Below are 144,179 nucleotides of genomic sequence, written 5' to 3'. Positions count from 1 at the left end.
TTTGTTTATTAGCGTTGGGAATTGTCAAATGAATCCAGGACATAAAAGTATTTTACCTCAAGAAGAATAGGGAAACAAAAGGAGCCTTAGCCATTGCTGTAAACAGCATATGGGTTCGTTCAGGCTGTTGCTACAGTTTAGTCTGTTTACCTCAAGCAGATATTATTGCACAAGAGAGCAGTGATTCATTTTTTCCAGCACCTTTGTGACGTTTGCTTTCTAATAGGGAATACCGAGTTGAGTACCTGTTACATGGCGATGACAGACTCGGGCTACACCTGTTGGGTGTATTCTTGGGTATTTACAAGGAAAATATTAAGCGTTTTATAATTGGGCTCCAGTCAGTTGCTATGACAATTACTGTAAAATGTAGTGTATAGGCTGCATTTAATAAAAAATGCCTCATTTTCTCCCCGTCTCTCCGGAAGACACTGACCCTTGTTGGGGTATGGATCAACAAGTGTCGACAGCAGTCTGGTAACTTGCCCTAGTGGTCTTTACTCATAAGAACATAAGAATGTAAGAAATAGGAGCAGTAGTAGGCCATTTGGCCTCTTAAGCCTGCTCCACCATTCAATAAGATCATGGCTGATCTGATCTTGGCCTCAACTCCATTTCCCTGCCCACTCCCCATAACCCTTGACTCCCTTATCATTCAAAAAACTGTCTATCTCCACCTTAAATATATTCAATGAGCCAGCCTCCACAGCTCTCTGAGGTAGAGAATTCCAAAGAGTCATGACCCTCAGAGAAGAAATTCCTCCTCATTTCCATTTTAAATGGCCAACTTCTTATTCTGAAACTATGCTCCCTATCGGGCCCCCTCAGAATCTTATACGTTTCAATAGATTACCTCTCATTCTGCTAAACTCCAATGAGTATAGGCCCAATCTGCTCAACCTTTCTTCATAAGCATATCCCTCCTTGAATAAGGGGACCAAAACTGTATGTAGTACTCCAGGTGTGGCCTCACCAATACCCTGTACAGTTGTAGCAGGACTTCTCTGCTTTTATACTCTAGCCCCCTTGCAATAAAGGCCAACATTCCATTTGCCTTTCTAATTACCTGCTGTGCCTGCATGTTAACATTTTGTGTTTCATGTACAAGGACCTCCAGATCTCTCTGTACCGCAGCATTTTATAATCTCATCCCATTTAAATAATCATTTGCTTTTTTATTTTTCCTACCAAAGTGGATAACCTCACATTTTCCCACATTACACTCCATCTGCCAAATTTTTGCCCACTCACTTAGCCTGTCTATCCCTTTGCAGATTCTTTGCGTCCTCCTCACAACGTGCTTTCTCACCTATCTTTGTATCATCAGCTAACTTGGCTACATTATACTCAGTCCCTTTATCCAAGTCATTAATATAGATTGTAAATAGTTGAGGACCCAGCAATGATTTCTATGGCACCCCAATAGTTACAGTTTGCCAACCTGAAAATGACCAATTTATCCCAACTCTCTGTTTTCTGTTAGTTAACCAATCCTCTATCCACGCTAATATATTACCCCCAACCCCGTGAGCTGTTATCTTGTGCAGTAACCTTTTATGTGGCATCTTATCGAATGCCTTCTGGAAATCCAAATACGCTACATCTACTGATTCCCCTTTATCCACTCTGCTCGTTACATCCTCAAAGAACTCCAGCAAATTTGTCAAACATGGTTTCCCTTTCATAAAACCATGCCCAGTCCTGTCCTATTCGTCAATCACATATGCACACACTTTCCAAAGATCAGTAGATAGCAATCTGCAACAAGAAGAATGCTGGTTAATTTTCCCATCTTGAACCCAACTATAATGTCTCTTTATCCACTGTCTGCTATTTGGAAAATTGCAAATGCTACCTTATTAGAACTTTGCTTTAAACAGTAAACAGCAGACCTCTCCCTCGATATATATTAACTTATAATGAGGTATTATTTTAAGAAATGGGGTACAATGGGATGTATTGAGATACGTATCCTGAGCAATAGGACCCCAAAGTAAATACTCTTATGTACTGGGTTCAGTTAACAATCCCCAATGCTAATAAATGAGATATATTTGTACACATTTCAGTTTGAAATCATCTCTATGCTTATTTGTGTCTGCCACAGATATAAATAAGGGACTCGGAGCTATGGCCTCAATAGTCTTAACTTGCAATCCCTCAGGACAGACACAGCACCTGGGATCTTTGTCAAAGTGCCCTCCTGTACCAATTCTTCGTCGAACCTTAACCAGTCTACTCTTAATTCAAAGTAATTAAATTCAAACAATCTCATAATTCAACTTTTAGTACTAAATTTCCATTTTGCTTTATTATTTATATCACTTAGATCAAATTATTGCATACTTCAATTTAGGTGTATATAATGGAATAGGGGGTTCCAGTTGGCTGCAGTGAAGCTTACTACCAAGAGAAATTAGCCACATTTTCTGATATTGTTAACTCCCGGTCCTGCGGTTATCTTTATTTGAATGTATACATTTCCCAATTCAGGGAGTTCATTGACCCAATTCAGGAATGCTGCGACCAAACAGAAAAACAATGAATATCCATCCAGTGGGTAAGTATGAAGAAAAAGATTCAAAGTGGCCCAGGGTATGGGAATTTGTACAGCTGAAGACTTGACCCCCACCCAGCTCAAGGGCAAAACTGTAAACATGTAAAGGCAGCTAACATTCAGAAAGAAAATTAAGTGGGTAATGAAGTATGGACAACTACTTCTGTTTACCCTCAATATCACATCAGTTCTAAATGGGGAAACTGGGAATGGGTGGCACTTATTACCACTCATTGCAGAGCTTCAACACCCAGCAGTAAATAGCTGTAAATGGAAAATAATGACTTAATTTTTGAAGTCAGTTAAAGAGGAAGATGGGGTGTGTGGGGGGGGTGGGTACTGAGCAGGAATTGAGAAAAGCGTTTGAGCAGGTAGGCTCGATTTAAATAGGATATACGGCACAGAAATAGGCCTTTCAGCCCAACCAGTCCACGCCGGTGTTTATGCTCCACTTGAACCTCCTCACCTTTCCTCATCTAAATCTATCAGCATAACCCTCTATTCCCTTCTCCCTCATATGCTTGTCTAGCCTCCCCTTAAATGCATCTATACTATGCAACCACTCCCTGTGGTAGCATGTTCCAAATTCTCACCATGCTTTGGGTAAAGAATTTTCTTCTGAATTCCCTATTAGATTTCTTGGTGAGTATCTTATATTGATGGCCTCTAGTTATGTTCTTCCCCACAAGTGGATGGCAGGACTGACCTATCAAGAAAGACTGGATCAACTAGGCTTGTATTCACTGGAGTTCAGAAGAATGAGAGGGGACCTCATAGAAACGTTTAAAATTCTGATGGGGTTAGACAGGTTAGATGCAGGAAGAATGTTCCCAATGTTGGGGAAGTCCAGAACCAGGGGACACAGTCTAAGGATAAGGGGTAAGCCATTTAGGACCGAGATGAGGAGGAATTTCTTCACCCAGAGAGTGGTGAACCTGTGGAATTCTCTCCCACAGAAAGTTGTTGAGGCCAGTTCACTGAATATATTCAAAAAGGAGTTAGATGAAGTCCTTACTACTAGGGGAATCAAGGGGTATGGTGAGAAAGCAGGAATGGGGTACTGAAGTTGCATGTTCAGCCATGAACTCATTGAATGGCGGTGCAGGCTAGAAGGGCCGAATGGCCTACTCCTGCACCTATTTTCTATGTTTCTATGTTTCTAAGTGGAAACATTCTCTCTGTATCCACTCTATCAAAACAGTTTCATAATTTTAAAGACCTCTATTAGGTCACCCCTCAGCCTTCTTTTTTCAAGGGAAAAGAGACCCAGCCTATTCATCGTTTCTGATATGTATACCCTCGCATTTCTGGCATCATCCTTGTAAATCTTCTCTGCACCTTCTCCAGTGCCTCTATATCCTTTTTATAATATGGTGACCAGAACTGTACGCAGTATTCTAAGTGTGGTCTAACTGTGGAAAGATAGAAAAAGAGCAACCATAGATTGCAAGGCTTGCTGGGACATTATATTTGGTCAACCTAGGAATTAGAGCTTACTTCAGCAACTATACCAAACAAGCTGTCAGCAGTTGAAACCACGGGTTGCATTACCTCACAGCAGCTAAGGTCATCTGTCTTCTCTGTCTAATTATAATCACAATAAGGATGTGTTAACCAAAAACCAGACAGAGTGAACAGGGGGTCAAGGAAATGGTTAGCCCAAGGGGTAGCTAAGACAAGTTTCCATTGGATAACACTGATGAGGTAATTGTAAACTGCTAGACTATGCACTATTACAAAAAAAAAGAGGAACCATCACAGATGATAGGAGTTGTTTACTTGGGTGTATAAATACGTTCCAATTTCTGTGTATTACCGGAGTTGGTACCCTAAGCCTTTGTCTAGGGCACTCTCCCCTTGTATATAAGTAAAAATAAACTAACAATCTGACGGTCTGCTTGTGTTAAGAGTCTTACCTTGAATCGGTGTCATCGACATAACCAAGGTTCGATACTGGTTTAGCATAACCTCCCTACTTTTCAATTCTATACATCTAGACATAAACCCTAGTGCTTGTTTTTTTTTTAACAACCTGTGTCGTAACTTTTAGTGATTTGTGTATTTGTACTCCGAGATTCCTTTGTTCCTCTACCCACCTAGACTCGCACCCTCCAAGTATTAAGTCACTTCCCTATTCTTCCTACCAAAATGTAATACCTCACATTTATCTGTGTTGAACTTCACTTGCCAATTATATGCCCATAAGAACATAAGAAATAAAAGCAGAGTAGGCCATTGGCCCCTCGAGTCTGCTCCGCCATTCAATAAGATCATGGCTGGTCTAATCTTGGGCTCAGTTCCACTTCCCTGCCTACTCCCCATAACTCATCATTTTGCCCATTCTGCAAGTTTGATAACGTCCTCCTGTAATTTGTTGCAGTCCTCCTCAATATTGACTATCCCCCCAATTTGGTGTCATCCGCAAATTTAGAAATTGTGTTTTTTATGCTTCCATACCCTTTCAGCCTGGATTATGTGCTCACGTCCCGCAATGGGGCTTTAACCCACAACCTTTTGACTCCGAGGCAAGAATTCTATAATACATTTATAGTTCAGTATAAAAAAATAACAAGCTTTAGCTAGACCAACAAAGTTTGAAGAAAGCAGGATGTCATTTTAGAGTCTATTCACTGTAAAAAAAACTACTGCCACCAAATGTTTAGATTTAGCACTTTCAGTGTATCTGCAACACTGACTTGAATACAAATACAGTAAAGTTACTGTAGCAGCATTTCTCTCAAAACAGATAGAAATGATTGTGACAATGGGATTAATATGATAATCGGGCGCATTTCATGATGCTAACTGTTATTTATTGCACTGTCGAGACAAAATATTGTGCTTGAAGCCAACACTTCGATAAATTCATTGAATTCAGCTGCTATGTTAACTCACCAAATCATGTGAAGTGGCAATTCAGATTTGGACAGATTTATGAATGAAGAAATGTTAAGTTAAAGAGTAACAATTATGTTGAAGCTAACGTTTGAACTGACAGTGTGCTCAATTTTCCCCATAATTAGTGTTTGCATCAGCAACTGCATTTGAAGACCTTTTGCACCCCCACCAGCACTGTGTAGAATAATGTTGTTCACTCATCTTTTGTCAAACAGGGGAAGGTGTTTCCTGGTGTCTTGGTTAAAAGCAACCCTCAGAAATTCTCAAACACACTAAACAGCACATGTGGAGCCAACTTAAAACCAGGCACTTACCAAAGTAAAAGAAATCTGCAATCCACTCTTGAATTGAAGCTACTTTTTAAACACTTTAATCCTGTATATTTTCCCTAAAAGCTTCCACAGTTTTTTCTTCCAATTTCTAGAAAAGTTTAAACGAAAAATAGTGGGAAACAGACCTGAATTCTCATCTCATATTCATAAGAACATAAGAGCATAAGAATTAGGAGCAGGAGTAGGCTATTTGACCCCTCGAGTCTGCACCACCATTCAACAGGATCATGGCTGATCTTCGACCTCAACTCCACCTTCCTGCACTGCCCCCATAGCCCTTAATTCCCTTTGTTCCCCAAAATTTATTGACCTCGGTCTTGAATATACTGAACATCCACAACTCTCTGGGATAGAACATTCCAAATATTCACAACCCTTTGGGTGAAGAAATTTCCCCTCCTCTCAGTCCTAAAAGGCTGATCCCTTATTTTGAAATTGTGCCCGTGTTCTAGATTCCCCAGCCAAGGGAAACATGTTCTCAGTATTAACCCTGTTAAGCCCTTTAAGAATTTCACGTTTCAATTTGATCACCACTCATTCTTCTAAACTCTATGGAATATAGGCATAGTCTACTCAATCTCTCCTCATAGGGCAATCCCCTCATCTCAGGAACCAGTCTAGTGAACTTTGGTTGCACTCCCTCGAAGGCAAGTATATTTTTCCTTAAGTAAGGAGACCAGAACTCCAGGTATAATTGCAGTAAGACTTCTTTACTCTTATACTCTAATCACTTTGTAACAAAAGCTAACATACCATTTGCTGTCCTAATTGCTTGCTGTAACTGCATGTTAACTTTCTGTGATTCATGTAAAAGGACACCCGTGGTCCCTCTGAATGCAAACATTTCTCAGTCTCTCACCCTTCAAAAAATATTCTGCTTTTTTGGTTTTTCGCCCTCAGAATAGTGGAGACACAGGTTATGAAACATAACCAAACATTATGCATTAATTTATAATTTTTAGAATAAATATATCATAATGGAGATCAGATCCTGTGGGGTTTTATTTCTTTGCACTGCCATTTTACTCTCGGAAGCTAATGACGTGACCTTACCCCATCCCCAGATATATACACAAAATACTAAACTGATCCAGTACACAATACCACAGATCTATCATATCACTTTCCACAGCATATACAGTTGCATAGTGATGTCATTTGTCATCGGTTCAGTACTAGAAACTGCAGTAGAAACTGAACCATATGGCCTCCTGAGTAATGAATATTATAATGCACGTATGCATGTACAGCAGAAGCTGATAATTCTCAGCAGCCACGAGCTGGAATGGATTTAGAGCTCTCATGCCACTATCAATAACTGTCAGGCCACCTCTGACTACTAATAAGTAAACATCAAAGGCAGACGAGAATATGCTATACATTTCTTTACAAACACAATTTCCAAAACATTCCCAAACCTAGAATTACATACAATTTTGCCGCTGTTTATCTTCATTTGTCTTTATCTTATTCACCACTCTCTTGTCCTCCTGGGAATTCACTGCCCCAGCATGTTGAGGCCAATCTTTTGCCAATCTGTCTGGCTGACTGGCCCCTCATTGGTGCCTTCCCTTGACAGCAGCACTTCTTTAAGAGAACAGGCCCTCAGCCTCCCTGTTCTCACTACTGTCTCCTTTTAAGATGTTCTTCACTAAGGGAACAGCTCGCACAGTAACAAATCAAAGCTCAGGGTCACCAGTGGCAAAACAGCATTGGTTGGGCAAATAGGATGTTTGCCTATTTTCCTATAACAGTTACATCAACACATAGGAACAGGAGTCGGCCATTCAGGCACTCGATCCTGTTCTGCCATTCAAGTAGATCATGGCTGAGCTGTACTCAACTCTATTTACCCATCGTTGCACCATATCCCTTGATACCCTTATCTAACAAGCATCTGACTGGTCTGCAGTTTCCTGGTTTCTCCCTCCCTCTTTCCCTTCGAAAATATTTAGTGACATTTGCAATTTTCAAATCCAAAGGCGCAATTCCAGAACCTAGAAAGCTTTGGAATATTCTAATTAATGAACCTTAAATTTCCTCAGCTATTTCTTTTAATGCCCCAGGGTGGAAGCCATCCTGGAGATTTGTCTACCTCAAGTTCCATTATTTTCTCCAATACCATTTTACTTAAATCCACTAAGTTCCTCATATTGACTTATTTTAGGTTCCATTGTACTGCTGGTATTTTGTCCTCTTTCTCTACTGCAAAACTGGATACAAAGTATTCATTCAACACATCAGCCATTTCCTAATTGTCCATCATAATCTCACCTGTCTTCAATGGATCCACATCCCCCTTACCACTCTCATTTGCCATTAACCTTGATATACATTTCAAACTTTTCTTTAATATTCCATTTTAGTACCTCTTATTACTTGCTGAGTATCCCTTTGTTGCTTTTTAGAGCTCTTCCCGATTGATCTCTAATTTTTATTGTATTTGTGCAAGCCTTTTCTTTTATGTTGATACAGGGCTGAATTTTAATGGAGAAGATGGGTTGGGGGCGGGGGAGGTGATGGTGGGGGGTCGGGGCGGGGTCCAAGGGGCTTGAGAAACTGGGAGAAAGGGTTTCCCGCAGACCCTGCCGAATTTAACGTCGGAGCCTGATTGAATGGGAAACCTGTGTTTCCCAACCGCAGCCAGCCAGATTGAGAGGCTGGCTGGCTCCGGGTGGGTAGGCCTGCAATACTAGGCTGCACAGAGGAGGGAGGGAAAGATCGCATGGGGCCAGGATCGGCAGCAGCAGAGATGGGAGGGGGCAATCGGGGGTGGCACCAATGGCAGGGAGGTGGTCCGATTGACTATTGGGGGCTGCGCAGGAGCAGGGGTCGTCTGATGACAATCGGGGATGGCAGCAGCAGTGGGAGGGGGCATTGGAAGATGATCGGGGACTGGGAGCAGCACGGGGAGCAGGGGGTTTGGGGGAAGGCCTGGGGGGAGGCAGAAGGCCTCGTGGGAGCGGGGAGGGAAGGCTTGTGGAGGAAAAAGAGGCCTGTGTGGGGTGATTGTAGGCCTAGTGTGGAGTCTCCGATCCTAGGGGGTGGGTTAGGCAGGGACCCTGATCCAGGAGGTAAGTGTAAAAGCATTACCTCCTAAATGCAGCAGTCCTCGCCTTGCATAAGCTGGCGGGGTTCACGAGGTGTGCAACACCCGACCAGCTACAGTTAAAGACAAATTGGAGGTTAAAGAAGAGGCGTCAAGCCCCATTCTAATAATAAAATAGACAACACACCTCCTGGGAGTGGATTGGCTGCCCGCCCTCCAGTCCTGACTCCGGAAGTGGGCGGATTGGAGGTGGATTCATGGCAGGATTCCGAGTCTTAACACTTTAACAACCCGACCCACGTCCCATCTCACCTGTTTTTTTTAAGCTTAAAATTCCACCCAGTGTCTCTTATCTCATTTGTTGACCATGGTTGCTAACTCCACAAGAAATCTTACAAATCCACAATTTTGTTGCACCTATTTTTGTTGCAAAATTTTACAAAGGATGTACCATACGACTGAATACACAGGATCCTTTGAAAGCATGTTCAGCTCCCACTTTCTCACCTTATTTCTCAATCCCTTTTTCTTGCCATGAATATACTCAATGCCTCTGGAACCTATTTATAAAGTGTCTCTCCCAAATCTCCCACCCGGCTTCCTTTCATAATGTTGAACCTGTGTTAACGGGAGGTTTAACCCCTCACGTTACGGGACACGTTTCATGGTGCACCTTTTTCTTGTTGTTAATTAATGATAAGTTCAATTAAGATATCTGGGGCTCCTCCGAACACTCCCCCCCACCGTCCCCTTCGAAGCAACTCAGGCATCTTTATCCTCCTGACAAGAAAAATCAACCCACTGAGGGAAATATGCCCATTGACCACTGTCCTCCCCCATTTCCCCACACGCTGAAATGAAAATGCGCAGGTTATAAACTCACCCCCACTGAGAAGAAAATCACTTTTTCCCCCTTTCCCCAGCTCTCACAGAGATGGAAATAGGCCCTGTTCCTGTACAACTCCCCTGCCACTATGAAGAAAATGAATCCTGGCACAGTACCATCCACCCTTTCTCTGTTTCCTGTTGGCTCCCCCCTCTCCGCCAACCCTTCCTCCCCATTCCACCCATCCTTCCCCTTCAATCCCTCACCGTCCTCCCCCTCTGCCTCTCCCACTCCCATCCTGCTCCTCTCCCTGTATTTCCCCTCCCCTCCTCCTGACCTTACCATCTGCCCACAATGAGATAACTGACCAGATAATCTATTTTTGGGTGGTGGTGGTTGAGGCACAAATGTTGGCCAGGACACCAGGAGAACTCCCCTGTTCTTCTTCGAATATTGCCAGAAGTCCATGTCCCCTGGAATCTCCATGCTCAGGTCATTTTGGATGGCAATGTTGTGAGAGGCAAGGCACACTATCTGGAGCATATCGCAAAGCCCTTCTTAATCTATCAAGGCAGCAAAAGCACCTCGGTGATGGCTCTCTCAGTGACAATGCTGGTAGAAGCACATGTCTCATTTAAGCACTCCTCTCTACTGATCTGCCAATTCTTACAGAGGTCATCCTCCAGGGCACTTGCTAGCTACCAGCTCACTTGACTAATCATCCGTGAGCAGCTCAGGCACAGCAGAATTTCTGAGGATGAATGCAACATGTAAACTTGCAGCAAATCTGGCACTCGAATGAAGAATTCTTTGTATCTGGTTACACACAATCTGAACATTCAGTGAGTGGTTAACCGTTATGTGGAGGAAGTCGAGGGGTTAACAATCGGAGTTCGCAATGGTACATGAGTAGCATCTATTGTATCCCAATGGTCCCTTTAAGCTGCGCAGCCATGCAGCGCTTCAGGGGTCCCACAGAGCTGGTGAGCCGGGAAAAAAAATGCGCATATGCGGATTTTTGAATGGGAATTAAGCAGAACATTGTTGCATCCTACATTTTGGCCAACCCAGCAATATAATAAACCTGGATGCCCCTATCACATTGCTGCCTTGCCAAACTGGATCAATTCCTCAGCTCTCCTAGAAAGTGAATAAATGATCTGACAAATTCTTGTCCGGATGGCATCCTAGGTCATATTGCACAGATTTCCCGTGGCATAGAAGTTGACTGCAGCTGTCACTTTCACAGTCATAGACAGTGCCATACTGGCAGGTGACATTGGCCAATAGCTGGCACAGCTGCCCTAGTGCCTCTTTGGTGAACCACAACTTTCCTAACACAGAGATCCTCACTCAGGTCTTCATAGTTTCTGCAAATTGTTTGGTGGGGGGACACAATAGCTTGAAGGGCAGTACCTCCTCAAAACAGCTGTGGCTCAGTAGTAGCACTCTCACCTTCTGAGACAGAAAGTTGTGGGTTCAAGCCCCATTTCAGAGACTTGAACCCATAATCCAGGTGGACATTTCAGTGCAGTACTGAGGGAATGCTGCACTGTTGGAGGAGCCGACTTTCGGATGAGACATTAAATCGAGGCCCCGTGTGCCCTCACAGGTATACGTAAAGATCTCACATTGCTCTGGCCAATATTTATCGCACAACCAACATCACTAAACCCGACTTCCCAAACCCACGGCCTCTACCACCTAGACGGACAAGGGAACACTACCACCTCCAAGTACCACTCCAGCTCATACACCGTTACTTGGAAATATATCGCTGTTCCTTCATTGTAGTTGGATCAAAATCCTGGAACTCCCTACCATTTAAAAAAATTTGTTCCAGGACGTGGGTGTTGCCCATCTAACAGCACTGTGAGACCACCTTCACCACGCAGACTGCAATGGTTCAGGAGGCGGCTCACCATCACCTTCTCAAGGGCAATTAAGGATGGGCAATAAATGTTGGCCTTGCCAGCAGCACTCACATCCCGTGATTGAATAGAAAACAGAAAAAAGATGATCTGGTCATTATTACATTGATATTTATGGGATCTTATTGTGCTCAAATTGAACACTGTGTTTCCTACATTACAACAGTGAACACATTTCAAAAAGTACTTTAATTGGGTGTAAAGCAATTTGGGACATCCTGAGGTCATGAAATGCTCTATATAAATGCAAGTTCCTTAATTCTTTCTTCTCACTGCCTCATTCTTGTGCATGAAACACAAAAGGATAGTATGCAGGTACAGCAAGTGATCAGGAAGGCCAATGTTATCTTGGCATGTATTGCAAAGGGGATGGAGTATAAAAGCAGGGAAGTCTTGCTACATCTATACAGGGTATTGGTGAGGCCACACCTGGAATACTGCGTACGGTTTTGGTTTCCATATTTACGAAAGGATATACTTGCTTTGGAGGCAATTCAGAGAAGGTTCACAAGGTTGATTCTGGAGATGAGGGGGCTGATTTATGAAGAAAGGTTGAGTAGGTTTGGGCCTCTACTCATTAGAATTCAGAAGAATGAGAGGTGATATCAAAACATAAAAGATTATGAGGGGGCTTGACAAGGTGGATGCAGAGAGGATGTTTCCACTGATGGGGGAGACTAGAACTAGAGGGCATGATCTTAGAATAAGGGGCTGTCCATTCAAAACAGAGATGAGGAGAAATTTCTTCTCTCAGAGGGTTGTAAATCTGTGGAATTCACTGCCTGAGAACTGTGGAAGCTGGGACATTGAATAAATTTAAGACAGAAATAGACAGTTTCTTAAGTGATAAGGAGATAAGGGATTTTGGGGAGTGGGCAGGAAAGTGGAGCTGAGTCCACGATCAGATCAGCCATGATATAATTGACTGGCGGAGCAGGCTCGAGGGGCCATATGGCCTACTCCTGTTCCTATTTCTTATGTTTTTATGTTCTTTATTCTCTTTTCCTACATCCTGCACTGCTACTGCTCCTCCTCCTCCATTGTAATTGAATACAAGAGAATTCCCATTGGGGAATCCCATAACTGGTGCACAGAACATCTTACTGTGATGGGGACAGAGGGTCTCAGAGGCCCTTCGGCTGAAGAGGCAAGTCTAGACTGAGCTAGGACAGGTCCCCGGGAGTGTGTCAATATTTAAAGAAACTGCCAGGAATGTGATAATCCCTTAGATTGTGTCAATATTTTTAAGCCATCCACCTACAGAAAAGTTTGAATTCCACTATTTTAGACTACTCACATGGTGTAACTGGTTAAACAGTACGAAAACCTCACTCGCACGAGCTCTTGTGCAATCACAAGAATTGATTGCACAAGATTGCCCAGAGGCCTGTGGATGAGTATATTCAAGATTGAGATCGATAGATTTTTGGGCACTAAGGGATTAAAGGAATACGGGGATAGGATGGGAAAGTGGAGTTGATATAAAAGTTCAGCCATGATCTTATTGAATGGCAGAGCAGACGCGAGAGATCATCTGTCATACTCCTGCTCCTAATTTGTATGTTTCTATGTTTACAAAATACTACATCCTACAAACTAATGTCTGAACATACTGCTAGTCATAATTTGAAATCTTTTTGTTCTCTCATGTATTCTTATCACAAAACAATACACATTCAATAACATTTGTGTGGCAGGTGTTTTTATCTTACCATCTATATTACAATATGTCATTACCTCCTGGACTAAAAAAAAAACCCTTAATGAACAAACCCTGTAGGAAACATCCACAGACTCCTATGAAACTACTTATAGCAAAGAATTAACTTCAAAGTTACACTCCAAAGGGAAGGGCAGAGAGGAACATTTATTTGTTTGTTATTTGCAGCAAATTCATAAAGCCATTCTTTACAGAAGCATTTATGATTTTGCTACAGATACTGAACAGAAGGGCCACCTCCCCTCCCAACCATTCTCATTAAAATTTAAACAAAAAGAACTTGCTAGTAATTTTCAGATAAAAACACAATGCTGGGAACAAACAACAGGCCAGTAAAGAAATATATAGACAGCTTCGGGGATGTGACTTGTCAACAGAATTCATCAGTAAATTAAAGCCAGTCAGCCTAATTGCCCCAATGTTTACTTCTCATTGTTAATTGCCCATTAGTGGTAAGTATTTACATGATGCTACCACATCATTCAATACCCATTTTGATTGCAATTAACGCACAAGACAAAAGTACGTGTTCTAATCATCTGCAGATCTCTATTTACGTTTAAGTATAACTTTCAATAGCAAAGAGGAAATACACTTTGCAAAACTTTGAAAACTAAACTGAATTGCTGGAAAATACTGGAAACACTCAGCAGGTCAGGCAGCATCTGTGGCGAGAGAAACAGAGTTAACGGTTCAGGTCGATTCTGTCCTCGCGCATCCCTGATTATAATCGCTCAACCATCGGTGGCCGTGCCTTCAACTGCTTGGGCCCTAAGCTCTGGAACTCCCTCTTTAAACCTCGCTGCTTCTGTATCTCTCTCTCCTGCTTTATGGTGCTCCTTAAAACCTACCTCTTTGACCAAGCTTTTGATCATATGCCATAATTTCTTATGTGGCTCAGTGTCAAATTTATCTGGTTTGCCTTATAACACTGCTGTGAAGCACCTTGGGACCTTTAACTACGGTAAAGGTGCTATATAAATAAAAGTTATTGTTGTCGATGACCTTTCGTCAGAACACTTTACAAGCAAGTATAGAGCTAGGGAGAAAGGGTTGGGGGATGGGCGGGGAGGAGAGCAAAGAACAAAAGGGAAGGTCTATGATAAGGTGGAGGGCAGGAATGATTAAATGACAAAAGGGATGACGGTGCTAAGCAAAAGTAAAGAAATAAAACATGGGTCTAGTGGAGCTGTAAATGGCAACAGCAGAACTATGTCCGAAAGTGCTGGTGATGGTTCTACCATCCAACCTATCATAGACCTTTCCCTTTTGTTCTTTTCTCCACTCTCCAACCACCCCCCACCCCCCTCCCCAGCACCCCACTCCCACCCCTCCCCCCCAGCCCCACCCCACCCCCACCCCCCCTCCCCCCACTCCCATCACCTCCACCCACACACACTTTTATCCCCCTGGCTCTGTACTTGCTTATAAGCAATTAAATCTCTAACTTTTTCCAGTTCTAATGAAAGCTCGTCGACCTGCAACGTTAACTTTGTTTTTCCCTCCACAGATGCTGTCTGACCTGCTGAGTATTTCCAGAATGTTCTCTTTTTATTTCAGATTTCCAGCATGCGCAGTATTTTGCTTTTGAGCTGGAAAATACTTTTTAATTTTCAATACACGTCATAGAGTAATTCTCTTATCGCAACATTTCCCAGAAATGTTCTAACTTGGCTTTAGAAACAACTAGATAGTGTCACAAAGTGGGTGAGAAAATAACTGCTTCACTCAACTTCTCTTCCTATAACAATACATTTGCAAGAGATGAAAGAAATGTTCTTGGCCTATATTAGCTTTGTTTTTGCCAAGATTAATAGACTCAACCAAAAAGCCGTTCTGTAGTACAGATGTCTGCAATTGCATTTATTACATAATAATTTTCTCTTGGCTTTCAAACCAAAAAATCCTGGCAATCCCAAGATCATTAAGATTTACAAGAAATATTAGTGAGTAACATATGTCTGAAATAATTGTAATAAATAAATAGTTCAGAAAGGCACAAGCTCAAATTGAAGTTTGAAATATTTAGAGTTGGCAAACCAAAACTCTCTGCTCTTAGCCAAATTGCACACGTTGAAATATATAGCAATCCCCAACTTCACTTTTAGTATTACTCTGCATTAATAATGCTTGTAGCCATGAGCATGATATATATATGTACTGGAACTGAACTTCATTCACAATTCTTCTGGCTTGCATACCAAAGATTTATGGATAAATCTGAATTGATTAAAATCTATTTCAAAAACGCAAGGCAATCAAGTGATTAACTAAAGTTTTCTGAAATTGGCATGTAACGGCAAAGTGTGTTCTTTGGAAACTTGTGCCGTTCATTAAAATGCTTCTATTTAGTATATATTGATTATTCAAATTGACTAGTGATCCATATTGACTGGGTCTCCCAACATGGCCAGGGTAAGCCATAGGATCATAGGGGGCTAAATTCGATAGCCCCCCAAAACTGTCGTGGGGATCGCGATGCATGATTAACTCGCGCCCGTTGAATGTGATGCAGGCAGCACACCAAAACTTCGTGCAGCCTGCTGCTTAACATGATTGCAACATGCAGTCAGCACTAACCACGCTGTTGATTGGCTGCACACATTAGCAGGGGACACAAAATTGTGAGAGGCTAGCACCAATTAAAGCTAGCCTGCACTACCTAAAGCTAGCCTGCATCTCTTAAAGAAGAGGTACATTGTGGTTGGGGCAGGTGCTGGAAGTCATTCTACAACAGATTCTGACCTGGGAAGCACTCAATAATGGCACAATAGGGGAGAGTGTGATCCAAGGTTTACTGATGCTACACTGGAGGCCTTGGTGAAGGAAGTGGGAAGGAGGAGAGATGTGCTGTATCCACAGAGTGGCAGGAAGCCCTCCAGATACACAAAGAGAAGGCAGTGGGAGCAGCTGGCAGATGGCATGTAATGGCAAAGTATGTTCTTTTGAAAATGGTAGAGTGTACTAAAATGCTTCCATTTAGTATACATCAATTATTCAAAATGACTATTGATCCGTACTGACTTGGCCTCCCAACACGGCAGGGTAAGTCATAGTATTAAAGGGGGATAAATTCGATAGCCCTGAAAACAGGCTGGAGTCAATGCCAGGAGTCAAACCCAGAGAACAAGGATGTAGTGCCGCAGGAAGCCCAATAATCTGAAACGAGTGGCACATAGAAACACAGAAAATTGGTGCAGGAGTAGGCCATTCGGCCCTTTGAGCCTGTACCGCCATTCAATAAGATCATGGCTGATCATTCCTTCAGTACCCCTTTCCTGCTTTCTCTCCATAACCCTTAATCCCCTTAACTGTAAGGCCATATCTAACTCCCTCTTGAATATATCCAATGAACTGAGATTAACAACTCTCTGTGGCAAGAAATTCCATAGGTCAACAACTCTCTGAGTGAAGAAGTTTCTCCTCATCTCAGTCCTAAATGGCCTACCCCTTATCCTAAGACTGTGTCCCCTGATTCTGGACTTCCCCAACATCGAGAATATTCTTCCCACATCTAACCTGTCCAGTCCTGTCAGAATCTTATCTGTTTCTATGAGATCCCCTCTCATCCTCAGCCAGTGAATAAAGGCCCAGTTGATCCAGTCTCTCCTCATATGTCAGTCCAGCCATCCCTGGAATCAGTCTGGTGAACCTTCGCTGCATTCCCTCAATAGCAAGAACGTCCTTCCTCAGAGTAGGAGACCAAAACTGAACACAATATTCCACGCTGATTGACATCAAGCTCTGACTGCTCTGCATATTTCTGGCAGATGCTTATTGTGCACACTAACACCCTCCAATATGGTGTCTGGTGCTATTCGCCCACAAGTGTGCGCATGCACAGCGGACATCATTTTGGACCTCGAAGGGCACTCGAATTGCCCCAAAAATGGGCACTACCGATCCAAAATTTTGCACCCATAAATCTTACAGCACAGGGAGAGGTCATTCAGCACATCGTGCTTGTGTTGACTCCCTGAAAGAGCTATCCAATGAGTCGAACTCCCCTGCTCTTTCTCCATAGTCCTGCTGGTCATTGTTTCATAAAATTACACTTCAGTTTCAAAAAATCAGAAAATAGATTCAGAAAGAAACAATCACAGCATACAAGTGTTTTGCAAATGACTCTGCAAATTCTGACTCTAATATCCCTCCTGAAAGACCATTCTATGGGCCCAAGTTTCCACACGATAAAAAACGGGCGCCCCTCCGAGCTGGGCGCCCGTTTTTCGCGCCGAAAATGGCGCCGGAAAAGAAACGCGCGATTCTGGAGCGTTCTGCAGCTCCATGTCTGCTTGGCGTGGCGCCCAGGGGGACGGAGCCTACACTCGCGCCAATTTTGTAAGTGGGAGGGGGCGGGTACCATTTAAATTAGTTTTTTCCTGCCGGCAACGCTGCGCGTGCGCGTTGGGACGTTTGCGCATGCGCAGTGTGAAGGAAACATTGGCACTCGGCCATTTTTGTAGTTCTTTGTAGCTGTTTAATTTTTGAACATTTTTTAATAAAAGCACATTGCCATCAGCACATCAGCACTGAGGCTTCCTGCAGCAGTGAGAAGGCTGCAGGAAGCCTCAGGAAGTTGAGGCAGCCGTTTCCCTCCTCCCCCCCCCCCCGCAGGAACGGCTTCCTCCTCCCCCCCCCCCGCGGGAACGAACGGCTTCCTCCTCCCCCCACCCCCGCGGGAACGAACGGCTGCCTCAACTTGTGAGGCTTCCTGCAGCATTCTCCCTGGCTGAAGCACTTTCACACAGGTAGGAAGATGGTTTATTTAATCTTTTCTTTGCTTATAAATTTTTATTCAGGTTGGATTTATTTGTATAATATTTGTATAAGTATAAATAAGGATTTATTGTCGAATTTAATGAGTTCCCTTCCCCCCCCCCCCACCTCGTTCCCGACGCCTAATTTGTAACCTGTGCCTGATTTTTTAATGTGTAGACAAGGTTTTTTCAGTTCTACAAAAATCTTCACTTGCTCCATTCTAAGTTAGTTTGGAGTACGTTTTCACTGTGGAAACTTTGAAATCAAGCGTCAGTGGCCGGACACGCCCCCTTTTGAAGAAAAAATTCTGTTCCAAAGTGGAACTGTTCTACCTGACTAGAACTGCAGAAAAAAAAATGTGGAGAATTGCGATTTCTAAGATAGTCCGTTCTCCACCAGTTGCTCCTAAAAATCAGGCGCAAATCATGTGGAAACTTGGGCCCTACGTGTTGATCACTCATTGGGGTCAATTTTAACAATGAAAATGTACGTTTGAAGAATACAGTTCACGTGCAGAAAATATTAATCTCAGGTGCATTTAAATACATTTTGTGACTGAATATTTATACACCTATTTTTCTTGAACAATTCTTCCTGAAATATTCCAGACATCCTTAATTGCTGTGAGATGGAAATGCTTTCTACACTCCATGGGAGAAAAAGCAATGTGTGAGGAGAACACAAAAAATCTGCAAAAGGACAAAAGTATCCTACATGGTTACTGCTTATACTTTTACAAGGGGTGCCACCAGAAGGCACTGCAGTGGGAGACTTGTAGATTACCTGTACAGGTGTGCCAGGCCTAGTATAAAAGGCAGGCCACCATATGTGATCCTCACTCTGGAGTTACATTAAATGAACTAAGGTCACTACAGTTCAAGTACAACATATTGTCTCGTGGAGTCATTATCAGAGCATCTGAAGACATAAGAGACATAGACAGGCTAAGTGAGTGGGCAAAAATTTGGCAGATGGCGTATAATGTTGGAAAGTTTGAGGTCATGCACCTTGGCAGAAAAAAATCAAAGAGTAAGTTATTCTTTAAATGGAGAAAAATTGCAAAGTGCTGCAGTACAGCGGGACCTGGGGGTACTTGTTCATGAAACACAAAAGGTTAGTAAGCAGGTACAGCAAGTGATCAGGAAGGCCAATGGAATCTTGGCCTTTATTGCAAAATGGATGTAGTATAAAAGCAGGGAGGTCTTGCTACAGTTATACAGGGTATTGGTGAGGCCACACCTGGAATACTGCGTGCAGTTTTGATTTCCATATTTACGAAAGGATATACTTGCTTTGGAGGCAGTTCAGAGAATGTTCACTAGGTTGATTCCGGAGATAAGGGGGTTGACTTATGAGGAAAGTTTGAGTAGGTTGGGCCTCTACTCATTGGAATTCAGAAAAATGAGAGGTGATCTTATCGAAACATATAAGATTATGAGGGAGCTTGACAAGGTGGATGCAGAGAGGATGTTTCCACTGATGGGAGAGACTAGAACTAGAGGGCATAATCTTAGAATAAGGGGCCGCCCATTTAAAACTGAGATGAGGAGAAATTTCTTCTCTCAGAGGGTTGTACATCTGTGGAATTCGCTGCCTCAGAGAGCTGTGGAAGTTGGGACATTGAAGAAATGTAAGACAGAGATAGACTGTTTTTTAACTGATAAGGGAATAAGGGGTTATGATGAGTGGACAGGAAAGTGGACCTGAGTCCATGATCGGATCAGCTATGATTGTACTAAATGATGGAGCAGGCTTGAGAGTCCGTATGACCTACTCCTGCTCCTATTTCTTATGTTCTTATGTTATCAACTACTTATACAGAACTTTCTCTGACAAATAATCAATAAATGAATATCTATTCAGTATGCAGACAAATTCTGTTTACAAGATTACTTTATAACATATACAGCTTCATATTTATATATGTTGGCAAATGAATAAAATATCATTTGTTTATGCATTTCCAATAGCAATTTCAATGTCTATCCTTATCATAGAATCATGGAATCAAAGATTCTTACAGCACAGAAAGAGGCTATTTGGCCCATCGTGTCTGTGCCAGCACATCAAGTGACGCAGTAGGTTCCAGACCCCCACCACCTTCCGGGTGAAATAAAATCTCTCAACTCCTCTCTAACCCTTCTACCAATTACTGTAAATCTATGCCCCATAGTTATTGATCCCTGCTAAGGGAATTAATTCCTTCCTATCCACTCTATCGAGGCCCCTCATAATTTTATACACCTCAATTAAATCTCCCCTCAGCCTCCTCTGCGCCAAAGAAAACAACACCAGCCAATCTTTCCTCATAGCTAAACTTTTCCATCCTGGCAACATCCTTGTAAAATCTCCTCTGTACCCTCTCTAGTGCAATCATATCTTTCTATCTTTCTTGTAATGTGGTGACCAGAACTGCATGCAATACTCTGGCTGTGGCCTAATTAGTATTTCATACAGTTCAAGCACAACCTCCCTGCTCTTATATTCTATGCCTCGGCTAATAAAGGAAAGTATTCCCTATGCCTTCTTAACCACCTTATCTACCTGTCTTGCTACCTTCAGGGATCTGTGGACATGTGTTCCAAGGTCCCTCTGCTCCTCTACACTTCTCAGTATCCTAGCATTTATTGTATATTCCCTTACCTTGTTAATCCTCCCCAAATGCATTAACTCACACTTCTCCAGATTGAATTCCACTTTTTGCCACTTTTCTGCCCACCTGACCAGTCCATTTATATCTTCCTGCAGTCTACAGCTTTCTTTATCACTATCAATCACTATGAGTCATCTGCAAACTTCTTAATCATGCCCTCTACATTGAAATCTAAATCATTGATATCTACCATGGATACCTAGTACTGAGCCCTGTAGAACCCCAGTGGAAACAGCCTTCCTGATACAAATATACCTGTCAACCATTACCCTTTGCTTCCTGCCACTGAGCGAATTTTTAATCCAACTTGCCATTTTCCCTTGGATCCCATGGGCTTTTACTTTATGACCAGTCTGGCATGTGTGATCTTGTTAAAAGCCATGTAGACTACATCATACGCGCTACCCTCATCGACCCTCTTTGTTACCTCCTCGAAAAATTCAATCAAGCTAGTCAGACACGACCTTCCCTTAGCAAATCCATGCTGACTCTCCTTGATTAATTTGTGCCTTTCTAAATGATGATTAATACTGTCCCTCAGAATGTTTTCCAATAATTTGCCCACCACCGAGGTTAGGCTAATTGGCCTGTAAATTACTCGATCTATCCCTTTCTCCCTCCCCTTTCTAACAATGATACAGTGTTAGCAGTCCTCCAGTCCTCTGGCACCACACCTGCAGCCAGAGAGATTTGGAAAATGATGGTCAAAGCCTCTGCTCTTTCCTCCCTTGCTTCTCTTAACAGCCTAGGATACATTTCATTCGAGCCTGGTGACTTATCTACTTTCAAAGATGCAACATTTCTTAATATTTCCTCTCTCTCTATGTTTATCTCATTTACTAGTTCACACTTCTCCTTCTTAATTACAAGGTCTGCATCGTCCCTCTCTTTTCTGAAGACAGACCCAATGTATTCATTTTGAACCATACCCACGGCTTCCACCTCCACACACAGATTTATTTTTGGACTCTAATAGGCCCTATTCTTTCCTTAGTTATCGTCTTGCTCTTTATGCATTTATAAAACATCTTTGGGTTTTCCTTGATTTTACTTGCCAATACTTTTTCATGCACTCTCTTTGGTTTCCTAATTTCCTTTTTAATTTCACCCCTGCACTTTCTATACTCCTCTAGGTTTTCAGCAGTATTTAGCTCTTGGTATCTGACATAAGCTTCCCTTTTTTTCTTTATTCTCCCCTGTATGCTCCTTGACTTCCAGGGTCTCTAGATTTGGGAGTCTCACCCTTTTTCTTTGTGAGAACATATTTGCTCTGAACCCTTATTATCTCGTCCTTGAATACCTCCCACTGCTCTGATACCAATTTACCTTCAAGTATCTGTTTCCAGTCCACTTTTGCTAAAGCACATCTCAGCTTAGTAAAATTGGCATTTACCCAATTGAGAAATTTTACTCCTGGTCTATCTTTGCCCTTTTCCATAATTACACTAAATCTAACTTAATTATGATTACTACCACCAAAATACTCTCCCACTGATAGCCCTTCCACCTGGCCAGCTTAATTCCCTAAAACCAAGTCCAGAACTGCCACCTCTCTTGTTGGGCTTGCTATGTAAAAATGTTCTCCAAAATGCATTTTAGGAATTCTGCACTCTCTATACATATTACACTACATCTATCCCAGTTAATGTTAGGGTAGTTGAAATCCCTTATTATTACTGCTTTTTTTTGTTGCATTTCTCAGAAATTTTCCTATATATTTGCTCTTTTATCTCCCTCTGACTGTTTGGGGGTCTATAATACATTCCCAGCAGTGTGATTGCCATTTTTCTTTTCTTCATTTCAACCCATAGGGCCTAATTTGATGATCCTTTTAACATATCATCCCTCCTCACAGCTGTAATTGTTTCTTTAACCAATATTGTGAGCCCCCCCTCCTTTTTAATCTCCCTCTCTATCTTGTCTGAAAACCCTGCAACCAGGAATATTGAGTTGCCATTCCTGCCCTTCTTTAAGCCATGTTTCAGTAATAGCTATAATATCAGACTTCCACTGTCTATCTGTGCCCTCAGTTCAGTTGCCTTACTCACTAGACTCCTTGCATTAAAGTATACACCATTAAGCACTGCCAAACTCCTTTCCTATTTTCTAGCCTTTGTTTCCTCTGCCTTCCAAACTCGCTTACTAATTTTCTACCTTCCAGTTCCAGTTTTCCTTCTCTCCCTTCTAAATCTATCCTCAGATTCCAGGTTCGTGATGTTAGTTGTACAGCTCTGATTCATACTACCCCACAAATACATTAAAACCTACCCTTATCCATTCCGATAAATCAGGCATATTCTGATGAGAGGCAAACTGTAAACTTTCAATTATGAAGACAACTTTGTACAACTGCTTCTTACATTAATCTCTTGATGAGTAAGTTTCACTAATATGTGAAGGGAGGTAATGTAGGAACCAATCTTTGAGAACCCCTACAAGCTCTGTCAGTCTCTATTCCCCAAAATATTACGCACAACTTGCTTTGACTCATCAGCTGCCTATACAGTTTTTGATTGTGATCAGTATTGTCAGCTTGTTTTATGTAAATGCTTCATAATTTGCAGTTTGCTTTAGCAGACTGCAAACAGAATACTGACCAAAAATGATAGAATCGTTGCAGCACAACATGAGCCCGTGCCAGCTCTCTGCAACAACACTTCAGGTAGACCCACTCCCCCGCCCTTTCCCCATAGCCCTGCAATTTGTTTTCCTTCAGGTATTTATCCAATTCCCTTTTGAAAGCTATGATTGAGTCTTACTCCACCACCCTTTCAGGCAATGCATTCCAGATCATAACCACTCACTGTGTAAAAAAGTTTTTCCTCATGTCGCCTTTGGCTTTTATACCAATCACCTTAAATCTGTGTCCTCTGGTTCTTGACCCTTCAGCCAATGGGAACAATTTCTCTCTATCTACTCTGTCTGGACCCAGCATGATTTTGAACACCTCCCTCAAATCTCCTCTCAATCTTCTCTGCTCCAAGGAGAACAACCCCAGCCTATCCAGGTAACTGAAGTCCCTCATCCCTGGAACCATTCTTGTAAATCTTTTCTGCACCCTCTCTAAGGTTTTCATATCCTTCCTAAAATGCGGTGCCCAGAATTGGACACAATACCCCAGTTGAGGCCGAACCAGTGTTTTATAAAGGTTCATCATAACTTCCTTGCTTTTGTACTCTATGCCTCTATTTATAAAGCCCAGGATCCCATATGCTTTTTTAACTGCGTTCTCAACCTGCCCTGCCACCTTCAATGATTTGTGCACAGGTCTCTCTGTACATGCACCCCCTTTTGGATTGTACCCTTTAGTTTATATTGCCTCTCCTCATTTTTCCTAGTAAAATGTATCACTTCGCACCTTTCTATGTTAAATTTCATCTGCCATGTCTGCCCATTCCACCAGCCTGTCTGTGCCTTCTTGAAGTATATCATTATCCTCCTCGCTGTTCACTGTACTTCCAAGTTTTGTGACATCTGCAAATTGTGAAATTGTGTCCTATACACCCAAGTCCAAGTCATTAATATAAGAAAGAAAAGCAGTGGTCCTAGTACTGACCCCTGGAGAACACCACTGTATACCTTCCTCTAATCAGAAAAGCAACCTTTCACCACTACTCTGTTTCCTGTCATTTAGCCAATTTCATATCTATGCTGCCACTGTCCCTTTTAATCCATGGACTTCAACTTTGGTGGCAAGCCTATTATGTGGCACTTTATCAAACACCTTTTGAAAGTCCATGTACACCACATCAACCGCATTGCCCTCATCAACCCTCTCTGTTAATTCATCAAAAAACTTGATCAAGTTAGTTAAACATGATTTGCCTTTAACAAATCTGTGCTGGCTTTCCTTAATTAATCCACACTTGTCCAAGTGATTGATAATGTTGTCCCTGATTATCATTTCTAAACACTTTCCCACTACTGAGGTTAAACTGACTGGCCTGTAGTTGCTGGGTTTATCCTTGTACCCTTTTTTGAAGAAAGGGTGTAACATTTGCAAGTCTCCAATCCTATGCCACCAGTTCCGTATCTAAGGAGGATTGGAAGGTTATGGCCAGTACCTCTGCGATTTCCACCTTAACTTCCCTCAGCATTCTAGGATGAATCCCATCCAGTCCTGGTGACTTATCTACTTTAAGTACAGCCAACCTTTCTTTTTTATCCCATCCAGTATCTCCACCACCTCCTATTTCACTCTGATTTGGGCAGCATCTTCTTCCCTGGTGAAGACGGATGTAAAGTACTCATTTAGTACCTCAGCCATAACCTCTGCCTCCATGCATAGGTCTTCTTTTTGGTCTACAATCAGCTCCACTCCCGCTCTTACTACCCGTTTACTATTTATATGCCTATAGAAGACTTTTAAATTTCCTTTTATGTTAGCTGCCAATCTCTCTCCCTTTGCCCCTCTTATTTTCTTTTTCACTTCCCCTCTGAACTTTCTGTATTCAGCCCGATTCTCACTTGTACCTGACCTTGGTCATATGCACTCTTTTTCTGCTTCATCTTACTCTCTATCTCTTTCGTCATCCGGGGAGCTCTGACTTTCATTTCCCGATCTTTCCCCCTCCTGGGAATGTACCTCGACTGTACCTGAACCTTCTCTTTAAAGGCAATCCATTGTTCGGTTACAGTTTTACCTGCCAATCTTTGATTTCAAGGCATAAGGGAGCTCCCTCAATGGCTGAATGGGTAAATATCTCTGTGGTTTTGAGCCATAAAGACCAGAACATTCCCAGGTTCATTCCATGAACAATACTGAGTTGGCTGACCTCATCAAAGCTACAGTGGAGCACTACATTGGCTTCGAAAGCCTGGGCTCGGGAGGAGGAAAAATGAAAATCTGCGAAGGCTCCCATTCCTCTAATCACTTTCCAGTAATCCTGCCTGGGAAATTAACATATGTGAATATCAAGTGTGGACAGAAGCGGAATTCTGTTCTGATTTCCCCGGTGGCTGCTTCTGCTCACTATCAAGGCTAACACATGAAGAACGTGTGAAAACTGGAAGATTCTCAGCACTTGTGCAAAAATGTTCTAACACACGTAATGGAGGAGTGATAACTGGGAATAAAAAGCACATAGTGACCGTGAACTCTGAAGGAGCTCATGTTCCCCCCTCTCTCTTGTGAAACAGGAACATTTGAAGACAACTGATCATGACAGAGAAAGGAGGAAGAGTGAGAGATTTATAAAAATATATTATTCCAATATTCCAGCATTGTCAGTTTTTATTTCAGATTCCAGCATCCGCAGTATTTTGCTTTTGAAAAAATTATTATTGTTGGGAATATTGAGGTTTGACACTCTGAAATCAAATATGATCCAGAAAGCGATTTTCTCTAAAATGAATTCCTAGTATGATTAAATGCACTAGAAGTTGTACCATTGACAAAATATCAACAGTTACTTAATAGCTGTATGAACTTTAAAGGGAAAGTGTTACATATTCACAGTCCCAATGCTCAGCTTTGCCATGCCTGGAATGCATGGTGAGTGTTGGGGTGCAGAGATCAGTGGGGCCTGCAGGTCCCAGAGGGGTCAGTGGGTCAGCTGATCACCACGCTCAAATTCCTTACCTGCCCTCTGTGTCAGGAGTGCTAATTCATAAAATTTACCCTTGTAAGTCCATTACATTCAAGGCAAAAAAAATGTCTGATCATTTTCACAGTTTATTTAGAATGATAATACACCACCTATTTTTCAGTCAAGTTGATAAATAGAATTGTACAAATTGCAGATGTTTGCGGACAGATTACTGAAGAAAACAGGAAGAGATCTTCGTTAACTTTGAATTTGTATATGAACAAGTGGATCAGTCCCAAACCAAACAAGAACCAAGAGCAACTCGTTATATATCCTTCAGCCATGCATTAATTCAATGGCTGATTTCTTAGAATCATAACTTAATGAAAGTTTCAAAATCTTGTTGGTTGTTTTGTTTAAGATGTTGTAACATTGATAAAAACAGTTCTTTAAAAAGAGATAGTAGATCGTTCTAATTCTGAAGAACATTAATAACCAGCCCGATACATTTATATTATCAAGGGAATAATCTGAATTGTGTTTGTATTGTTGCTTCTTTTCTAATTACTAGCACATGGCATATCATATTTCTCCAAACTGCTTTCCACCACAGATTGCATTTCTGTGGAAGTTCAAAATATATATTAGCTCAGACAAAACCACAGAGTCCCAGTGGAAAAGCAGCAATCAGTGAATACAGCCACAACAAGGAAGGAAACACAAGGGCCAGGATTTTTTTTAATAGTGTGGGAAGATATTGTAATCCCGGCTGCTGACAACATCAGACAAAAAGGAAGGGCCTCCCATTAATGCCGATCCTAGATTTAAATGTTCATTCTTCCCCTATTACGACTGTAGCTAAAATATTTGTTGACAGGGAAATAGTGCCCTACGGAGGCATGGGATGCCACACAGTGTAGCAGCACAGAACAATGCCTCTATCATGAAAGTAATCTGTGTGACGTGTTAAACATCACCAATGAGTGAAATTAATGGAGTAATAGACATTTATTCAATATGGTCAAAGGTAGTATTCAAATGCCTACAGCAATTTTTATAACAAAGATTACTTATAAGGAGGAATTTTCATAAAATAGTTTTTTTTGTAAAATTAATTGCATATTTTGGCAGCACAGAGATCATTCCTTAGCAAGAATGGTCAGGACATTGTGGGTGGGGGGCTTGAGGGTGTGGTGGCAATAGTGGTTTATGCCGCAAGGAGCTTAGCTAACATGTAATGCTGTGGAGGTTTGAGAGGGCATGGAAAGCTGGCATCTGCCCTCTCATCAGTTGGTCCCAGGCTTTCTTCAGCTGTGGGGATACACGTCCAAGAGAGAGGAGTGTGGCCATAAGGAGGTCCAAAGCTTCCCTGACCCCAGCTTATACATCGCTTGCTCAGATTGGCAAATGTCCCACAAGTTAATGCAGTTTTGTTAGAGACAATCATAAACTTGAGGCTGAGTTGGTGTGCTGATAATATTATGTTAATGCTACTACCTTGAACCATAATGCAAACTCCTTATAACTTCAAAATAATTGCACGTTTTAATGCACCTTCCACTCAGGGTAAAACCTTGGGTTCATCACTTTAACTTTATATTGAAAAGAAATTGAACTGAAAGGGGAACATCATGCTGGGTGGGTCCTTACATTGAAAATACCTACCTCGTAAGAGTCCCACAATAACAGGGTTCAAAATATAATAGTTTATCGTAGGTATATTTACTACTGAAGGTCTCCAATATGGAGCCCAGGATTCTCTCACTTCAATTCGGCACGTTATGCTGACCAGTACGCGAATACTCAGGAAGACCAATTTCAGAAAGTAAAACAACAGATTCTGGTTTTAAGGACTCTTGATACTGGCTTCATAGGGATTTCCCTGTCCGTGACACAGGACTACATCTCCATTGAAACCACTGTGATAAAGTTAAAATGGAGGAGCCTTTGAGAAGGGACTGTATGAAACAATAGCTTTGATTTTAAAAGCTATCTTTGTTAAGACAGCTACAAGGACCCCTACACTAATGCTCCTCCTTAAATTAAAAACTATTGTGCTGGATATGAAACTGATCTACCAAGAACAGGTCACTGAAAAACTGATCTTATCACATGGTTACGTTAGGGCTCCCTTATGTCATTTGCTATTGCCGTACAATCTTATCTTCTTCATTTGCAAGAGCATCTTTAATCCTACAAACTGAACTTGAATGTGAGGTCAGTACAAATAATGCAATGTAATCACTATTGTCAGCTTTCAAAACGAACTACAAAGAGTTTTCATTCCTAATTTGTTGTTTGTTTTATCCTGTAATTCAAATATCCTTTAATTCCTGACCCTTTAATTATGCTGTTTTGTTGGATGTAAACTCTGAAAGCAGGAATTATAGTAGTTAATCTTTGTGACAACTACTTGTTTTTCTAATCAAAATAATCAGTAGGATTGTTTAAAGAAGTTCTGACATAAATGTATATTATAAGGTAACTCCCTTTTCCCTTAGGTAATACATTTGTATCTCTGCAAGAGCAACAACAACCTCCATTTATAATGTGCCTTTAACGTAGTAAAACATCCCAAGGTGCTTCACATGAGCGTTATCAAACAAAATTTGACACCGTGCCACATATTAAGGCAGTTGATCAAAAGCATGGTCATAGAGTTAGGTTTTAAGGAACATCTTGAAGGAGGAAAGTATTGTGTTCCTAACAGAGATGAGGCTGCACACAGGGAGGTTAACGTAACAGTGACCTCAGTCTTTAATAAGACACTCCAGAGTGAGGAACAGGCCTTAGGGGCCAGCTTATATACAGTGCTCCCAAGGGATGATGGGATCCCTTGGGACTTCAGGGGATGCGCTCCCTGGTGGCGGAACATGGGAGTGCATGCTCCACAGATACACAACAGAAAGAGTGGTATAGAGGTGGAGATGTTCAGAGAGGGAATTCCAGAGCTTAGGGCCTTGGCAGCTGAAGGTATGGCTGCCAATGGTGGAGCGATTAAAATTGGGGATGCTCAAGAGGCTAGAATTGGAGCGCAGGTATCTCGGAGGATGTGGGACTGGAGGAGATTACAGATATAGGGAGGGGTGAGGCTATGGAGAGATCTGAAAACACAAATGAGAATTTTAAAATCAAGGGGCTAGAAATTCGGCTTTAGGGATTTTGCCCGTTTTTGGATGATAATCGCGGCGAAAAACTTTTTTTTAAGCGCTGGGGTACCGTTACCGCTGGACCTCGCAAAGTTCGGCAAACGGTGAAGAGTGCTAGCAATAGTGATAAATCCAGCAATACACAACAGGATTTGTGCGCCAGAGCCAAAATTAGTGATTGATAAAAAAACCGGACCTTCTGCGCATGCGCAATTTTTTTTCCCCTTCCCCGCCCCCCCCCCATTTTTATCTTCTTCCCGCGCTTCTAGTCAGCTGTCAGAGAGCGCCCACACATGCGCAGTAGACCCAGGGCTGAATCAGCCAATTTTAGATTGCAGACAGTCACGAAGGAAGGAGATGAGAGCAGGCAGAAAGCGAAAACATTTACTAATGAGGCAAACGAGGCCCTTATCACTGCTGTGGAGAGGAGATGGGGGATTTAAATAGGAGGGGTGAAAATAAACCCCTCCCAGCAGTTTTTGGTGTCTTTGGACCAGCATTGCTGAGGAGGCGACGATATCAGTAGGACCCACACCCAGTGCCACAAGAGGTTCAATGACCTCGGCTTTCCTTCATTACTTAAATTATAAATCTGATATGTTGGTATAGGTAGACTTTGTGTTGCACCTTATTTGCCATGAATGATAGTTACACATTATTAAGACTGCTTTCTGAGATCGTAAAAGATGTTACTGCACTTCGATGTCTTCCTCGTGAACCACGTGCAACTTCCAGGGCCATTAAACAGAGGACTGTATTACATGCACAGGGTATGGTATAAATGCTTTGATGGCTATCTATGTGTGCCACAAGAGCAGAAGGGCCCTCTGGTAACCATTCCTATTGACATCTTTGCAGGGAAAGATGTCGCACAACCGCCGGGTGCAACGACGGACAGGCGGCGGTCCACCCAGAACCATGCCTCTAACAGACCTAGAGGATCACGTGGCCGGTCTTATCGGTGCCTCAGGGAGGTCAACTACCCGTGGGGGTGCTGAGCCCCCGTTCGAAACGGAGGGTAAGTCCTGCAAAATCCCCGGGCTAGGTTGGGGCAATGTGATGCATTGTCTGTGGACTAGGGTTGGGGCAATGTGATGCAGTGTCTGTGGACTAGGGTTGAGGCAATGTGATGCAGTATCTGTGGACTAGGGTTGGGGCAATGTGATGCAGTATCTGTGGACTAGGGTTGGGGCAATGTGATGCAGTATCTGTGGACTAGGGTTGGGGCAATGTGATGCAGTGTCTGTGGACTAGGGTTGGGGCAATGTGATGCAGTGTCCTTGGCTAGGGTTGGGGCAATGTGATTCATTGTCTGTGGACTAGGGTTGGGGCAATGTGATTCATTGTCTGTGGACTAGGGTTCAGACAATGTGATGCAGTGTCTGTGGACTAGGATTGGGGTAATGTGATGCAGTGTCTGTGGACTAGGGTTGGGGTAATGTGATGCAGTGTCTGTGGACTAGGGTTGGGGTAATGTGATGCAGTGTCTGTGGACTAGGGTTCAGACAATGTGATGCAGTGTCTGTGGACTAGGGTTGGGGTAATGTGATGCAGTGTCTGTGGACTAGGGTTGGGGTAATGTGATGCAGTGTCTGTGGACTAGGGTTGGGGTAATGTGATGCAGTGTCTGTGGACTAGGGTTCAGACAATGTGATGCAGTGTCTGTGGACTAGGGTTCAGACAATGTGATGCAGTGTCTGTGGACTAGGGTTGGGGTAATGTGATGCAGTGTCTGTGGACTAGGGTTCAGACAATGTGATGCAGTGTCTGTGGACTAGGGTTCAGACAATGTGATGCAGTGTCTGTGGACTAGGGTTGGGGCAATGTGATGCAGTGTCTGTGGACTAGGGTTGGGGCAATGTGATGCAGTGTCTGTAGACTAGGGTTGGGGCAATGTGATGCAGTGTCTGTGGACTAGGGTTGGGGCAATGTGATGCAGTGTCTGTGGACTAGGGTTGGGGCAATGTGATACAGTGTCTGTGGACTAGGGTTGGGGCAATGTGATGCAGTGTCTGTGGACTAGGGTTGGGGAAATGTGATGCAGTGTCTGTGGACTAGGGTTGGGGCAATGTGATGCAGTGTCTGTGGACTAGGGTTGGGGCAATGTGATGCAGTGTCTGTGGACTAGGGTTGGGGAAATGTGATGCAGTGTCTGTGGACTAGGGTTCAGACAATGTGATGCAGTGTCTGTGGACTAGGGTCGGGGCAATGTGATGCAGTGTCTGTGGACTAGGGTTGGGGTAATGTGTTGCAGTGTCTGTGGACTAGGATTGGGGCAATGTGATGCAGTGTCTGTGGACTAGGGTTCAGGCAATGTGATGCAGTGTCTGTGGACTAGGGTTCAGGCAATGTGATGCAGTGTCTGTGGGCTACATATAATGGAGTCGCAGCAGTCCTTCAAATGAGCCTGTGCTATGTGACCTTACTCATGTCACCCTGCTCTCTCCCGTGCTGCTAACCACTCATCTGTTGTTTTCTATTTCCAGATGAGGAGCCGCATGTGCCACATCCTCAAATGGAAGCCTCCACCTCAGTCCGTTATGTGGGGGTGGATGAGGGGGACGAGGGTGAGGCCGAGAACGAGGAACCTCCACGAGAGGAGAAAACTGATCAACCTATTCTGGGGAAGGGGTGAGCAGGCCGATGCACTCGACACCTGTTTTTGCTGAGGCCACTACCTCGTCCGAGGAAGAAACATTCTCGGGCTTTGAGTCATCCGAGGGCCCGAGTACAAGTCACGTGCAGCAAGACACCACTGGGGTTGAATCCCGTATGCTGTCTCTCCAGAGGGTGAGTCGGCAAAGCCGGTCTGTCGGCAGATAGGCAGACGCACACCTGGACATGGTGGGACTGTCCAGGGAGAGCATCCAGCTCAGCCAACAGCTCCTGGAGGTCTTGGGTGGTTTTCCCGCAAGCATTGCGGCACTATCCGCAGACATGAGGAAGGGCATGTCGCAGATTGTTGCTGCGACCCGCGAGATCACCGAGGCTGTCAATGCCTACACACAATTGATGGTTTCAACCTTTGATACTACAGTTCCTAGTGTCACACCCAGACCCACATCACCTGTGAGTGGTGAGGCCGAGCAAGAGCCTTGCGACTCAGAAGCCGGGCCTTCCATACCCCGAGCTTCTCCAGGGGATCCACACATGGCGTCTCCATTGTCTATCCCCCTAATAGAAACATAGAAACATAGAAAATAGGTGCAGGAGCAGGCCATTCAGCCCTTCTAGCCTGCACCGCCATTCAATGAGTTCATGGCTGAACATGAAACTTCAGTACCCCCTTCCTGCTTTCTCGCCATAACCCTTGATCCTCCGAGTAGTAAGGACTTCATCTAACTCCCTTTTGAATATATTTAGTGAATTGGCCTCAACTACTTGCTGTGGTAGAGAATTCCACAGGTTCACCACTCTCTGGGTGAAGAAGTTTCTCCTCATCTCGGTCCTAAATGGCTTACCCCTTATCCTCAGACTGTGACCCCTGGTTCTGGACTTCCCCAACATTGGGAACATTCTTCCTGCATCTAACCTGTCTAAACCCGTCAGAATTTTAAACGTTTCTATGAGGTCCCCTCTCATTCTTCTGAACTCCAGTGAATACAAGCCCAGTTGATCCAATCTTTCTTGATAGATCAGTCCCGCCATCCCGGGAATCAGTCTGGTGAACCTTCGCTGCACTCCCTCAATAGCAAGAATGTCCTTCCTCAAGTTAGGAGACCAAAACTGTACACAATACTCCAGGTGTGGCCTCACCAAGGCCCTGTACAACTGTAGCAACACCTCCCTGCCCCTGTATTCAAATCCCCTCGCTATGAAGGCCAACATGCCATTTGCTTTCTTAACCGCCTGCTGTACCTGCATGCTAACCTTCAATGACTGATGTACCATGACACCCAGGTCTCGTTGCACCTTTCCTTTTCCTAATCTGTCACCATTCAGATCTCTGTTTTTACCACCAAAGTGGATAACCTCACATTTATCCACATTATACTTCATCTGCCATGCATTTGCCCACTCACCTAACCTATCCAAGTCACTCTGCAGCCTAATAGCATCCTCCTCGCAGCTCACACTGCCACCCAACTTAGTATCATCCGCAAATTTGGAGATACTGCATTTAATCCCCTCGTCTAAATCATTAATGTACAATGTAAACAGCTGGGGCCCCAGCACAGAACCTTGCGGCACTCCACTAGTCACTGCCTGCCATTCTGAAAAGTACCCGTTTACTCCTACTCTTTGCTTCCTGTCTGACAACCAGTTCTCAATCCACGTCAGCACACTACCCCCAATCCCATGTGCTTTAACTTTGCACATTAACCTCTTGTGTGGGACCTTGTCGAAAGCCTTCTGAAAGTCCAAATATACCACATCAACTGGTTCTCCTTTGTCCACTTTACTGGAAACATCCTCAAAAAATTCCAGAAGATTTGTCAAGCATGATTTCCCTTTCACAAATCCATGCTGACTTGGACCTATCATGTCACCATTTTCCAGATGCACTGCTATGACATCCTTAATAATTGATTCCATCATTTTACCCACTACTGAGGTCAGGCTGACCGGTCTATAATTCCCTGTTTTCTCTCTCCCTCCTTTTTTAAAAAGTGGGGTTACATTGGCTACCCTCCACTCCATAGGAACTGATCCAGAGTCAATGGAATGTTGGAAAATGACTGTCAATGCATCCGCTATTTCCAAGGCCACCTCCTTAAGTACTCTAGGATGCAGTCCATCAGGCCCTGGGGATTTATCGGCCTTCAATCCCATCAATTTCCCCAACACAATTTCCCGACTAATAAAGATTTCCCTCAGTTCCCCCTCCTTACTAGACCCTCTGACCCCTTTTATATCCGGAAGGTTGTTTGTATCCTCCTTAGTGAATACCGAACCAAAGTACTTGTTCAATTGGTCTGCCATTTCTTTGTTCCCCGTTATGACTTCCCCTGATTCTGACTGCAGGGGACCTACGTTTGTCTTCACCAACCTTTTTCTCTTTACATACCTATAGAAACTTTTGCAATCCGCCTTAATGTTCCCTGCAAGCTTCTTCTCGTACTCCATTTTCCCTGCCCTAATCAAACCCTTTGTCCTCCTCTGCTGAGTTCTAAATTTCTCCCAGTCCCCAGGTTCGCTGCTATTTCTGGCCAATTTGTATGCCACTTCCTTGGCTTTAATACTATCCCTGATTTCCCTAGATAGCCACGGTTGAGCCACCTTCCCTTTTTTATTTTTATGCCAGACAGGAATGTACAATTGTTGTAATTCATCCATGCGGTCTCTAAATGTCTGCCATTGCCCATCCACAGTCAACCCCCTAAGTATCATTCGCCAATCTATCCTAGCCAATTCACGCCTCATACCTTCAAAGTTACCCTTCTTTAAGTTCTGGACCATGGTCTCTGAAATTACTGTTTCATTCTCCATCCTAATGCAGAATTCCACCATATTATGGTCACTCTTCCCCAAGGGGCCTCGCACAATGAGATTGCTAATTAATCCTCTCTCATTACACAACACCCAGTCTAAGATGGCCTCCCCCCTAGTTGGTTCCTCAACATATTGGTCTAGAAAACCATCCCTTATGCACTCCAGGAAATCCTCCTCCACCGTATTGCTTCCAGTTTGGCTAGCCCAATCTATGTGCATATTAAAGTCACCCATTATAACTGCTACACCTTTATTGCATGCACCCCTAATTTCCTGTTTGATGCCCTCCCCAACATCCCTATTACTGTTTGGAGGTCTGTACACAACTCCTACTAACGCTTTTTGCCCATTGGTGTTCTGCAGCTCTACCCATATAGATTCCACATCATCCAAGCTAATGTCTTTCCTAACTATTGCATTAATCTCCTCTTTAACCAGCAATGCTACCCCACCTCCTTTTCCTTTTATTCTATCCTTCCTGAATGTTGAATACCCCTGAATGTTGAGTTCCCAGCCCTGATCATCCTGGAGCCACGTCTCCGTAATCCCAATCACATCATATTTGTTAACATCTATTTGCACAATTAATTCATCCACCTTATTGCGGATACTCCTTGCATTAAGACACAAAGCCTTCAGGCTTGTTTTATTAACACCCTTTGTCCTTTTAGAATTTTGCTGTACAGTGGCCCTTTTTGTTCTTTGCCTTGGGTTTCTCTGCCCTCCACTTTTCCTCATCTCCTTTCTGTCTTTTGCTTTTGTCTCCTTTTTGTTTCCCTCTGTCTCCCTGCATTGGTTCCCATCCCCCTGCCATATTAGTTTAAATCCTCCCCAACAGCACTAGCAAACACTCCCCCTAGGACATTGGTTCCGGTCCTGCCCAGGTGCAGACCGTCCGGTTTGTACTGGTCCCACCTCCCCCAGAACCGGTCCCAATGCCCCAGGAATTTGAATCCCTCCCTGCTGCACCACTGCTCAAGTACGTATTCATCTGCGCTATCCTGCGATTCCTACTCTGACTATCACGTGGCACTGGTAGCAATCCCGAGATTACTACTTTTGAGGTCCTACCTTTTAATTTAGCTCCTAGCTCCTTAAATTCGTTTCGTAGGACCTCATCCCTTTTTTTACCTATGTCGTTGGTACCAATGTGCACCACGACAACTGGCTGTTCTCCCTCCCATTTCAGAATGTCCTGCACCCGCTCCGAGACATCCTTGACCCTTGCACCAGGGAGGCAACATACCATCCTGGAGTCTCGGTTGCGGCCGCAGAAATGCCTATCTATTCCCCTCACAATTGAATCCCCTATCACTATCGCTCTCCCACTCTTTTTCTTGCCCTCCTGTGCAGCAGAGCCAGCCACGGTGCCATGAACTTGGCTGCTGCTGCCCTCCCCTGATGAGTCATTCCCCTCAACAGTACCCAAAGCGGTGTATCTGTTTTGCAGGGGCATGACCACAGGGGACCCCTGCACTACCTTCCTTGCACTACTCTTCCTGCTGGTCTTCCATTCCCTATCTGGCTGTGGACCCTTTCCCTGCGGTAAGACCAACTCACTACACGTGATACTCACGTCATTCTCAGCATCGTGGATGCTCCAGAGTAAATCCACCCTCAGCTCCAATTCCGTAACGCGGACCGTCAGGAGCTGGAGGTGGACACACTTCCCGCACACGTAGTCGTCAGGGACACCGGAAGTGTCCCTGAGTTCCCACATGGTACAGGAGGAGCATAACACCCGACCGAGCTCTCCTGCCATGTCTTAACCCTTAGATACACTTAAACTGGTAATAACAATGTTAAAAGTTACTGACCAATATAAGAAGAAAAAGAAAAACTACTCACCAATCACCAGCCAATCACTTACCCCCGAGGCTGTGACGTCACCTTTGTATCTTTGCCTTCTCCCTGTAGCTGCACCGGCACGCCTCTCGCCGACCCCGGACTCGCGCTGCTCCGAGCACCCGCCTCCTCGACTGACTGCTCGAACTGCTCGACTCCCGCTGGCCTTTATAGGCCTCTCGCCGACCCCGGACTCACGCTGCTCCGAGCTCCCGCCTCCTCGACTGACTGCTCGAACTGCTCGACTCCCGCTGGCCTTTATAGGCCTCTCGCCGACCCCGGACTCGCGCTGCTCCGAGCTCCCGCCTCCTCGACTGACTGCTCGAACTGCTCGACTCCCGCTGGCCTTTATAGGCCTCTCGCCGACCCCGGACTCGCGCTGCTCCGAGCTCCCGCCTCCTCGACTGACAGGACTCTGGCCGCCTTGCTGCATGACATCATGTTACCACCTTGGGTTGGGTCATGACGCGCGGGAGGGGAGTTAGGATGAGGGGGTGTGGGGAGGAAGGGCCGGAGGAAAAAGACATTCGGTGCAGGGGTTGTTGTTTTGTTGATATTTTATAAAAGTTTTAAAAGTTTCCCAATTCACAATAATGTTTAATACATTTTATTCCACTTTTGAAATGTTTAATAAATTATTTTCTTCACTTTAACCATTCCTGTGTAGTGTCTCATTTGCAGAATAAGAGGGGGAATAGTCAACATGTTGGGATAGAGTGGCCAGGCAATGGTTCACTCTTCAAGCAAAGTGTTGAATTATGAGCTGCTGACTTAAGGCTTTTGCAGTGGTAAAAGATCCACGAGGCCTCCCCTGTGGTGGTGGTGGGGGTGGGGGCAGGGGTTCATCACCAGGCTCCTCGTCCTTGTCCTCTTCCTCCTCATCATCCTCTCCTTCTCCCCGGAGGTGGTCCTGCAGTCTCCATTGGCAATTCCTGTTTCCTCATGATGGCTAAGTTGTGTAGCATGCAGCACACCACAATGGACTCATAGACCTGCTGAGGGGAGTATTGCTAAGGCAGCCTCCAGAGTGGTCCAGGCATCGGAAGCGCTGCTTGAGCACTCCAATTGTCCGTTCGACGATGTTGCGTGTGGCCAAATGGCTGTCATTATAGTGATGCTCCGGTTCTGTCAGAGGGTTGTGCAGGGGGGGTCATGAGTCAGGTGGCGAGGCCGTAACCTTTGACCCCCAGCATCCAGCTCCGGCCTTGTGGCTGACACTCGAACAGGCATGAGACAGCGCTCTCACGCAAGATGAAAGTATCATGGATGCTCCCTGGATATTGGGCATTGACTGCCATGATGTGCTGACTATGGTCACAAATGATCTGTCCATTCATGGAGTGGAATCCCTTTCGGTTTTGGTAAACATCTGGATTGAGTAATGGTGCACGCAGGGCTTTGTGCATACAGTCAATGGCAACTTGAACCTTGGGGAAATTAACAATTCGTCCAAAACCTACAGCCCTCTCATTCTGTGCCTCCTTGGTCATTGGGAACTTTATAAAGTCCATCCTCTGTGCATACAGTGCAGTAGTCACCTGGCGAATGCTGCAATGTGTAACGTGCTGCGAGATGGAGCATATGTCCCCTGCTGGTGCCTGAAAGGAGCCTGTGGCATAGAAGGCAAGTGCTGCAGTCACCTTCACCTCGATGGGCAGTACAGTCTTGTTGCCGCTGATAGGCTGTAGGTCTGCCTTTATGAGTTGGCGTATCTCTGTGACCACCTCTTTTTGGAAGCGGAGCCTTCGAACGCACTGTGCCTCAGAGAGCTGCAGGTATGAGCACTGTTCCCTGTAAACTCATGGGGCGTAAGGCCTCCTCCCCAAATGTCTGCGAGCTCTTTGATTATGCTCAAAATGCTCATCAATAAGCCTTCTTGCAGCCCAACGCTGCATACAAAAGCACCCAGGAATAATGGCTGACATTGTATAGCCCCCATTTTTTAAAAACATCCTTAAATAGCCTTTAAAACAAACTATATACTCACATAAAATTTCACTGTGTAAAACGCAGCCTTCCTTCTCCCAATCCTTTCAGACATTGAACTTCTGCTCCATTTTCAAGATGGCGCCATTAGCGTCGGGTGCGCCCTGGGTCTGACTGTTTTTTCCGCACGGGTGATAAAACGGGCAATATCGCCGAAGTTTCTGCCCGGGGCGATAGCGCAGCGTTGCATGCTGATTGACGTCATCAAAACACTTTAAAAATCGGGCGGGCGATAACTTTTAGCGCCTGTGCAAAACCACTGCCGAAATTTCCACCAGTGGGCAAAATGTTGTGCGACTCGTTTAGTGTCAAAATATATCACTTCGCCCAGGCGGAAGAACGGTTGCAAACCTGTTGAAATTCTAGCCCAAGGTGTTGCTGACCTACATTGGCTCCCGGTTAAGCGAGCACAGGGGTGATGGGTGAACGGGACTTGGTGCGAGTTAGGACACAGACAACAGAGTTTTGGATTACCTCACATTTACATTGGGTCAAAATAAGATAAATTGCTTTTGTTAATGATGATTTTGCTTTTAAGAGACACTTTCAAGAGATGCAAGGAAGCATCGGAGCTCACATTGGCACATTCCCCTTTACCTAATCGAGATTAGGAATTTTGGCTGTGAAGCTCATGCTCCCATGTCATGGGGCCACCAAACAAGGGCCGGAGATGTGATTTTTAGGTCCATTTACATGAATGAGCAGAAAATCTTAAGCTGGTAGTTGTTCAAGCAGAAAGCCCTGTCCAAGGTCTCCATGGTAAAATTCCTTAAATTCTGCCATTGTATTATTATTAATTTAGCTACAGCCATTAAACATATAAGACAGCACTCTACTTTAATCTACACTTAGAGCTCTGATAATGCTCCAAAATTATGAATGAAAGACTCCCCAATTCATGTTTCTTTCCAAGCAGTGATAACCTAACAGTACAGTATTTCATGGTTTCTTCAAAATAAAATGATCTTGATTTTGTTTCCAATTGTCAGAGGAATTAAGATGATACATTCAACAGAACGTAAAATCTCTCATGCACCAATACATTTCTAATGACCATTTTGCACTTTCAGCCTCAAAATTCATTAATCCCAGTATAAATACAACACTCTGAAGAATCTTGTTCCATTTCCTAGTTACATAAAACAAGAGTATATGATAACATTCGAATAACATTAGAATACAGAGCACTACACTCAGCAATATGGAAACCTGATACTATCAATCCGAGAAACTGTGAAGATAAAATTACAGCACTGAAGGAACCAGTCATCCAACATTAATTCGAAGGGATAGCAAACTGTCATCTCATCATGGATAGGTGTTACCCAGTATGTTTTAGTGAGAAACCTAGATACAAGGTCATCGTCCATAGTCCATCAATGGAGAAAAGAAAGAGAAAGAAAACCAAGTAGTAAAGTGATGCCATGCTTGAATTTTAAAAGTTTGTAAGAAGGAAGAAAAGACTGAGTGCCAAGGTATTCCAATGATAAGGTGCTGGGAAAAAATGATTTAGAGTAGGAGATGAGATTATGAGTTTTGATTTCAAAACTGTGAGGAAGAAGAATGTTTGGGGTGGCATATTATATGCATGACTACCTCTGAATTAAAGAATAAAGTTCAGGTTTATTCACTAATATATAAATTTGCCAGAAGGTAGTCGATAAGGTTCTGCATAAGTGATTACAAGGAAATATGAAAGCGCACAGAATTGGAGCTAGCCGTTTGACTTGGGTTGAAAATTTGTTGGGAGATAGGAGACAGAGTGGGGATAAAGGGTATGTACGCAGTTTGGCAGGATATGAGAACTGGTGTTCCCCAGGGATCTGTTCTGGAGCCTCAACTTTTCACCATATTTGTTAATGAGTGGATGAAGGAATAGAGAGTCCTATATCCAAGTTTGTGGACAACATTAAGTTAGGACACTAAGTGGAGCAGACAGAAACAGTGGGCTGCAAAGGGACACAGAGAGATCAAGTGAGTGGACAAAACTATGGCAAACTGAGTTCCATGTGGGAAAGTGTGAGGTCCACTTTGGACCCAAGTAAGATAAATCAGAGCATTTTCTAAATGGGAAACAACCAGTAGAAGAGCAAAGAGATTTGAGATTCCAAGTATACAAATCATTAAAAGCCAGGAAACAGGTACAAAAAGCAATCAAAAAGGCTAATGGAATATTGGCCTTTATCTCAAGGGGGCTGGAATACAAAGGGATGACATAAGGCTTCGATTCTATAGAGCCTTCGTCAGACCCCATCTGGAGTACTGTGTTCAACTTTGGGCACTAAACCCCAGGAAATATATATTAGCTTTGGAGGGGGTGCAGTGCAAATTCACCAAAATGATACCGCTGCTTAGAGGGTTAAACTTGTTGATGGTGGCACAGCCCGCAGACTTGTTGATAGTCATGGAAGCGTTTGAAAATGATAAATCCCCATTGAAATGCAAAAGCCAATCAAGCCGTTCCAGCTGCGAAAGGACGAACTGTCCATTCAGGCAGACTGCCTGTTGTGGGGTAACCGCGTAATACTACCCACAAAGGGCAGGGAGACGTTCATCTTGGATCTCCACAGCACATACCCGGGTATAGTAATGATGAAAGCGATAGCCAGATCCCACGTGTGGTGGCCCGGTATCGACTCTGACTTATAGACCTGTGTACGGCAATGCCGCGTGTGCTCAGTTGAGCATGCGCCCAGAGAGGCACCACTAAGTTTGTGGTCCTGGCCCTCCAGACCATGGTCGAGGATCCATGTCGTCTATGCGGGCCCGTTTCTCGGTAAAATGTTCCTGGTGAAGGTGGATGCTTTTTCAAAATGGATTGAATGTGAAATAATGTTGGGAAGCACCGCCACCGCCACCATTGAAAGCCTGAGGACCATGTTTGCCACCCACGGCCTGCCTGACATACTGGTCAGTGACAACGGGCCATGTTTCACCAGTGCTGAATTTAAAGAATTCATGACCCGCAATGGGATCAAACATGTCACCTCGGCCCCGTTTAAACCAGCCTCCAATGGGCAGGCAGAGCGGGCAGTACAAACCATCAAACAGAGCCTTAAACGAGTCACAGAAGGCTCACTCCAAACCCGCCTGTCCCGAGTACTGCTCAGCTACCGCACGAGACCTCACTCACTCACAGGGGCGCCCCCAGCTGAGCTACTCATGAAAAGGACACTTAAAACCAGACTCTCGCTGGTCCACCCCAACCTGCATGATCAGGTAGAGAGCAGGCGGCAACAACAAAATGTAAACGATGGTCGCGCCACTGTGTCACGGGAAATTGATCTGAATGACCCTGTGTATGTGCTAAATTATGGACATGGTCCCAAGTGGATCGCGGGCACGGTGATAGCTAAAGAAGGGAGTAGGGTGTCTGTAGTCAAACTAGACAATGGACAAATTTGCAGAAAGCACCTGGACCAAACGAGGCTGCGGTTCACAGACTGCCCTGAACAACCCACAGCAGACACCACCTTTTTCGAGCCCACAACACACACCCAAAGGATCAACGACACCACGTTGGACCAGGAAATCAAACCCATCACGCCCAACAGCCCAGCAAGGCCAGGCTCACCCAGCAGCCCTGCAGGGCCAAAACACACCAGCCCAGCGGGGGCACATCCAACACACCAGAACAGACATTTGTACCGAGGCGGTCCACCAGGGAAAGAAAGGCTCCCGACCACATCACCTTGTAAATAGTTTTCACTTTGATTTTGGGGGGGTGGGAGGGGGAATGATGTTGTGTATCTGTAAAGCATGCACTCCCATATTCCGCCACCAGGGAGTGCATCCTCTGAAGTCCCAAGGGATCCCAGCATCCCTTGGGAGCACTGTATATAAGCCGGCCCCTAAAGCCTGTTCCTCACTCTGAAGTGTCTTAATAAAGACTAAGGTCACTGTTACTTTAATCTCCCTGTGTGCAGTCTTATCTGTGTTGGGAATACAATATATAGATACATTTTTTTTTAGGTATGTATATCAATGGATATGGAGCAAAGGCGGGAACATAGAGTTGAGATGCAGATCAGGGGAAGGGGTAAGAGAGACTGGGGGATGGGGTGAGAGAGACTGGGGGGGGGTGAGACTAATAAAATGCTTATTATAGTTCATTGACAAAGGAGTAAATAAGGCTTTATTAAACCATTTACATTATTGGCTAACATTAGAAAATACTACAATCTATTTAAAAATCAAACTGTGGCGAACTATAAGATCTGTGTAATATCAAACAAACCTGTCAGCTCTGTGTAAACATAGAATCGTAGAAAATAGGTGCAGGAGTAGGCCATTCGACCCTTCAAGCCTGCACCACCATTCAATAAGATCATGGCTAATCATTCACCTTAGTACCCCTTTCCTGCTTTCTCTCCATACCCCTTGATCCCTTTAGCCATAAGGGCCATATCTAACTCCCTCCTGAATATATCCAATGAACTGGCATCAACAACTCTCTGCGGTAGGGAATTCCACAAATTAACAACTCTCTGAGTGAAGAAGTTTCTCCTCATCTCAGTCCTAAATGGCTTACCCCTTATCCTTAGACTGTGACCCCTGGTTCTGGACTTCCCCAACATCGGGAACATTCTTCCTGCATCTAACCTGTCCAGTCCCGTCAGAATTTTATATGTTTCTATGAGATCCCCTCTCATCCTTCTAAACTCCAGTGAATAGAGGCCCAGTCGATCCAGTCTCTCCTCATATGTCAGTCCTGCCATCCCAGGAATCAGTCTGGTGAACATTCGCTACACTCCCTCAATAGCAAGAATGTCCTTCCTCAGATTAGGAGACGAAAACTGAACACAATATTCCAGGTGAGGCCTTACCAAGGCCATGTGCAACTGCAATAAGACCTCCCTGCTCCTATACTCAAATCCCCTCGCTATGAAGGTCAACATACCATTTGCCTTCTTCACCACCTGCTGTACCTGCATGCCAACGACTTTCAACGACTGATGTACCATGACACCCCAGGTCTCGTTGCAGCTCCCCTTTTCCTAATCTGCCACCTTTCAGATAATATTCTGCCTTCGTGTTTTTGCCACCAAAGTGAATAACCTCACATTTATCCACATTATACTGCATCTGCCATGCATTTGCCCACTCAGCTAACCTGTCTAAGTCAAGCTGCAGCCTCTTAACATCCTCCTGACAGCTCACACCACCACCCAGCTTAGTGTCATCTACAAACTTGGAGATATTACATTCAATTCCTTCATCTAAATCAATTAATGTATATTGTAAATAGCTGGGGTCCCAGCACTAAGCCCTGCGGCACCCCACTAGTCACTGCCTGCCATTCTGAAAAGGACCTGTTTATCCCAACTCTTTGCTTCCTGTCTGCCAACCAGTTCTCTATCCATGTCAGTACCTTACACCCAATACCACGTGCTTTAACTTTGCACACCAATCTCTTGTGTGGGACCTTGTCAAAAGCCTTTTGAAAGTCCAAATACACCACATCCACTGGTTCTCCCTTGTCCACTCTACTAGTTACATCCTCAAAAGATTCCAGAAGATTTGTCAAGCATGATTTCCCTTTCATAAATCCATGCTGACTTGGACCGATCCTGTCACTGCTTTCCAAATGCGCTGCTATTTCAGCTTTAATAATTGATTACAACATTTTCCCCACGATTGATGTCAGGCTAACCGGAATAAATTACCCGTTTTCTCTCTCCCTCCTTTTTTAAAAAGTGGTGTTACATTAGCTAACCTCAAGTCCAGAGGAACTGATCCAGAGTCAATAGACTGTTGGAAAATGATCACCAATGTATCCACTATTTCCAGGGCCACTTCCTTAAGTACTCTGGGATGCAGACTATCAGGCCCCGGGGATTTATCAGTCTTCAATCCCATCAATTTCCCTAACACAATTTCCCGCCTAATAAGGATTCTCACTGGATCCTCTGTCCCTTAGTATTTCCGGAAATGTATTTGTGTCTTCCTTCATGAAAACAGATCCAAAGTACTTGTTCAATTGGTCTGCCATTTCTTTGTTCCCCATTATAAATTCACCTGAATCTGACTGCAAGGGACCTACGTTTGTCTTCACTAATCTTTTTCTGATCACATATCTATGGAAGCTTTTGCAGTCAGTTTTTATGTTCCCAGCAAGCTTCCTCTCATACTCTATTTTCCCCCTCCTACTTAAACCCTTTGTCCTCCTCTGCTGAATTATAAAATTCTCCCAGTCCTCAGGTTTGCTGCTTTTTCTGGCCAATTTATATACCTCTTCCTTAGTTTTAACACTATCCTTAATTTCCCTTGTTAGCCACGGTTGAGCCACTTTCCCCATTTAATTTTTACTTTAGACAGGGATGTACAATTGTTGAAGTTCATCCATGTGATCTTTAAATGTTTGCCATTGCCTATCCACCATCAACCCTTTAAGTATCATTCGCCAGTCTATTCTAGCCAATTCACGTCTCATACCATCGAAGTTACCTTTCCTTAAGTTCAGGACCCTAGTCTCTGAATTAACAGTGTCACTCTCCATCTTAATAAAGAATTCTACCATATTATGGTCACTCTTCCCCAAGTTGCCTCGCACAACAAGATTGCTAATTAGTCCTTTCTCATTACACATCACCCAGTCGACGATGGCCAGTCCTCTAGTTGGTTCCTCGACATATTGGTCTAGAAAACCATCCCTAATACACTCCAGGAAATCCTCCTCCACCATATTGCTACCAGTTTGGATAGCCCAATCTATATGTAGATTAAAGTCACCCCTGATAACTGCTGTACCTTTATTGCACGCATCCCTAATTTCTTATTTGATGCTGTCCCCACCCTCACTACTACTGTTTGGTGGTCTGTACAGAACTCTCACTAGCGTTTTCTGCCCTTTGAAATTCCGCAGCTCCACTTATACAGATTCCACAACATCCAAGCCAAAGTCCTTCCTTACTATTGGGTTAATTTACTTTTTAACCTTAGCATTAAAAAGTAGAACCTCAAAAGGTAGCAATCCTGAGATTACTACCTTTGAGGTCCTACTTTTTAATTTAACTCCTAGCTCCCTAAATTCAGCTTGTAGAATCTCATCCCATTTTTTACCTATATCGTTGGTACCTATATGCACCACGACAACTGGCTGTTCACCCTCCCCCTCCAAAATGTCCTGCAGCCACTCCAAGACATCCTTGACCCTTGCACCAGGGAGGCAACATACCAACCTGGAGTCTCGATTGTGGCTGCAGAAACATCTATCTATTCCCCTTACAATAGAATCCCCTACCACTATATCTATCCCACTCTTTTTCCTGCCCTCCTGTGCCATGAACTTGGCTGCTGCTGCCCTCGCCTGATGAGTTATCCCTTCCAACTGTACCCAAATTGGTGTATCTGTACATACTGCCCACGTAAGATTCACTTAAAAGCACCTTCTCCAGGACAGTTCTGGTGGTACATCATGAAACTTGCACTTTTGGGCAGTATATGTGCGGTCTACAGGGACGGGTGTTGTGCAAACCGCCCGACGGTATGTCACTCATGAAACTTCCGCCGAGCGGTATGTACCTGTTTTTTGACAAAACTTATATTTTTCGGCAGTAAGCGAGCGGTATGTCGATGAATTTCAGGTGCCATATGGTTTACTGTTGTTTGCATTTGTCCTCCTAAAAGTATACAAGTGGACATAAAACACTAGCTGCTCCTTTCCAGGTATACACTGAATTCTTGTTAAAGTGATAACAATTATGAATGGTCTCTAAGCTTACAATTTCAAAGGGAGGTATTTAACTGTTCTGAGGACATCTCCTCAAGAGTCAAGACAGTAGAATTATGGTACGCTGTGGAACAGGACAGAGAATTTGCTCTCTAGCCACCATTATAAACTTTTCAAAAATATTATAAGTACTAAAAGTAGCAAGGTATCACACCTTGCCACAGTCAGTCATTCAAGATATCAAAACAACAAATACCATTAAAAAATGTTCTAATCAAAATCAGCACCGTAGTAGCACACTAACAAGAAAACGAGGTGGCATATCATGAAGTTCTGAATGATTTGTGAAACTACCATTTTCTAAATAAATTCTCACCTTCACATTTGATCCACTTGGCTCCCTATCTGCTCTTTTTTCAATGTTCAACTTGTCTCAGGCTGTCTCTTATTTCTCAAACAATTTTGTCTTGCTTCACTGAGGTACTGGCTGAGCCAAGGCTGAGTGAAGAAACATCATGCTCTCACACCCAGCCCAGGAGCCTCAACTGGCAAACCAGTCACTATGAATAGAGTATCAAGGAAAAAATCTGAACTAGATTTCTACAAAGAATTCAATAGGAGAGGCAATTTTTCCAAAAATGCTTCATCATCATCATAGGCAGTCCCTCGAAATCGAGGAAGACTTGCTTCCACTCTAAAAGTGAGTTCTCAGGTGGCTGTACAGTCCAATGTGGGAATTATAGTCTCTGGGACAGACAGTCGTTGAAGGAAAGGGTGGGTGGGGAGCCTAGTTTGCCACACGCTCCTTCCGCTGTCTGCACTTGGTTTCTGCGTGCTCTCGGCGACGAGACTCGAGGTGCTCAGCGCCCTCCCGGATGCTCTTCCTCCACTTAAGGCGGTCTTTGGCCAAGGATTCCCAGGTGCCGGTGGGGATGTTGCACTTTATCAAGGAAGCTTTGTGCATGTGCTTGAAGCGTTTCCTCTGCCCACCTGGGCCTCGCTTGCTGTGTCGGAGTTCCGAGTAGAGCGCTTGCTTTGGGAGTCTCATGTTGGGCTTGTGGACGATGGTGGCCCAAGCACTACCTTCCCACCTGACCTTCATTCCCCTGCCCCACCCACCCACCATGAACACAGCAGACTGCCACTTCCCTGCCTGCCTCAGTCTTGAATATAAAAACTGACTTTTTAACAAGTGGTTGCAATTCAAAGGTAATTTATGTGGTGAACTTTGAGATGTTGCTCAGAGGCACTTTATAAATCCAAAGCTGCATTTTTAAAGTCGCTTGCTGTAGACATTGCATGTACCCCCTGCAGCACACAGGAATGATCAGCAGCCTCTCCAGATCAGGCCTATAAATATTCATAAACTAAAATCTTATGAACACTGCTGTTGAGGTGACTGACAGGTGGGTTTTTGTCATTAATACTAGTTTACTGTAGTTATCTTCTGTAGCTCACAGCAGGACATTTCGGCATTGTTTTTCTGTGTATAAATTATGCTATTTAAGGGGGGGCAGTCTCCCCTTTTAAAATTCACACACTATAGCTACAAAGAGTTCTTTAACATTTATCCATTTGTTTTATTTCACAGGTGAATACTGATAGCAAGTTCTTGATACTAAGACATAAGCCAATAACCTGAGGTTACATCAGGATCAACTGCATTTCGTAAATTAGCTCCCTTGCGCTGTTGGTCTCAGTAAATTTTCTAAGCCAATACCTCCAACAGGATCAGCATATGGTTTAAACATATGGTTTAAACAAAAATATTCAGAAAACAGCCTGACATGGATAGAACAAAACAAAAAGGATGTTACAGTTAATCAGAATTCTTTGTCACAACTTAATATTTAAAAGAGGCCATGGAGGTTGGATATTCTCTATAAGGGAGCAATTATAAAAGGTCATCTTCCCCATGTCATTGAGGAACACTGCAGACTGCAGATTGCAGTGGAGAACATAGCTACATTTTGAACACTATTATAAAGTTGTTTGCTTGGAAAGAACAGGTAACCTTGGGCCAATTGTCCTTGCCACCTGCTCAGTTGAGCAGTTAAAATCCTGAATGGTTAGTTCTCGACAGCTCCAGGGCAGCTAAGGAACTTGGGCGAGTTTAACTGCCCACCCACTTGGATTCTGCTCCCACACGTTTTCTGAATTAGGTGTTTCAACAACAATCTTATGCATTGAATGATGCAAACGAACAAATGTGTTTTCCAAGCAGTGGAAGGGTAATTTATCCCATGTGTTAATGCTTCGGATTTCTTAATTATAGCAGCAAAGGTAAACATATATTAACCATTTTGTAGTTTTCTACAGTAACTACTGACGGCAATAAACATAAACGAGATGCAAAATGATCCGAGCACAGTGAGGTGAGCTTTCACAGTACAACAAAGGTATCACGTCCTTTGTATTTTATATACTCTGAACTAATAAAGATTAGGCATTACAGGAAATCTACATAAAGTTTCCCGTTTTCCACTCCCTGTTGCAATATCCTGCCTGTATTGTTAGCTTGAAGCACAGGAAGAATAGGTGCCGAAGACTTGATTTGAGATAATGCTTCTAAACAAAAAAATATCGCTGACAGCTTCTAAAAGGGTTTCATAGAGTCACTCCACTATAAATGCAGCAAGAATGGGTCACAGTTGAAGCAGGTTAAAAACCCACAAGTATGAAGCAGAGGCTACTTTTATTCATCTGGGAATATTCTGCACCTGCTGCTTCTAACATGCTGAGAAGATGAGACCAGACACGTTTAGCATTGACAATCCCGTCCATACGTAGAAAGGGTTTACTGTGTAACTAAAGCTGCAAGGATTATTCACTTCTTCTTTCAATGTGTTTTTCACCTGACAGAATTCTATCAGTCAGATTGTTCACATTATATAAATGTGGGCATTGGTTAAACAATTAGAATTAATTTCAAAGATAATTTCAAAGATGATTTTGTTGCACACTATAAATTGATGAATGAGGCCTACAGTTCAATTACATCTTGAACTGCAGTATTCTTTCCGTTAAGTTCAGTATGCATCAACTTAAATATTCAACTTCAAATCTAATTGAAATTCCTTTGGAAATTTAAGTCCACTCCATCCCTTTAGTGGCTGAACTTCAATGTGCTATTCAACTTTAATTTTCAAGTCTCCTTTACTTCAAGTAAATCCTCTCTGTCTACACTTTCCTGTCTCTCTTTCATTATATGCAACATCCCTTCCCAAGGGGGCAAACAGATGGTCTGTACTCAGTCCCTCACCAGTATTACTTTGAAGCCAACCTCTCTAAGTGGTGATATGAAAGCAGCTCAGGGCGACTCTCACTCCAATTTCCCCTGCCTCCTTGGAAGCATCTGCCATCTTCCCTGGGCCTCTCCATGGCAGGCCTCGGAGAAAGGTAATGGGTATGGTTGGAAAATGAAAATGAAAACCCACAGCCCATTATTCCATGAAACAACACCTTGCAATTATATTACCCCTTTGGCATTCATGCTGTTCTTGTTGCAAATGTAGCTACCAAAAAACGGCACCTTCATTTCTAATTCAGTGGCATTTGAGGCATAAAATCCCTTATAAGCCATTACACAGCCTGTACATCTTTTATTTTTAAAATATTTATAGGAGAGGAGAAATTTACAAGGAAGTATCGTAACATTTTTTAATGCCAGTTAAGTTATAAGATTATCTACGTAAATGTACAATTTTGATGAACACAGGAGAAGAAATTACTATGGTTTGATTTGACTGTTTGATCTTCAATTGTCTATTTTTTCTCAAAAGCACGAAAAATAATCTAAATTTATAAGCAATTCATAATCTTGCGCAATCTACTTTCAAATTGTATTCAAAGAGCGGCATTGTTCTTTATCCTCTGTGTCCATTACGAGGCCAGAAAGATTTCATACATTAGGCAATATATAACCTGCAAGCTAGAAAATGTAAAAAGTTAACATGCTGCTGGTCACCAATAACAGATCTGATATAATTTGAAAGGCAAAATAGGTCACTCTAGCATCCTGTAAGTTGTTACATCTGGATCACAGAATTATTATATGCAGCACATAACAGGAGGCTCGCAAAGAATGACCAAATCAACTTGGATTTAGGCTGTGGAGCACTTTACATTAGAAGAACTAATCTCTAACTAGGACTGGCATCTGTTCTTCCTGCTTTAGACCATATTACAGGGACAGGCTTCATTTATACTTGATTGGAACTCCGCATACACAGATGTAAAAACAAAAGATTCAAAAAAACCCCACTGATGTTTCATTTACTAAATGAAAACGCATCAAGATGTATCAAATAATAATGAAAGGATCGAGTGGGTATATGCTGCTTGTTTAAGCTAAACTCTTTGATTTACAATCTATCCATCTGTTTTTTTGTGTGTGTGTGTGTGTGTTTTCTTTAGCATCAATGGGCGTAATACCGAAGTGTTCAACTATCTTTCTCGTTTCGAGAAACAAACCTTGCAGCTCCTATAGATCACCATCTATTTCTTTTCACCAATCTCTCCATGATAAAAGCTCCACAAATCTTTTTCACAAGTAAGATTAATCCATATTGTCCTAACAGGGGCACAATTTCCTTTTAGCTTAGTAAGCAAAAACATGTAACAGATATAACTGCACTATGAGCTTTTAATTAAACAGTTGAAAAACAGTCTGCAGAAGCCCTTATCACCTTCTAGGTCATCATTAACTACATATCTTACAGAGATTTCATTATTTTTGAAAAAATTCTCATGCTGTGCGATAATTAAATACAACTATCAAGGCAGTTCACACTTTCACTAGTGTTTATCTGTACTGTGTGAGTCAAATGATAGAATGATAGAAAAATTATGACACAGAAGGAGGCCATTTGGCCCATCATATCTGTGCCGGTTGAAAAAGAGCTACCCAGCCTAATCCCATCTTCCAGCACTAGGTCTGTAGCTCTGTAGATTATGGGTCTTTAAGTGCACATCCAAGTACTTTTTAAATGTGATGAGGATTTCTGCCTCTACCATGCTTTCAGGCAGCGAGTTGAAAGTCTCCATTTATTGCTGTTTATAAACAGTTTTATACAGAAGTAAATATGATGTTGCCAAAAGTTTGCTCCACGGTAGTTTCAAAAAAATTACCACTGCAGAAGATTCTTCCAAATATTTACATATATATTTAAAGTAACATTATCTATTGGTTGATTACAATAAAAATAAACAGAAACTAAATATCAGCTCAGTACAACAACAACAGCAATACCATTCTTAAGCTGGAAAATGTCCGCTCTCTAGCTACTATTTTGATTATAAAGCACTTACCCAGGAGACATTTTTGGCCTTAGGCGTTTTAAGCATGGCAACATGCAGAGTCGTGATGACCAACAACAGCCCCACCAGCATGGAAAGCTCGGGGGAGACGTCCACCTGTCCCAGTCACCCAAACTTATATAGTTCCCTGGCCTGGTTAATGGAGGCACAGCAGTAGTTAAAAGAGAGACCAAGACGTTGAGCCATGTCCACTTTCGCAGTTGATGTTAAAATACAGTGACTGTTCCCAAAATACCATTTAAAATATGTATCAACAGACCGTTCAAAGTGATAAATCCTTTATCTTCGCCACAGAAAGGCTGACTCTTCTATCCCACAGTAATTGTCACAAGTACAGAATGAAGCTGAGACACATCACATATCTTTGACTTGCTAGGGGTGGAGCTGGTGCTAAGATGGACACTACGGTGCCCAATCACGCACCAAGCTTTAAGGAAGACTTGGAGACTGTGGCTTACGCAAGCATTAAGATATAAATAAATACCGAAAAGAACTACCACTAGGAGAACCTTGAAGGGCTGTTGCTGGTGTCTTCAGTTTTCATTGCTGTATCCCACAACAAAGCTGAACTTCAGTATTATTCAGTGCCTCTGTCACAATGATACAAGCAGTCTGTTATCAGTTCACTTAATAATGCATGGGCAAAAGCAGTTGGATCCAGCTGGTTTTTACCTCGCATTACTCCCTGGTAGCTGTCGACGTCACATGGTACACCTGGTGTGAACGTGGCCCCACAGCTAAAGTCAAGTAACCTGACAACCAGCAATAATTATTGGAGGAGAAAAATAGAGCCGATTCACCTGGAAAATTGATTCCAGTCCTTCTTGACTTGTACTGTATTGTATTGTATTATCTTCCTTCTCTCTGTCTCGTGCGCTTTCCCTTCTATCCTTCCGTTTTTACCTCATGTCAATCCAGATTACTTAAGTAGATCCAGGCTAAATTTTACAACTATCAGTACTGATTAGTGTGGGTTGATTGAAAGCGGATTATAGACAAAGGCCTCTGCCTCCTCACTTAACCAGCAGGTCAGTATCATTTACAAAGTTCTTAGCTCCCCTCAGCACAAACCTCCAGATTAAACCATTTTCAAGCAAACAATAATTGCTGGGTTACAGTTTGATTCTGAAGAAAATATTGCTTTAGATAAAACTGTTAAAAATGCAACTTATAAACCAAAATTAAGGTTCATATGTTTAAAATGACAGTTTAATACATTAAATATTTGTCCATATTTATTAATATTACTTGAATATGTCATCTATTCAGATCTGCACTTCCCCCACAGAAACTACAATATCTTGCGCATGTTATGGAGAATATATGCATTTCAGCTCAGAATGTCTTACCTTTAAGGAATGAGGTTTCATTATAGGATGAAAAACTATAAATCAAATTAAATTGATTGTTTCAGATTGCTAGATTATATATATATAATAGTATAAAAGCATGAAATATCACCTTGTTCCAGACCGATCGGTGCACCATTTCCTAGCCTCAGAAGATGCTCTCAGTCTGCAGAGAAATGCCTGGAACACACATTCGCAACCAGAGAGTGTTTGTTTCCATGACGACGCTCACCAGATTCCAGTGTTGAAGAATAATTCAAAAGCGTCGATGATAGAGGGGTAATGAATTTGCATTTTCCAGTCATTAAGTATGATCAATCCATAAATACTGTTGCCTTGAAATTACTGGAGCCTCCTCCGCCACTGGGAATGTAGGATTTCCAGCTGCGAGTTGGGCTTGGTGTCTACCCCATCCTAAGTCCCAGGGCTGGGGTCATTTACATAAAGGGGTGGAAACCTGCACTATCTATGCCACTTTATGGTCAACAAATTGCCGGGGATACAGGAATATCTGTCGCAGAGTGGGGAAGCAGGCCATTGCAGCTGAACATAGAAGACTTCTTAAAAAAAGATCTCCATTGTTCTTTTGCTGCTTTTGGAGAACCAATATCAGTATGGCAATAATAAAATGAAAATTCTAAATTCCCGTTCACCCATCACCTTTGTGCTCACTGAGCTCCATTGGTTCCTGGTTCACCAACTTTAAAATTCTCCTCCTCATGTTCAAACCACTCCTCCCTAACTCTGTAATCTCCTCCAGCCCAACAACTTTCCGAATTCTGGCCTCTTATGCATCCCCCAATTCCTTCGCCCCCCCTTGGAGGCTGTGCCATTAGCTGTCTCGGACCTAAGCTTCTGAAATTCCCTCCCGAAACCTCTCTGCATCTCCACCGCTGTCTCCTCCTTTAATATCCTCTATAAAAACTACCTCTTTTGCTGTGTATGCATGCCTGTTTACTGTGTGATGTCTGTAACACTATTATGCAACACTGAATGTATCCTTACACTGTACACACCTCGCCTGTACACCAGAGGGTGCTGCTGCTGGAGACCTAAGGGTTACCTGCACACTGCGGGTAACCTAGTATAAAAAGGAACACACAGCTTGTTGTCGGCACTCAGGAGCTGCAAATAAAGGACTACAGGTCTGCACAGTTTAAGAATCATACCCTGCCTCATGGAATCATTACTAAAGGTGCCTACATACACTACATCTTTGATCAAGCTTTTGGTCACCCATGCAAGTATCTCCATTTTTGGGTAGGTGCAACTGCTTGTCTGATGACGCTCCTGTGACGTGCCTTGGAATGTTTCACTATATAGTATTAAAGGCGCTATATAAATGCAAGTTGTTATTGTATGAAGAATTATTCACTTTGTTTACTTAAAGATCCTTCATTTGGGGCCCCTATTGAAACTGACAGTAGGCCCCACTTCCACACACAAAAAGCACACCAGCCTCATGCAAGCTCACTTTGCATTGACTGAAGGAAAGACTGAACTGGTAGTATTTCTGGTGTAGAAGATTGTCATCCTGCATATCCCATCTCTTTAATAATGTCAGGATGGAAGGGGGACAGTTGCAACAAGCACCACCAACCCCCACTCCCCAGGAGAAAGAGACAGAGACCCAGCAGAACTATGTCTTGTCGCAAATTCTGACTCCCTCCATCTGGGCTCTACTCCAGAGTCCAAAAAGCTAACAACTCAAAATACAACTCAAAATACAAATCAAAGTACAACTGAATAACAGGAATAATGGTCTATGACCAAGGCCACTGCTTCAGGACAATTGAATAAATTCAATTCCTCTTTACTACATTGGATTTCAGGATTTTTATCAGTGCTTTTGCTTCACATTATGCAATTCAGTTTGTTTTGCAGTGAATACTAAATCCTAATGGCATTACGTATGACATTTGAAAATAAGTTGTTATAATGAGAGTGCTGTGGAGAAATAGAAGGACTTGCATTTATATAGTGCCTTTCAAGATCTTAGGACATCCCAAAGCACTCTGCAGCCAATGAAGTACTTTTGAAGTGTAGTCACTGTTGTAATGTTGGAACATGAACCTCTTACAATTTAAGCTGCGGCTATACCCAATATTCCATCAGTTGTATTATAGTGGGAAAAAAATCTTGGGGGAAAATTCAACTTCGGCGAGGATGCTAAACAAGTACTAGCGGGTTGGTCCATTATACAACCTGACCAATTTTCCTATCCAGTGATTGCAATGGAAAGTAAAGTTGGGCATAGTTTAAATTTGACCATAGGTTAAACATTCAAATATCAAATATTCTAATGTTAGACAAAACTATAAATCTGACTAGCATTAGTTTCTTGGTGCTTTGCTTTCATGTTTCCCCAGACCTTTTATAAGGGTGAGCATACGTGACTGATATATTCTTACGACATCACGAAGAGGCACATACACAAGATGACTCTTAATACAGGAACTGTCATCATGTGACTTTGCCACATGACCCTTTTATTATTTACATTAGTAGTTGCATTACCACAGTAGTCCACTAGATGGAGCAGTAGTCAACTAGGGGGAGCTCTATTACACTTCTCCTTCCTTAATAAAGAAGTAACCATAACAAAATAATCATCATACATAACTTGCATGGTATAAACAACAAAAGATATGGACTTATTTTTTTCATATTTACAAATCAAACTTAACCACTGTGTTTTCTGTTTTGAAGAGGATACCTTTGCTCTCGAACAGAACTTTCCAAACTTGCTGTAGAACTCAGACTCATTCTAGGCTGATCCTGAGGAGAGTTTTTCTCCAAGGGCAACCCTTGATCTACATTTGGACTCTTTACAACTTCAGACTGTTTGTCTGCTTGACTCGGACTCAGACTTAAATTCTGACCTTCTTTTGGACTTGTTTCTAGTACATCTCATGTAGGATTTGTTACTGTTACTCTAGTTGTAACAAGACTATCTGACTCATTAGAAATAATCAAATCATTCCAACTTTCAACTTGTTCCATGTCTGTAGGTAAAATATGATCAATGTGAACAAACCTAACCTTTCCATGATCAAACATCTTGACTAAATATGTGCGAGGACCATGTATTTTCACTACTCTTCCGGGTAACCATTTATGGTGATAGTTCTTCACTCTAACCTTCTGATTCAATTTCACACCTCTCTCTCTTACTCTATCTCTAACATGATTCTCTTTCTGTCTTAATTGTTTCTCTTCTGTCTGACAAGCTAAATCAAAAGTCAAGTTAGGAGTTGTCAACAACTTCCTTCTGATTGCTTCATTTTTCATCCCACAAACAAAGTAGTCACACAAAGCTTGGTCCTGAAAGTTTCCGAAATGACAGTGAATGGATAGTTTTTTAAAGCTACAATGTACTCATTGATACTCTCGTCATTCAATTGATCTCATGTTCCAAAAGGATAACTTTCAACAATTTCTAGGGGCTCAGGACTGTAGTTCTGTTTTAAGTTGCTTAGAATCTCCATCAGTGGCATGTCTTTTGACTTGACGGGAACAAGCAAATTGTTCAGTGTTTCATACACCTCGGGGCCTGCTTCAGTCAAGAAAATAGCCCGTTTTTTTTCTAAAACCATCTGGTTAAGGTTATCATCATCTTCTACGACTTCGACGATACTATTTGGGGTGAAAAACATGTCTAGCCACTTCACTTATGCTCCGAAAGTCTCTCGGTCATGATGGAACTCACCCAAGCACCCTACTATTCCCATAGGCGCGGCCATCTGGACTCTGGTAATGTCTACAGTTCAGCCAAGTGTGCTTGAAATTTTACCTAGGATTTTTAACTGTTCTGCAAGACAAAGAACCCCTCAAAGTCTCTCTGTCAGTTGGCAGGAACATCCACCAACAAAAATTTCAGCTAGAGATCCAGAAATCCTATCCTCATCGCCAATGTGATATATTCTTACGACATCACTAAGAAGCACATACACACACAAGATGGCTCTTAACACAGGAACTGTCATCATGTGACTTTGCCTCATGACCCTTTTATTATTTACATCAGTAGTTGCATTACAACAGTAGTCCACTAGGGGGAGCTCTATTACAGTGACAATAGATAGGGTGGGAGAGGGAGGGAGGGTGGTGGGGTCACCACATATAGTGCTCATTTCGAACTTCTCCTCACTCCAACCTACCACAGGAATGACAGTAGATGGAAATCATAGTAGATCTAATGTCCTCATACCCTTTGTGACCATTAGCTGGGCAGTACAAAATTTGATGTACAGCTGTTTACCATGTGAGAAGGCAACGCATGTATATGCAGAGACTTGAACATTGAATGTGAAGCATATTGAACGGTAACCATGGGGAAACCCAATGTAGCAGTTCCAATAAAGCAGAATGATTAGATTACATTAGGGGGATCAGACTGCCATCAAGCAAAGATGCGGAATGGCAATGGCAAAACAAAGAGTTAAACCTGTTGAGTCTGATGTACAAATGCAGAATTACTCCCCCTACAACTACCACTGTGCACAATGCCCACTTGCAGCCATTAGAAGCCCTGATAGTATTCAAGTTGAACTCCAGGAGACACAATATCTGCCATTCCCTTTTTGTGTGCTGTCTCTTCAAGTTGTATTTCTCACTCCAGACAACAACAAATAACTTGCATTTATATAGTGCCTTTAACGCAGTAAAATGTCACAGAAGTGTTATCAAAGAAAATTTGACACCGAGCCACATAAGGAGATATTAGGACAGGTGACCAAATGCTTGATGAAAAAGTTAGGTTTAAAGGAACGCCTTAAAGAAGGATTCAAAAGTAGAGAGGTGGAGAAGTTGAGGGACAGAATTTTGGAGCTTAGGGCCAAGTTAGCTGTAGGCAAAGGAAATCAGTGAAGCACAAGAGGCCAGAATTGGAACAAAGCAGACTTCTGGGAAGGTTGTAGGACTGGAGGCGATTACAGAGATAGGGAGGGCCGAGGCCTTGGAGGAATTTGAACACAAGGATGAGAATATTAAAATCAAGGTGTTGCTGGACCGGGAGCTAATGTAGATCAGCGAGCACATGGGGTGATGGGTGAAAGGGACTTAGTACGAGTCAGAACATGGGCAGCAGTGCTTTGGATCAACTGAAGTTTACGGAGAGTGGAAGATGGGATGCCATCTACAAACGACTCTGTTATAGTGACTACTCTTCAATAGTACTTAATTAGCTGTCAAGGTCATGAAAGGCATTATATAAATGCAAGTTCTTTCCTGATCCATAAAGTTTATTATTTGCCACCTCTGTGCATTGTGATGTCTGGAAAAAAAGCAAAATGTTCACTTTGATCACGAACAATGGGAAAGTATGTGTAGGTACACCACACTGGAATGGGAAAGTATGAGTAGGTACACCACATTGGAATGGGAAAGTATGTGTAGGTACACCACACTGGAATGGGAAACGATGTGTAGGTACACCACACTGGAATGGGAAAGTATATGTAGGTACACCACACTGGAATGGGAAAGTATGTGTAGATACACCACACTGGAATGGGAAAGTATGTGTAGATACACCACACTGGAATGGGAAAGTATGTGTAGGTACACCACACTGGAATGGGAAAGTATGTGTAGGTACACCACACTGGAATGGGAAAGTATGTGTAGGTACACCACACTGGAATGGGAAAGTATGTGTAGGTACACCACACTGGAATGGGAAAGTATGTGTAAGAACACCACACTGGAATGGGAAACGATGTGTAGGTACATCACACTGGAATGGGAAAGTATATGTCGGTACACCACACTGGAATGGGAAACGATGTGTAGGTACCCACACTGAAATGGGAAACGATGTGTAGGTACACCACACTGGAATGGGAAACGATGTGTAGGTACACCACACTGGAATGGGAAACGATGTGTAGGTACACCACACTGGAATGGGAAATGATGTTTAGGTACACTAGACTGGAATGATTGCTACCAGTTAGAGGGGACCTCCCAAATTGCTAATTTGTAGTGCGGTACTGAGCCTTACAAACGAGCTACTTCTAGTGCAATCCATAGTCTGTGCTGAGTTAGCTCTACAATTGGCAATAGGGGTTTTGCAATTGCTGCAGTAACCCTGGGCTCTGGAGGGGATAAATCTGTGCATCACCAGTGCAGGATATTTACAATAATGACGAATAATAAGTCTTTTGAACACTTCCTGTTAAAAATGAAACCAGGAATGTCAGATAAGGATATATTACCCATGTGATGTGTTCAAATTTTAATGTAGGCAAAGTTGATGTCATGACGATGATGCAATGAAGGATTGGCTGTGAGGGGTATCAGTTCACAGGGAGCGTCTACAGAACCTTATCTTCCAGTACCAGTAGCAAGAATCTAGTTTTGCATAATATTATTTGAAATTTCATATATAAATAGCACTGTTCTCAAATGTTTGCATAAAACTGCATTTAATTGTTGCTATTTAAAGGAAAATATATAAGCCTTTTACTGTGTTTATTTCTGCTCCAGAAATAAATTGCATGGACAAATGTGATGGTACATTTGCATTCCAATCCCACCATTGCACAGCGCCAAGTTTTATATAAAGTGAGAACAGAAAAGTGAATGTTTCCACTTAGCCTGCCACTATTTAGTCCCTTTACTTGCAAAATAAATTTATAAAATACTTTTCAAGATCTTTCTTGCAGTGTCCAGAGTTTAGAATATACACAAAACAGCAGCTGGAGAGCTGTGTTCCTGCTTAGAACGCAATACACTAACCAAGCCTTTAGAAAGACAATGCTGCTGGTCATTTTCCAGCTACATTCCCACATAGAAAGATTAACTCTTAAAGCACAGGCATACAAGTGTTGCTAAATCATGTTTCATTAGTGAGGTTATATATCAAGGGCTGACAAAACTGAATTCATCCAAGCCTCACAGCTCCTCGGGGTGCAACCTAAACAATGCCCAGGGTCAACACTAAAATATGAAACATTTAAAATGGTTTTTGTGTTTTATATCCATAACTGTCGCTACTGGGCTAATAGGCCAAGATGACAGCCTTGCGGCACAGCACAATGATTTTCCCAATACACTGCACCATAGAGTGGAAGGGGATATGTATTGCACCTGCATATTGTGTAACTTGAGTGTTTATCGGACCTCACAGAAGGGACGGCTTACATCTGTGATTCCCAGCAATTATCGTTCCCATTTCTGCTGGACTGTTTGAGGGAGATATTGAGCAAAGGTGAGATGTCAACTCACAGGAAGGGAATTAAAATTAAAAGGAGTTGACGCACACCAATTGCAACTGGCAAGTGGCAGAAGGCTGACTAATTGCCAAGCGATATAGGCAGAGACTGGCCCACTCAGCCAACCAATGATGCTTTGGTGCATAGAGGGAAGCAACTTTAAAATTATGAAACTAACACACAGAATATTGTACCCTATGATGTGCGTACTGAATGTTGCCCCTTTGATGTACATATCCCCTATTTTTGAGTTATTTTACTTTCTTTTTGGGTAATACATCGGTTGCCAAGCTTTTACCAGTGCTGCGTAGTAACTGGATACTTCGAAATGTGATTTGGTGTGACTCACTCTACGATATCCTCCCTTCATTGTGATGAATGACAAACTTTGAATGATATCTTGCCTTGAAGCTTATAAGGGATTAGAAAAACATTGCACGAGAAATCACAGGTGAAAATTTATGGCTCAGCCTATAAGTAGCCTCTTCTATAGCTCCCTTCTCTTCTATGGCTCCCTTGCTAACAGAAGTTTTATAAACCGTTTATAAGCACATCCCTTTTTACAGCTCTCAAAAGCTGTTATAAAAAGGCCATCCTACAACAGCGAAAAGCAACTTGAACCCTGCACTACAAAATAAAATTCAGATTTTCTCTCCTTTCCCCCTGAAGGTGGGTACAATTCTACAAGATGACCTGCAGTCCTTCAGTATCTCATTCATGCAGCAATTTTAATGTAAGACCCTATCTAGACAGAAAGTACTGGAAAATTGTTTGCCGGGGGAAGGCAGGGGGTGGGGTGTAGAGGACAGGGACTCCTATAATCCAATTGGCCCAGAAATCCCGGCCTCCCCGGGTCCATACTGAATGTATACGGACCCGGGAATGCATCGCAAAAGCCGGTTTTCAGCGCATAATGCGCATGTGGTGAAAAGCGGCTTTTCTGATGTCAAACTCCAGCTTGACAGATCTTCCGTATCTCGGCAGCCAGGACATTCGCATGGGCAAGATTGCAGTACTTACCCATATCTTGTCCAGCAAATGTCCTGAAAACTCTTGCACCTGATAAAAGCAGGCGCATAGCCAACTTTTATAGGCGTAAGAATTTTAAGACGTACAAAAACATAATGAAATAACATTTTAAAAACACATTTTATTGTTAAATAGAACTTTTTTAAAAATCGGAAAAATATTTTTTTATAAGACATTAATAACTTTAATTTAAATTAATCTGAAATATGTGGTGTATTTTTTCTATTTTCTATTTTTGTTTGGGTGTTTGGGGTGGGGGGGGTGTTTCTCAATCACAATGAGAACTCCAACTTACGGAGTTCCCATTATTATGAATGAGAAAACACTATACCTTGATTAGCTACCCAGTGCCATGTGACTGCAGCTCCAAATTACAGACGTTCTGACGTGCATGCGCTCTGACACGCAGTGAGTGAAGGCCTCAGGACCGGGATCTCCCGTGGGCGCAGCAGGAACAGGCAAATGTGGATCTTTTTTCCCTTTTTCAGTCGTTTGCCCGCGGAAAGACCTCGACCGGGATTTCTAGGCCAATGTGTGCTCAGCCATTACCTATACATGTGCACTTTCCAGTAGCAGTTACTGGATAATTAGTACCAGGAACCGTGGTTGAATTTTCTCTGTCTTAACTTTACAGCATCAGGGAAGTCTTGTCAGGAAAACAAATGGACTATAATATACAGGTATATATTTTGTGTAATAGAAACATAGAAACATAGAAAATAGGTGCAGGAGTAGGATATTCAGCCCTTCGAGCCTGCACCGCCATTCAATAAGATCATGGTTGATCATTCCTTCAGTACCCTTTTCCTGCTTTCTCTCCATACCCCTTGATCCCCTTAACCGTAAGGGCCATATCTAACTCCCTCTTGAATATATCCAATGAACTGGCATCAACAACTCTCTGCGGCAGGGAATTCCACAGGTCAACAACTCTCTGAATGAAGAAGTTTCTCCTCATCTCAGTCTTAAATGGCCTACCACTTATTCTAAGACTATGTCCCCGGTTCTGGACTTCCCCAACATCGAGAACCTTCTTTCCACATCTAACCTGTCCAGTCCCGTCAGAATCTTATATGTTTCTATGAGATCCCCTCTCATCCTTCTAAACGCCAGTGAATAAAGGCCCAGTTGATCCAGTCTCTCCTCCTATGACAGCCCAGCCATCCCTGGAATCAATCTGGTGAACCTTCGCTGCACTCCCTCAATAGCAAGAACGTCCTTCCTCAGACTAGGAGACCAAAACTGAACACAATATTCCAGGTGAGACCTCACTAAGGCCCTGTACAACTGCAGTAAGACCTCCCTGTTCCTATATTCAAATCCCCTAGCTATGAAGGCCAACATACCATTTGCCTTCTTTACCACCTGTTGTACCTGCGTGCTCACTTTCAGTTACTGATGAACCATGACACCCCAGGTCTCATTGCACCTCCCCTTTTTCTAGTCTGCCGCCATTCAGATAATATTCTGTCTTCGTGTTTTTGCCCGCAAAATGGACAACCTCACATTTATCCACATTATACTGCATCTGCCATGTATTTGCCCACTCACCTAATCTGTTCAAGTCACCCTGCAGCCTCTTAGCATCCTCCTCACAGCTCACACTGCCACCCAGTTTAGTGTCATCTGCAAACTTGGAGATATTACACTCTATTCCTTCATCCAAATCGTTAATGTATATTGTAAAGAGCTGGGGTCCCAGCACTGAGCCCTACGACACCCCACTAGTAACCGCCTGCCATTCTGAAAAGGACCCATTTATCCCGACTCTCTGCTTCCTGTCTGCCAACCAGTTCTCTATCCACATCAGTACATTACCCCCAATACCATGCGCTTTGATTTTGTACACCAATCTCTTGTGCGGGACCTTGTCAAAAGCCTTTTGAAAGTCCAAATATACCACATCCACTGGTTCTCCCTTGTCCACTCTACCAGTTACATCCTGAAAAAATTCCAGAAGATTCGTCAAGCATGATTTCCCTTTCATAAATCCATGCTGACTTGGTCTGATCCTGACACTGCTTTCCAAATGGGCTGCTATTTCATCCTTAATGATTGATTCCAACATTTTCCCCATGACTGATGTCAGGCTAACCGGTCTATAATTACCCGCTTTTTCTCTCCCTCCTTTTTGAAAAAGTGGTGTTACATTAGCTACCCTCCAGTCCATAGGAACTGATCCAGAGTCGATAGATTGTTGGAAAATGATCACCATTGCATCCACTATTTCTTGGGCCACTTCCTTAAGTACTCTGGGATGCAGACTATCAGGACCTGGTAATTTATCAGCCTTTAAACCCATCAATTTCCCTAACACAATTTTCCACCTAATAAGGATATCTTTCAGTTCCTCATTCTCACTAGACCCACTGTCCCCTAATACATTCGGAAGGTTATTTGTATCTTCCTTTGTGAAGACAGAACCGAAGTATTGGTTCAATTGGTCTGCCATTTCTTTGCTCCCCATTATAAATTCACCTGAATCCGACTGCAAGGGACCTACGTTTGTCTTTACTAATCTTTTTCTCTTCACATATTTATAGAAGCTTTTGCAGTCAGTTTTTATGTTCCCTGCAAGCTTCCTCTCATACTCTATTTTCCCCTTCTTAATTAAACCCTTAGTCCTCCTCTGTTGAATTCTACATTTCTCCCAGTCCTCAGGTTTGTTGCTTTTTCTAGCGAATTTATATGCCTCTTCCTTGGTTTTAATACTATCCTTAATTTCCCTTGTTAGCCATGGTTGAGGCACCTTCCCAGTTTTATTTTTACTCCAGACAGGGATGTACAATTGCTGAAGTTCATCCATGTGATCTTTAAATGTTTGCCATTGTTTATCCACCGTCAACCCTTTAAGTATCCTCTGCCCATCTATTCTAGCCAATTCACGCCTCATACCATTGAATTTACCTTTCGTTAAGTTCAGGACCCTAGTCTCTGAATTAACTGTGTCACTCTCCATCTTAATAAAGAATTCTACCATATTATGGTCACTTTTCCCCAAAGGGCCTTGCACAACAAGATTGCTAATTAGTCCCTTCTTATTACACATCACCCAGTCTAGGATGGCCTGCTCCCTAGTTGGTTCCTTGACATATTGGTCTAGAAAACCATCCTTAATACACTCCAGGAAATCCTCCTCCACCGCATTGCCACCAATTAGGTTCGCCCAATCTATATGTAGATTAAAGTCGCCCACGATTACTGCTGTACCTTTATTGCACACATCCCTTATTTCTTGTTTGATGCAGTCCCCAACCTCACTACTACTATTTGGTGGTCTATACACAACTCCCACTAGCGTTTTCTGCCCTTTGGAATTCTGCAGCTCCACCCATACCGATTCCACATCATCCAGGCTAATGTCCTTCCTTATAATTGCATTGATTTCCTCTTTAACCAGCAACACCACCCTGCCTCCTTTTCCTTTCTGTCTATCCTTACTAAATGCTGAATAACCTTGGATGTTGAGTTCCCAGCCTTGATCACCCTGGAGCCATGTCTCCGTGATGCCAATCACATCATATCCGTTAACTGCTATCTGCGCAGTTAATTCATCCATCTTATTCCGAATACTCCTCGCATTGAGGCACAGAGCCTTCAGGCTTGTCTTTTTAACACACTTTGCCCCTTTTGAATCTTGCTGTAATGTGGCCCTTTTTGTTTTTTGCCTTGGGTTTCTCTGCCCTCCACTTTTACTATTCTCCTTTCTGTCATTTGCTTCTGTCCCCCCTTCTATTTCCCTCTGTCTCCCTGCATAGGTTCCCATCCTCATTTGATGAATCATTTGATCATCCATTCTTTATGATCATACACCATACATTCTGAATCCACTCTACACTACATAGTCATACCATCCATAGGCACACGTATCATATGCAGAACGATTTGCTGTCCAAGTATTACAATGTTGCACAAGTGGTTTTGGAAGCAGTGAAAATGCCAGTTTTTGAGCAGATCTAAGTACTTAAAAATTACGTGCTGCAAATTTCTAGTTTAGAAAGGATTTCAATGAAGCGAAAGTTAAATTCTACCTTTGGTAGTCAATGGCTTAGAAAACTGAATTTAATCAGAGCTGTGAAACCGCTATGGAGAAATTATTTGATCAACTATATAAAATATAATCACATATCACAGATATGGTGAATCAAACTATGGGCCCAAAGTGATCATTGGCATCTGTTAAAGACCTCCAAGTCAACGTGCCCAATATGATGAGGCACTCTGGGCACAAACCAAAAGGGCAAATTAGTAACAAGGTAGAAACTCATCTTGGACAGTAGTGCTAAACGGATGCTATCACATCAGCCCTTCTTATATACCCCACTTGATATTAATTTCTATTGAAGTAAATAGAACTGAATATCAGGTGGGGCGTATAACACATGGCCGATGTGATAACGCGTTTGGATGTATTGCCAGGATGATCAAATATTAAACAAAAAATGTAATGTACGGTCTTTGTGTTGGACTTGTAAACATTCAAAAGTGAGCAGGATGAATTTCTGAGTGTGGCTAACATAACTATTAATGGAAATTAGGTAGGTCTTGGGGCTGTGTTGCACAGTCATCATGGTCTCCCAGAACATGATCGATCACCTCAGGGGTCAGAGAGGAATTTCTCAGAGTTTTTTCCCTAAATTGCCATCATGTTTTTCCCACTGTTTTATTGGCCTATCCCAGAAAGTTAGTTGCGGGGTGCAGATGGGCATTATGGTGTGTATAATTTGCACCATGAGTATATGAGGCAGGCTCGAAGGACCAGCTTGTCTTTTTCTGTCCTTTGTTTTCAAGAGTTCATAAACTACTTCAAAGTAATCCAAGAAAGTAGGATCAGAGGACAGAAATGGTATTAAGTGAAAGGAAGTTTAAAACAGATAGCAGGAAATACTCAAAAAGTGCTAAATAAATATTTAGAATTATCTACCAAGCAAGGTAAAAGCAGCAAGATAATTGCAGTTATTTAACATACAATTGAATATTATGGGAAAGGTAATGTACTAGTGCGATAAGCTTTGCTAAAGTGGATGAGTCGATTTCCTGAGCTGAATGTGTAAACTGTAGGAACATTGTGGTACAAGTCAGGGCTTTTTAGAGTGAACCTCGAGCATATAATCCACCAGTCACTGGGAACTTGCTGTTTTAGGACTGTGATATCTGGTGAAGTCACTTAAAAGCCGACAACAACCATTTCAAGTGGAGTGCATAATGGTTGGCAAAAACGTTTGCACCTCTTGCTGAGTGCGACAAGTGTGGTTATTGAGTACCAAGTATTGATGCAACGGTGTAGGTGTTACCAAAAGTATGGTACAGCAGGGGTACCCTGTCTGGCAGTACAGGACGCCCTCTCCACAGCAGAGCAGTCCAGAGATCTTCAGAGCGGGTATGGTAGCATTGGGATTATATTACTGGACGAGTAATCCTGATGCTGGTTTAATAACCCAGCATGGCTGTTTCAGAATTTGAATTCAGTTTACAAAATCTGGGAATAAAAAGCTGGTAACAGTAAAAGTGACCATGAAGCTGTTGGATAGTCGTAAAAGCCCAACTGGTTCACTAACATCCTTTAAGAAAGGGAAGCTGCCACTCACTTGTATCAAACTGCTTCAGTTCAAGAAGACGGCCCACCATCACCTCCTCAGGGCAACAAGAGATTGTCGATAAATGCCCACCTTTCCTGTGATGCTCATATCACAATAATTAATAAAAAGTGGTGCAAAGTGCCCACCATTCTGAGACCTGGCTCCAACTGAGATGAAATCTGCAGACCTGATGAGATTACGCACCATTACCTTTACACCAAATAGACGACCATGGCAGAAAGTGTTCCTTCCCACCCCGACTACCTTCCATGCCTTTTAAGTGCTTACCCATTCTGCAGCATGGTACAAATTGCAGTTGTAACATTTCCTGAAACTCTTGACACACTAATATCTTAAAATGGTCTTACCCAAAAGATCCTTCCAACAAAATGTAGTTGTATGATCCATATACATGTATTCATGCCCACAATGGGTTACATGATGGACATTTGGGTGTCACTTTATATGTATCTAAACCTTCAACTCCTCAATGCTGCTTTTCTGCAGGAGACATGGCACTTAAACAGAAGGGAGTAGAAATGCACAGAAGGATGACACCATAACCGCATGTCATGAATGCACCTGACAAGTGCCTTGGTAGCATTCTTCTCATGTTCACTCATTGGCTCCCATTCACATGATCAAGCACACCATCATTAGTAGGAATTCCTTTGGAGTTGTTCTCGCTCCATCGCCATAACTTCACCAAATATGCAGCAGAAATTCTGATACACGGGTAAATTCAATGTGTAAATACATGGGGAAAGAAAGAACATGAGGAGGAAGGTACGTTCAATGATATCCAGGTTATCCAGAAGATCTGGATGGTGAATTTGTGGATGAAGCATCAAGTGAATTAGAGAGTGTGAGTCGGTAGATTATTTTTCGTACCTGACCATGACATTTTAATGATCAATGTGGTGAAAGCATTTTCATAGTGCTGTTAGGGAGGGAGGTCGAGGATTTCCAGAAACGGTAAGATAGTGGTTATGTTACTGATTTAGTAATCCAGAGGGTTGGACTAATAATCCAGAGACGCAAGTTCAAATCCCACCACGGCAGCTGAGGCAGCTATTTATCGCTTAATCAAAAAAACTAAAACAGATTATCTGATCATTATCACATTGCTGTTTGTGGGAGATTGCTTGTGTGCAAATTGGCTGCTGCGTTTCCTGCATTACAATGGTGACTACACTTCAAAATAGTACTTCATTGGCTGTAAAGTGCTTTGGGATGTTCAGTGGTTGTGAAATCCAAGTCTTTCTTTCTTTCTTGTGTCACACATTCTATTTTAAAGACAGGTAAACATCTCCTGTTGGGGCTTGCTATGTTAAAATGTCAACATTTGATCATCAGAATAACCTGTTGCACCTCTAGATGCCCTCTCAATAGGATTTCCCATTGCTAAGTGAACAGCTATTAGTTGTCACAGTCTCGGTCACACCAGCAGGTCCAGCTGTAAAGCATGTGGAGCTGCATAGCCTCCGTACTGCTGAGCACAACTACCTCAGCGTCACTTCAAGTGAAAAGCAACCTTTGTCTTGTTCTAGTTTATTCACCTTCAGGTAATCAGTTAAGTTTCAGTTAAAAAAATTTATGTGTTATTATAAGTATTCTTTTTTAGCTGGTTATATTTTGCTTTCAGCCTCGACCAGCCGCTGGCCTAGTCCCAGCTCCCACTGGGCATTCCATCTGCTTCCGGCCTTGCTCCTCTGCATTCCAGCCAGCTCCTGGCAGATCTTCTTCTGGCACTGTCTGCCCTGCTCTCAATTTTTTTTTTTTAAACTTCTCTTTCCTAGTCAGATCAGGCTACTGGCCCTTCTCCTGCTATTTCCCTCGACTTGGCCCTCTCCTGACATGTCCAGCCTGCTGTCACTTCTCTGTGGCATTTTAGATCCTGTGCTCTCTTCTATCGAACCTGTTATGTATGTAACTATGTAATACTTGCCACCAGACTGTTGGAATCCTAATGATCACCTGCACACACATGCAGGGCCAGTATAAAAGGTTGGCTGCCATGTTGTTTCGGCACTCTGGAGTTGTAATAAAGAAGACTAAGGTGACACTAAGTTTAGCTCACAGTACTCAGCCTCGTGGACTTCTTGTATACTTAACAGAACCTAAATGTAAAAAATAGACTGCAGACTTTCATGTTACCCTTCTCCAAATCTCCTCCGGTTTTATTCTTTAAAAAGTGGCAAAATATTGCCTGTTCTCCAGGGATTTGGAGGAGAGGAGGAGGAGAGAGATTGAGGGGGTGAGACAGATTGTGGACACACACACAGAGTGACTGAGGGACAGAGAGAGAAATGGACTGAAGGGACAAAGAGAGCACTGGAGCAACAAAGAGAGATTGGGGTGTCAGAAAAAGATAGATTGGGGGACACAAAGAGATTGGGAAACACAAAGAATTGGAATGCAGTGAGCATTGAGGATGTAGGCTGGTCAGAACCAGTGGCGATTTTAACCCTACTCGCTCAGCATAAACCTGACGGGTGGGCAGTTCAAATCGCCCTGGCGCTTACCTGTCCGAAAGGCAGATCGCAACATCTACAATTTTAATCTGCTCTCCTGAGCAGGCACAAGGACACACACCTCGAACCAAAAGAGTCCTTCTTTACAGATGCAAGTTGTGGCCCGATGACATCATTGAGACCCGACTGTAATTTTAACTCGGGCCTGAGCTGAGAATCCACTTGGAGTTAAAATCAGGGCCAGAGAGAGAGTTAGATTACAGATCAGCCATGATGAGCCTGAATTTACAGCCACTATGGGTGCATAAGAGGTGCATACACGCCTTTAAGGGCCCCACAAGTTCCAGGTTTTCGAATGCGAAGCGCATGCACGAAAACCCGGAACTTGCGATCTGTCAAGAATCTTCGCCATTCCTTCATCGTCGCTGGGTCAAAATCTTGGAACTCTCTCCCTAACAGCACTGTGGGAGTACCTTCACCATGATGACTGCAGCGGTTCAAGAAGGCAGCTCACCACAACTTTCTCAAGGGCAATTACAGATGTAGAATAAATGCTGGTCTTGCCAGTGACGCCCACATCCCAAGAACAAATAAAAAAAATGTTTTGACCCACAACGATGAGAGAATGGTGATATATTTCAAAGTCAGGATGGTATGTGACTTGGAAAGAACCTTGGAGGTGATGGTGTTCCCATGCGCCTGCTGCCCTTGTCTTTCTAGGTAGTAGAGATCCCGGGTTTGGGAGCTGCTGCAGAAGAAGCCATGGCAAGTTGCTGCAGTGCATCTTATAGATGGTACATACTGCAGCCATGGTACGCCAGTGGTGGAAGGAGTGAATGTTTAAGGTGGTGGATGGGGTGCCAATTAAGCGGGCTGCTTTGTCCTGGATGGTGTCGAGCTTCTTGAGTGTTGTTGGAGCTGCACTCATCCAAAGAGTATTCCACCACACTCTTGACTTGTGCCTTGTAGATTTGAGCAAGGGTTTGGGGCGTCAGGAGGTGGGATACTCGCTGCAGAATACCCAGCCTCTGACCTGCTCTTGTTGCCATGGTATTTATGTGGCTTGTCCAATTAAGTTTCTGGTCAATGGTGACCCCCAGGATGTTGATGGTGTGGGATTCGGCGATGGTAATGCCATTGAATGTCAAGAGGCAGTGGTTAGACTCTCACTTGTTGGAGATTGATACAAAAGCAAAATACTGTGAATGCTGGAAATTTGAAATAAAAGCAGAAAATGCTGGAAATACTCAGCAGGTCAGGCGGCATCTATGCAGAAAGAAACAAAGTTATCATTTCAGGTCAATGATCAGAATGATGAAAGGTCATCGACCTGAAACGTTAACTGTGTTACTGTGTACATATGTGCAAAATAAAATAAACCAAATACCATTTCCCCTGTGGAACTGCCCAGCTATTATTCCAGCTTCACCAATCGCTTGTCACAGATTTGATTCTCTGGTTTATATCGCAAGCCTGGATTGCACCTCCAGGCTCCGTATAAAACAGCACAAGAACATTTTCCAGTGATTTGAATATATCTCTCTTTATACTATTGCTCCCAGGATGAATTTGGGAACTCACACATTTCTCCAATCTGTCAACCCTCTCAAACTATACCTTGACGTGCACTGAAATAGTACTGCAGGTCATTTTGTTTTCACTTTGAATGCTGGATCTCCGTAATTGGAAATGATTTCCGGGTATGTTGGGGCTGCATAATGCAAGAGCAGCTGATCTTAAGAAAGTAACAGCAATATTTAGAAGGGATACAGCAATATAGAATATAAACAGGTGCAACGTCCTGAATCCAGAATTGCCCTAAAACCGGACATTGCGCAGATCGCAAGAGTCGTCGTCCAGAATCTGGCAATATTTCCTGAAAACGGGACTTTTAAGTTGTACATACCTTTTCAAAGATAAATCCAGAAAAATACATAAACTGACCCGGCCTGGTCTCGAGGTTGACGGATTCGGGCGTTGGTTTTCCTGCTCCAAAATCCGGAAATATTCGAAACTCGACCCAAGGGTTTCCGGATTCGGACGTTGGATTGTTTCTGAAATCCGGAAATACCCGAAAATTGTCCATGAGGTTTCCGGATTCGGGACGTCAGATTTCTTCTCTGAAATCCGGAAATAACCAAAACTCGGCTCAGGGGTCTCCGGATTCGGGACATCGGATTTCTTCTCCTAAATCCGGAAAAACCAGAACCGCCTCAGTCCTAAGGTTTCCGGTTTCGGGACGTTGTACCTGTATGAGATTTTTTAATCTACTAAATGTCTTTAACAGTTGTTTAATATGTTACATAGCTCAATTAGGAATCAAAAGTATACATCCTTCCCCGATATCTGGACATAACTATTTCGCCCTGTGTTGAACAACTCAACAATTGGTGGCTTCCAACGGTGCTGCTGCAAGTTCATTTTAAAGAACTAACTTGAAGATGCACCTCAGAAGCACATTCTTTTGCCACAGATTTTTAAATCAAGGCAACTGACTTAAAAAGGTGATCTAAAAATTGTCATTCGGAATTTTAAACCAAAAGTTCCACTTCAAAAGATATGAAGAATACAAGCGTAAAAGAAAGAAAAGAAAGATTTAGATTTCCATAGCACCTTTCACGACCACCGGACATCTCAAAGTGCTTTACAGCCAATGAAGTGCTTTGGATTGTAGTCATTATTGTAATGTAGGAAGTGTGGCAGCCAATTTGCACACAAGCAAGCTTCCACAAACAGCAATGTGATAATGACCAGACTGTAATGTCTGTAAGCTTGTAATGTTTGTAGCGCCACACTGTGGATGTGGACGTATTGTGTACTGCAAGTGCAGGGTTAATAATAAACAGCCCAGGCAGATTTCCGGAGACTTCCGAGAGAGCTGCCTGCCATACTAGGAAGCTGTGTGTGCTGTGCTCTGTGAAGATATCACATTTGGTAATGGAAGATGGGATTTTTTGGATGATTGAAAGCTGGAATTTTGTTGGTGAAGGATTCAGCCAGCCGACAGAGAGACTTTGGAAGTTTCTGTCTTTGAAAAAAGCTACAAAAATCCGAGGTAAAATACAGCACATGGTGTGAACAGCTAGAGATTAAAATGGCAGGTGTAATCGGACATTTGGGGGAAAATAGACATGACCGGGAACGTTTTAAAGCGTATGTAGATCGACTAAAAATGTATTTCACTGCAAATAACATAATCGAAGTTCCAGACAATGCAGTCCAGAACCGGGCTGTGTTGGAACGTAAGAAAGCGATCTTCTTATCGGAGGCCCGTCCGACATTATACGAAACCCTTGTAAATCTGCTTGTGCCTGCCGAGCCAAAGGACACAACATTTAAAGAGATTTTAATGAAGCTGGAGCAGCACTATAACCCCAAACCGTTAGAAATTGCTGAAAGCTATCGTTTCAGGATTCGGAATCAAAAGACTGATGGATGTATCAGTGATTACATCGTAGCATTAAAAAAGCTATCGATGCACTGTAATTTTGGAAACTTTCAAAACCGAGCATTACGGGATTGTTTTGTTTGTGGGGTGAAAAATGATGCGATCAGAAGGAAGTTATTGACGACGGATGACTTGACTTTTGAGATTGCTTGTCAGACAGCGAGGTCGATGGGCATGGCTGAACAATATTCCCGAGAATTAAATAATGATTACGGTCGTCAGTCAACCGAGGTAAATCACCTGCAGGTTCAAAGTAAAAGACGGGCATGGCCGAAAGTCTCAGAAACTGGAAATTCTAACAGCGTCGAAGTCGTGCTATAGGTGCCTGGGACAACACATTGCTCAAAGTTGACCATACGTGAAGGCAGAGTGTTTCTCCTGCAGGAAGACTGAGCATCTTGCGAAGGCATGCCAACTGAAGGGTAAACCAGCTTTTAAAGCTATGAATCCAGCATTCAAAGCTATTTAGAACTCAGCAGAGGAGGACAAAGAGTTTGATTAGGGCAGGGAAAATAAAGTACGAGAGGAAGCTTGCAGGGAACATTAAAACGGACTGCAAAAGTTTCTATAGATATGTAAAGAGAAAAAGGTTAGTAAAGACAAACGTAGGTCCCCTGAAGTCAGAATCAGGGGAAGTCATAACGGGGAACAAAGAAATGGCAGACCAATTGAACAAGTACTTTGGTTCGGTATTCACTAAGGAGGACACAAACAACCTTCCATATATAAAAGGGGTCAGTGTGTCTAGTAAGAAGGAGGAACTGAGGGAAATCCTTATTAGTGGGGAAATTGTGTTGGGGAAATTGATGGGATTGAAGGCCGATAAATCCCCAGGGCCTGATGGTCTGCATCCCAGAATACTTAAGGAGGTGGCCTTGGAAATAGCAGATGCATTGACAGTCATTTTCCAACATTCCATAGACTCTAGATCAGTTCCTATGCAGTGGAGGGTAGCCAATGTAACCCCACTTTTTAAAAAAGGAGGGAGAGAGAAAACAGGGAATTATAGACTGGTCAGCCTGACATCAGTAGTGGGTAAAATGATGGAATCAATTATTAAGGATGTCATAGCAGCGCATTTGGAAAGAGGTGACATGATAGGTCCAAGTCAGCATGGATTTGTGAAAGGGAAATCATGCTTGACAAATCTTCTGGAATTTTTTGAGAATGTTTCCAGTGGAGTGGACAAGGGAGAACCAGTTGATGTGGTGTATTTGGACTTTCAGAAGGCTTTCTACAAGGTCCCGCACAAGAGATTAATGTGCAAAGTTGAAGCACATGTGATTGGGGGTAGTGTGCTGATGTGGATTGAGAACTGGTTGGCAGACAGGAAGCAAAGAGTAGGAGTAAATGGGTACTTTTCAGAATGGCAGGCAGTGACTAGTGGGATACCGCAAGGCTCTGTGCTGGGGCCCCAGCTGTTTACATTGTACATTAATGATTTAGACGAGGGGATTAAATGTAGTATCTCCAAATTTGCGGATGACACTAAGTTGGGTGGCAGTGTGAGCTGCGAGGAGGATGCTATGAGGCTGCAGAGCGACTTGGATAGGTTAGGTGAGTGGGCAAATGCATGGCAGATGAAGTATAATGTAGATAAATGTGAGGTTATCCACTTTGGTGGTAAAAACAGAGAGACAGACTATTGTCTGAATCGTGACAGATTAGGAAAAGGGGAGGTGCAACGAGACCTGGGTGTCATGGTACATCAGTCAATGAAGGTTGGCATGCAGGTACAGCAGGCGGTTAAGAAAGCAAATGGCATGTTGGCCTTCATAGCAAGGGGATTTGAGTACAGGGGCAGGGAAGTGTTACTACAGTTGTGCAGGGCCTTGGTGAGGTCACACCTGGAGTATTGTGTACAGTTTTGGTCTCCTTTGAGGAAGGACATTCTTGCTATTGAGGGAGTGCAGCGAAGGTTCACCAGACTGATTCCCGGGATGGCGGGACTGACATATCAAGAAAGACTGGATCAACTGGGCTTGTATTCACTGGAGTGCAGAAGAATGAGAGGGGATCTCATAGAAACGTTTAAAATTCTGATGGGTTTAGACAGGTTGGATGCAGGAAGAATGTTCCCAATTTTGGGGAAGTCCAGAACCAGGGGTCACAGTCTAAGGATAAAGGGTAAGCCATTTAGGATCGAGATGAGGAGAAACCTCTTCACCCAGAGAGTGGTGAACCTGTGGAATTCTCTACCACAGAAAGTTGTTGAGGCCAATTCACTAAATATATTCAAAAAGGAGTTAGATGTCGTCCTTACTACTAGGGGGATCAAGGGGTATGGCGAGAAAGCAGGAATGGGGTACTAAAGTTGCATGTTCAGCCATGAACTCATTGAATGGCGGTGCAGGCTCGAAGGGCCGAATGGCCTACTCCTGCACCTATTTTCTATGTTTCTATGTTTTCTCCCTCATCTTTCTATCCTCCCACAGGACAAGCCTCCAGTTGTGAGGATGAGCAATAACCCGCTCCCCTGGTCTGTAATTGGTCTCTAGGAAGTACACAATGTGACTGTCTTGAGAACAGAGTCACTGTTAATCATACTGATATAACACAACCAGATCACAGTTAAAAGCTCCCAGTGGTCACAGTGATTGACACAGGGGTTATTTACATATATAGAGACACCAAAAACACATACACTCACACAATTATTAAATTATGGTTTGCTTCAACTTTAATTGAATCAAAGTATAAAATTAACTTATTTTTAGTAAAGAGCCAGTGAGTAGATTGCAAATACATTTGTATTTTAATCATGTCATACGAACATTCCATGGAGGAATAGAATATAAAATAAATTCCACCAAATTAGTTTCTGAAGTTACAATAGTTTTGAATAACTTTCTATAAATACTAGTATGCAAATCAAGTTGGAGTGAGGATTGGAGTAATTTCAACAATCCCCAGGTTGAGCAATCATCAGTTTGCTCTGTATCGGCAAGTATCAGTGACAACAGGGTTGAATCTCCTCAGCACAGTATTCATCAGAGATTTCAGTCTGAATCAATAATGTCTACCACTGCTAGATATCATTGCAAGTCTTTTCGGCAAGGACAGTCTTCAACAGCTATTTCACTTTGATGCATTAATCAGTACACTAGACAATAGGCTATTACATTAAAGTATTGCACGACAAAACAGCAACAAATAAGGTTTATCTTTCATTCTGCAGCTTCATATTTAGTATATCTAGCGACACTATGATTTGCTATAGGCAACATCAAAATTTGACCTTGCTTGTCCTCACTTCTTAAATAGGATTAAGTGCTGTATTTTAAATTAAATCCTTGCAGTAACCACTCAACATTTTTTTTACACTTGCTTGAGCAAATGTGAACAAAAGTATGTAGCAAGATTCAAGCTAAAAGATCTAAGCAGAATTGTGCCTCAAAATTAATGCTACATCGTGCCGATGTTTCAGATTAGTGATGAAGCCGGTTAGAACAACAACAACAACACAAACTGATTTACACAGAGATCAGGAGACTTACATAGGAAACCTGCACTCGACGGCGGTGCCCCAGGCCACAGCACTGCATTCAAAGGGTGGCAAAATGCAAACAGCAAGCAGCTTCACAGAGCCCTAATCTGTGTCACAGACTCAAGTGAACCATTGACCAGGTTTTGCCTTTCTTCAGTGCAAGAAACCTGAAGGAAGTGGAGTGCTGACCCCAAAGATAACGTGGCTTGTCTTCAAGAAGAATGATCCCTTTTCACTTGAAGAAAATCAATCTCTTCTTAGACGAACACACATTTTCAGAAGATGCTATTGGTACACTTCATTTTTAAATAAACATTTGTGGATATGGTGTTATTTTGATTCATATTTTACTTAACTCAGTCATTGCTTAAACATTGTAACTCATTACAAAGCAAACCTTCCAATTCCTCTATGAGCCAAATGTAACTACAGTAACTGGTTGTATACAAGATCTGCTGCTGCTACTGTGGTACACCTCACCCTCCACAAATTATTAGCAGCCTTATTTTTTTCAATGTTATCTGTGCACCACATTGATCTGATCTATTAGTCTTTTTTCTCCCTCCAGCTTAATGATCAATCCTGGATCTAATTCACTCTGGACTACCTGAACCATCCTCAGAAGTGTCAGCTGCTGTGCCTGCTGTATTATGTCTGGTCAGACGTGCTCCGAGTGTCCTTACTACCTGTTCCTCGAGAGCTGCAGCTGTGCATTTCATGATGTGAATTAGAATTCCCAAGGACAGCTAGAAGAGTCAAACAAATAACTAAGGATTAACACACAGCAATGCATGCCACTGAATACTAAATTAGGGGATATTTAATGGAGCAAAAATAATTTTGAAATTTTTTTTATTAATGAACTTAATATTGATTATCCATTTCACAGGTTGGTTTGAACCGGAGTACATTGTACACACATAATGGTGTTGATTTTAACTAATGGATGTCTGACCAGCAAAGTGGGAGGCCTGATTCGAGGCTCATTACCATATATGTGGTGATCTGCACACTCTGAATGGCCATCCCGATGCACCTCGCTGGCTCTGGGAGAGGGGGAGCTCAGCCCAGCAGCGGCTCAAATTATTCTTGTGGAACACAGCGAAGTTCCCTACCAAAAATACCTTAGACACTCACCCTTTTGGGCCTCTTCTGCTGAACCACCAGGTTTTACTGAGCAGAGTGCCCACAGTGGATGCTCTGCCTAGTAGGCTAGTAAAATGGCATTGGGAATCCTATGTACATCATGAGATCCTGATAATGAGGCTCCCGCTTGATTCAGATGGGAGCCTCGGCTGCTCAGCAGAATGCCCCAGGCATTGAGGGTAGCGGAGCGGGAACAAGGCAGTAAGTCTACATTCCCGTCGAGCAGAGGGAGTTAACATATCCCCCATTGTTTAGTCAGTTTTTTGGCTTGCCTGGCAGTTACAACGCTGAAATCTTGCCCTGGGAGAGTGTGCGAACATTGTATTGTGACAAAGCAGCAAGAGAAGCAATTAAGGTAACTATCACTGTCTTTTTTAATGTATATCTGACTTTTAGTCAATTTTCCTGTTTATGAAGATGAGGGATGCCACTATTGAGGAATGAAAGACTTTCCACATTTGGTGCTCAATGACATCACTGTTGTCTTTTGCTGAAAGAAGACTGTCTCAAAAGTGAAATACTATAATATTAAGCAATTATTGCACCATCACAATGCGCTTATGAACATACAAAATGAAAGGTGAGAAAAGCTTGATCCCGGGCTGAGTTTTCTTCCCCACATTTGTTCCGTCACCTTCAAAACATTGCTCATCTCAGATCCTACTTCTTGGCCCCTGGTGTCGAGAGTCTTATCCTAACCCATATTGATAACCAAGGGCTATAGGCCAAGACATTTGATTAGGTCAGAAAACGGCCGGTGACACCATGGGCCAAAGATAATGGCCGCCTGCAAAAAGAGCGCAGGCAGCACTGGTATTTTGTCACAAAATGTATAAAATTAGATGGAAATGCAGCTTTGATATTTTTCCTGATATTACAACTGTAAGGAGAAGGAATAACCATCAGTGGCTAACTAAGGAAATAAAGGATGACATCAAATTGAAAACAAGAGCATACAAAGTGGCCAAGATTAGTGGGAGGCCAGAGGATTGGGAAACTTTTAAAAACCAGCAAACAACGACTAAAAAATGAATAAAGAGAGGGAAGATAGATTATGAAAGTAAACTAGCAAGAAATATAAAAACAGAGTTTCTACATGCATATAAAAAGGAAGAGAGTGGCTAAAGTAAATGTTGGTCCCTTAGAGGATGAGACAAGGCAATTAATAATGGGAAACAGGGAAATGGAACAGAGATTTGAACAAATATTTTGTATCGGTCTTCACGGTAGAAGACACTAAAAACATCCCAATAATAGATAATCAAGGGGCTATAGGGAGGGAGGAATGTAAAACAATCACTATTACTAAAGAAGAAGTACTCGATAAAATAATGGGACTAAAAGTGGACAAGTCCCCTGGACCTGATGGCTTGCAGCCTAGGGTCTTAAAAGAAGTGGCTGCAGAGATAATAGATGCATTAGTTGTAATCTACCAAAATTCCCTGGATTCTGGGGAGGTCCCAGCAGACTGGAAAACCACAAATGTAATGCCCCTATTTAAAAAAGGAGGCAGACAGAAATCAGAAAACTATAGAGCAGTTAGCCTAATATTGGTCGTTGGGAAAATGCTGGAGTCCATTATTAAGGAAGCAATAGCAGGACATTTGGAAAAGCATAATTTAGTCAGAGTCAGCATGATTTTATGAAAGGGAAATCATGTTTGACAAATTTGCTTTGTTTTTTGAGGATGTAACGAGCAGGGTGGATAAGGGGGAATCAGTAGATGTGGTGTATTTGGATTTCCAGAAGGCATTCTATTATGTTTACAATTACCATCGAATAACTCCACGAGGCCTTGTACTGTGAGTAAGAGCTGTGTGACTTCAGTCCATTTAATATGACTACAAAGTGAGAGGCAGCATGGCAGGCGGACTTTTATATGCCCCTGCACACCAGGACAGGAAACCCCTGGGGCCTCCAACAGCAGCGCCCTCAGGTGCTACACCGTACATAGTTCCATAGTGAATACAAAGAGTTTGCATACATGACATCATTCCCCCCCCAAAGTCTTTGATGTGAGTTGATTACAGGTTACGGCGAACTGGAGCCCTGCGCTCCCTGGTTGACCATCTGAGGATCGCTTCTGGCCTGGGTGAGTTGGTTGGGCCACTGCTGTCTTGCAGCGCGACTGGTTGGGCTGGACTGTTGGGGATTGTGGGATCATCCTCGTGGTTGGCAGCGAGGTCTGTTGTCGATTGGGCGTGTGTTGGTGGGTCACTGAAGATGAGGTCCTCTTCCGGTGGTTCCTGGTTATCTGTGAATCGTAATTTGGTTTGGTCCAAATGTTTTCTGCACACTTGATGGTTAAACCGTTTGTTGTCAAACACTTTATTCCCCTCCTTGGCTAATACAGTGATGGCGACCCATTTGGGGCCCTGACCGTAATTCAGCACAAACACAGGGTCATTTACAGTGATGTCGCGTGATACAGCCGCGCGATCATGGTACATGTTTTGCTGATAACGCCTGATCACTGAGGTCAAGGTGTACTAAGGAGACCCTGGTTTTGAGTGCTCATTTCATTAGTAATTCTGCAGGGGAAACCCCAGTAAGTGAGTGGGGTTGTGTCCTGTAGCTTAGCAGTACCCAGGACAGGCGAGTTTGTAAGGAGCTTTCTGTGACACGTTTCAAGCTCTGCTTTATGGTTTGGACTGCCCGCTCCGCTTGGCCGTTGGATGTGGGCTTGAAAGGGGCAGATCTGACATGTTTGATACCATTACGAGTCATGAATTCATTGAATTCCGAGCTGGTGAAGCACAGACCATTGTCGCTGACAAGAATGTCGTGTAAGCCATGGGTGGCAAACATGGCCCTGAGGCTTTCAATGGTGGCTGCGGACGTGCTGGATGCCATATCTCCAAATTTGCGGATGACACTAAGTTGGGTGGCAGTGTGAGCTGCGAGGAGGATGCTATGAGGCTGCAGAGTGACTTGGATAGGTTAGGTGAGTGGGCAAATGCATGGCAGATGAAGTATAATGTGGATAAATGTGAGGTTATCCACTTTGGTGGTGAAAACAGAGAGACAGACTATTATCTGAATGGTGACAGATTAGGAAAAGGGGAGGTGCAACGAGACCTGGGTGTCATGGTACATCAGTCATTGAAGGTTGGCATGCAGGTACAGCAGGCGGTTAAGAAAGCAAATGGCATGTTGGCCTTCATAGCGAGGGGATTTGAGTACAAGGGCAGGGAGGTGTTGCTACAGTTGTACAGGGCCTTGGTGAGGCCACACCTGGAGTATTGTGTACAGTTTTGGTCTCCTAACTTGAGGAAGGACATTCTTGCTATTGAGGGAGTGCAGCGAAGATTCACCAGACTGATTCCCGGGATGGTGGGACTGACCTATCAAGAAAGACTGGATCAACTGGGCTTGTATTCACTGGAGTTCAGAAGAATGAGAGGGGACCTCATAGAAACGGTTAAAATTCTGACGGGTTTAGACAGGTTAGATGCAGGAAGAATGTTCCCAATGTTGGGGAAGTTCAGAACCAGGGGTCATAGTCTTAGGATAAGGGGTAAGCCATTTAGGACCGAGATGAGGAGAAACCTCTTCACCCAGAGAGTGGTGAACCTGTGGAATTCTCTGCCACAGGAAGTTGTGGAGGCCAATTCACTAAATATATTCAAAAGGGAGTTAGATGAAGTCCTTACTACTAGGGGGATCAAGGGGTATGGCGCGAAAGCAGGAATGGGGTACTGAGGTTGCATGTTCAGCCATGAACTCATTGAATGGCGGTACAGGCTAGAAGGGCCGAATGGCCTACTCCTGCACCTATTTTCTATGTTTCTATGTTTCTATGTTTCTATTCAATCCATTTGGAGTAGGCGTCCACAACAACCAGGAGCATCTTTCCCAGAAAGGGGCCCACATAATCCACATGGATCCTGGACCATGGTTTCGAGGGCCAGGACCAGAGACTAAGTGGAGCCTCCCTGGGAGCATTGCCCAGTTGTGAACACATGTTACAGTGGTGCACGCACGACTCCAGGTCTGAGTCAATGCCGGGCAACCAGACGTGGAACCTGCCGATAGCCTTCATCATGACTATCCCTGGGTGGGTGCTGTGTAGGTCACGTATGAAGGTTTCCCTGCCTTTCTTTGGCAAGATAAGACGGTTGCTCCAGAAGAGGCAATCTGAATGGATCGACATTTTGTCTTTACGACGGTGAAACAGCTTCATCTCGTCTTGCTTGTCTTCAGGGACCACTGACTAGCTCCCATTGAGGACGCAACTTTTTACAAGGGATAGCAGAGGATCCTGGCTGGTCCAGGTCTTAATTTGGCGGGCCATTACGGGTGACCCTTCGCTATCAAAGGTATCCATGGCCATTAGCAGGCCTGCGGGCTGCGCCATTTCCACCTGGTGGTGGGCAACGGTAGTCGGCTTAGAGCATCGGCGCAGTTTTCAGTGCCTGGCCTGTGGCGGATCACATAGTCGTAGGCAGACAGTGTTAGTGCCCATCTTTGGATTTGAGGCGAATCATTGGTCTTTGCTTTCCGAAAACAGTGAGATTAGGGGCCTGTGGTCCGTCTCTAACTCGAACCTGAGTCCAAACAAATATTGGTGCATCTATTTTACACCATAAACCCAGGCTAAAGCCTCCTTTTCGACCATGCTGTAGCCTCTTTCAACCTTTGATAGGCTTCTAGACGCATATTAAGCCGGTTGGAGCTTGCCCACTGCACTGGCTTGCTGCAAAACACACCCGACACCGTACGACGACACATCACATGCTAAAACTAGACGTTTACATGGGTCATATAATACCAGCAACATATTCGAACACAGCAGGTTTCTGACCTTCTCAAAGGTGGTCTCTTGATTTTTACCCCAAGCCCAGTCATCCCCCTTGCGTAACAGTTTGTGCAATGGTTCCAGCAAGGTGCTCAACCTTGGAAGAAAGTTACCGAAATAGTTGAGGAGTCCCAGGAATGAGTGCAGCTCCGTTACATTTCATGGTGTGGGTGCATTCTTGATGGTCTCTGTCTTCGAGTCCGTGGGCCTGATGCCGTCTGCCGCAATCTTCCTCCCCAGGAATTCTACCTCTGGCGCCAGGAAGACACATTTGGATCGTTTCAACCGGAGTCCAACTCTGTTTAGTCGACTTAAAACTTCTTCCAGTTTGTGCAGGTGTTCAGTGGTGTCATGGTCAGTGATGAAGATGTCGTCCTGAAATACGATGGTGCGTGGAACCGATTTCAACAGGCTCTCCATATTCCTTTGGAATATGGCTGCAGTTGAGCGAATCCCGAACGGGCACCTCTTGTACACGAACAGTCCTTTGCGCATGTTTATGCATGTTAATTTTTTCGATGACTCAACCAGTTCCTGGGTCACGTAAGTGGAGGTTAGATCCAGCTTGGTGAATGCCTTTCCCCTGCTAATGCCACGAAAAGGGCATCGGCTTTGGGTAGTGGATACTGGTCCTGTAACGAGACTCGGTTGATTGTTACTTTGTAGTCTCCACAGATTCTGACCATGCCATCGCTCTTTAGTATCGGAACAATCAGGCTGGCTCACTCGTTGAATTCGACTGCCGATATGATCCCCTCGCATTGAAGTCTGTCCAATTTGATCTCCACTTTCTCCCTCATCATGTAGGGGACTGCTCGAGCCTTGGGATGAATGGGCCATACCTCGGGGACCAAGTGGATCTGTACTTTGGCGCCTGTGAAGTTGTCAATGACTGGTTCAAATAAAGATGGGAACTTACTCAGCACTTGAGTACAGGAAGCATTGTCCACTGACAATAATACTTTGATGTCTTCCCAGTTCCACCGAATCTTCTCCATCCAGCTTCTGCCAAGCAGCGTTGGCCCATCGTCTGGTACAATCCACAATGGCAACTCATGTGCCTCTCCATCATAGGATACTTTTAAGTTCGCACTGCCAATAACTGGTATCAGTTCCTTGGTGTAAGTGAGCTTTATCTGAATCGGCCTCAGCTTGGGTCTTTGTGCTTTGTTGTTGCCCCACAGCCTTTCAAATGCCTTCTGGCTCATAATTGACTGACTCGCCCCCATGTCCAGCTCCATGGATACAGGAACGCCATTTAATTTGACTTTTATCATCATGGGAGGACTTTTTGTGGAGAGGGTGTGCACCCCACGAACTGCTTCATCGGGCTGATTTGCCTCTCTAGCTTGTCCTTTGTGATCCACGCTGGATTGGGACTCTTCTGCCGACTCCACTGCCACGTGGTGAGTCGCAGTACGTTTGCACATTCGCTGGAGGTGGCCCCTTGTCCTGCAGCTTTTAAATCGACATTGATGGGCCCCATGATTACCCCCGCAATGCCAGCATTGTGTTAATGATTTCGCATTTATACCCCTTGGCAGCCTAGCAGCAGCAGGCATGTAGGCTCTGCTCTGTACAATTCTTATTAGTTCAACAGTTCTGCCTGCAATCTCCGTTATGTTACGTACAGTACTTGCCAGTGAGCTCCGATTCTGGTAGGAAGTCATCTGTATAGTATCGCGAATTAGTTCAGTCAGCTCATTGTATGTCTTATCCTTGGCCTTTGTGGGTGCCAGCAAGTCCCCAACGAGGTGATAGACCTCGGGCCCACAACTGGTCAGCAGTATAGCCTTGCGCTTCTCCGCCAATGTGTCTGTCTCCCCTGCCAAGTCGGTTGCCACGAAATAGTGCTCAGGCCTTTCCGTGAAGGCATCACAATCATCACCCTTTTAGTGTGCCAAAGGTAGCCATAATCGCGTGAAAGTCCGTATTCTCATCGCCAGTTATTATGTCTGCTATTACCATCGAATGACTCCACGAGACCTTATACTGTGAGTAAGAGCTGTGTGATTTCAGTTCATTTAATACGACTGCAAAGTGAGAGGCAGCATGGCTGGCTGCCTTTTATATGCCCCTGCACACCAGGGCAGGAAACCCCTCGGGCCTCCAACAGCAGCGCCCTCAGGTGGTACATCGTACATAGTTACATAGTGAATACAAAGAGTTTGCATACATGACACATTCGATAAGGTGCCACATAAAAGGTTACTGCACAAGATAAAAGTTCACAGGGTTGGGGGTAATATATTACCATGGATAAAAGATTGACTAACGAACAGAAAACAGAGTCGTGATAAATGGGTAATTTTCCGGTTGGCACACAGTAGCTAGTGGGCTGCCACAGGGATCAGTGCTGGGGCCTCAACTATTTACAATCTATATTAATGACTTGGATGAAGGGACTGAGTATAATGTAGCCAAATTTGCTGATGATACAAAGATGGCTGGGAAAGCAAGTTGTGAGAAGGACACAAAAAGATCTGCAAAGGGATATAGACAAGCTAAGTGAGTGGGCAAAAATTTGACAGATGGAGTTAATGGCCCAGAAATTAAAAAACTTTCAAAAAATGCACTTACCTTATCCTGCTGCACCGACACGAGTTCTTGGTCCTGAGGCCTCCAGTGACTACGCGTTGAAGCGCGTGCACATCAGGACATGTGCAGGCCTGGAGCTGCAGTCACATGGCTCTGGGCAGCCAATCAGGTAAAGTATTTTCTCATTCATCATAATGGGAACTCCGTAAGTTTGAGTTCCCATTATTATGAATGAGAAACTGCCCCCAAAGCACACAAAACCAATAATAAAAAAATAGAAAAAATACACCACATATTTTTATTAATTTAAATTAAAGTTATTTATGTATTATAAAAAATATATATTTCTCTGATTTTTTAAAATCGTTTTTTAATTATGGTTTAAAATAAACTTATTGTAGTTGGGAGGGTTTTTAATAATAAAATGTGTTTTTATAATTTTATTTTAAAATGTTTGTGTGTTTTAAAACTCTTACGCCTGTAAAGGTAGGCTATGCGCCTGCTTTTATCAGACGCAAGTGTTTTGAGGACATTTGCTGGACAAGATATGGATAAATCCCGCAATCTTGCCCTTGCAAATGTCCTCGCTCCCAAGATATGGAAGATCTGTCAAGCTCCAGCTTGACAGGTCAGAAAAGCCATTTTTCAGCGCATGTGCATTGTGTGCTGAAAATTGGCTTTTGCGATGTCTTCCCAGGTCCATATACACTCAGTATGGACCTGGAAGGCTGAAATTTCTGCCTCATTGTGGGAAACTGTGAGGTTATCCATTTTGGCAGAAAAAATAAAAAAGCAAATTATTATTTAAATGGAAAAAAAATACAAATTGCTGCAGTACAGAGGGACCTGTGGGTCCTTGTGCATGAAACACAAAAAAGTTAGTATGCAGGTACAGCAAGTAATCAGGAAAGAAAATGGAATGTTGGCCTTATGCAAGGGGGATGGAGTATAAAAGCAGAGAAATCCTGCTACAACTGTACAGGGTATTGGTGAGGCTACACCTAGAGTACTGCGTACAGTTTTGGTCTCCTTATTGAAGGAGGGATATATTTGTATTGGAGCAAGTTCAGAGAAGGATCACTCGGTTGATTGCTGAGATGAAGGGGTGGACTTATGAAGAAAGGTTGAGCAGGTTAGGCCTGTACTCATTGAAGTTCAGAAGAATGAGAGGTGATCTTATTGAGACACATAAGATAATGAGCGGGCTCGACAAGGTAGATGCAGAGAGGATGTTTCCACTCATGGGCGAATCTAGAACTAGGGGGCAAAGTTTTAGAATAAGAGGTCGGCCATTTAAAACGGAGATGAGGAGGAATTTCTTCTCTTAGAAGGTTGTAAATCTGTGGAATTCTCTGCCCCAGAGAGCTGAGGAGGCTGGGTCATTGAATATATTTAAGGCAGAGATAGACAGATTTGTGAGTGACAAGAGTGTAAAGATTTATGGGGAGCGGGCGGGGAAGTGGAGCTGAGCCCATGATCAGATCAGATCTTATTGGATGGTGGAGCAGGCTCGAGGGCCAAATGGCCTACTCCTGCTCCTATTTCTTATGTTCTTATGTTACCTGTATCCCTTCATTCACCTCAGCAAATATGCAGCAAGTTTCACAACTTCAAACTGCAAAACAGGGCAGTACATTTTCTGCACTTTGGAAAATCTATGAATAATTATTCCGGATACTGTAATTTAGATAGCTCTGGTTCTAATACAGTTCCAGCACACCTCATTGATCATTGACAAAAATGTCCAGATGTTATATGTGTTTTTTCAAAAAACAGATGTGAAATGGCAGGGAACATCAAATGGATCATGCAACGAGTTTCTGTTTGCAGCCTCCGTTCTGGAATTTTGCCATTCCCCACAAAAATATATGGAGTTGAGATCAGAAGTTCAATTCTTTGAGATCACTGGGAAAGTTCTGAAGGTAGAATATTGCCTTAGAAGTTTCACAGGGTCATTGGAGGTTCTTTATATTCCAACTATTTGCCTGAGCACTAATTTTAACCTTCTTGCAGCTGCCAAAGCACATATCGTGCAATTCCCCAAAGTGACTCCAGATGGCTTCCAGCTTTTTAAAGACTTTGGTGTAGATATAAAGTGCAACTCTGTTACTGGATATTTAAGTTTCATGACACAGTTGTTTTTATTTACTTGATGGCAGGAACAATTGAACAGATGTACTAGGGTAAGAGCGAGCGGTCCGTTGGAACGGGCTTTACTTGAACCATGCTGGGACCGGTGTCCTGGCAAATGAAATAACTAGGGCTGTAGATAGGGCTTTAAACTAAATAGTGTGTGTGTGGGAGGGGGGCAGGGGGCAGGGGTGGTGGGGCAGGGTTCAGGTGAGCGGAAATTAAAAAAGTCAAAGAGCAATGAGAAGAAAATTGTGCAGGGTAGCGATAGGGGTAATGATAACCAGAGTGTGACAGGAAGGGACAGGAGCATATAAAGTGCACCAGAAAATAGAGTCAGGGTAGGGAAAACTGATAAAAAGACAAAATTAAAAGCTCTTTATCTGAATGCACGCAGCATTTGCAACAAGATAGATGAGTTGATGGCACAAATAGACATAAATGGGTATAAGAACATAAGAATATAAGAAATAGGAACAGGAGTAGGCCATACGGCCCCTCGAGCCTGCTCTGCCATTCAATAAGATCATGGCTGATCTGATCATGGACTCAGTTCCACTTCCCCGCCCGCTCCCCATAACCCCTTATCTCCTTATCGTTTAAGAAACTGTTTATTTCTGTCTTAAATTTATTCAATGTCCCAGCTTCCACAGCTCTCTGAGGCAGCAAATTCCACATACTTACAACCCTCTGAGAGAAGAAATTTCTCCTCATCTCTATTTTAAATAGGCGGCCCCTTATTCTAAGATCATGCCCTCTAGTTCTAGTCTCCCCCATCAGTGGAAACATCCTCTCTGCATCCACCTTGTCAAGCCCCCTCATAATCTTATACGTTTCGATAAGACCACCTCTCATTCTTCTGAATTTCAATGAGTAGAGGCCCAACCTACTCAACCTTTCCTCATATCAACCCTCTCATCTCCGGAATCAACCTCGTGAACCTTCTCTGAACTGCCTCCAAAGTAATATATCCTTTTGTAAATATGGAAACCAAAACTGCATGCAGTATTCCAGGTGTGGCCTCACCACTACCCTGTATAGCTGCAGCAAGACTTCCCTGCTTTTATACTCCATCTCCTTTGCAATAAAGGCCAAGATTCTATTGGCCTTCCTGATTACGCTGCACCTGCACACTATCCTAGTACTCCCAGGTCCCGCTGTACTGCAGCATTTTGCAATCTTTCTCCATTTAAATAATAACTTGCTCTTCGATTTTTTCTGCCAAAGTGCATGACCTCACACTTTCCAACAATATACTCCATCTGCCAAATTTTTGCCCACTGACTTAGCCTATCTCTGTCCTTTTTCATATTTTGTGTGTCCTCCTCACACATTTCTTTTCCTTCCATCTTTATTTTGTCAGCAAACTTGGCTATGTTACACTCAGTCCCTTCTTCCAAGTCGTTAATATAGCTTGCAAATAGTTGGGGTCCCAGCACTGATCCCTGTGGCACCCCACTAGTTACTGGTTGCCAACCAGAGAATGAACCATTTATCTCTGCTCTCTGTTTTCCGTTCGTTAGCCAATCCTCTATCCATGCTAATATATTACCCAACCCCGGGTATGATTTGATAGCCATTACAGAGACGTGGTTGCAAGGTGGCCAAGGCTGGGAACTGATTATTCAGGGGTATTTGACATTTCTGAATGATAAGCAGAAAGGAAAAGGAGGTGCTGTAGCCCTGTTAATAAAGGATGAGATCAGTGCAGTAGTGAGAAATGATATTGGCTCAGAAGATCAAGATGTAGAATCAGTTTGGATGGAGTTAAGAAATAAGAGAAAGTCAATGGTGGGAGTAGTCTATAGGCTCCCTAACAGTAGCTACACTGTAGGACAGAGTATAAATCAAGAAATAATGGAGGTTTGTAAGAAAGGCATGGAAATAATCATGGGCAATTTTAATCTTCATATAGATTGGACTGTAGGGTTTGATAGAGTCACATATATTGTTTTAATAATAACTCTGAGTTGCTGACTTTGTGTTATTACTTGCTTTGTTAAGACGCTACCGTAACCGCAGGGCATGGTGAGAAGGCTGGGCTAAGTAGGCCAAGGTGTAGTTGTGCTAGTTTGATTTAAGGGTTGATAATATGCTAACATTTGTGTAAGAACAATGTTAGAGGTAATAGAATACATCTGTATTTGTTCACGAGAATTGAAGATCAGAGTAGACGGTTGTGAAACCGCAGAGTGGCAATTAGAAGAAGTATGAACTTTGAGCCTCTTGCAAAAGCAGAAAACAAGAACTACCTGTATGAGATGTATGTGCTAGGACATCAGGAGGCTATGAACAAACAAAATGTGACCATAATCCAATCATTTTGTCCTAAACGATCCATAACCCTAATATGGTGAAGCACGAGTACCTCGAGGGGGATAAAAGAGAGAGGCTATAGAACATTGGTGACATACTTAGAGGAAGGATTTCAACTATGGTCAACAGAACACAGCAAGAACAGAAGATCATGCCCCAGAATGTTTGGAAGCAGGAACCATTGGACACAAGTATCGCTGTATACCTATTACCTTGATTAAGTATTAATTTTGTATATCTTTGTGATACTCAATGAATTCTCTGGCTTGATTAAAGAACATGAGTCCATACATTGCAGGTCAAAATTGGTCAAGATTCCAAGGTTAGTCAGGCTGGATGTCCTCTGTCTCATAAAAGTTAACATTATTGAGGATTCTACCTCGGTGATAACCAAATCAAATTGGCAAAGGTAGCCCTGAGAATTAGTTCATAGAGTGTATTCGAGATGGTTTCTTAGAACAATACGTTGTGGAACCAACTAGGGAGCAAGCTATTTTAGATCTGGTAATGTGTAATGAGATAGGATTAATTAATGATCTTCCACCCTGTGGAATTCTCCACCACAGAACGTTGTTGAGGCCAATTCACTAAATACATTCAAAAAGGAGTTAGATGTAGCCCTTACTACTAGTGGGATCAAGGGGTATGGCGAAAAATCAGGAATGGGGTACTGAAGTTGCATGTTCAGCCATGAACTCATTGAATGGCGGTGCAGGCTCGAAGGGCCGAATGGTCTACTCCTGCACCTATTTTCTATGTTTACAATAAAGGATCCTCCAGGAAAGAGTGATCATTGCATTTTGGAATTTCAAATTCAGTTTGAGTATGAGAAACATGGGTCTCAGACTAGTGTCCTGAACTTAAATAAAAGCAATTACAAAGGTATGAAGACAGAGTTGGCTAAAGTTGACTGGGAAAATAGATTAATGGGTAAGATGATAGATAAAGCAGTGGCAGACATTTAAGGAAATATTTCATAACTCTCAGCAAAGATATATTTCAATGAAAAAGAAAGACTCTAAGAAAAGGAGGACCCATACGTGGTGAACTAAGGAAGTAAAGGATGGTATCAAATTAAAAACAAAGACATACAATGTTGTGAAGAACAGTGGAAGGCCAGAGGATTGGGAAATTTTTAGAAACCATCAAAGGGCGACTAAAAAAATAATGAAAAAAAAGAAGATAGCATAGGAGAGTAAACTAGCAAGAAATCTGAAAACAGACAGTAAGAGCTTCTACAAGTATATAAAAAGGAAAAGAGAAGGTAAAGTAAATGTTGGTCTCTTAGAGGATGAGATTGGGGGATTAATAATGGGAAACAGGGAAATGGCAGAGACTTTGAAGAAATATTTTGTATTAGTCTTCATGATAGAAGACACTAAAAGCATCCCAATAATATTAGATAATCAAGGGGCTATAGGGAGGGTGGAACTTAAAACAATCACTAGAGAAAAAGTACTAGGCAAACTAATGGGACTAAAGGTGGATAAGTCCCCTTGACCTGATGGCCTGCATCCTAGGGTCTTAAAAGAAGCGGCTGCAGAGATAGTGGAGGCAGTGGTTGTAATCTACCAAAATTCGCTGGATTCTGGAGAGGTCCCAGCAGATTGGAAAACAATAAATGTAATGCCCCTATTTATGAAAGGAGGTAGACAGAAAGCAGGAAACTATAGACCAGTTAGCCTAACATCTGTCATTGGGAAAATGAAAATGCTGGAGTCCATTATTTAGGAATAGTAGGACATTTAGAAAATCATAATACAGTCAAGCAGAGTCAGCATGGTTTTATGAAAATGAAATCCTGTTTGACAAATTTCCTGAAGTTCTTATGGATGTAATGTGCAGGGTGGATAAAGGGAAACCAGTAGATGTAGTGTATTTGGATTTCCAGACAGCATTCAATAAGGTGTCACATAAAAGCTTACTGCACAAGATAAGAGCTCACAGGGTTGACGGTAATTTATTAGCATGGATAGAGGATTGGCTAACTAACAGAAAACATGAGCGTAATGATAAATATGTAATTTTCAGGTTGGCAAACTGTAACTAGTGGGATGCCGCATGGATCAGTCCTGGGGCCTCAAGTATTTACAATCTATATTAATGATTTGGATGAAGGGACCGAGAGTAATGTAGTCACATTTGCTGATGATACAAAGATAGAGTGGGAAAGCAAGTTGTGAAGAGGACACAAAGAATCTGCAAAGAGATATAGATTGGTTAAGTGAGTGGGAAAAAAATTGGCAGATGGAGTATAATGGGGGAAAAATATGCGATTATCCACTTTGATAGGAAGAATAAAAAAGCAAATTATTATTTAAATGGAAAGAGACTACAAAATGCTACGGTAAAGAGGGATCTGGGTGTCCTTGTACATGAAACACAAAATGTTAGCATGTACGTACAGCTAGTAATTAGGAAGGAAAATGGAACGTTGGCCTTTATTGCAAGGGGGATGGAGTTTTAAAGTAGGGAATTCTTGCTACAACTGTATTGGACATTGATGAGACCACACCTGGAGTACTGCGTACAGTTTTGGTTTCCTTATTTAAGGAAGGATATACTTGCATTGAAGGCAGTTCAGAATAGGTTCACTAGGTTGATTCCTGAGATGAAGGGGTTGCCTTATGAAGAAAGATTGAGCAGGCTGGGCCTATACTCATTGGAGTTTAGAAGAATGAGAGGTGATCTTATTGAAATGTATAAGATTCTGAAGGGGCTTGACAGAATAGATGCAGAAAGGACTTTTCCCTTCCTGGGGGAATCTGGAAGTGGGGCATAGATTCAGAATAAGGGGTCACACATTTAAAACGAAGATGAGGAGGAATTTCTTCTCTCAGAGTGTTGTGAATCTTTGGAATTCTCTACCCCAGAGAGCTGCGGATGCTGGGTCATTGAATATACTATATTCATTATATACATGAATGATTTAGATGAAAGAATTGAGTGCAGTATCTCCAAGCTGGCAGATAACACAAAGCTGGGTGGCAGGGTTAAGAGGTTGCAGGGTGACTTGGACAGGTTAGGTGGGTGGGCAAACGCATGGCAGATGCAGTATAATGTGGATAAATGTGAGGTTATCCAGTTTGGTGGCAAAAACACAAAGGCAGAATATTATCTGAATGGTGGCAGATTAGGAAAAGGGGAGGTGCAACGAGACCTGGGTATAATGGTACATCAGTCATTGAAAGTTGGCATGCAGGTACAGCAGGCGGTGAAGAAGGCAAATGGTATGTTGGCCTTCTTAGCTCGGGGATTTGAGTATAGGAGCAGGGAGATCTTGCTGCAGTTATACAGGGCCATAGTGATGCCTCACCTGGAATATTGTGTTCAGTTTTGGTCTCCTAATCTGAGGAAAGACGTTCTTGCTATTGAGGGAGTGTAGCGAAGGTTCACCAGACTGATTCCCGGGATGGCAGGACTGACATATGAGGAAAGACTGGATCAACTGGGACTGTATTGACTGGAGTTTAGAAGGGGATCTCATAGAAACGTATAAAATTCTGACGGGACTGGACAGGTTAGCTGTAGGAAGTATGTTCCCGATATTGGGGAAGTCCAGAACCAGCGGACACAGTCTAAGGATAAAGGGTAAGCCATTTAGGACTGAGATGAGGAGAAACTTCTTCACTCAGACAGTTGTTAACCTGTGGAATTCCCTACTGCAGAGAGTTGTTGATGCCAGTTCATTGGATATATTCAAGAGGGAGTTAGATGTGGCCCTTACAGCTAAAGTGATCAAGGGGTATGAGAGAAAGCAGGAAAGGGGTACTGAGGGAATGATCAGCCATGATCTTACTGAATGGTGGTGCAGGCTCGAAGGGCCGAATGGCCTAATCCTGCACCTATGTTCTATGTTTCTATTTAAGGTGGAGATAGACAGATTTTTGAACGATAGGGGAGTAAAGGGTTATGGGCAACGGGCAAGAAAGTGGAATTGAGGCCAAGATCAGATCAGCCATGATCTTACTGAATGGCGGGGCAGGCTCAAAGGGCAAAGTGGCCTATTCCTGCACCTATTTCTTATTTCTTATGTTCTTATGTTGCTGACAGCATAGAATTCTGAAAGTTAGGAAATTGAACTAGGAAAACAAAAACAAAAATCACTTGGTGGGAGAGAATTCATCACACACTGGATTTTTCCAAGCAAGTGTATGGTAGTTAGTTTACATGGTCTAGTAATTCAGAGGCCTGGACAAATATTTTAGAGAATTTGCATTCTCATCCTACCGTGGCAGTTTGCGAATTTTAATTCAATTTTTAAAAAAATCTGCAAATAAAGAGCTGGTAAAAACAGAACTGGTTCATAATGTCCTTTAGGGAATGAAGCCTGCCATCCTTTCCCAGTCTGGCCTATATGTGACTCCACTCCCACACCAAGACCGGAATCTTCCCAGGCATGAGTGTAGGTTTGGAGGCGGACCCGCTGTCAAAATGGTCCTGATTGACAGCGGGTGGGATCCTGCTCTGAACTCGCCTCCATGTGATTTTCTTAGCTGTCAGGTCTGTGTTCGGATCGCAGACCCGACAGCAAGCGGCGGGACAGGTAATTTAACATCATTAAAATGTACTTAAAAATGGTAGTTAAGAGGCTTAAAAGCAAGCAATTACAATTTTACCAACCCCTTGACGGGTTTGCCGTGCCTCGGGTTTCAGGCCCGTGTAAGGGAAGTCGTGTTCTCAGTGACTCTTTATTGATTTGGTTAGTTGACAGCTACAGAAGTGGTATAAAAGCTACCATTTCACAACTGTTCACTTTCCAACGTCAGAAGCTAAAACCTTCAGGATTTTGAAGAAAGTTTTGGGGCTGAAATTCAGGGTCTCAGAAAGATCCATCACTGTCCGTTTGCGGGGCCATGCTTCGGAATCCCGTGGCCACAGCTTTGGGGTCAACTGGCCGACCCAACCCAAATTCAGCTCGGGGAATTTTTGGCCTGGACCCGATACCGCCTGATGCTGATGACCGCTGCAAGCGCGTCATCAGAATGCGCCCCACCGCTTTCCCTCACATCAAAAATGTACTGACCGAAATTCCGGTCGAAAAATCGATCCCCCGCCACGCGGTGCCCTCGACAGCTTTCTGTGTCAGTGCACGTTATCCCCAGTGACTGCAGCCTAGCAGCGCAGTGGCCCTTCAAGGCGAGGGCCCACTGTCGCGGCCACCATGTAATAATTTTTGCCAGTTGACTTCCTGATCGGCCGGCAAAATAGTGCCCACAGGTTCGGCCGGGCTGCCAACGGGCAGTCTGGCACCCCCTCTTCGCTGCCAGGCCGCTGTCCCGGCTGAAACCCTCCCTGGTGGCCCAGTGGCTGAAGATCTAAATTGACAGATTCTCTCCCCTTCAACAGAGAGAGAAAGCATGGTGATGCACACACTGCTGATTGACAGCGGCGGAGTCCCGATCCAACCCATATTCAGCCCCTTAGTCTGCCTTTCAGTCTATGTCCTGCCCCCACTATGACAGATTTCCTGTGGGACTTTGAAAAAATTTCAAAGTCCTGAATATCCCTCTTCCGACCGCATTATGGATCCGTGCGGTAAGTACAGAATAAAAACACAAGAAAGCTTGCGCACCAATTTGGCCCCTTGATCTGTATGCACTTTGGAAGTGTTTGAAGTGAACTCTCTATTCACTGTCACCTCGTTGGAGCAACCTCTCTCACCATTGACAGGGCACTTCTGTCATCTCAACCTCACCTGCCATCTATTCCAGCAGCATCGGTGCTCTTGAAAAAAATCTCACCTTGGTCCTAAGAATCCCACCATGATCAGCCCCAACACCAACATCACTAAGTACACCAGCATCACCAACAACAACATCAACCTTCTTCGCAATCAACTGATGCTGCACAGGACACAGGGCATCAGCACCCGACCACATTGCTGCCTGGAAGGCCAGGGAGGGCCTCGCCATGGCCACATTTACTTCACTTGGCGCTGTACACTCTGGCTGCCACATGATGCACCAGGTTGGCACCACCCCACACCAACACCATAAAGTATCCCTGCAATGCCCAACCCATTCCTTTCACACTCATCACCATTGTGGGGGGAGTGGGGGGGTACCCTTATGTCTCACCAATCACTTCAACTCACTAAGCCACTTCCAAAGGTGCCCTCAAATCTGTCCACGAGTGCAAAGTGCTGAAAATAAAGATTTCGATGTTTGACAACACATCAACATTAACTATACATGAACATTGGCTAAAGGACCCAAGTGCCTACCCTTATGTGTTGTTAGTTGATATGATTGGACAAGGATGAGGGTGATTGAGAGGGGTGGCTAGTGAGATGGGGAACTATTAATGTAGATAGAGAGAGAGAGAGATGGGTGGAGGTGCAAGGTAAGTTGGTGTAAGGATGTGCAGGGGTTGTGATGAGTGGCGCGGCAGGATGAGGTTGAGTTTGGCTTTGCAGTAACGTTTCGTGATCTACTGAGATCATTGAAAGGTTTGCGCCACTGCAGCCAGCTCCTCCAGCCGACATCCCTGTTTGTGCCCTCCTGCACAACGTGCAACCAGGCTGCGTTGATCTCCTGGAGAGGTCTCTTCCATCCATTGGAATGGAAGAGAACCTCCCTGCGTGCTGTGACTCCCTCCATAAGCATCTGGAGGAAATCGTGGAAAAGGCTGGGTGCAGCCATGCATCTTTGTCAGTGTTTGCAATAGCTCAATGCTGCAAAAGACTGAGATGAATTAACAAAAAAAAGTTGGGCACGGTCCTTTCAAGGAAACAGATTGATGGCGCGTCATCAGACTCGCTTCCTGTTAACTGGCCAGTAAACACTGGATTCCCCCATCCATGAGGGAATCAATGTATAAAAGGTCTTACAAAATTCTGCATCACCCAAGATATCAAGACTGACTGGAACCATTTAAAATCCAATTGAACAATTCTTATTCAGTTCTTGTGTCACACATTCTATTTTAAAGACAGGTAAATATCTCCTGTTGGGGCTTGCTATGTTAAAATGTCAACATTTGATCATCAGAATTACCTTTTCCACCTCTAGATGCCCTCTCAATAGGATTTCCCATTGCTAAGTGAACAGCTATTAGTTGTCACAGTCTCGGTCACACCAGCAGCTCCAGCTGTAAAGCATGTGGAGCTGCATAGCCTCCGTACTGCTGAGCACAACTACCTCAGCATCACTTCAAGTAAAAAACAATCTTCGTCTTGTTCTAGTTGTTTATTCACCTTCAGGTAATCAGTTAAGTTTAAGTTAAAAAAACGTATGTTATTTTATCTACTCTTTTTTAGCTGGTTATATTTTGCTTTCAGCCTCTCCCTGCCTCTGGCCTAGTCCCAGCTCCCACTGAGCATTCCATCTGCTTCTGGCCTTGCTTCTCTGCATTCCAGCCAGCTCCTGGCAGCTCTTCTTCTGGCACTGTCTGCCCTGCTCTCAAATTTTTAAACTTCTCTTTCCTAGTCAGATCAGGCTACCAGCCCCGCTCTCGCTATTTCCCTCGATTCGGCCCTTTCCTGACATGTCCAGCCTGCTGTCACTTCTCTGTGTCATTTTAGATTCTGCGCTCTATTCTATTGAACCCAAATGTAAAAAATAGACTGCAGACTTTAACGTTACTCTTCTCCAAATCTCCTTCAGTTTTATTCTTTAAAAAGTGGCAAAATATTGCCTGTTCTCCAGGGATTTGGGGGAGAGGAGAAGTTGATAGATTGAGGGGGTGAGACTGAGGGACAGAGAGAGAAATGGACTGAAGGGACAAAGAGAGCACTGGAGCAACAAATAGAGAGATTGGGGTGACAGAAAAATATAGATTGGGGGGACACAGAGAATTGGAATGCAGTGAACATTGGGGATATAGGTTGGTCAGAAACATTGGCAATTTTAACCCTACTCGCTCAGCACAAACCTGATGGGCGGGCAGTTAAAATCGCCCTGGCTCTTACCTATCCGAAAGGTGCCATGATCCCAACATCTGCAATTTTAACCTGCTCTCCTGAGCAGGCAGCAAGGACACACACCTCAAACTAAAAGGGTCCTTCTTCATGTATGCATGTTGCGGCCCGATGACATAATTGAGTCCCGACTGTAATTTTAATTCAGGCCTGAGCTGAGAATCCACCTGGAGTTAAAATTGGGGCCAGAGAGAGGATTAGACGACAGATCAGCCACGATGGGCCTGAATTCAGGCCACTACGGGTGCGTATGAGGTACGTACGCACCTGTAAGGGCCCCACAAGTTCCAGGTTTTCGCGTGCAAAGCGCATGCCCAAAAACCTGGAACTTGCGATCTGTCAAGAATCTTCCTGACAGATCATAGGCATCTGCTGGAAAATGGGCCAATGTGGGTGGAGAGGTGGGCTATTTGCCCAATTACTGCTGAGCAAATGCCTGTGGAATTCTTACCCCTGGTAAAAGCATAAGGCTTGTTTCTACCAGCGTAAGAGTTTAAATTAATACAAAAATATATATTTTTAAATTATTTAAACATTAAAGTATCTGTAAAATAAGTTACATTTTTTTAGATGTATTTTTCAAAACTTTTTTTTGTTTTAAATGTTAAATAAATTGTATTTTAATTAATTTTAAATATGTAATTTTTAAAAATGTATTTGTTAAGTGTTTTTTACGTGATCCCCATTCATCCATATGGAATCCCCATAAGCATGCATGGGGATCCCTCTTCTTTCATTGGTTGTGCCGGGCCACATGATCCCAGGGGCGCTTTGAACTGCCTGCACCCCTGGGATACATGGGCCTCTACACATGTTTACTGTGGATCTGTAGATCCCGCGGCAGAAGGTAGGCACGCATTTTATTTGTGGATCGAAGGCGGTTCCCTCCGACTGCAAATTCAGGCCCAATCTCATTGAATGGCAGAACAGGCTTGAGGGGCTAAATGGCCTACTTCTGTTATTATGTGCTATGAGAGAGATTCAGAGGACAGAGACAAAGATTGGGGTGACATAGAAAGGAGACAGAGAGAGAGATTTTGTGGATAGAGAGAGATATTTACTGTGCTTTTATCAGGATAATGTTTGCATGTATTTGAACAGAGGAAAATAATAAAGTAACTCAGGTGCATAGGGGGGAGCGGAGTTGACCCTTTCATCTTCTACTCAGCTGTAATAGCCTGTGAGGTTTCTCCACTGCACCCTACCCTACTTTATCTTCTAAAGATGGTCACTGGGTAGATGAGAGCAAGACTGTGAAAGTGAGGAGCTAAATGATACCAGTAACCAGAAAAAAAAAACAGAACAAGGAAATGACACCGAGCTATCACCAACAACGCAGATACATCACAAATAATTTGAACAGGTAAAACACAGAGCTTCTCCTACTACTTGCCTTGAGTAATGCCATGGGCCATTGATCAATATTATTAAATTGCTGATGATACCAAGCTGAGTAGCCATGTGACCGATGCACAGGAAATTCGCTGTAGCAGAAACCTTGAAATATTGTTACACAATTAATGGGAGATAATTGGAAATGGTGAAAATGGAAATAGATCTGGGGTCATTGTTGCCCATTCAGTGAAAATATTGAATCAAGATAAACAGTCATTAACAAGGCCAATCTAGTGCTTGGATGCATCTCAATGGGTATACAATTATAAATCAAACAACTTATTTTAACCTCACATATCTTACTGCTGGGATTAGATTTTGAATATTGTGTGGAAATTTGGGCATTCCCCCTTGAGAAATACATCAATATAATTGAATTTAGAGAAGAGTATCAAGGATGATTCTCGGTGTTTGGCCTCTACCTTATGAAAAGATAAACATAATATTAACTGGTTCATTAGCAAGAGACAAGAGATTGGAAGATTTTTTCAGAAGGATTTAGAATTTATTCCCAATAAAAATAGTTAATACTCTTTCAATCATCATTAAAAACAATCTGAATAATTAGTTGTTTAAGGATGACTTGAGGATTATAAAAGCACAAATTAGAGCAGATCACGAAATAAGATTATTTATTTACCAATGTAACTTTTTGAATTTATAATTCACCCCAAGTTTATTGAGTAGCAATATAGTGCACATTTTACAATTAATTGGCTGCAGATTCGAGCCTCTGGGTGGTCTAACATGCAGAGCAAAAAATAACTTTTTTCTTGTGTCCTTTTCTGTTCCTTGATCCATCTGACTCAATGACTCCAAGAATTCCATTGGTAGCAGCTGTGAATAATCATTGGAAATTCAGCAGTTCCAAGCCGTGCCCAGGTTCAACTCGAGTTCGGACATGTGAGCCAATCAGTGCAATCATTAATGCATTGCTATAGTCTACAAATAGCTCATAATGGGGTATCCCAAGGTCCTAAATACATTACAGAACCATTTGGGAGCACTCACTGGTCTAAGGAGGACAGAAATATATTCTCGTATTATTCTTTGGTATTACTTTAAACCTAATAAGGATTTTTGACTATATGTTTACACAAAAATAAGTATAACAGTGAATGTGGTTGTTTTTTTCCCTCCTTAGACGCTGACAGCCTTCATTCAAGTTTTTCTTATGAAATCCGAGGCGTTGAGTGCCAATAGGCTGTTGGACGAGGGTGGAAGAGGGGAATGATTGTGGGAATCAATACAGATTGATATTCATATGTACACTGTGCTTGACAGAGGCAATGGAGAGCAACCAGAATAGAAACTAATTTCCCCCTCTCTAATCCAAATATACTAATGGCAACTATAGTGCGCCAGCTGAGTTCAATGACTTCAACACACATGGAGGATTGAACCTGAGAACCTTTTGGTCATCTGGCTCAATATCACTTATCTACTGAGCCACTGAAGGAGTCAAGTTTGCCTGTTTTAAAGGTTCCAACTTAATTTAGACTTTCAAGAAATCAAAAGATGAGATTTGATTCCAAGAGGGAACCTGCAAGTGAGATAGAAACATATATAATATGATAAAGTATGTGAAACTATATTCAGGCAAAACAGGAGGCAAAACAATCAAAGGAATCACTGAGGAACTCCAGGGGAACATGGTACTAATGACAGAACTATCAGGGCCTGGAGTTCCAGCTGGGTTGACTGATTATTTTTCAGCACAATTCGCCTGAAATTGGCCAAACCAGAGCAACAGATCGAGCAATTCCAGATGCGAATTACATTCAGCACAAATCGAGTTTCTGTGATCATTCCGCTAGTGTTAAAAACATCGCGCTCGAAACTGGCCCCTCCCACAAAACTGGCCATGCCCCCAGAATAAATTAATCATCATTGCTAGTTTCCGCTAATTGCACCTGTTCACGGGCCTTCAAAGAGGCTCTTAAAATTAAGCTGCTTTTTTTATTAGGTGCAAGAACACTAATAGGCAAGATTTAAAGCTATTAAATATTGTTTTTAATTTGCTAAGAAACTAACTACTGTACACCAATTAAACCAGTAAATGGTTCTGTATAGTCTTTTAAAGTCATTTTCAGTTATTTAAAATCTGGTTATTCATCGTTGGTGGACTAGACCTTCTGATTAAAAATGCTTATTTTTTGTAATAAACCCATTTTCAGCTGCATTAACCAAACTGCACCAGGTTACCACTCTTAAATATATCAAGCTGCATTCACCAAACTGCACCAGGTTACCACTCTTAAATATATCAAGCTGCATTCACCAAACTGCACCAGGTTACCACTCTTAAATATATCAAGCTGCATTCACCAAACTGCACCAGGTTACCACTCTTAAATATATCAAGCTGCATTCACCAAACTGCACCAGGTTACCACTCTTAAATATATCAAGGGATATTTTTTAATTCAAATTCTTTTTTAGAAAACGCAGTACGTTCTAAAACACGGTCTGATTGCACTAGTTCATGGGATATTTTACGTTTTCCAATATGCGAATGAGCTTAAGCAGCAACTGGAGAAAAAAACTTCTGAAAACTAGTGCAAATTTGAGCGCAAGTTATACCCAGATCACAGATTGCGCCCAAAATGGAAACTCTTGGCCAGATATCCTTCATTGCTTTTTTGTGTCAATGTTTACAAACGAATCTGAAGACTGTCTTCACCATATTGGGTTAGAACTTAAGGGGCAGGATGAAAAAAACTGATTGATAAGAATTACCCAGTAGTGTACTGGAATACTCTTCATTTGCCTGGACGACTGCAGCTCCAACAACACTCAAGAAGCTCGACATCATCTGGGACAAAGCAGCCCGTTTGATTGGCACCCCATCCACCGCCTTCAACGTTCACTCCCTCCACCACCGGCGCATCGTGGCTGCAGTGTGTACCATCTGCAAGATGCACTGCAGCAACTCACCAAGGCTTCTTCGGCAGCACCTCCCAAACTCGCGACCTCTACCACCTAGAAGGACAAGAGCAGCATGCGCATAGGAACAGCATCACCTCCAAGTTACACGCCATCCTGACTTTGAAATATATTGCTGTTTCTTTATCATCGCTTGGTCAAAGTACTCGAACTCCCTCCCTGATAGCACTGTGGGAGTACCTTCACCACAAGGACTGCGGTGGTTCAAGAAGGCGGCTCACCATCAGCTTCTCAAGGGCAGTTAGGCATAGGCAATAAATGCTGGCCTTATCAGCAACGCCCTCATCCCAGGAAAGAATTTAAAAAAACAAAAGAATGAGATAGACAAACTAAGAACACTAACATAGTAGAGTATTAAAGGAAGTGGCAAATGAAATTGATCACATCCTAATGGATAGTTTGAAAGAATCGATAAATATGGAAGTTATACAATGGCATTGAAGGCAGTAAAAGCAATGATACCAAACTAGGAAAGGTCACCAATAATGGAGCAATTGCAGCTGGAACTATTCAGGTTGCGGAAGCTGTTGTTTAACATAGAGAATTACAAAGTTAGATATGAGAGAAAAGAAACAACATAGTTGTTGCGAGTTCAAAATAATTGGAATGGTTTTCAGGAAACAACACAGACGTCGGATCTAAAAAGGGTTTAGTTGTAAACACTTTTAAACTGTCATAATAATGTGCTGTGGCGGTGAAAAAGACAAATAGGATCTTAGGATGTACAGCTCAAGAGATCCCAGGAAGTAATAATTAGTTTAAACAAAGCATTAATTCACACCAACTTTCCTCTCGTCACTACACTTCTGGGCACTGTACCATGAAGGGGATATCTAGGCTTAGAGGCAATGCAAATTTGCTAAGGGATTAGCCAATAGCTATGAGGAAAAACTATGGGGACTAGGGATGCTTAAATTGGAGAAAAGGCAGTTTGGAGATGACTTTGCTGAGGTAAACTTGGCGGCAGGTTTCCTGAGGGGGAGCTGACTTCTGATTCTTTCAGTCACAAGTTGTGCATGTTTGTGTGTGTCCAGGGACAACAGCAAATGTCAGAACAATCAAAAGGGCGGGAGATGGGGAAACGAGTGACCACCAATGCATCCACTTGCTTTGGCTGGTAATAAACCACCATTTAATAATGGTTTTATAAAGTTCCCTCCACAGGGCCCAATCATAGAGTGGAAGCAACTCAGAGCTTGGAGGAAGATTGAAGCCACTTGGAGAGCACGTCTAGGCCTATGGAGTGGGAGGAGAATGAAAAGGATGAGCAGAGGGGGCATCTGTGAAAAGGGCAACGGAGGTCTGGAGCAACATCAAAGGAGTCAGAAAGCACCCCTTTTATAAATAAACCTCCGGGAGGGAGAGCTAGGCAAAGCGCCGCTTGTTTAGACTAGGCAGAAGTTTCTTTTGGGGCAGGCTTCATTGTGCAGCTGGTCTTTCCCTAACCGTCAATTTTGTAAGTGTGTGTGTGTACATTCAGAGTGTATTTCCACTCCTATACAATGGGAGGGTGGGGGAATTGCGGTCGGAGACTTCCTTCAGGCGAACGCCTCCGACCGGAACTGTTTTTTAACAAATTGATCTGGTGGTCCCAAATGAACATAGGATTGCAGTGGGAGGCCTGGTTTCACAGTCCAGCATACGGGAACATGTCTTCCAGGTACGTATTTGTATCCGGGGATCACATGGGCCTGAACCACCAATCAACATTTAGTATTCTCATTGATAATAATGGGAGCTCTGTTTGTATGAGTTGCCGTTACTATCAATGAGAATAGCCCCCCAAAAACAAGAAACACAACACAATAAATAAAAAAAACACCTCACATATTTAAAATTAATTGAAATTGAATGTAATTAAATGTTTTAGAATTTTTTTTAATGTGTTTTAATAGGGTTAAAAATAAACTTACCTTAATGGACAGGGTTTTTTTAATATAAAAATTATTGATTAAATTTAATTTTTCTATGTTTTAAAACTCTTACGCAGGTAAAAGTAGGCTATACGCCTGCTTTTACCAGGTGTAAGAGTTTGAAGGACATTCGCTGGGCAAGAGTTGGTCTCTGCCCCGCGGATGTCCTTCCTGCGGGGATGTGTGCGATCTGTCAAAAGACATTTTGATGGATTGCAAAAGCCGGTTCTCGGTGCATGTGCATCACGTGGCAAGAACCGGCATTTGTGAGGTCTCTTCGGGTGCACATCGTATGCATCCGGAGAGGCTGCAATTTTCGGCCCATTATTTCAGAAAGAGAAAAATTCCCCTTACACAGTGGAATTTGGCCCTGTCATGTATTCAACCAGCAATGTAACCCATGTATAATCTGATCTAAGTTGTACACTGTGAGAACAATGACCACTAGGTGGGAGACACTCCTAACCTGGGCCTTCAGGTACAAAAGGGGAAGCTCCACCCACCTTCATCACTTTCAGTGCTAAGGAATAAAGGACAGGTCACAGACTGACCTTCTCTCAAGCATGGGCCTTGTATGCATTTATACTGTATAGTAAGGACCTATCAATGGCGATGAGAAACTGGGATTTAAACCATGTGAGCATGGCCACGAGCAGAACAGACGAGAGGTACTGTGTTAAGGAATGGTTGGGACAGAGATTCAACATTGTTAAAGCAGCACACAGTTCTCCAGGCAGACAAGGGCAATCGGGCATGCCCCAACATGTAGTCGAACCCAGAGAGGGAGTTCGACAGAGACAATAGCAAGCTGAATGGCGATTCACGCCATTGCAAGGGACAATGCGGTCAGTAATGGGGCCATCAATACCTGTTAATAGCGCACGCAAGGACAATAACAGATGCAGTCAGGGACGATCGACTGATAAGGAACCTTTTGTTTCCAACAACAGCTCATGTTGGAGGCGTGGAGGCACACACTCAGCCGGAGGTTGCAGAGATGAGCAAAATACCTGCAGAAATGAACGCTGGGGGAAATCGCTGGAAGCTGAAGTTCAGCAAGTTCATGTGGAGCACGTATACAGTTCATACACCAGGACGCCACCGATAATGATGAAAGTGCTCCTCAATGGCATCCCAGTATCAATGGAGCTAGACACAGGGGCCAGCCAGTCCCTGATGAGTATCAAACAGTTCGACAAGTTGTGGACGTCCAAGGCCAGGAGGCCAAAATTATCGCCGATTGACGCACAGCTACAGACTTACACAAAGCAGATCATTCCGGTGCTAGGCAGCGCCACGGTAGTCGTGACCCACAAAGATTCGGAGAACAGGTTGCCACTCTGGATTATCCCAGGGGATGGTCCCGCACTACTGGGGAGGAGTTGGCTTGCTGTCATGAACTGGAAATGGGGCGATGTCAATGCAATTTCCTCTGTGGAGCGAGTATCATGCTCACAGATCATGGACAAATTTGACTCATTATTTCAACCTGGCATCGGCACTTTCATGGGAGCCAAGGTAGTGATTCACATAAACCCGGACGCCAGGCCAGTACACCACAAGGCCAGAGCGGTGCCATACATGATGCAGGAAAAGATAGAAGGCGAATTGGACTGCCTGCTGAGGGAAGGCATCATCTCGCCAGTCGAATTCAGTGACTGGACGAGCCCGATTGTGCCGGTGCTCAAGGTGGATGGGTCGGTCAGGATATGTGGTGATTACAAGGCTACCATCAATTGGGTGTCACTCCAAGACCAGTACCCGCTACTGAGAGCGGAGGACCTCTTTGCGACGCTATGCGGTGGCAAACTTTTTTCAAATTGGACCTGACCTCAGCTCACATGACCCAGGAGCTGGTGAGTGAGTCGAAGAAGCTGACCACCATCACGACACACAAGGGGTTGTTTGAGTACAACAGATGTCCGTTCGGGATTCGCTCGGCCGCCGAGATCTTGCAACGAAATATGGAAAGCCTCCTCAAGTCAATTCCAAGGACGGTGGTTTTTCAGGACGACATCCTCATCATGGGTTACGATACTGAAGAACACCTCCACAACCTGGAGGAGGTGCTACGCAGACTGGACCGGGTAGGGCTGCGACTGAAAAAGGCGAAGTGCGTCTTCCTAGCTCCAGAGGTAGAATTCCTGGGGATGAGGGTAGCAGCAGACGGGATCAGACCTACTGCGTCCAAGACGGAAGTGATCCAGAGGGCACCCAGACCCCATAACACGACGGAGCTGCGTTCGTTCCTGGGGCTCCTGAACTATTTTGTTAACTTTCTTCCCAAATTGAGCACACTGTGAGAACTGCTACACGTGCTCCTACGCAAAGGTCGCGAATGGGTCTGGGGGGACAGTGAGGAAAGGGCTTTTAATAGAGCACGCAATTTGTTATGTTCCAACACTCTGTTAACACTATACGACCCATGTAAGAAACTTGTTTTAACGTGCGATGCGTCATCCTATGGTGTCGGGTGTGTGTTGCAGCATGTCAATGCCAAGGGTCAGTTACAGCCAGTAGCTTATGCCTCCAGGAGTCTGTCCCAGGCAGAAAGGGGTTACGGGATGGTAGAAAAGAAGGCACTCGCATGTGTATATGCTGTAAAGAAAATGCACCAGTACCTGTTTGGCAGGAAATTTGAGCTGGAGACAGATCACAAACCACTAACGTCCCTTTTGGCCGACAACAAGGCCATAAATGCAAACGCATCGGCCCACATACAGAGATGGGCACTTACGTTAGCCGCCTATAATTATACAATTCAGCACAGACCGGGCACCGAAAACTGCAGCGATGCACTCAGCAGGCTCCCACTAGCCACCACTGAAGGGGCTACCGAGCATGCTGCTGAGATGGTCATGGCTGTTGAAGCTTTCGGAAGTGAAGGCTAATCTGTGACAGCCCGTCAGATTAAAGTCTGGACAAATAGAGACCCGCTATTGTCTCTAGTCAAGAAATGTGTCCTGAATGGGGACTGGGCAGCCACGTACAGGGCATGCCCTGAGGAATTTAAACCATTTCACAGGCGCAGGGATGAACTCTCGATTCAAGCCGATTACCTACTGTGGGGAAACCGTGTAGTCATGCCACAGATGGGCAGAGAGGTGTTCATCAGAGAACTCCACAATGAGCACCTGGGCATTGTCATGATGAAGGCAATTTCCAGGTCACATGTTTGGTGGCCAGGGATAGACGTAGATATGGAACTTTGTGTTCGCAGGTGCAACACGTGTGCCCAGCTGGGCAATACGCCCAGGGAAGCCCCCCCTTAGCCCCTGGCCATGGCCCGCCAAGCCTTGGTCACGCATCCATGTGGACTAAGCAGGTCCTTTCATGGGAAAAATGTTTTTGGTTGTAGTAGACACCTACTCCAAATGGATCGAGTGTGTCATTTTAAATTCAATCACATCCTCTGCCACGGTAGAAAGTCTACGGGCAATATTCGCCGCCCATGGTCTACCGGACATCTTGGTCAGCGACAATGGCCCGTGCTTCACAAGCACCGAATTCCAGGACTTCATGGCAGGCAATGGAATTAACCATGTCAGAACGGCACCGTTCAAGCCGGCCTCAAACGGCCAGGCAGAACGAGCAGTGCAGATAATCAAACAGGTGATGCTCAGAATCCAAGGGGTTTCCCTACAAAGACGCTTATCACGCCTTCTGTTGGCCTACAGATCCAGACCACACTTGCTCACAGGGGTTCCACCCGCAGAGCTGCTAATGAAAAGGATGCTCAAAACCAGGTTATCCCTTATACACCCCACCATGAAAGAAATTGTCGAGAGCAGGCGCCAGCCACAATATGACGACCATGACAGGAATGCGAGGGCGCGATGTATTGATGTAAATGATCTGTTTTTGTCCTCAGCTACGCTGCAGGGCCCAAATGGCTCGCAGGCACTGTGATTGCCAAAGAGGGAAATAGGATTCTGGTAGTTAAACTTACCAATGGACAAATCTGCAGCAAACACGTGGATCAAACAAAAAGGAGGTTCAGCAACCCCATAGAAGAAGCAGAGAAAGAACACGATGTAGAGTTCACTCCACCACAGGTGACCGAACACCGGAACCAAAGGGAGGAGAGCCTAGTCACTGTGGGCAGTCTGGACAGGCCTGAGGCACCGCAAACAGCAGACACTCAGGCCAGCGCCCAACAACCGGAGCCCCAACTCAGGCACTCTACAAGAGAGCGTAAACCACTGGAGAGACTTAACCTGTGATCCCAATAAGACTTTGGGGGGGGGGGGGGAGGTGGTGTCATGTATTCAACCAGCAATGTAACCCATGTATAATCTGATCTAAGTTGTATCTGTGAGAACAATGACCACTAGGTGGGAGACACTCCTAACCTGGGCCTTCAGGTTCAAAAGGGGAAGCTCCACCCACCTTCATCACTTTGAGTGCTAAGGAATAAAAGACAGATCACAGACTGACCTTCTCTCAAGCATGGGCCTCGTATGCATTTATACTGTATAGTAAGGACCTATCAGGCCCATTGTATGTTTTTATGTAAAAAGTAAAACCAGGCCTTATGTACTGGTTTAGACAGCTGCCATGGTTGAGCACCATTTAATCAAGTGAATGAGAGGAAATTGTGGCTTTATTTTAGACATAAACAGGTATACCTTCCTCTCATCACTAATGTATAAATTCACACTGACCTTTATGCTTACATTAAAAATTCCGATGAAGATAACTTGTAATATATTTTTCCCACCTGTAATGAAGCCTGCCTGATTATTCCTTCCTTTTAAATGAATGGAAGGAAAATCAGTTGGGCCTTGTTATGGGCAGGCAATTCTGCCTACTCAAATTGCCTCTCATACTTTCACCCAGGCAATACATTTCGCCCAGGCAGTAAAGACAAACATCTACCCCATTTTATTAATATGTTATGTACCTCAATGAGATATTATTTTCATTCTAGGTAGTAGAGTTTGATCTTACCTCAATACTCATCTCCTTGGATCAATCTTGTTGGTCTTCTCTACACTCTCTCCTAAGCATGTCTATGCTTTCTGCGATATGGTGACTAGAATTGTCGTGATGTTCAGTGATTTTCTGTCATCATATTGTAAGATAACAAATGAAGAAATAAAAGGAACACAAAGGAAAGCTGCCTTTAGGTGTCTTGGGGCCCGCCTACACAGGCTTCACTTCCCCATGACAACTGCAGTTGTTTATAACTGATAGTGACTATCAAGTGAAGTACTCTAATCACTAGGGTCTCCTCAGTGAGAAGATTGAATGTGATATTTCATTTATTATGATTGAACAATAATATATTATAGAACACATCCCATTTCACAATATAAACATTTATACTATTATACGAGTAAACCTTAATCTTAAGAATGGTATCTTGGGAGAACAAAATTAATTTTGAGTTAATCACTGCAAAAATGTATTTCTTGCAAACTACAAAGGGTGGAAAGGGTAATTAAAAGGAAATAAACAATACAAAGATTGTTTTTACACATCAATGGGGCTACAGCCAGAACAAATCAACCAGCAACTAATCTGCAAGTAGTTGATGATCACTCTAAATAGTGCTGGTGGGGCGCCCTTCCTGCTGCTTAATGTGTATTCAGCTGTGCGAGCTTAAGAGAGAGCATCAGCTGGAGCATTGAGCTCCAAAATGGCAGTGTTGCTGTTAAATCAGCATCACATGTTGGCTGATGTTACGCTCTGCCTACTCTGCATACTTCTGGCTGATGCTAACTGCATGCACACCTTTACCAAGATGGCGTCTGACGGGCTTTTCACCTGAAATATGTGTCTATTAAAAAATTCTGCTGAACAATCTCTGATCCCATTGTTTAATATAATTATGTAAATTAAATCTGAAAGGGCTACAGAATTAAACAAAACATTGCAGCAGCACTTTGCGTATATAGTTGTTCGCTGATATTTTTTGCATGTTTCTTGTTTAAACTATAAACCATTTTGCTTTGAAGCTGAGTCATTTTGGCTTAGGTATAAAAAATGCTAATATTTTTCAGATTAAAATGAATTCCTATACTCTGGCTCTGTCTTGTCAATATTCAATTTCAAATGTATAATGGCCCTTTAATGGTACAAAACTGTTTCCAGACAGTGCCTTCTGTTTCCAGCAGTCCTACTTTTGAATCAGCACAATTTGCAGTACAGAGCAGTTTTAACATTAATAAGGCAAAATAACCTGATAGCTGCTAAGATGAAGCCTTGCCATTCCGCCATGTACAGGGAAAAGAGCATCTTTGCCAACACTTACATGTATGGAGCTTCCTCAGCTACTGTGAAAGATTTTGAATAAAGGAAAAAATGGTTTAAGAAACATTTGAGAACAACTATATGTGGACAAGCCGCAATGGTTTGTACATGTGTAGTTATTTTGAAAAGATTTTTAAAATTTGTCTTTTTAACTTTCTTAGTGGCTGTGAAGGTGACAAGTGGTGAAAGTGCATTCCTACCTGTGCAAAGGAAAGGAGGAGGGCTTCAGCCACATTATCCAGCAGGGGTGCTGTTTATACTAGTAATGAACTGTTTGAATTCTGTGAGCCTAATGGATCTTCTCTCATTAGTGGATATATTTGGATTTTGGTACAGTGAGGTCTTATTTACAACTACAGAGTTGGGAGATAAATAAAAACCTCACAGCTCAACCTCTCCCAAGCTCATGTAATCAACTCAAGTTCACTTGCAGCAATTTTAATCACCATCCCTCATTAGCCTCTTCCTGTCATGAAATCATTGCTAAATATAAACTCACGTGGGGTGATCCCATGATCCCACATTCCCAGCAGGGTAATTGTGCTGGATGAGTACATGGGTAAGAGAATTGGGACTGCACTGTGGTAGCCCTAACTCTGCCCCCCTCTGGAAAGGCAGGATCATGGAATCATTCACATACTGATTTATTTAAATTTACAGTTTTGAATAGCAGTTAACTGGGGGAGGTGGGACCAGTACAAATCAGACGGTCATCACTGGGCAGGACCAGAACCAATGTCTGAAGGGGAGTGTTTGCTTGTGCTGTTGGGGAGGGGTTAAACTAATATGGCAGGGGGATGGGAACCTATGCAGGGAGACAGAGGGGCGTGGAATGGGGGCAGAAGCAAAAGATAGAAAGAAGAAAAGTAAAAGTGGAGGGCAGAGAAACCCAAGGCAAAAATCAAAAAGGGCCACATTGCAGCAAAATTCTAAAGGGGCAAAGTGTGTTAAAAAGAAAAGCCTGAAGGCGCTGTGCATCAATTCAAGGAGTATTCGCAATAAAGTTGACGAATTAACTGCACAGGCAGCTATTAACGAATATGATATAATTGGCATCACAGAGACATGGCTGTAGGGTGACCGAGGGTGGGAACTCAACATCCAGGGGTATTCAACATTTAGGAAGGATAGACAGAAAGGAAAAGAAGGTGGGGTAGCATTGCTGGTTAAAGAGGAAATTAACGCAATAGTAAGGAAGGACATTAGCTTGGATGATGTAGAATCTGTATGGTAGAGCTGCGGAATACCAAAGGGCAGAAAACGCTAGTGGGAGTTGTGTACAGACCACCAAACAGTAGTAGTGAGGTTGGGGACAGCATCAAACAAGAAATTAGGGATGCATACAACAAGGGTACAGCAGTTAAAATGGCGACTTGGCGACTTTAATCTACATATAGATTGGGCTAACCAAGCTGGTTGCAATACGGTGGAGGAGGATTTCCTGGGGTGTATTAGGGATTGTTTTCTAGACCAAAATATCGAGGAACCAACTGGAGGACTGATCATCCTAGACTGGGTGATGTGTAATGAGAAAGGACTAATTAGCAATCTTGTTGTTCGAGGCTCCTTGGGGAAGAGTGACCATAACATGGTAGAATTCTTTATTAAGATGGAGAGTGACACAGTTAATTTAGAGACTAGGGTCCTGAACTTAGGGAAAGGTAATTTCGATGGTATGAAACATAGACTGGCGAATGATACTTAAAGGGTTGATAGTGGATAGGCAATGGCAAACATTTAAAGATCACATGGATCAACTTCAACAATTGTACATCCCAGTCTGAAGTAAAAATACAACAGGGAAGGTGGCTCAACCGTGGCTAACAAGATAATTAAGGATAGTGTTAAATCCAGGGAAGAGGCATACAAATTGGCTAGAAAAAGTAGCAAACCTGAGGATTGGAAGAAATTTAAAATTCAGCAGAGGAGGACAAAGGGTTTAATTAGAAGGGGGAAAATAGAATATGAGAGGAAGCTTGCCAGGAACATAAAAACTGACTGCAAAAGCTTCTATAGATATGTGAAGAGAAAAAGATTTGTGAAGACAAACGTAGGTCCCTTGCAGTCAGAATCAGGTGAATTTATAATGGGAAACAAAGAAATGGCAGAGCAATTGAACAAATACTTTGGTTCTGCCTTCACGAAGGAAGACACAAATAACCTTCCGGAAATACTAGGGGACAGAGGGTCTATAGTGAGAAGGAGAAACTGAAGGAAATCCTTATTAGTCAGGAAATTGTGTTCGGGAAATTGATGGGATTGAAGGCTGATAAATCCCCAGGGCCTGATAGTCTGCATCCCAGAGTACTTAAGGAAATGGACCTAGAAATAATGGATGCACTGGTGATAATTTTCCAGCAGTCTATCGACTCTGGATCATTTCCTATGGACTGGAGGGTAGCTAATGTAACACCACTTTTTAAGAAAGGAGGGAGAGAGAAAACGGGGAATTTTTGACCGGTTAGCCTGACATCAATAGTGGTGAAAATGTTGGAATCAATTATTAAAGATGAAATAGCAGCGCATTTGGAAAGCAGTGACAGGATCGGTCCAAGTCAGCATGGATTTATGAAGGGGAAATCATGCTTGTCAAATCTTCTGGAATTTTTTGAGGATGTAACTAGTAGAGTGGACAAGGGAGAACCAGTGGATGTGGTGTATCTGGACTTTCAAAAGGCTTTTGACAAGGTCCCACACAAGAGATTGGTGTGCAAAATTAAAGCACATGGTATTGGGGGTAATGTATTGATAGGATAGTGAACTGTTTGGCAGACAGGAAGCAGAGAGTCGGGTAAACGGGTCCTTTTCAGAATGGCAGGCAGTGACTCGTGGGGTGCCGCAGGGCTCAGTGCTGGGACCCCAGCTCTTTACAATATACATCAATGATTTAGATGAAGGAATTGAGTGTAATATCTCCCAGTTTGTAGATGACACTAAGCTGGGTGGCGGTGTGAGCTGTGAGGAGGATGCTAAGAGGCTGCAGGGTGACTTGGACAGATTAGGTGAGTGGCCAAATGCATGGCAGATGCAGTATAATGTGGATAAATGTGAAGTTATCCACTTTGGTGGCAAAAACACGAAGGCAGAATATTATCTGAATGGCGGCAGATTAGGAAAAGGGGAGGTGCACTGAGACCTGGGTGTCATGGTACATCAGTCATTGAAAGTTGGCATTTAGGTACAGCAGGTGGTGAAGAAGGCAAATGGTATGTTGGCTTTCATAGCTAGGGGATTTGAGTATAGGAGCAGGGAGGTCTTACTGCAGTTGTACAGGACCTTGGTGAGGCCTCATCTGGAATGTTGTGTTCAGTTTTGGTCTCTTAATCTGAGAAAGGATGTTCTTGCTATTGAGGGCATGCAGCGAAGGTTCACCAAACTCATTCCCGGGATGGCAGGACTGACATATGAGGAGAGACAGGATCAACTGGGCCTGTATTCACTGGAGTTTAGAAGATTGAGAGGGGATCTCAAAGAAACATATAAAATACTGATGGGACTGGACAGGTTAGATGCAGGAAGAATGTTCCCGACGTTGGGGAAGTCCAGAACCAGGGGTAAGCCTTTTCGGAACGAAATGAGGAGAAACTTCTTCACTCAGAGAGCTGTTAACCTGTGGAATTCTCTTCCGCAGAGAGATCCTGATGCCAGTTCATTGGATATATTCAAGAGGGAGTTAGATATGGGCCTTACGGCTAAAGGGATCAAGGGGTATGGAGAGAAAGCAGGAAAGGGGTACTGAGGTGATGATCAGCCATGATCTTATTGAATGGTGGTACAGGCTCAAAGGGCCGAATGGCCTACTCCTGCACCTATTTTCTATGTTTCTATGTTTCTATGATGCAAAAGCCCTGTGATTGAAAGCGAGCCAATTTCGAGAGACAGGAGTAATCTAGGTAATATAATGAACTTACATTTATGTGAGTGTAAGTTTGGATCATTTGGTGGCACTCTCCCTGCATCCTCAGAGGTACTGGGGATAGTTTTCACTTTGGGTGCGGGCAAAAAACTGACAGTTGCAGATTGGCCGCCCAAGTACACCCCATGCGACTGAACACAATGGAAAGGAAATGTGCGCGGGATATATAATGGGCGGCTGATCCACAATCACCAATTTTCCACCGCTGCTGAAGGTGAAAATGACTTCCAAGATCTTTTGAAAGAGATGTTAAGCCAAGGCCCTGTCAGCACTTTTGGGTGGATGTAAAAGATTAACTGGTCATTCATATCATTTATTGTTTATGGGACTTGCTGTGCTCAATTTTGGCTACTGCATTTGCCGATGTAAGAACAGTGACTATAGTTTAAAACTAATTCATTAGCTATGTAGCACTTTAGGATGTAAAGATGCTGTATAAATATGCTATATAGTTGCTATGTCATTCTTTCTTTCTTCTTTAAATATCACCTTATATCTTCAATACATCTCAAAGTATATCACATAATTTGTTTTTGAAGTACATTTTTTTGAAAGCAAGCACAGCAACCAATTTTCAGACAGCAAAATCCCACAAACAGGAAATGAGCTGTTAATCTGTTTTGGTTGAGGAAAAATGTTCAATAGGATACTGGTACTTCTCTTCATCTTCAGATAGTACCATGGGATCTATAACATCCATCTGAACCAAAAGAACAGGCAGACAGGGCCTTGATTAAATGTCTTCTCTGCTAGACAACACCTTAGATAATGCAACACTCCCTCCATGCACTGAAGTGTCAGTATAGATTACAGGAGTAATTCCTGCGATACGCATTCGGAGCCCGCTCAGACATATGTCAATTCAGAGAATCAAGACTACAATGTTGTAACGCTAACTCTAGCCCACTCTCCCAACAAGCACAGCACTCCTGGGAGTCATCATCATCATCATAGGCAGTCCCTTGAAATCGAGGAAGACTTGCTTCTACTCTAAAAGTGAGTTCTCAGGTGACTTTACAGTCCGATACGGGAATTACAGTCTCTGTCACTGAAGGAAAGGGTGGGTGGGGAGTCTGGTTTGCCGCACGCTCATTCTGCTTTCTGCACACTCTCGGCGACGAGACTCGAGCTGCTCAGCGCCCTCCCTGATGCTCTTCCTCCACTTAGGACCAATGGGAACCTGTTCAGCCTTTGTTGCCTCCAGGCTAGATCCAAGGTCGTCCCATCCTCTGTTATTGAACTACAGTACGCGGACGACGTTTGCATCTGCGCACATTCCGAGGCAGAACTCCAAGCCATCGTCAACGTCTTCACCGAGGCATATGAAAGCATGGGCCTTACACTAAACATCTGTAAGACAAAGGTCCTCCACCAACCTGACCCCATCACACAGCACTGCCCCCCAGTCATCAAAATCCACGGCGTGTGGAATCACAGAATTACCTGTGATCTGCTGAAGTCCTAGTTTGGGGTTTGAATTCAAATCTTATATCCATTAATGAATGGCAACACAATAATTAAATTTGCAGATGGCACCGACGTGTGTAGTCGAGTTAGGACTTTAGAAGGGTAATAAATTACAAATGGATTTGGATAGACTGGGAAGTTGACCCAACATTGGCAAATGGCCTTCAATACAAACACGTGTGCAGCTGTTTACTTGGAGTTACCTAATATGGAATATAATATGATTTGGTGTCGGTTAAGGATAAGTGAGCAGGAGGAAGACTTAGGAATGATAATTGACTATTCTCTAAAAGTCTAACTGTAATGTCAGGAGACCATGGCTTCCGTTGCACTGGCATGCTCCCTCTTCATAGCAGCAATCCCACCTGGAGGCAGTCCTACAAATGCGCTGAGCCAGGATCCCTAAAAGTAGCTTGGGTTGAGGTGGACACAGCACAGAGGGGAGAGCAGTACTTCACCCCGAAGAGAGGAGAATCCGTTTGAGATGATGGGAATAGGTTGAACTAGAGAACAACCATATAAACTGTGAAGGCAGGGAGTGAAGATGATTGTCTGAAAGTTTTATTTTTCCCAGACGGTGATCAACATTTGGTCCAGAGGACATAGTCTTGAGTGATTCTGTCATCTTTCAAAAAGGTGATATATGGATTTCTGCAAAAAGAAATGATCATAGTATATGGAAGTTAGGAGTAAATTATTCTGGATAATAATTCCTGGAGACTTCCTGAACTTACCTGATCTCAATGAGGCGTTGGGAGGAATTTTTAATAGAATTGGCTACAGGTCACTGTCTTTTGCCTCTCCATGTAAGTGGGGAGAATGGAAGGTTGCTTCAAAAGAATGAAAGCAGCCAAGGAATAGGTGTTAGCACAAATAAGCCTGATGGCCTTTTCTTGTCAACAGTGCATAAATAAAAACCAGAGCACCTCCAGCAATGGCTTCTCTTCCCACCCCTGCACTGTTACCTGCGGAGCCACCCAAGGACCTATCCTTGAACCCTCCTTTTCCTCACATACATCCTGCCTCTTAGTGACATCTAAAAGACATCTGGGCAACTACCAATGTATTCTGACAACGCCCAGCGCCACCTCTAAACCACCTGTCTCGACATATCCACTGCCTGTGCGTTGCCAAACTATTTGGCATCCAATCTTGGATGAACTGCAATTTCCTCCAGCTAAAGGTTGGGAAGTCCAAAGCTTTTGTCTTCAACCCCCCAACACAAACTCTTTGCCACTGTCATGGATTCCATTACCCTCCCCAGAATGTTCACATCCCTAAAGTTCTATTCAACCCTGAACTGAGATGAGTTTCTGACGCAATGGCTCGGAATTTGCTGTGGCCGGTCAATGAACAGCACCTAGTATTAGTTAGATTTGCCATTGCCCATTTAATTTCCATGAGATCTTGCACTGGAACTTGCTGGAAATGGGAGATGGAACAGTGCGGTGGAGGGCACCTGGGATCTGAGTGAACAGTACAAGCAACTGTGCATCTCCTTAACCAATCAGATTGAAGGATTGTGAAAGTGACAGCGCAGCGCCTGAACCAGGAAGTGTAAATTAGAATAGAGAATCCAATGGTAAATCAGGTACAGAAAAATAAATAGAGGGAAAGAAAGATTGGATTAAGAGAAAGAGAGAAAAGAGTCAGAAATCTCCAACAACAAAACTGGTGGAATGAGACTCTACACGTGTAATAGTTAATTTTCAGAGCCAGATAAGTTGTTTGTTAGCAATTGTTAGCAAAGGTATGAAGGCAAAGCTGGTTAAAGTGGACTGGGAAAATATATTAACGGGTAAGACAATAGATAAGCAGTGGCAAACATTTAAGTAGATTTTTCATAACTCTCAGCAAAGATATTCCAATGAGAAAGAAAGACTGTAAGAGAAGGATGAACCATCCATGGCTAACTAAGGAAGTAAAGGATGGAATCAAATTGAAAACAAAGGCATAAACTATTGCAAAGAACAATGGAAGGCCAGAGGATTGGGAATTTTTTAGAAATCAGCAAAGGATGATTAAAAACTGATAGAGATAGAAGATAGCTTATGAGAGTAAACTAGCAAGAAATATAAAAACTGACAATAAGAGCTTCAACAGGTATATAAAAAGGAAGCGAGTAGCTAAAGTAAATGTTGGTCCCTTAGAGGATGAGACTGGGGAATTAATAATGAAAAACAGAGAAATGGCAGAGATTTTGAACAAATATTTTGTATCAATCTTCATGGAAGAAGACACTAAAAGCATCCCAATAATTGATAATCAAGGGACTATTTGGGAGGGGGGGAACTTAAAACAGGCAGTGATTAGTGGGGTACCACAGGGCTCAGTGCTGGGACGCCAGCTATTTACAATATACATTAATGAATTGGATGAGGGAATTGAGTGTAATATCTCCAGGTTTGCAGATGACACTAAGCTGGGTGGCAGTGTGAGCTGTGTGGAGGACACTAAAAGGCTGCAGGGTGACTTGGACAGGTTAGGTGAGTGGGCAAACGCATGGCAGATGCAGTATAATGTGGATAAATGTGAGGTTATCCACTTTGGTGGCAAAAACACGAAGGCAGAATATTATCTGAATGGCGGCAGATTAGGAAAAGGGGAGGTGCAGCGAGACCTGGGTGTCATGGTACATCAGCCATTGAAAGTTGGCATGCAGGTTCAGCGGGCAGTGAAGAAGACAAATGGTATGTTGGCCTTCATAGCTAGGGGATTTGAGTATAGGAGCAGGGAGGTCTTACTGCAGTTGTATAGTGCCTTAGTGAGGCCTCACCTGGAATATTGTGTTCAGTTTTGGTCTCCTAATCTGAGGAAGGATGTTCTTGCTATTGAGAGAGTGCAGTGAAGGTTCACCAGACTGATTCCCAGGATGGCAGGACTGACATATGAGGAGAGACTGGATCAACTGGGCCTATATTTACTGGAGTTTAGAAGGATGAGAGGGGATCTCATAGAAACATATAAAATTCTGACGGAGCTGGACAGGTTAGATGCAGGAAGAGTGTTCCCGATGTTGGGGATGTCTAGAACCAGAGGACATAGTCTAAGGGTAAGGGCTAAGCCATTTAGGACTGCGATGAGGAGAAACTTCTTCACTCAGGGAGTTATTAACCTGTGGAATTCCCTACTGCAGAGAGTTGTTGATGCCAGTTCATTGGATATATTCAAGGGGGAGTTAGATAAGGCCCTTATGACTAAAAGGATCAAGGGGTATGGAGAGAAAGCAGGAAAGGGGTACTGAGGTGAATGATCAGCCATGATCTTATTGAATGGTGGTACTGGCTCGAAGGGCCGAATGGCCTACTCTTGCACCTATTTTCTATGTTTCTATCAATTTCACTGGAGAAAAAGTACCAGGCAAACTAATGGGACTAAAAGTGGATAAGTCCCCTGAACCTGATGGCCTGCATCCTAGGGTCTTAAAAGAGGTAGCTGCAGAGATAGTGGATACATTGGTTGTAATCTACCAAAATTCCCTGGATTCTGGAGAGGTTCCAGTGGAATGGAAAACGGCAAATGTAACACCCTATTTAAGAAAGGAAGGAGACAGAAAGCAGGAAACTATAGACCAGTTAGCATCACATCTGCCATTGGGAAAATGCTAGTGTCCATCATTATGGAAGCAGTAGCAGGACATTTAGAAAATCATAATGCAGTTAAGCAGAGTCAGCATGGTTTTCCAAAAGGGAAATCATGTTTGACAAATTTGCTTAAGTTCGAGGATGTAACGAGCTGGCTGGATAAAGGGAACCAGTAGATGTCGTGTATTTGGATTTCCAGAAAGCATTCGATAAGGTGCCATATAAAAGGTTACTGAACAAACCATCATGGTTTAAAAACTTGTATTAAAACACTCCACTGAAACACAGTCAGTATTCGAAATAAAGTAAATGAGTTGACGGCACAAATCATTACAAATGGGTATGATTTGGTGGCCATTACAGAAACGTGGTTGCAGGGTGGCCAAGACTGGGAATTAAACATACAGGGGTATCTGACAATTCGGAAAGATAGACAAGAAGGGAAAGGAGGTGGAGTAGCTCTGTTAATAAAGGATGATATCAGGGCAGTTGTGAGAGATGATATTGGCTCTAAGGAACAAAATGTTGAATCATTGTGGGTGGAGATTAGAGATAGTAAGGGGAAAAAGTCACTGGTGGGCGTAGTTTATAGGCCCCCAAATAATAACTTCACGATGGGGTGGGCAATAATCAAGGGAATAATGGAGGCATGTGAAAAAGGAATGGCAGTAATCATGGGGGATTTTAACCGACATATTGATTGGTCAAACCAAATCGCACGGGGTAGCCTTGAGGAGGAATTCATAGAATGCAGACGGGATTGTTTCTTAGAACAGTATGTTACAGAACCTACAAGGGAGCAAGCTATCTTAGATCTGGTCCTGTGTAATGCGACAGGAATAATAAACGATCTCCTAGTAAAAGATCCTCTCGGAATGAGTGATCACAGTATGGTTGAATTTGTAATACAGATTGAGGGTGAGGAAGTAGTGTCTCAAACGAGCATACTATGCTGCAACAAAGGGGACGACAGTGGGATGAGGGCAGAGTTGGCTAAAGTAGACTGGAAACACAAACTAAACGGTGGCACAATTGAGGAACAGTGGAGGACTTTTAAGGAGCTCTTTCATAGTGCTCAACAAAAATATATTCCAGTGAAAAAGGGCGGTAAGAGAAGGGATAACCAGCCGTGGATAACCAAGGAAATAAAGAAGAGTATCAAATTAAAAACCAATGCGTATAAGGTGGCCAAGGTTAGTGGGAAACTAGCAGATTGGGAAAATTTTAAACGACAGCAAAGAATGACTAATGACAATAAAGAAAGGAAAGATAGTTTACGAAAGTAAACTTGCGCAAAACATAAAAACAGATAGTAAAAGCTTTTACCGATTATATAAAATGGAAAAGAGTGACTAAAGTAAATGTTGGTCCCTTAGAAGATGAGAAGGGGGATTTAATAATGGGAAATGTGGAAATGGCTGAGACCTTAAACAATTATTTTGCTTTGGTCCTCACAGTGGAAGACACAAAAACCATGCCAAAAATTGCAGGTCACGGGAATGTGAGAAGGGAGGACCTTGAGATAATCACTATCACTAGGGGGGTAGTGCTGGACAGGCTAATGGAACTCAAGGTAGACAAGTCCCCTGGTCCTGATGAAATGTATCCCAGGGTATTAAAAGAGATGGCGGAAGTTATAGCAGAAGCATTCGTTATAATCCACAAAAATACTCTGGGCTCTGGGGAGGTACCAGCGGATTGGAAAGCAGCCAATGTAACGCCTCTGTTTAAAAAAGGGGGGAAACAAAAGGCAGGTAACTATAGGCCGGTTAGTTTAACATCTGTAGTGGGGAAAATGCTTGAAGCTTTCATTAAGGAAGAAATAGCGGGACATCTAGATAGGAATAGTGCAATCAAGCAGACGCAACATGGATTCATGAAGGGGAAATCATGTTTAACTAATTTACTGGAATTCTTTGAGGATATAACGAGCATGGTGGATAGAGGTGTACCGATGGATGTGGTGTAATTAGATTTCCAAAAGGCATTCAATAAGGTACCACACAAAAGGTTACTGCAGAAGATAAAGGTACGCGGAGTCAGAGGAAATGTATTAGCGTGGATAGAGAATTGGCTCGCTATCAGAAAGCAGAGAGTGGAGATGAATGGATCCTTTTCGGGTTGGAAATCGGTGGTTAGTAGTGTGCCACAGGGATCGGTGCTGGGACCACAACTGTTTACAATATACATAGATGACCTGGAAGAGGGGACAGAGTGTAGTGTAACAAAATTTGCAGATGACACAAAGATTAGTGGGAAAGCGGGTTGTGTAGAGGACACAGAGAGGCTGCAAAGAGATTTAGATAGGTTAAGCGAATGGGCTAAGGTTTGGCAGATGGAATACAATGTTGAAAAATGTGAGGTCATCCACCTTGGAAAAAAAAACAGTAAAAGGGAATATTATTTGAATGGGGAGAAATTACAACATGTTGCGATGCAGAGGGACCTGGGGGTCCTTGTGCATGAATCCCAAAAAGTTAGTTTGCAGGTGCAGCAGACAATCAGGAAGGCGAATGGAATGTTGGCCTTCATTGCGAGAGGGATGGAGTACAAAAGCAGGGAGGTCCTGCTGCAACTGTATAGGGTATTGGTGAGGCCGCACCTGGAGTACTGCGTGCAGTTTTGGTCACCTTACTTAAGGAAGGATATACTGGCTTTGGAGGGGGTACAGAGACGATTCACTCGGCTGATTCCAGTGATGAGGGGGTTACCTTATGATAATAGATTGAGTAGACTGGGTCTTTTCTTGTTGGAGTTCGGAAGGATGAGGGGTGATCTTATAGAAACATTTAAAATAATGAAAGGGATAGACAAGATAGAGGCAGAGAGGTTGTTTCCACTGGTAGGGGAGACTAGAACTAGGGGGCACAGCCTCAAAATACGGGGGAGCCAATTGAAAACCAAGTTGAGAAGGAATTTCTTCTCCCAGAGGGTTGTGAATCTGTGGAATTCTCTGCCTAAGGAAGCAGTTGAGGCTAGCTCATTGAATGTATTCAAGTCACAGATAGATAGATTTTTAACCAATAAGGGAATTAAGGGTTACCGGGAGGGGGGTGGGGGGGTGCGGGTGGGTAAGTGGAGCTGAGTCCACGGCCAGATCAGCCATGATCTTGTTGAATGGCGGAGCAGGCTTGAGGAGCTAGATGGCCTACTCCTGTTCCTAGTTCTTATGTTCTTATGTAAGATAAGAGCTCATGGTGTTATGTATTGTCCAGGTACATTATATGTATAAGTACCATGGTGCACTACAGAGGGTGCTGTATTGGGCGACCTGAAAGTACCTGCAAGACAGAGTATAAAAGGCTGCCCACCACACCTGAGAGGCACTCTGGAGTTACACAATAAAGGACTAAGGTCACAGCAGTTATTACAGCACCAGACAGTGTGGAGTCAGTGATTTGAGTGCTACATACGTCTCATTGGCGACAAGGACACGGACGAACTTCATGCAACCATGGCTACTCTGGGCTCGCTAAAGGATTTTACGGTGGGCAATGATTGGGAGGTCTTTACGGAAAGGTTTGAGTACTACTTCACAGCAAATGACCTGACGACGGACACGGATGCAATGAGAGCGAAGCGTAAGGCGATATTGCTGTCCAGTTGTGGCGATGAGGTTTACTGTCTTGCCAGGGATTTGCTGGCACCCGTGAGCACCAGGGACAAGTCATATGAGGAACTGATTGCACTCATTCGTGACCAGTTGAAACCAAAGGAGAGCATCTTCACGGCCAGGCACAAATTCTACCATCACTGCAGACCTGAGGGCCAGGGTGTCACCAAATATGCTGCAGACCTCAGGAGACTCGCGGCGCCATGTGATTTTGCCGGACGTTTTTGTTTTGGGGATTGGCCATGAGGGCCTCCTTCACAAGCTGCTAGCCACGGAACCCACAGTCACTCTGACAAAAGCAATTACCATCAGTCGGGCATATATGACCTCGACTTGCAGCACCAAGCAAATGATCCACTCGGTCTCGAAACCGGCAGGCACTGTCCACAGGATAGCGCCCACCACGGACAAAACTGTAGAACGTGGCTCTGCCCGGGGCAGAGGGCATGGACCTCAGGGTCCTGGACCTCAGAGTCCGCTGAGGGGGGCCAATCAAGCAGCACCATGCTGACGCTGCGGAGGAAGCCATGGGGCTCACCGCTGCAGGTTTGCGGAGTATACGTGCAATACCTGCAACATTAAAGGCCACCTTCAGCGTATGTGTAAAAGAAATCTGACTCACTGCGTGGCTGAGGAGATGGGGGATGATCCACTGTTCATCGAGGAGCAGGCAGAAGATGAGGTGTTGGGACTGTACATGTGTACCGACGATTCGCCCCCAGTGATAATGGAAGTAAAAATTAACGGAGTCCCAGTGAGCATGGCAGTGGATACGGGATTGGGTCCGTCGTTGATGAGTCAGAGAACTTTTGATAAACTGTGGGTCAACCCAGCTGCACGACCCAAGCTGGTCCTGGTCACGGCAAAGCTGCGTACCTACACCAAGGAACTGATACTTGTTCTTGGCAGGGCGGATGTGCAGGTATCTCATGGGGGCGAGACGCACGGTTTACCCTTGTGGGTCATTGCAGGCGATGGGCCGACGCTTCTTGGCAAGAGGTGGATGAGGAAAGTCCCTGGGAGCTGGGAAGACTTCATCACTCCTCCACAGACTACTACTCTCCGGGTTCCCAAAGAGCAGTGCCGACCGAGCTGGAGCTGCAGCCTAAATCCACACACCGGCGACAGCAGCCTAGAACTCCTGACCTCAAGCAATTCTGCAGCCTCAGCCTCCACAGACGAGCAGACACTAGAAGAGCAGTTTTGCAGCTGCGGGCCGATTGCTGGGGGCCGGGAGGTCCATCGATGGCCGGCGGATCCAGAGGGCCCATGCAGAGGAAAGGTCGGGCAGCGGTAGCGGCTGCGATGGTGCCGGCCACGGCGGCCGCAGGAAAGGTGGCTACGGCGGCCGCAGGAGAGGCGGCTACGGCGGCCGCAGGAGGGGCGGCAAGTGCGGAGACAGCGGTGGGAGCAGAGACTGCGGCGGCGGCTGGCGTGACTTGGGAGAACGTGAGCCAGAGCGGCGGATGCGGAAGCAAGTACGGAGGCCGCCCTCACAGGGACTGTGACTGAGTCCAGGGAGCCACTCCTGCCAGAGTCAAGATGGGTTGCTCTGGGCCGTTAATTCCCTGTCTTTCTTCTTTGTTGCCTCTGTTCTTTCTTCGCCAGCGAGCTCAAGATGGTAGTGAGCCTCGTGGCAACAGAGCTCTGCAGACAAAGGCCAGAAGAGCAACTAAAATGGTGGCGCCCAAGGGAAGCCTCGTGGGAACCACAAGATAGCGTATTAAAAGGGAAATGCACCCGGGAGTCTTAAAAAGGCCTTACACCTTTGGCGGTACCCACAATCTGACTTTTGTAAGGCAAGAGCTAGTCTAAATGAGCTATGTGAATGTAGAATTACGACTTATGATAAGAGTTAATATTTTAATGCTGAATGGCTACTGTGTTTAAAATTATGGATATAAATTACGAAAAGAGTTAATACCACGAGGTACAAGTAAAGAGGATATGGATCCGTGACTAACGTGACTAATGGGTTAATGCGATTTTTGATTTAGATGATTCATGCAACGGTTCAGCGGCTGCAGATGAGCCGCCAAAGCGACTACCTTCTGAGAACAGAGGCAACGCACTAGTTGCGATGCCCTGTCTCAGCACAGCTCATTACCTCGGGCAAAAAGGGGCTGTATGCCGCCACCGTACCTCACCCAGAGGAGCTGGGATTAAATAACTGTTCAGTGTACCTGCAACCTTTTGACATAACATCTGTACCACATATTATATGTACCGTACAAATGTACCATCTATGTATACCTGCTTTCTATTGGAGGTTATGCTCGTGTACTTTATCACCCATGTAAGGACTGCAAATACCACATGCTTGCACTGGATCACAAGCATAATCTCCACATGGGGAAAAGAGGGAAGTGGATGGTCATGGACTCACACTCACAAATCAACCAGGACAAACAAGGCCGATGTAACCGGCAATGGCTTTTCGAACTGGGGGGGGAGTGAGATGTTATGTATTGTCCAGGTACATTAAATGTATAAGTACAATGGTGCACCACAGAGGGCGCTGTCATGGGAGACCTGAAAGTACCTGCAAGACAGAGTATAAAAGTCTGCCCACCACACTTGAGAAGCACTCTGGAGTTACACAATAAAGGACTAAGGTCACAGCAGTTATTACAGCACCAGACCGTGTGGAGTCAGTGATTTGAGTGCTACATATGTCACACATGAGGTTGGCGATAATATATTAGTGTGGATAGAGGATTGGGTAACTAACAGAAAGCACAGAGTTGGGATAAATGGGTCATTTTCAGGTTGGCAAATTGTAATTAATGGGGTGCCACAGGAAACAAGAGACCGAGTGTAATGTAGCCAAATTTGCTGATGATATAAAGATAGGTGGGAAAGCAAGTTGTGAGGAGGATGCCAAGAATCTACAAAGGGATATAGATAAGCTAAGTGAGTGAGTAAAAATTTGGCAAATGGAGTATAATGTGGGAAAATGTGAGGCTATCCACTTTGATAGGAAAAGTAAAAAAGCACATATTATTTAAATGGGGAGAGATTACAAAATGCGATGGTCTGGGGGTACTTGTACATGAAACTCAAAAAGGTAGCATGCAGGTACATCAAGTAATTAGGCCTTTATTGTAAGGGGAATGGAGTATAAAAGTAGGGAAGCCCTGCTACAACTGTATAGGGCGTTAACAAGTCCACACTTGGAGTACTGCATATAATTTTGGTCTCCTTATTTAAGGAAGGGTACACTTGCACAGTTCAGAGAAAGTTCACGAGGTTGATTCCTGAGATGGAGGGGTTGTCATATGAAGCAAGGTTGAGCAGGTTGGGCTTATACACATTGGAATTTAGAAGACTTAGAGGTGACCTTATTGAAACGTATAAGATTCTGAGGGGGCGTGACAGGGTAGATGCAGAGAGGATGTTTCCCCTAGTGGGGAAATCTCGAACTAGGGGCATAGTCTCAGAATAAGAGGTCGCCCATTTAAAACAGAAATGAGGAGGAATTTCTTCTATCAGAAGGTTGTGAATCTTTGGAATTCTCTACCTCGGAGAGCTGTGGAGGCTGGGTCATTGAATGTATTTAAGGTGGAGATGGACAGAAAATATAAGGGAGTCAAGGGTTATGGGGAGTGGGCGGGAAGTGGAGTTGAGGCCAGGATCAGATCAGCCATGATCTTATTGAATGGCGGAGCAGGCTCGAATGCCAAATGGCTTACTCCTGCTCCTGTTTCTTATGTTCTTATGTACATGCCAGGAGCAGTTCCAGACGTACTGTAAGAAATTGTGAATTGAAAGAAATAACTTGAGACCAAAAAGTCTCTTCAGACTGGTGTTAGAATTGAAGGATTCATTCCATGGTACAATAGCTAAAGCAACTTGAACAGCGTGAACATAACTAACTGATAACAGGCAGCTCCAAACATCTGAAGGCCATGAATGGTAGGTCGGACTCCAACCTTGGAAAAATGTGAAGAGAAGGGTTTGATCTAAGAGTTGAGACAAAGAACTCGACATATCATAGGTTAAATGGTCCTGTCCTACACCAAGCCCACCCGTAAAAAGAGAATAAAAGACCTAGAAGGCTTTTCAGAGCAAACGGTGAAAATAAGAATTGTTCATGCCATCAGCCGTCTGTCTGATTGGGACTAATAACAGCTACTTGTCACAGTCGTATGTCTACTATGTCTATCCTGATTGTGTGTTGAATTTGACAAAATTTGAACTTATTGCTCCCTTAATAAAATGCCTTATAACTCCTAAGACTCTTTCGGTATCTGTGTGTGATCTGTGATCCTAATCTTACAGTGGTGTTAGAAATGGGATACACAGTGTCAGGATTTGTAAGGTTCCGATTAGTGGTGGACCAGACGGGCTTAGTGGAACGCGTGTTGTCGTCGCTTAGACTGAGTAGTTTACTCCCTGAAAGAAGGGAGAGGGAGGGAACGTGTCAGATTGGTGAAATCTTACACAAAATGGATGGTGCTTATTATCGAGAAAAGCTCACGAACAGTCTAAAAAAGCAGGAGAGAGTTGGAAAAAACGAGGGAAATTACCTAAGCTGCATGTTAAGCCATCTAAGAACTCTGTATGGGTAGAGCTGCGGAACACCAAAGGGCAGAAAACGCTAGTGGGAGTTGTGTACAGACCACCAAACAGTCATAGTGAGGTTGGGGATAGCATCAAACAGGAAATTAGGGATGCGTGCAACAAAGGTACAGCAGTTATCATGGGTGACTTTAATCTACATATAGATTGTGCTAAACAAACTGGTAGCAATACAGTGGAGGAGGATTTCCTGGAGAGTATAAGGGATGGTTTTCTAGACCAAGATGTCGAGGAACCAACTAGAGAGCTGGTCATCCTAGACTGGGTGTTGTGTAATGAGAGAGGATTAATTAGCAAACTTGTTGTGTGAGGCCCCTTGGGGAAGAGTGACCATAATATGGTAGAATTCTTCATTAGGCTGGAGAGTGACACAGTTAATTCAGAGACTAGAGTCCTGAACTTAAAGAAAGGTAACTTCAACGGTATGAGACGTGAATTGGCTAGGATAGACTGGTGAATGATACTTAAAGGGTTGACAGTGGATAGGCAATGGCAGACATTTAAAGATCACATGGATGAACTTCAACAATTGTACATCCCTGTCTGGTGTAAAAATAAAATGGGGAAGGTGACTCAACCGTGTCTTACAAGGGAAATTAGGGATAGTGTTAAATCTAAGAGGCATATAAATTTGCCAAAAAAGCAGCACTAGGAGAAATTTAGAATTCAGCAGAGGTGGACAAAGGGTTTAATTAGGAGGGGGAAAATAGAATGTGAGAGTAAGCTTGCAGGGAACATAAAAGCTGACTGCAAAAGCTTCTACAGAAAAGTGAAGAGAAAAAGATTAGTGAAGACAAATGTGGGCCCCTTACAGTATCAGGCAAATTTATAATGGGGAACAAAGAAATGGCAGACCAGCTGAACAAATACTTTGGTTCTGTCTTCACTAAGGAAGACACAAATAACCTTATGGAAATACTAGGGAACCGAGGGTCTAGCGAGAAGGAGGAACTAAAGGAAATCCTTATTAGTCAACAAATTGAGTTAGGAAAATTGATGGGATTGAAGCCGATAAATCCTCAGGGCCTGATAGTCTGCATTCCAGAGTACTTAAGGAAGTGGCCCTAGAAATAGTGGATGCATTGATGGTCATTTTCCAACATTCTATCGAATCTGAATCAGTTCCTATGGACTGGAGGGTAGCTAATGTAACACCACTTTTTAAAAAAGGAGGGAGAGAGAAAACAGGGAATTATAGACCGGTCAGCCTGACATCGGTGGTGGGGAAAATGTTGGAATCAATTATTAAAGATGTAATAGCAGCGCATTTGGAAAGCAGTGACAGGATCGGTCCAAATCAGCATGGATTTATGAAAGGGTAATCATGCTTGACAAATCTAGAATTTTTTGATGATGTAACTAGTAGAGTGGACAAGAGGGAACCAGTGGATGTGGTGTAGTTAGACTTTCAAAAGGCTTTTGACAAGGTTCCACACAAGAGATTAGTGTGAAAAATTAAAGCACATGGTATTGGGGTAATTTACTGACGTGGATAGAGAACTGGTTAGCAGACAGGAAGCAAAGAGTAGGAATAAATGGGTCCTTTTCTGAATGGCAGGCAGTGACTAGTGGGGTACCGCAAGGTTCAGTGCTGGGACCCCAGCTATTTACAATATTCATTTACAATATACATTAAAGTTGAAGGAATTGAATGTAATATCTCCAAGTTTGCAGATGACACTAAGCTGGGCGGCAGTGTGAGCTGTGAGGAGGATGCTAAGAGGCTGCAGGGTGACTTGGACAGGTTAGGTGAGTGGGCAAATACATGGCAGATGCAGTATAATGTAGATAAATGTGATGTTATCCACTTTGGTGGTAAAAACAGGAAGGCAGATTATTTTCTGAATGGTGACAGATTAGTAAAAGGGGAGGTGCAATGAGACCTGGGTGTCATGGTGCATCAATCATTGAAAGTTGCCATTCAGGTTCGGCAGGCGGTGAAGAAGGCAAATGGCATGTTGGCCTTCATAGCGAGAGGATTTGAGTATAGGAGCAGGGAGGTCTTACTACAATTGTACAGGGCCTTGGTGAGGCCACACTTTGAATATTGTGTACAGTTTTGGTCTCCTAATCTGAGGAAGGATATTCTTGCTATTGAGGGAGTGCAGCGAAGGTTCACCAGACTGATTCCTGGGATGACAGGACTGACATATGAAGAAAGACTGGATCGACTAGGCTTATATTCAATGGAATTTAGAAGAATGAGAGGGGATCTCATAGAAACATATAAAGTTCTGACCGGATTGGACAGGTTAGATGCAGGAAGAATGTTCCCAATGTTGGGGAAGTCCAGAACAGTCTAAGGATAAGGGGTAAGCCATTTAGGACTGAGATGAGGAGAAACTTCTTCGCTCAGAGAGATGTTAACCTGTGGAATTCCCTACTGCAGAGAGTTGTTGATGCCAGTTCATTGGATATATTCAAGAGGGAGTTTGATATGGTCCTTATGACTAAAGGGATCAAGGGGTATGGAGGGAAAGCAGGAATGGGGTACTGAAGTGCTGATCAGCCATGATCATTTATAAGCTCAAAATAAAGTATGAAACTGAGTATTGTGTACAATGAGCAAGTGTGACCTTAGCTCCTTTAATGAGACTCCAGAGTGCAGGTACCTCGTGGGTGGCCAGCTTATTAACCTGCTCCCAAGGGATTCTGGGATCCCTTGGGATTCCAACAGGTCAGCCCTCTGGTGGTAGTGTAATACAGGTTACAAGGGGTTAAATACATAACATCACTCCCCTGTGATGTCAATAGTACACTTATTTACAAGGTGATACGATCTGGGGCTTTTCGCTTCCTTGTCGATTGTCTCAGTACAAATGTGGGTGTGGATGAATTGGTCAGTTCTTCACTGGGCTGTTGGGCAGCCGGCCTTGCCGGGCTGCTGGGGATGGTGAGTTTGGCTTCGTGGTCAACCATGATGTCAGTTGCCACTTGTGTGTGTGTTGGAGGGTCAAAGTTGATGGTGTCTTCTTCGGGTTGTTCGTAGCTGTCGGTGAACCACAATTTGATTTGGTCCAAATGTTTTCTGTGCGTTTGTCCATTGCCCAATTTGACCTGAAATACCCTACTCCCCTCTTTGGCTGTAACCGTGCCAGCGAGCCATTTGGGACCATGTCCATAATTGAGCACAAACACATGATCATTGATCTCAATATCGCGTGACAAATTTGCGCGGTCATGGTACACACTTTGTTGATGCCGCTTGCCCTCCACGTGATCATGGAGATAAGGGTGGACAAGAGAGAGCCTTGTTTTTAGCGCCCTTTTCATGAGCAGCTCGGCTGGGGGAGCCCTGGTGAGTGAGTGGGATCTGGTGCAGTAGCTGAGCAGCACTCGGGACAGCCAGGTTTGCAGGGAGCCTTCTGACACGCTTTTCAATCTTTGCTTGATGGTCTGAACTGCCCGTTCTGCCTGGCCATTGGATGCGGGCTTGAATGGGGCAGATGTGACGTGTTTGATCCCATTGCAGGTCATGAATTCCTTGAATTCAGCACTGGTGAAGCACGGCCCATTGTCGCTGACTAGGACATCAGGCAAGCCATGCGTGACAAACTTAGCTCGTAGGCTTTCAATAGTGGCCATGGACGTGCTTACAGACATTATTGCACATTCAATCCATTTTGGTAAGCATCCATGACAACCAAAAACATTTTGCCTAGAAATGGGCCTGCATGGATCCTCGACCACAGTTTGGAGGGCCACGACCACAAACTTAGCGGTGCCTCTCTGCGTACATTGCTCAGCTGAGAGCAAGTGTTGCACTGGCGCACGCATGACTCTAAATCTGAGTCGATGCCGGGCCACCACACATGGGATCTGGCTATGGCTTTCATCATTACAATGCCTGGGTGGTTCACAAATGAACGTATCTCTGTCTTTCTTGGGCAAGACCACGCGATTGCCCCACAACACACAGTCCGCCTGCAGGGACATTTCGTCTTTGCGCCTGTGGAACGGCTTAATCGCCTCCTGCATCTCCACTGGGACGCTGGACCAGCTCCCATGGAGGACACAGTTTTTTACCAAGGACAGTAAAGGATCCTGGCTGGTCCAGGTTCTGATCTGGCGGGTTGTAATGGGGGACTTTTCATTCTCGAATGCCTCCATGACCATGAGCAAATCCGCTGGCTGTGCCATTTTCACCCCGGTGGTGGGCAATATCAGCCGATTGTGAGCATCTGCGCAGTTCTCTGTGCCCAGTCTGTCGTGGATTACATAGTTGTATGCCGACAGCGTGAGTGCCCATCTTTGGATGCAGGCAGAGGCATTGGTGTTAATCCCTTTGCTCTCAGAGAACAGTGATATGAGCGGCTTGTGGTCGGTTTCAAGCTCAAACTTGAGGCCAAATAAGTATTGGTGCATTTATTTTTCCCCCGTAAACGCACGCCAGAGCCTCTCTTTCAATTATGCTGCAGGCTCTTTCGGCCTTGGACAAACTCCTGGATGCATAAGCGACCGGTTGCAAAATCCCCGATTTGTTAGCCTGTTGTAATACACACCCGACCCCGTATGATGACGCATTGCAAGCTAGCACTAATCTTTTACAAGGGTTATACAGGACAAGCAGTTTGTTTGAACACAACAGATTTCTGGCTTTCTTAAAGGCAGCCTCTTGTGAATTCCCCCATACCCAGTCATCCCCCTTGTGCAGTAGCGCATGTAGGGTTGCTTAACCCAGGTAGGAAATTACTGAAATAGTTCAGGAGTCCCAGGAATGTCCGGAGCTCCATCACGTTCTGTGGTCTCGGTGCGTTCTTGATGCCCTCTGTCTTGGAGTCGGTGGGTCTGATGCCATATGCTGTGATTCTTCTTCCCAAGAACTCGACCTCCTGCGCCAGGAAAATATACTTCGAGCATTTCAACCTGAGCCCCACGCGATCCAACCGATTAAGAACCTCTTCTAGATTCTTCAAGTATTCGATGGTGTCCCGACCTGTGACCAGTATGTCGTCCTGGAAAACCACGGTGCAAGGAACCGACTTTTGCAAGCTCTCCATGTTCCGTTGGAAGATTGCCGCGGCTGACCGAATCCCGAACGGGCATCTGTTACAGATGAACAGACCTTTGTGCGTGTTGATGCAGGTGCGGCCTTTCGAAGACTCCTCCAGCTCCTGCGTCATGTAGGCCGAGGTCAGGTCCAGTTTGGTGAATGTCTTCCCTCCAGCCAGGGTCGCAAATAGGTCGTCTGCTTTGGGTAGCAGGTACAGGTCCTTCAGCGAAAACCGGTTCATCGTTACTTTATAGTCCCCACAAATTCTAACCGTACTGTCCTCTTTAAGTACCGGGACAATCGGACTAGCTCACTCGTTGAATTCCACCGGCACGATGATGCCTTCTCGCTGCAGCCTGTCCAGCTTAATTTCCACTTTCTCACGCATCATGTACGCTGCCGCCCGTGCCTTGTGGTGGATGGGTCGCGTACTTTCTGCACTTTCGCCCCCGAGAAGCTTCCAATGCCTGGCTCGAACAACAATGGGAACTTGATCAGAAACTGGGCACATGAGGCATCGTCGACGGAGGAAAGCGCTCGGATGTCGACCCAGTTCCAGCGGATTTTTCCCAGCCAGCTTCTGCCAAACAATGTGGGGCCATCCCCAGCATAATCCACAGCAGGAGTTCGTGTACTGTTCCATCATAGGAGACTTTGACGTCTGCATTGCCACTTACAGGGATTAGTTCCTTGGTGTAAGTCCTTAGTTTGGTGTGAATGGGGCTGAGCTTGGGCCTATGTGCCTTTTTGCCCAACAGCCTGTCGAAGGCATTTTTACTCATTATGGACTGACTCGCATCCGTGTCCAGTTCCATCGATACTGGAATTCCGTTCAGTTCAACTTTCAACATTATTGGTGGACATTTCGTAGTGAATGTGTGTACCCCGTACACTTCTGCCTCCTCGGTATGAATCTCCAATTCAGCCTGATCCACAGTGGATTGATTTTCCTCTGCAACGTGGTGGTTTACAGGGTTTGCAGCTCACTTGCACATTTGCTGGAGGTCTCCCATTTTCTGCAACCATTGCACACATAGTGCTTAAAACTGCATTGATGGGACTGATGATCACCTCCACAGCACCAACAAGGTGTTAACTGCCTCGCATTAATGATTGATGGCGGACTCTGGGTCATCTGAGGTCAGGCAGCAGCAGCCAGCGTGTATGTTCTGCCATGTATATTCCTGCTCGAAACCAAAGTTACTTTATGCACAGTACTGGACGAAATTTCTTTACTCTGCGAAATCTGTTTAGTGTTGTCACTGGTGGACATAAATGCCTGGGCTATCGTTATGGCTTTACTTAGATTCGGAGTTTCTACAGTCAACAGTTTGTGAAGGATTACCTCATGGCCAATGCCCAGTACAAAAAAGTCTCTCAGCATTTGTTCTAGGAATCCCTCAAATTCAAAATGTCCTGCGAGGCGCCTTCGTTCGGTGACATAGATCGCCACTTCCTGGTCTTCCGATCGTTGACACGTGTAGAACCGATATCTCACCATCAAAACGCTTTCCTTAGGATTTAGGTGCTCCCAGACCAGCATACACAATTCTTCATAAGATTTCTCTGTTGGTTTTGCCGGAGCTAGGAGATTCTTCATGAGGCCATAGGTTGTTGCCCCAGAGACAGTTGGGAGGATCGCCCTTCGTTTGGCAGCGTTCTCGTCCCTTTCCAGCTCGTTGGCCATGGAGTCTCTCCATGAAGGCCTCCCAATCGTTCCCTTCTGAGAACTTCTCCAGGATGCCAACTGTTCTTTGCATTTTTGCGCAGTTGTTCGTTACCTCGTCGCTAATTGATAAGCTCAAAATAAAGGATGAAACTGAGTACTGTGTACACTGAGCAAGTGTGACCTTAGCTCCTTTAATGTGACTCCAGAGTGCAGGTACCTCGAGCCTGCTTATATACCATGCTCCGAAGGGATGCTGGGATCCCTTGGGACTCCAACGGGTAGGCCCTCTGGTGGTAGTGTAATACAGGTTACAAAGGGTTAAATACATAACAATCATATTGAATGGTGGTGCTGGCTCGAAGGGCCGAATGGCCTACTCCTGCACCTGTTTTCTATGTTTCTATATCTATGTAACTCTGCAAAGGAAGGAAAAAACTGGGAAGTAGAGAATAAGTAGCTGAAACTGACACGGAAGTTTTAGCTTTTGCGCTGAGAAAAATAAAACACAAGAATTGCTGAGTGAAAAAATTCTTTAAAAAATTCTGGAATCTGTAGTTTGTATGAAATGTGTTTAAGTGTAGCAGTTTTGCTGATTATTTTAGCTGTGATTTACGGAGCTAGAAATGCACAAAAGATGGCTTGTTTTACAAAAGATAAGCTTCGACCTTGAAGTTACAGTTCAATGGTGTCTGCTAAAAAAAGGAATTTGAATGTTTTAATTCAATTATGTTAAAAAAAATTATTATTGTCGTATATAGTTTAAATTAAAAATGCGTAGTCTCATTTTAAATCAATTTGAATGTTTAAAAAGCACCGTCTTCTTAAGTGGTGTCCTGTTCTTAAAAAAAAAGCCTGTGTGAATGTAAGCTAAGGGAAGCTCCTCCCTCTTTTCCTTTTGTGAGAATGTTTTATTTAAAGTTAATAAGATATTGGTCTGAATTAAACTGGAACTATTGAAGTTCACTAAAGTATTAAATGACATTGTGACCACAGTGACATTCTGATTATTTTAACCTATGTGAGAGTTTCTAATTACGTAAAAGAGATTCTCACATTTAAAAAAAAAGATTGGCAGTATTTAAATTGGAATTTTGAGACATTTGAGGTGATTCTCCTTGTTAAACATTTTGGTTGTACTAGAAAATCTTGGGTTTGGAAACATATTTAAAAGAAATAATACTAAAAAGTTTAGAAACAATCGAAAATGCTGTTTTCTCTGCTATGGGCTCTGATAACATCATGCTGAAGACTTGTGTTCCAGAACTAGCCGAGCCTCTAGCCAAACTGTTCCAGTACAGCCAAAACATTGGCATCTACCTGACAATGTGGCAAACTGCCCAGGTATGTCCTGAGCACAAAAAGCAGGAAAAATCCAATCCGGCCAATTACTACCTCATCAATCTACTCTCAATCATCAGCAAAGTGATAGAAGATATAATTGACGGTGCTATCAAGCGGCACTTACTCACCAATAATCTGCTCACCGATGCTTAGTTTGGGTTCTGCCAGGACAATTTGACTCCAGACCTCATTACAGCCTTGGTCCAAACATGGACAAAACAGCTGAATTCCAGAGATGAGTGACTGCCTTTGACATCAAGGCAGCATTTGATAGAGTGTGGCATCAAAGAGTCCTAGTAAAACTGAAGTCAATGGGAATCAGCGGGAAAACTCTCCACTGGCTGGAGTCATACATAACACAAAGGAAGATGGTTGTGGTTGTTGGAGGACAATCATCTCAGCCCCAGGACATCGCTGCATGAGTTCCTCAGGTCAGAAGTGAGGATGTTCGCTGATGATTGCAGTGTTCAGTTCCATTCGCAACTCCTCAGATAATGAACATGTCCATGCCCGAATGCAGAAAGCCCTGGATGACATTCAGGCTTGGGCTGATAAACGGCAAGAAACATTCATGCCACACAAGTGCCAGGCACTAACTATCTCCAACAAGCGAGAGTCTAACCACTGCCCTTTGACATTCGATGGCATTACCATCGCCAAATCCCCCACCATCAACATCCTGGGAGTCACCATTGACCAAAAACTTAACTGGACCAGCCACATAAATACTGTGGCAACAAAACCAGGTCAGAGGCTGGATATTCTATGGCGAGTGTCTCACTCCTGACTCCCCAAAGCCTTTCCACCATCGACAAGGCACAAGTCAGGAGTGTGATGAAATACTGTCCGCTTACCTGGATGAGTGCAGCTCCAACAACACTCAAGAAGCCTGACACCATCCAGGACAAAGCAGCCCGGTTGATTGGCGCCCCATCCACCACCTTAAACATTCACTCCCTCCATCACTGACGTACCGTGGCTGCAGTGTGTACCATCTACAAGATGCATTGCAGCAACTCGCCAAGGCTTCCTCGACAGCATCTCCCAAATCCGTGACCTCTACCATTTAGAAGGATAAGGGCAGCAAACGCATAGAAACATCACCTCCATGTTCCCCTCCATGTTCCCCTCCAAGTCACACACCATCCTGACTTGGAAGTATATCGCCGTTCCTTCGTCGTCGCTGGGTCATAATCCTGGCACTCCCTCTCTAACAGCACTGTGGGAGTACCTTCAGCATACGGATTGCAGCGGTTGAAGAAGGCGGCTCACCATCACCTTCTCAAGGGCAATTGGGGATGGGTAATAAATGCAGGCCTTGCCAGCGATGCCCACATCCCGTAATGAAAAAAATTAAATTATCACAATGTTAAAAAGGGTACTCACACTGAAATGGACAAGCCCTAATCTTCTGGAGCACATTTCGTTTGTATCAAGTATACAAGCAACGTTCCCTTTAAACTGCACATGTGCAGACTTTTGAATGGTCCAAGCAGCCTGCTAAAGGGGCCATGTGGCCCCAAAGAATTACAAGGCCTTTATTGCAAGGAGGCTAGAGTATAAAAGCAGAGAAATCCTGCTACAACTGTACAGGGTATTGGTGAGGCCACACCTAGAGTACTGCGTACAGTTTTTGTCTCCGAATTTAAGAAAGGATATTCTTGCATTGGAGGCTGTTCAGAGAAGGTTCACTAGGTTGATTCCGGAGATGAGGGGGTTGATTTATGCAAGATAGGTTGAGTAGGTTGGGCCTATACACATTGGAGTTCAGAAGAATGAGAGGTGATGAGACATATGATAATAAGGGAGCTTGACAAGGTGGATGCAGAGAGGATATTTCCACTCATAGGGGAAACTAAAACTAGGGGACATAATCTCAGAATAAGGGGTTGCCCATTTAAAACTGAGATGAGGAGGAATTTCTTCTCCCGGAGGGTTGTAAATCTATGGAATTCTCTGCCCCAGAGAGTTGTGGAGTCTGGGTCATTGAACATATTTAAGGCGGCGATAGACAGATTTTTGAACGATAAGGGAGTGAAGGGTTATGGTGAGCAGGCAGGGAAGTGGAGCTGAGCCCAAGATCAAATCAGCCATGATCTTATTAAATTGCGGAGCAGGCTCGAGAAGCCAAATGGCCGACTTATTTGTTATGTTCTTATTGCAGGCAAGTACAGGAATTTCACACCGCTCAATGTATTTAAATGCTGAGACAGACAGCGAGAAGTCGTTTTCATGAAGCTTACGGCGGAACATAGAAACATAGAAAATAGGTGCAGGAGTAGGCCATTCGGCCCTTCGAGCCTGCACCACCATTCAATAAGATCATGGCTGATCATTCCCTCGGTACCCCTTTCCTGCTTTCTCTCCATACTCCTTGATCCCTTTAGTAGTAAGGGCCATATCTAACTCCCTCTTGAATATATCCAATGAACTGGCATCAACAACTCTCTGCGGTAGGGAATTCCACAGATTAACAACTCTCTGAGTGAAGAAGTTTCTCCTCATCTCAGTCCTAAATGGCCTACCCCTTATCCTAAGATTGTGTCCCCTGGTTCTGGACTTCCCCCATTATCGGGAACATTCTTCCCGCATCTAACCTGTCCAGTCCCGTCAGAATCTTGTAAGTTTCTATGAGATCCCCTTCATCCTTCTAAACTCCAGTGTATAAAGACCCAGTTGATCCAGTCTCTCCTCATATGTCAGTCCCGCAATCCCGGGAATCAGTCTGGTAAACCTTTGCTGCACTCCCTCAATAACAAGAACGTCCTTCCTCAGATTAGGAGACCAAAACTTAACACAATATTCCAGGTAAGGCCACACCAAGGCCCTGTACAACGGCAGTAAGACCTCCCTGCACCTATACTCAAATCCTCTAGCTATGAAGGCCAACATATCATTTGCCTTCTTCACCACCTGCTGTACCTGCATGCTAACTTTCAATGACTGATGTACCATGACACCCAGGTCTCGTTGCACCTCCCCTTTTCCTAATCTGCCGCCATTCAGATAATATTCTGCCTTCGTGCTTTTGCCCCCAAAGTGGATAACCTCACATTTATCCACATTATACTGCATCTGCCATGCATTGGCTCACTCACCTAACCTGTCCAAGTCACCCTGCAGCCTTTTAGCGTCCTCCTCACAGCTCACACCGACACCCAGCTTAGTGTCATCTTGGACCGCAACTTCCGATCTGCCCTCACCTGAAGTTGCTGTGCTACTTGTACATAAATTACGGTTCTCACTGTTAGCCTCACTGTTATTTTGACAGGAAAATTTGGGACTATTTCTTCACTCCACAAAGACTGCCTAGTTTCCTCTTATTAACATCGCCCAAATCCACCTCCACCTCAGTCCATCAAATGATGAAACCTTCATTCTTGCGTTTGTCACCTCCAGACTTTACTATTCCAATGGTCTCTGGCCACCTTAACATCCTCCATCATACATAAACAGCAGCTTATCCAAAACTCTGTTGGTTGTATCCATCCCCCCCAAGGCTGGAATGGTAGCGGGTGCAATCGGTGGCAGGTCGGGTGGGAAAGTTGTTATTTTTCACATTGGGTCGGGAACCAGCTGTCATCTCACCCTCACTTTCCCCCAATCGCATCTGTCTCTGACCGGCAGCAGTGGACGACCCAATTGAAATAATTACCAGGTCGTTTACAGGCACTTAAGAGCCTTTTTTCACTTATTTTTTAAATTTCCCTGCATGGCCGTGGGATTCAGGGCTCGGGAAGCACGTCTGTCAACCTGAGGCAAGAGTTCTGCGGCCATTGCTCCAGCTGATTACTTGACAGCATCAGATGTACAGTAAAAGCTCCCACCTGACAGATGATCACTTTACTCAGACAGAAGCTGTTGCTCAGTCCATTTCCAGCACAGATTCTGCGGGCTGCAAGTGTTTCCAGCAAAGTCTCCATCCAGTGTCACTTCATTGGAAAAACTCTCTCTCACTATTGACAGAATGTTCCTGTCATCTGTACTTCACCTGCCATCTATTCCATCAACATGGGTACCATTTATACTGACTCAACTTGGTCCTCAAAATCGGACCACGATGAGCCCCAACACCAGGCATTCCAGCAACCCCAACAACAACACCAACCTTCTCCACAATGACCTGATGCTGCATAGGACAGAGGGCATCAGCACCCGAGCACACTGCTGCCCGGGAGGCTTAGGATGGCCTCATCATGGCCAGATTTAGTAAACATTATGCTGTAAAACCATATGGCTGCCACATGATGCGCCAGGTTGGCCTCACCCCAAACCAACACCTTAAAGCATCCCTACAATTCCCAAGCCATTCCTTTCACACTCCTCACCATTGCGGGGGGCACCGTTATGTCTCACCATTCACTGCAACTCATTAAGCCACTTCTAAAGGTGCACACAAATCTGTCCAAGACCGGAAAGTGTTGAAAATAAAGATTTTTTATGTTTGACAGCACGTTAACAGAACTTTACATAAACATGGGATAAAACACCCAAGTGGCTACCCTTGTGTGTTGTTAGTTGTTATGATTGCACTAGGATGAGGGTGAGTGTGAGGGGTGGCTAGTGAGATGGTGATGTGATAATGTAGATAGCGAGAGAGGGATGGGTGGAGATGCAAGGTATGTTGGTGTGAGTAAGGATGTGCAGGAGTAGGGTAGGGAAGGCAGCGTGATGGGAATATTATGAGGCACAGCTCGATGAGGATGAGCATGGCTTTGCAGTAATGTTTCCTGATCTACTGATATCATTGAAAGGTTTGCTCCACTACACCCAGGTTCTCCTGACCATATCCCTGCTTGCGGCCGCCTCTGCAATGTGCATATGGAGGGAGTCATCAGACATCCTGGGTGCAGCTCTCTGCCTCTGTGCAGTTATTGTCAGTGTTTGCAGCACTCCAATGCTGTAGTGCACTGACAGCACTATGTTAGCTCGAACTTCAAATGTAATGTGGCCATGGTCCCTTCAAAAATCCCCGGCTGAAAATACGTCATGAATGACATCATCGGACATGCTCCATCTAATTGAGCCGGGTAAGGCGCTTGGAGGGCTCAAAAGGCCCTATTAAGATAAATTAATTTTCAACAGTGGGATGGAGCCAGCAGCAGGGTTGCGGCCTAACACGGATACTGCTCGCACTGGACCTGCCCAGGTAGGCAAAATTCAGGCCTTAGTGTTGCTCAGTCATCACCACTGTTCTCACTAACCTACATTGTGCCTCAATGCTTCAAATTTAAAATTGTGTTTATATCCCTTCATGCCCTCAGTCCCTCCTTATCTCGGTAACCTCCTTCAACCCATGAATCATTCTCGACCCCTCCCCAAACTCTCAATTCCTCTGCCTGTGGCCTCTGGTGGATCCCTCCCTTCCTTTGGCTCACTATTGGCAGCTGGGCTTTCAATCTTCTAGGCGACATGTCCTGGAATTCCCTCCACAAACCCTTTTGCCTCTCCTCCTCCACCTTCAGAAACCTCCTTAAAGCCCACCTCATTAGAGCACCCCTCCTAATATCTCCTTTGGCTCAACATCCATTTTGTCCTCACACATTCTGTGAGTGCTTTCCACATTAAAGGTACAAGATAAATGCAAGTTGTTATTCTGACTGTGGCAGGCATGTTACCAACAAGGGTAAGCTGACATTTAATAGGTCGGTATTGGGCAGGAATTGTTGGTCAGCAGTGAAGCAAAGGCTTTCACTGGTGCTTCCCAAGTACGCACCCCACAAGGATCTCGCAATCTCTGTATTGAGAACTTTGCGTTTCCGACCTTGAATCCAATTCAACGGAAAGTAATGGGAATCCCCTTGTGCAAAGTGCTGTGACGTCAACAGGCTGTCTAAGCAGCCAATCGAAAGGCAGAATTCTCACAGGCAGCGAACAAGGAAGTGAGTAAGCCCTTAAAATTCTCACTTTTTATAATTGTTAGAGAGAGCAAACAAAAGATTGGGGTTCTCACCTGGGGAAAATCAAATGTGAAATAAAGATGCGCAAACTTAAAACATTTTTTTTGAAAAGTTTCTTAAAATGTTTTATTTTTATTAAAACGGACAACTTTCATGCTGCACAAAATTAAAATTTGTTTTCCAGGATCTTAACATTTGTTTCGCGGTCATTACGCTGTTAAAACCCCATTACACCTAATTCCTGTGGGTCTAACTTTTAGAGGGGAATTTAACAGCGTACTTACTGCGGAATAGCAAAATTTTCATCAGTTTCAATGATTTACAAGATTTCACTGATTGCCAGTGACGTCCACATCCCGTGAATGTATAATTAAAAAAATTAAAAAGGGTACTTAGACTGAAGTGGACAGGCCCTAATCTTCTGTAGCACATTTTGTTTGTATCAAGTATACAAGCAACATTCCCTTTAAGCTGTGCATGCGTGGACTTTTGAATGGTCTACGTAGCCCGCTAAAGGGGCCACGTGGCCCCCCAAAAATTACAGGGATCATTGCAGGCAAATACAGGAATTTCACACCACTCAATGTATTTAAATGCTGAGGCAGACAGTGTGATGACATTTTCGTGAAGCTTACGGCAGAGCAGCACATTTCGGACAGCAACTTCAACTTATCCAAAACTCTGTGGCCTGTATCTATCCCACAGTTTCAACGATTTACGAGATTTCACCGATTGCCGGCTCAGGGTGGGGGTGTGGGGAGGCGGAGGAAATGTGGGGGGAACAGCGCTGCCAGTTTCGGAGTTGTTATTGACAGACCGCAACTTCAGGATTTACGCATGCGCCAGTGCATGTGTCAAATTCCGAACATGCGGTCATTTTCAAAGGCAAACAATGCCAGTTCGCCGTCATGCTGACAGCAAATTCAGGGGCCAATGTGTTTTTGGTGTCGAGTTTACCGGTCTGTCACTGTTGTTCAGACTGCACACGCCTCCAAATGATTATGACTCTAACACTTCTATGGATTCGCTCATTCTGGAGACAATTTGGAAGTTTCAAATTCAGATTGTTTATCACATAAAATTGGATTTCAATTTTCAGGAGATTGAACTGCCATGTTGTGTTCTAAATAGGCTGAAATTGAAATAAATCTGACATTACTCTGTCTGTAATATTGCATTTCAATACATTTTTAAAAACAGATATGCATATGAGATGTTTTGGAAATTCGACATCACTGCACTGACTAAAACCTGTTTCATTAAGTGTTAGTTGCCCATTTCTACCACATGGGGGTGTGCTTGGCCACATTTCTGCTGCTCACCTGCTCAGCTGATGTAAAAAGTGTAACAATTTACAGCACTGATTTGTATACGAGTACATAAATACAAAAACACAAACAGAAAATTAGAGCGGAGCTTCACTTTGAATCCTCTTCCATCAGAGCTATGATACTGGGGTGAGGAGGGGAAGGGAGTGAATATTTAATAAATATAATCAATGGAACAAACATTTTAATCACCTGTCACTTGCATATTCTAGAAGCGATACTATTTTCTTATGTTTTTGATTTTAGATGAAAAAGGCAGAAATACCAGGAACAGAGATGTTTGACAAACACTTTTGTACATTTAGGGACACGTATATTCAAAGCATTCTGCAATGCAAAATTTATTTTGATGCCGCTCTACATGCATCATGTTCTGTGTGTTTTACTCTGTAATTAGTTTGTGCATGTGTAAATGAGGCATTTTCAGTGCAAAATGCAGTTTATTTCTCTAATTTTTCCCACCAATTTCATATAGGTCAACCTAAAACAACTAGCAAAGTTGAACAATGGCTTCATAAAAGCTAACATAAAAAGTTGACCACTCCAGAATGACCCTGATTAAAATCCTTGTGAAAAGCAGTCGTGACACGAGCTTTGTATCTGCAGTTGTAGCTTTAACCAACATTCCTTAACTCATATTAGAGAGAGAAAAAAACACATGAAAGCCTCAATGTTGATAATTAAGTTGGGATGCGCACACATTAATATTTTACTTGTGCTCTCATTCAGCAAAGAAAGCCTTTAACGTAGCTAATTTGTGAGGAAACAAAGCTGCTACTCTCAGAGCTGGGTGTGTAAGATCATCCATGTTGTACTTAGTGAAGGAGTTGCTTCATTTTAATCTTTGTCACCTTTACTATTGAAAATTACATAAAACCAAAGACAAAATTTCGTATTTTTCCTTATGCTTGGTTCATCCAATAGGGAATATAAGCAGTGCAATTTTCAACATAAACCAAAATTACCCCAAGTTCTAATAAAGCATCTGGCCCCAAACATTAACCTGTCTTTCTCTTCCTGATGATTCATCAGCATTTCTTGTTATTTTAGATTTAAAGCATTTGTATCTTTTTTCTTTTCAACTGAACCCTGATGGCCTGGACTCTCCTGATTAATCCCAGTCTTACTGTTAAGAACTAGATAGCCAGTACTCTGTTTATTAATGGCATCCTTGAACCAAGTCCAAGGTGAGACTACTGCAGTCAGAAACCAGAGAATTTCTTCTCTCAACTATTTCCCAGTTGTACAATGGACTGTAAGGTACTGGGTAGTACTAATGGACACTGAATGTTTTGGTTCTAGTGTACCCACAGTAAGATATGTTAAGGGTAAATGTACTGCAAGCCTGCATGTGTAGAGCACTGTTACTGCACCAGTTGAACTTTAATGCTAATAGAGAGCAGGCATTAAAAATTATGCTTAAAAGGTTCTTGGGTGTTCCAATATCCCAGTTTGAAATGTAAAGGTGGTTTTGCTGGAGTTGTGTTGGAACTGGTGCGAGGTCCAAATAGTGTGAGATCATCTCCTTGTGGGAGTACCGCATTGGCTTTACTATGCTCAGAACACTGGCCCGACAATCAAAACCTCAATTCACTTTGGCATGAAATCGGTAATACAATGACAAGGTGAATCATAATCAACTCTAGAATTTTCATCTAAATCGCAGCTTTTGAATACCTTAATCTTACAAGGTTACTACTCACACAAAGCTTTTTATTTACAAGAGCCCTTTAAACAGCCTTTCAAACTTGGCAAAAACAGCCTCCTGTCAAATCGTCAAAAACAAGAGTTTATTTTTAGAAAATATTATCAAATAAATATAGACTATTAAGTGCTGCCAGTCTGAAGCTTATACACAGGATCTATGGCCTGCGCCTCAGGACATGTAAACAATGCAATAAAAATACAAACGAAACCACAGTTTCTTTGAACAGATGTGCTGTGATGGTTGACAGAACGTTACCATTAGGTCCCATATTTTTCTCTTTAATGTTAATGGTGGAAATAAAACATATTTTCAATCTTTTCTAGCACCCGCCTGTGAAAACCTCGGGTGCAGTTTGCTTTTACTGGTCTGTTAACCGCGCACTGTACAAAGTGGCCAATCATGACGCACATGCAATGAAGCTCATGTCACACTTCTTAAACTCATTTAAAATGCAAGAAATCATCGATGCAGTTGTAGAC

The sequence above is a fragment of the Pristiophorus japonicus genome, chromosome 5 (genome assembly GCF_044704955.1).
Source record: "Pristiophorus japonicus isolate sPriJap1 chromosome 5, sPriJap1.hap1, whole genome shotgun sequence".
NCBI classification, from domain to species: Eukaryota; Metazoa; Chordata; class Chondrichthyes; family Pristiophoridae; genus Pristiophorus; species Pristiophorus japonicus.
The sequence above is the reverse complement of the archived record's forward strand: the minus strand, read 5'-3'. Positions refer to the sequence as shown.